Here is a 113788-nt window from a genome sequence, read left to right as displayed (position 1 = left end):
ATGAGATCCGTTATCCAGAATGCTTGGGACCTGGCGCTTTCCAGATAAGGGGTCTTTCCATTATCTAGATCACAAATAATAAAAAATGAAAACCAATTGCAAATTGTTTCTGTTGAACCCCTTTAAATCAAGGAGATCAAGGAAAGCTTTCAACTCAATACTTGGGACTGGTCCACAAAGTTTGCCCTTCAACACAGTTATAATCCTAGAACTCCTAGTGACGCATAGTCAGCACTGGTGCAGTTTAGCAGTTTATATATCAGCCCCAATATGTACCCTTCTAAAGGGAGGCTTCCTTATATGCATAAACTATGAATTAATTCAACGTTATATTACTCTGATAAGCCAAACTATATACAGTAACTCTCTCATTCAATTAATAAAATTACCACTGTTACAATAGAAGAAATATCTGTAAATGCACAAAGTACAAAAGACAAGTTTAAAAGATCTTGCACAGGTATACAAGTGTGTACTTTCCTGTTGCTCATTAAGGTACATTGATTAATGAGGTTATACAAGGCTACACACTACCCTGGATATGCTTTAGGCTAGGGCCAGACAATGGCGGATCTCTGCCTGTGTTTCTCTGCAGGCAGCAACTCTGTTGCACTCCCGGTCTGCCTGCACCCGGAAGCATTGTTTCTGCTCAGGTGCAGGCAGATTACATGACATTTTGCGTGGAAATCCACCTGCAGTTCAAAGGCTAGGGGCACAGCGGGGCAGCGGATACTCCTCCTGTGGAGAATCCACTTTTACAAGGATTGTCTGGCCCAGTGGCATAACTAGATATTACTGGCCCCACAGTACGTTATTTTTTCAGGACTCCAAAATGTATAGAGGTTGACCTGGTGTACCAATATTTATTGAAACTGTACATGATTTAGGGCCTAATTTGGCCCCTATACCATCCACAGGGTCTGCTTCCTCTGTAGTTACGCCCCTGGTCTGGCTCTAGCTGTAAGCTAAACTATCATCAAACACACTAAACAAAAGCAACAAGCAAAATTATAGACCCATTTTATCCCTAAATGGAGATTATACAAAAATATTTTCAACAAGGCTGAGCAGATTCTTCTCTTACTTGATTAGAGTTGCCACCTGGTTGCTATTTCAGATTTGTAATTCCTAATTTTTCTGTCTCTGGTCTGCCCACTGAAACTGGTTGGAATGCATAACAGTTCTGTAAATGTGTACTTTAAATAAATAATTCATTAATGAAAATTCAGAGCCCTGCCCGTCTTCCAAAAAAAAAAAACTGCGGAAAACCAAGGTTTTATTCAAATTTTGTAGATTTTTATTTGAGCTGTTTAATAGGTAAGCAAACATAAACTCACTAAAATTACCAAATTCAAACTAACAAATTGGCCTCCCATTGGATTACATGAGCAACAATAATTATCATAGTAGTAAGGTTAATAACCTTCCCTGAGTACCATTAATTAGCAGGTTGCTTATCAAACCAGTTCCCGTTGAGTTGTCCTGTCTCCGTCTATTGAGCAGGGTTGGTTTATTCTTCTCTCTGGCGTGGTTTAGGTGGTTTCAGATGGTCAAGTCTCTGTGGAGCTGGCAGATCACTTGGAAGGTGCAAGGATCATAGAAGCTTTTCTTGCTCTTGCAGGTTTCTGATGGTATGAGTGAAACACCTGGAGTGAGAATGGATGTCCCCAGCGGTACACAATATTAGTTCTTGTCAATTTCCCAGATGCCACTGGTCATGTGACTTGTGCCTGCACTTTAGGAGAGAAATGCTTTCTGGCCACCTGCTGTTTTTCCTTCTCAATGTAACTGAATGTGTCTCAGTGGGACATGGGTTTTTACTATTGAGTGTTGTTCTTAGATCTACCATGCAGCTGTTATCTTGTGTCATGGAGCTGTTATCTGGTTACCTTCCCTTTGTTCTTTTTTTTGGCTGCTGGGGGATTGTTTATCAGAGCACAAGTCACATGACTTGGTGCAGGTGGGAAATTGACAATATGTCTAGCCCCATGTCAGATTTCAAAATTGAATATAAAAAAATCTGTTTGCTCCTTTGAGAAATGGATTTCAGTGCAGAATTCTGCTGGAGCAACACTATTAACTGATTCATTTTGAAATATTTTTTTTCCCATGACAGTATCTCTTTAAATGAATTTGTGACGTCTTTTAGAACATTTAACAGTTCAGCACTGCCTAAAATATGCAATGTGGTTAAAAGCAATTTTGGCCTGCACAAGAATAGAGGCCATTTAGCTTAAAAATCATGTTTAACTAGAATCAAGCCACAATGCAAATATTTTACGTGATATCATTCTAAATGAGTGCATATAACTTTGATTTCTATTGCTTGGTAAGCTCAGTAAGGAAAGTAACTCCTCTGCTTCTTTAAAGAGGTGATACACCATAAAGTTAACTTTTAGTATGTTATGGAATGTCCATTTCTAAGCAACATTTGAATTGGTCTTCATTATTTATTTTTTTAAGTTTTCAAATTATTTAAAGTAAACTAGAACAAGATCTCTTTTTGCACACTCTGTAAATTACTTCACCATTTAATTTTAAAAATAATTAATTCATTGTTGGAGTAGACCAAGTTGAATTAGTTGAGGTTTATTAATTTTCACACCAAATTTTATCAAAAATATATACATAATTAATCAAAATTTCATAATCATCATTATTAATTTATCAAGTTCATTTATATACATGCATGTTAGTCAATTATAGCAGCTTTTTAACTATTTCATCAAAATTCATCTATTAAATTCATAATATTCAATTCATTTTAACATAGTCATTTATATACTTTCGACTTGATTGAATATAGCAGCATATGTTTGAATAAATATTTTTAAAATTCAAAGTCATCTGAGGCAGTTAGGAGATGTGCGCGCTCTTGTTTGTATTTAAGCATTGCTTATTAGAACAGCTGTTATATCCGTTTTCCGAATGTTCCTTATGGGAGACAAATGGTAACTGCTGCTCGATTGCACAATTGGAACAAATGATAGATGCCGAAGATCACTACTCTACTACTAATATTTCAGTCCCTTATTCAAATCAATGCATAGTTTCTAGGTTAATTTGGACCCTAGCAACCAGATTGCTGAAATTGCAAAATGGCGAGCTGCTGAACAAAAAGCTAAATAGCTCAAAAACCACATATAATAAAAAAATGAAAACCAATTGGAAACTGTCATCCTCTATACTAAACTAAAAGTTAACTCAAAGGTGAACTACCCCTTTTGTGTTGTCATGTAATCTAATGTGGATTTTATAGTTTTTGTACTGTTTATTGCAAACTTTCTCCAACTCTCCAGAAGCAGTGGCTGCAGCAAAAAAAATCCTCCAAATAGAATCCCAGTTTAACTGTTTAAATCTGGCTCTATGATTTTTGTCCCTGCAGCTGGAGTTGGAAACATTAAAGAGGATGTAAAGGCAAAAATAGAATAACATTTTTACTTTATTAACTGAAAAAGAAACCTATTCCCAACATACTTCAATTAAAAAACATGTACAGTTTTTAAAGAAACCTGACTGTATGCAGTGAAATTCCCCCTTCATTTACTTGCTCTGACTGCTGCAGAAAAATCTCTTCATGGTCGCCGGCTGTTCTACAGGGAAACAGACAAAGCTTCTTGAGTTCTGGGAAGTCCCTCCCCCCTGCTGTTTGAAAGTATGGTCCGGAACCGTCTGTAAATGAAGGGAGAATTTCACTGCATACAATCAGGTTTCTCGGGTAGACATTTTTTAATTAAGGTATATTGGAGATAGGTTTCTTTTTCATTAAAGGGCATGTAAAGGCAAAATTTTTTTACTTTCTTTAATGAAAAAGAAACCTATCTCCTATATATTTTAATTAAAAAATGTGTACCGTTTTTATAAGAAACCTGACTGTATGCAGTGAAATTCCCCCTTCATTTACTGCTGTGGATAGGAATTGTCAGATGGTCCCTAACTGCTGAGCAGGGAAACAATCATACTTATGAACAGCAGGGGGAGCCCCCACCTTACTTCCCAGCCATGCAGAACTCAAGCAGCTTTGTTTATGATGATCCCTTAGCAGCCCAGACCACACTGAGCATGTTCACAGTCTTAGTCTTGCAAAGATGTTTAACACAGTTACAAGATGGTGACCCCCTGTAGCCAACTTTTAAAGCATAAATTATTTGTTTGATTACTCTTGCGGTGCAGTAAGTTCATGTTTATATTTAGTATACAAAATACAGCATTTCTAGCATTATTCTATCTTAGACTTTACATGCCCTTTAAAGAAAGTAAAAATGGGATTTTATTTTTTTCCCTTTACATCCCCTTTAACAGCATTACACATTTAGGCAAGCATGTAGAATCCAAAGACGATTGTATGTAATGGCTTACTGTGGTTGATATCCAGAAAACTGAATGAGGTACTCACACACAAAAATTTTTTTTATTTGAAACATAACCTACCGTAACTGCCCAACATATTATTCAATGATCCGGCAAGCTTAGCTCTTCTGTTTCCTAATGATAACTCTTCTGCTTACAGTAAATATAGATACTGGTTCCCTCTGTATTATATATGCTAGTTCTTCATTTTTAAGTAAAGGATATTCATGCCACAAGACACTGGACACTTTCTTTGGCTACTGGAGCTTTGTATATGTACAGTATGGGCGTTGTGTAAACGTCATACACTCCTGATGGATTGTTTTCTGAAATTCAACGTATAAGGCACTATGAGAAATGAAAATAATTATAATTACATACCACCCAGAAAAAATGCTTTTACTTGTGACTCCAGGTTTTGTCTTGCTAGTGATTGGTGGTACCCCAGTTGACAGTAAGTGAATATTTAGGGGGTTATTTATCAAAGGTCAAATTTAAGAGCTTTGTGAGCTTTTTAAAACCCCAAATGAACTCACAACTGGTTTCTAATTTATGAAAAAACTTGAATGGAAAAACGTTGATTCAGCGAGTTCGGGGTTAACAAAAAAACCTTAAATTGCTCAGACTGATCGAGTTTTTAAGCGAAACTCACTGAAAAAACCTCAAACATCATGAAGGCTACAAACATCTTCAAAGGGTTCAAGGGACCTCTGCTGTTAACTTCTACATGACCTCAACAGATTTTAGATGGTGTATTTTCAGATTTGAGCTTCGAGTTTTTTTTAACCCGAAAAAAACTATTTTTGACCAAAAAAATAAACTCTAAAACTCAAATTTCGGTGGAAAATACAACTCAACCCTTAATAAATCTGCCCCTTAATGTGACTGCATATACAGATATCATAGATTTATCATGTCTATGATATAACACAGGGATCCCCAACCTTTTGAACCCATGAGCAACATTCAGAAGTAAAAGGAGTTGGGGAGCAACACTAGCATGAAAAATGTCCCTGGGGTGCCAAATAAGTGCTGTGATTGGTCATTTAGTAGCCCTATGTGGATTATCAACCTACATTGAGGCTATGTTTGGCATTGTACCTGGTTTTTATATGTCTCCAAGCCTAGAATTCAAAAATAAGCACCTCTTTTGAGGCCACTGGGAGCAACATCCAAGGAGTTGGAGAGCAACATGTTGCTCACGAGCTACTGGTTGGGGATCACTGATATAAGGCTAGGGCCACACGGCGCGATTTCGCCGTGATTCTGCGCTGGGCGAGTTGCGAGTTGCGAGTCGCTGCGGTTTTTAAGCCGAAATAGCTTTGTTAACTTTGGCGCTGGCGTCAATGCAAATCGTGGCGAAATCGCTGCGCTAATTCACACGCGGCGATTCTTTTTCTACTGTCGCCCGGAAACGCCCAGCGAGGCAACTTCGGGCGACAATAGAAAACGAATCGCCGCGTGTGAATTAGCGCAGCGATTTCGCCGCGATTTGCATTGACGCCAGCGCCAAAGTTAACAAAGCTATTTCGGCTTAAAAACCGCAGCGACTCGCAACTCGCAACTCGCCCAGCGCAGAATCGCGGCAAAATCGCGCCGTGTGGCCCTAGCCTAACACCTCATAAAATGCTTGTGTAGCCTCCCTGATGCTGGGGAGATTAAGAGTTAAGTCAGCCATAAATAGGTCATTAAAAACTGTGCTGCCTCTTACCCTCCAAACTATGTCAACATCTTAGCCCATTTTTAGGGGGCTCTTAGAAGGAATGAAAATCCTGTCTGTGAGGACTGCATCAGAGCCTTATTTATATGATCCAGTTGTTAGCCCATGCATTGATCTTATGGCACATGGCCAACTTTAGAATTTTCCATTATTGCTGTGCAGTGACCTGCAGGTTGACCACTGGTTCAGAGGTTTGGGTTGAAATTTGACCAACCACCGTGAGTTAGGGTTGGGTGCAGATCAAACAGAGGAAATACAGATTCCCTGTCTTGGAACCAGAGGCAAGCACAGAAGTAGCGTACAGAGTGGGAAGACACGGATATGGGTTGGGTGCTGGTCCTGGCTACAATGGCAACATTTTGCAGGTTGTTTTTTCTAACCTAGCAACTAGGGATTTGGCCGAACCCTGGCACATTTTGTGTGGAGTATAATTTGGTCAAAGCATAAATCTTCATCTGAATTGAATACCTGTGTGACCTTAAAGCTCTGGACAACTTAAGGCAGTGATCCCCTACCAGTGGCACACGAGCAACATGTTGCTCACCAAACCATTCGATGTTGCTCCCAGTGGCCTCAAAGCAGGTGCTTATTTTTGAATTCCTGGCTTGAAGGCAAGTTGCATAAAAACCAGGTGTACTGGCAAACAGAATCTCCTGTAGGCTGACAGTCCACATACAGGCTACCAAATAGCCAATCACAGCCCTTATTTGTCATCCCCAGCCCAGGAACTTTGTGCATGCTTATGTTGCCCTCCAACTTTTTTTAATGTGGCTCATGGGCAAAAAAGTTGGGGACCCCTGAAGGCAACAAATTTTTGTTCACAATTGACTCTCAAACCTCCAACTTTGAATATGCATCTTAGCAGGACTTCTACGTGGCCTGACTGGTTCTGAGGTCCCCACAGTCATTTTGCTGTGGTTGCAGGAGGTATAGGGTGGGACAGGTATTTGCAAAAAGGTGGGTGAATTCATGACTGAAGTGAGGGTGGTGGTCCCAAGACCCCTGCAGTCCTACACATAAAGAATTCTGATCAGGGCTGTCACCTTTGCCAGCGGCTAAAACCAAACAAAGTGGGCGGGGCAGATAGTGTTGGAGGTGGGGCAGTGATGTTGGAGTGTACATGATGACATCAGAGATGAAGACACAATGATGTCAGTGGAGTTATGATGCCGGGGCGGGTTTAGTGCATCACTTAGATGCAAATGGCTTGATTTATGTTCAGTTTTGTGAATGTTTGAAACTGGAAAGAAAGTTTTGAACAGAAAAAACTGAGACATCCAGTTCAAAACCATAGGGGTGGCAACACTATCTATATTCTGCCCAAACCTCTAATTCCAGGTATGGGATCTATTATACAGAAACTGGTTATCAAGAAAGCTCTGAAATACAGAAATCCTAATTTAGAAAAACAATTTCTTATTTTTGATTGATTGGACATTGGTCTTTTTTTCAACCCAACTTAACTATGTACAGTAACTATGATTTGCTTTTTTAATTTTGTTTCTGTAATAATAAGAAATTAACTGTAGTTGAAAATAACTAAGCCATGTTAAGGTGAGTATCTTATCATATAAATGTTTTTATTTATTGGCCAGATTATTGTTTGGGTTTCACAAGGCTGAAAACCGAACAGAAAGTTGAGACCCGAACACGCCTTAGAAAAACCAAACTGTTGGGTCATAACCGAACCGGTGGCAACCCTAATTCCGATTCAGCCCAGTGTTTGGCTAGATCTGGAACACAGAGAATTTGTATTTCATTAAATTAAAACAATCACGTATTTTGTGCATTTCCACTAACAGGCAGCTCTCGAGTACACATTGTTCCCTCTGAGGGCTCACACAGTGTCAGCTCTCCTACACAATACATGCACTGCAACAACCAGGAGACTCCCCTCGCCCCACAATAATCACTATGTCCAGGTGAGAAATAGCTGAGGGAAAAGGAAAACTCAATATTAAGGGGGGAGACGAGTCGCAAGCAGACAGTTGTACTGAGTACCACAGCGGACTACCCGATTCAGGGTTGCCAGGTCTAATTTTCAAAACTAACCAAAGTCAGCTACAAAACCAGCCCAAAACTAGCCGAGAGGCACTTCAAAAGTAGCCCAAAAATAGCACAATATGTGCCGTGAAAAAAAAGACTAAAAAATAAACGAATATATGTGAAAATACGCCTTTTTCCATTTTTTACGGTTTCACAAATTTTTCCCATGAAGCAAAATAGGACAGATTTTCCAGTCACCAAGGAAGTAACTACGGGGGGGGGGGGGGGCCAGGAGGTATAGGGGTCCCATGAAGCCCTAATACATATACAATTTTCAATAAATATTGGTAAAAAAAAAAGGTCGAACTCTAGACATTTTGGTGGGCAACAGATTTTTGCCCCAAAATTGTCTGAGATTGAGGAAAGTCACCAGAAAATGCGAAAGTGCTTAAAAGGAATGGGAGACTGGGGTACAGAGCCCAAAATGTAGTAACTCCCCACTTATACACAAGTCAGTCCCATTGCATGCTGGGTATTGTAGTCTTACATTAAACTTGGCAAATTGTTAAAGAACTACATTACCCAACATGGATAGGGATACTGCGGCTTGGCACATTTGGGCAAGAAAAAACTTTGGCTGGTTTCCAAAGTATAAACTAGCCAAAGGCCCATATAGTAGCCCAAATCCGTACCTTGGCTAGTTTGTACTTTCAAAAACCAGACTGGGCTTTAAGTTAGTAGCCCAATTGAAACGTTTTCCCCAGTCAGTGAGATTCCATTGGAAAGAGTTGGCAGCTGAGATTGGAGGCGTGAGAGGGAAGGGAACGAACACGACGCTGCATGGAGGGGCGGGGAAGAGGAGGAGAGAGGAGAATAGAGAGGAAAGGGAGGAGAGCCAAAGCAGGATTTACTGTTACGAGGGGGAAAATGTGTTTTATCCAGTGCGTTTCCAGGAGGAGACGGATAAAGCGACTTGTTTCTTCGCTGAAACGCAAATACCCGGAGCTGCCTTCTCTCATGGCTCTGCACTTATAAAGCTCAGCCTGCGCCTGTTCGCCCTGTGGGGAAAAACTTGTGGCCGAAGGAAGAAGGCGGAAGAGGCCAAGCAGCGACTCCTGTCGGGGAAACGGGGCGAAGGGTGGAGAGCTGGAGTCGTTTAGTCATCCTATATGTGCACCCCTCTCGGCTGCTCCTCTCATGGACTCTCCCTAGTAATTATAGCAACGCTATAGGCACGTTCAGTGACTGGGAATCCCGGAGACGCAACTTTCGGAGACGAGGACAACCTAAAAGTTGTGTAGCCGGTGGGGCCGGAGGAGCTTGTTGATACTGGAGCACCAATCGATCAACCCGTTTTCAGAGAGCAGGAGGGGGGCGCCTGCCGCGGGAACGACGAGGAACAGGATGATGAGTAGTGGAAGCGGAGGGGTGGGCGCGGGAGGCGGCGGCGCGGAAGTGGTCTGCTCTGGATGGCTCCGCAAATCCCCCCCGGAGAAAAAGTTGAAACGTTTCGTAAGTAAACTGCGCCTTCATTTCCTTGACAAGGGCCACGTGGTATTGTTTATATAATGGACAAGTGTGCGGTGCTACTAGCGGGTGATTACCCATTCTATCACTATTTCCCATTCTATCACTATTTCCCATTCTATCACTATTTCCCATTCTATCACTATTTCCCATTCTATCACTATTTCCCATTCTATCACTATTTCCCATTCTATCAACATTTGTTTCCCATTCTATCAGCATTTGTTTCCCATTCTATCAGCTTTAAGTTGTGAAATAACTCCAGTAGCAGGAACAATTTGCCATCCAGCTTACATCACAAATCCACATTCAAGGCTGGAAGGATCAACTATTTATAGCAGGGATGCACAACACCGAACATGTTGCTGAACTATAACTCTCAGCAGTTCTGATTGGCAGGGGGTGCTGCCAGTGTCGTGCAGCAGGTTGCCCATTGTTTCTCCATGGCTTTTATACAGCTCACAAGTCTGAAAATCAGTGACATAAGAAGTCACTTTAGGAAGCTGTGGCCTTGAGGAAAGGATGAGGCCACTACTCTCAAATCCCTGACTCCCTTTACTAATTAGTGTTGATTATTGTGTCAGTGACTGTGTATTCAACAAGGTAATGGAAATTCACAAGGAACTTCATGAAAATATAAGGCCCCAATAAAAGAGAATTGGTGCATTTATACAGCTGATGAAATTCCTGGTATCTTAGAATTTACTGTAGGTGCTTTTGTTAAAGACATGACCGTTTAAAACATGTTGGTTGTTTTCATGCTAGCCTTCTTCTGTCCATCTCACATTATCTTTATTCAATGCTTTGTAGCTAATTGGTCCTGTGGGGGGCATCTTATTTATGGAGAAATAAGGTTACAGATAAAGGATCTGTTATTCGGAGACCCGGGCCATTGTCTTGCTAAGTCACCTTCCCCATTGACAACACAGGCAGGACTGTGTAAGGGCAGGACTGTGTAATTCACACATTCTTAAGAGTCAAGTTTTAAAAGCTAGTATAAACTTCAGAGGAATTTACAGTTGTATTTTAATTGCATTACAAAAAGCACATGCTGGCTATTCAAGTGTTCTAAAGTATATAGCTGTGAGGTACAGATTTTATTTATGCAGTCAGTATGTTTAGTATACTGTATACTTATGTATTGTACAGAGCTGTGGACTGTATAAAAATTGGATTATAATAATGTGTTTGTAAGCTGCCCCCTTAAAATATGGAAGAGATTGATCTGTATGCTGCTAGTCTATGGCACAAGACAGGAACTGATCAGTGTTTGTTATTCTGGTTTGCCAACTTCTGTTTCCAAACAGTTTTTTTTTTTTTGCCAGTAGTAGTAAGTTGTGTGGGAATTGGTCTGTCGGGATTCCTGCACATAGGCTAAAGGCTGAAAGTTGAGTGCTGGCAACACATCACGTGCTGATATATTTAATACTGACTGTTCCCAATGCAAGGCAGATGGAACAGTTGTTACTCTGATTTGCCAGTCCTTTATCTTTTCTTGCTCAACTCCACCTATGTCAGATGAACATCCAGGATGTTTTTTTTGTTGTTGAAAACTTTTTAAAAAGGATACTTATGTGTTGTATTATGCAGCGCAAAAGTTTATCATATGTTTATCCACACTTTTCTAGTCGGTGAAACTTAATAATTAGTGTTGCATGTGTTACAATGTCCACACTCACAGGTCTTAAAAAGTTGTTTATTAAAGTAGAAGGAAAGTCTTCTTCCACTTGGGGGTGCCAAATGTTAGGCACCCCCAAGTGATTGTGTATACTTACCTGAACCCCATGGCCAGTGCTCCTATCAGCAGAAAACTGCACCTGCCCGGGTTATTCAAGCGAGCACCGCGGATCGATCCTCTTCCTGCTTCTTCTTTCTTCTCGTGACTGCACATGCGTAGTAGAGCAAAAAAGCAAACTTTAACTAAAAAGTCGGCTATTTCGTTCTACCGCGAATGCGTCTGTCCTGGGAAATTTGAAGAAAGAAGAAGCCGGAAGAAGATCTCTCCGTGGTGCTCGCTGGAAGCAGTTTTCTGCCGATAGGAGCACCGGCCCAGGGTTTCAGGTAAGTAAATACAATTACTTGGGGTGCCTAAGGGTAAGGGCACACTGGGCGATTCGTGGAGATTTAGTCGCCTGGCGACTAATCGCCTCGACTTTGCGGCGACCAATCTCCCCGAACGCCTTCCCTCACTCTGCGCTGGCTAAAATGAAAAATCACCGACACTAATCACACGCGGCGATTCATTTTCCGAAGTTGCCAGAAAACTGGTGAAACATCTTCAAGAAAAAAACACAGCAAGTCCAGTTGATTTGACTTATTTCAATAGATATTCCATGACCTGGATGAATGAGATCTTTTACAAACAAGAATGCAAATAATTTAAAATCTGTAAAAAAAAATGACAACCAGTTTAAATGTTGATTAGATTTAGCCATTCTATAACATACTAAAAGTTAATTTAAAGGTGAACCACCCCTTTAAATAATGATAAATGTATCAACTAATGTAGCCAATCATAATGGTTGCTTTTCTACTCCTGGATTACTGAACTGCTTGCCTGAAACACCAGAGAGCGGAACATAAAAGCTTTAGTTTTTGAAGAATAGAAAAAAATAGAAAACCTGAACTGAAAAAGTGTTTGGAACAACCCCTTTAAGGGCAGAGACACACTTCTATTTCGGGAGATTAGTCCCCCATCGACAAATCAATACTTCTTTGCGCGACTAATCTACCCAAACTGCCTTCCGAAGTCACCCGAAGTTTCCTCGTGGGGTGACTTTGGAAAACAAAGCTTTCTGAGTGCCATCCCGCCAGCGATTTACATTCTAGCCGGCGGGAAGGCAGTTTGGGGAGATTGGTCGCCTCAAGAAGAATGGGTTTGTCGCTGGGTGACTAATCTCCCGAAATAGCAGCGTGTGTATCTGCCCTAAGGAGCCTTTTTGATAGTGGCTTATCTGATCTCAAGTTGTCCCACTGCATACAGGCTCTGATTCTGATTGTATATCTAGAATTCCTGCCATAAAGCTTCTGTCTGCTAGAAAGAAAATAGAAATGATAACAGGAGTGTGTGAATATGATTCCCCCATGCAAATACAAAAGGTGACGATAATTTTTCCAGCAGTACACTTTTACCAAAAAGTATAAAACTATAGACAATGTTAAGCATTGTTTTCATGCAAACGTATGAAATTTGTATTGTGACAGCCGTATCCCTAGAAGTAGCAGAAGAGATCGATACCTCAGGTGTATAGCAACCAACCAGCATTTTTTACAGATGCTGATATGAACCCTTGACTGCCTTCTGTGGCACTAATGGGCTTGAATAAAAAACGTGTTTAGCCTGAAAATGCTGAACTGAAAAGTTTATAGTAGCCCATACTGTATAAATCTGATTTCTTATTTTCAAAATAGAGGTTTTCCTTTGTGGCCACACTAAAATACACATTAAAGGTGGAAGTGAGCCAGAGATCCTATGTTTCAGGTCAGTTTTTCTTCTCAAAATAACTGAAAATTAGTTGTGGTTTTAGAGTGTTTTGAAGATGTAGGTTCTGTCATGTGACACTTTCATGTTATTGTTGGGAACAAAAAAGATTGTACATCACTTTATGTATTGCAAGCAAATGTGAGGCTGATTTTAAGAACAGAAACACTAAATAACCAACCAACTGCCATTTTCCAATGCTCTAATACAAGCTGTGATTGATCTATACTCACGAATTAGACCATGTGCTTATTGATAATATTTGTTTGATACATTTACGATACAGTAGTTTAACTGGATAAAAACTGAAATGAAAAATGTAAAGTTTTTGTTCACTTTAGTAAATCTTTAATCCCCTAAAAAGCAAATTGTTAATTAATTTAAAAAGGTAACTTTAACATTTGTTGGGGGAAAAAAATCATCCTTTATTCAACTCCACAGAGTCCAGGCATAGGTTTAGTGTAATGAGCCTGTTCATAAATCCCTATTCTCATAAAAAACTAATGTTTATACTGAACAACTAATCAAAATATTGCAGATTACTGGCCTGCAAACCGTATTGTTAAATAGTAGTACATTATGTCTTCACATTATAGCTTTGCCAAGGCCATAAATATATCCAGAAACCATAGTGCTACAGAGTTAGATAATTAGGTAGAACAGCCAGGAAAATGAATTCACCACAATATAATTTATGCAGAATCCTAGCCAAAATATTTGGATGTAAGAACACATTTAGCACCTTTAAAATTCTGGCAAGTTGATTGCGTTTCTGCTCAAAATGTTTTTCACTTATAAACCCATGTTACTGTAATGACTAAACTTCAAAACTGTGTGACCGTATAAGATTTTTTGCAATGGGACAAAATGTGAACCCACCCCCTTTGTAATGTAAAATGGATGCAGCATGTAGCGTTCCCTTCTGACCGATGTATCGTATGGCCAAATTTCAGTGTAGTTCAGACTTGTAGGACACAATCTGTCCGCGCCATCCTACAAAATCCCCCTCGTAGTTAATATCTAAAAGGCAATGAATGACCTGTGAGGAGATTAGTTGCCTCAAGAGAAAAACTTTGGAAAAACTAAACAACTCCTATGTTTTACCACTGGTGATTCAATTTATTGCTGGTGGAAAAGCATTTGGAGGAGATTAGTTGCCCACATCAAATCTCTTCTTCTGCAGATGCCTTAATCTCCTCTTGTGTCTTTGCCGTAAAACGAATGTTGCATGTAACAGATTTTTTTCCACCAGAGAAACACCTGTGACTGCTTTGTGGGTTCCCACTGACTATAATGGGAAACACATCGAAGTGCAGATGTGAGTGTTTTGGGCAGAAAAGCACTTCGGTTATTTGAGCAGCATATTGAAACACTGGAGGGGAGTGAAATTAGATATTATTGGCTGTTTATAGTAGGGAATTTCTGTGGCTGCTACAGTCTGTCCTGTTCTTGTTACATTAACACAAAGTGGAATTAAAAGTTAATATCCTTAAATTTATATACACACAGTCTTAATCGGTGACTTAATAAATTAATTGGGAGACCCTTAAAATTCATATACACTTCTGACCATAATTCACTCACAATTCATATATTCATATTAGGCATCCAGATATTATGTTGTATTAAACTGTAGAGTAAGAGGTGTCTGTATCTCAAGTGCGTGTTATAGGAAGGGACTTTTCTACTTATGTGAGGGGTAATCAGCTTTTAATAGAAAACAACAGGGCGTCCCCTGGTCTCCCAATTTTTTTACCCCCACCACAGATGTTACCACTCGTTGTTTTCCACTCTTCGCACTCTTGTCACGCCCTCTGTTAATTCTGTCGGCAATGTGGCTCCAAGTGCACTTTTGTTTCACCTTCGCTATTTGCTGAAAAAATGGCGGTGCGTTCCATTTGGCTGCTCGTGCCTTCCACAGTGATTTTTCCGGACAAAATGCTGTGCGTTTCACTAAAAGCTTCCTCGGGCATTCCCTGTTCTTTTTACATCACTTATAAGAGCCTATAACTGATCATGCACTAACATTACCATGCTTTAACTTTAAAAGCCTTGCAGTATTAAAATAACAGTAACACCAAAAAACACACCCTTATACTGACTTGATGTGAAAAGTGCAACATTTGTAAGCACCCTCATCTATCCCCCTTTCCATGGGATCTGATTACCTGGTCTGCACTGTGAAGAATTATTAAGTGCTTATTTGACCATTATCAAATACTCAAAGACACCCCCTGTGATCTCACGGCCTGTGGTTTTTGATTGAAATCAGCCCATATGTCGCAAGATAATGGAGTCCTAAGGGGCTAATTTCATAACTGGATTGCTTGGCTCTACTAGCCCGTACTAGCAGTATCAGATGTTTGCTTTTAGTTAACCAGTAAGTGAATACAGTAGTCACATTTGGCTTCAAATCACTCTTTCCACTTCAATTGTTTTCTCATTATCCTTCTATTCACTGTTATTCCCACATGCATCATTGTATTTTTTGGGGGGCTAAAGCTGCCTCCCTTGAGGTATGTATGTGGTATCTCAAAGGGCTGTGGAAACAACAAAACAGCAAAACAAAAATTCCCAAATTTTTGAAAATGAAAAAGATGTGTACTGTCTACATCTATACAAGCATGGTATTCCATGGGGGTTATTTATCAAGGTCCGAATTTATCTCATAGCAAACAGATGCTACAAACTCTGATCTAAGCCGCTCGAGTTTACCACACTTATTTATTATTACATTTTCCTGAAAATTACCTTTGCTGGAAAAGCTCAGAATTTCACAGTTTTTTCAGAGAGCTCCGAAAACATTGTGAAATTGCCCAAAACCCCAGACACAACCAAAAATCGATGGGACTGTTCCCATTGACTTTTATGCAAACTCGATAAGGTTTGAGATGTTGTGTTTTTATATTCGGGCTTTTAAGCCCTCTGGGTTTAATAAATTCCGAAAAAAATTGTGATTTTTTTTTTTATTATAACACAAAAAATCACAAATTTTTCAGATTTCGGGCATTCAGTGCTTAGTAAATAACCCTCCATGTGTTGGTAGAGCAGATTACCTTTGTGAACCGAGCTGACTAGGTATGCATATAATCGACTGATTATCCAAAGTACACCTGTATATGGATCAGATTACATTGAAAAATGGTGCTATAAAAAGGAGCCTTTGGACTAGCCGTGGAAGGATAAAGATGCTTTGGATGGCTACATGTGAACTCTGCCTCCAGTTGGACAACCTTGTTTGGTTTGCTTGTCATTTGATGAGTAGTTAACTCATTGTGGCTCATGGCAAATCTGTTGGAGCATATTTAAGCTTTAAATAAAATTCTGTATGTTTTATATTTAATTTAACGCCTTTTTCTATGAAAGTTATGAATTGTTGGACTTTTAGATGGTAAGCTTTTTTGGGGTGGTAGGTCCTCTTTACCTCTTGTATTGGTTGCTTGTTTTTGTATGTTTAATGTATGCACTCATTTATTGTACATTGCTGCAAAATATGTTGACGTTTTATAAATCCGTGATATTAACGATATACAAATCAACGCAATAACCTGCACTTTAACAGGAAACTATTTTTGCTGTGAAATTGCTGTTTATGGTATTAAGCTGCATTTAGGTGTGTCTAAATCTCTCAGATTTTAACTTAATTAGGATAATTTTTTTTAATTTATAAGTCTCTATAACTTACAAGTAGGGATGCACCGAATCCAGGGTTCCTTCTACCCGGCCGAACCAAAACGCTGGACTTTTTGTCTCAAAACAAGGAAGTAAAAAATATTTTCTCCTTCCCACCCCTAATTTGCATAGGCAAATTAGGGGTGGGTTCGGTATTCGGCCGAATCTTTCTTGAAGGATTCGGGGTTTGGCCAAATACAAAAGAGTAGATTTGGTGCATCTCTACTTACAACAGTACTACTTCCATATAAGAAAGATCTTCTCTGTTGTTGTTTTTTTTTTTTTTTAACTGAGAAGGAAAGGTGTAATCACTGGGGGTTGCTAAAATGTTTAATATTAATTATAATCTCTTACCTTAGACCCCCTTTCTGGAGCTCCTGTGAGCTGAGAACTCCACTCCAGGGTACTGCTTTAGGCTAGTACCAGACTAAGCAGATCTCGACCTGTGGAGATACGGCTGCTGCTGTCCTGACCAATGTGCCTATATTTGTAAGCATTGCCTCTGCCCTGGTATAGGTAAATGTGACTGGTATCGTCTGTGAAATGTTGTTGCAGGTTTTTGCCGATATTCGCCAGGTCTGTCTGCACCCAGATAGATACAAAACAGCAGCATAGGAGTGGATTCTCGCAGGCCAAGATCCGCCTAGTTCTCTGCTGCTCTCAGCCTGTGTTTTTTTTTCAGCTTCCTGCAAAAGCAGGCATTTTTGGTCGACCTCCACTCCGTTAGCAGCTCAACAATACAGGATAAGGGAGCAGATCCTCTTCTCTCAGCCTGCAAAACAAATGTAGACTGAGAGCAGCAGAGCCAATGCTTCGTATGCCCTCAGCCTTTAAAGGGACTGGTCACCCAAAAAAATCCTATTTTATCACATTACTCAAGCAAAATAAACTTTAATTACACTTTACACATTATTTTGAATTGTTTACTTCAGTCTGGGAATTCATAATTACAGCAAGCAGGCAGGAGCCATTTTGTGGACACTGTTGTTAAGGCAAACCTTGCATCATCTCAGAATCTCGTTTGTGCACCAGAATGGGGGACCTGATGTCCATCCCCATGCACTAGCTACACAATTAAATGCTAAAGAGAGAGGGGGAATGTGAGGAGTGCAGTGACATCTATTAAGTCCAGCAGGCAATATTTGATTAACAGCTGAGAGTTTACAACAGCTATGAATGCTGTAATTTTAAAAAAAAAAAAAAAAAAAAAGAATTTGGATTTCATGTTTAATTTGAAAAAGATTTTGGGTGACGGGTCCGCTTTAAAACTGCCACGCTATCATCATTTTTTTTTTTAACCTTCTATATGTTCTGTACACATTCAGTATAGTAAAAACCCAAATTTATCCAAAATAACCAATCTTCACTGCTCTGAAATGAAATTATATATAAGGATGTTAGAAATGTATTAACATGGTAATGTCAAACATAGCTATTTTAGCAAATTGTTTAAACTTGCTACCTCTGTTGAAAATCACTTTACATATCATGCAAATGAAACGTGATTTACTAGTTTTGCAAGATTAATGGGGTGAATACATAGAGACTTTGGTCAGACTTAGCTCTGTCCCTTGAAATATCACCATGCAACTGAATGCAACTGCACCAGATTTTGTGGGATTCTGCACAGTTTGATTCTCAGTGCGGTAATCTTATCCGATAAAGTTGGATGGTTTCCGGTTTTCATTCTCTAAATGAGTATAACAAGATATAAAATTCTATTGGACTATTTTACTGGATGAAAATGCAGCATCCTCTTCTGACTGTTGTGTCACATTGGCTGCAAATCTTTATGTAGTTTACAGATCAGGTTCTATCATCTGTTGCAGTATATGTAGCTATATCCAACTAGTAGCATGCAAGCTGTATATATCGAGATAGATAGGTATACACAGTATAAAAAAAAATGTCCATGATTAATATTCCCAAACAATCTTCCTTTTTCATGTATTGGACTGATTATTAGATATGGCAGGTACATTTGGCCTCTGGTTCTCTACTTGGTCAGTAAGAATTAAATAATAATGCAAAAAGCAGAAGTTTTTGTGATATTTTCTTACAATATAGAGGTTTATCCACACCTGAAAAACAGGCTAAATCAATAAAGATAAGAGTAGCAGAAACATAATTTATTCTAAATTATTTGTATTTAGTAGATCTGTTGTAGATGTTCCTAAGGAGATTTTATAGCCAGATTGTATGTGGTTGGGAGAAAAGATACCTCCATGTCTTGTTCTCCCCAGTGAAATTTTTTTCTCGATGGGATAATTAAATAGTTTAATGGAGGGAAAAGGCGGGCTTAGCCTATCTTAGCCTCAACTGCTGTAAGAGAAACCTTTTAACAGGTACCTCATATAGGTTTACTAAATGATATTATTGAGCTGTTGGATATCGAGTTCTGTCTTTACGAGGAAAATGCAGTTTGCACTAGGTCAATGACTCTTTGTTCTCAAAATGCTCTTTTCCCAGCGGGACAGCCACTGCAATTGATATACACCTGAATAACTGAAGTGTGTTGGATGTTTGATTTCTGTGTAATTTCACAGAGAAAAAGAGGATAGGAACTCGACTTCTAGCTCTCCTAAAAAAGTAATACTGCTATTTAAGGATGCTGAAGTGGCAATAATTTGCCTTTTTCATTAAAAAAAAATGTCATCTGTACAAAACTAGTACAAAATATAACTATTGTCTGCATTAACTTGAAATATTCCAAGTGTTTTCAGCACTGGTGCAATGAATAGGGCTTGTGCTAAACCTATTTTTGCCTATGTGTGTGTTTTTTTTTTTTTTTTATTACAAAATATGTTTTTCTTTCCTTGAACAGGACAAAATTTGTAAATGAAGGTAAAATGTCATTCTTCTTTCTGTTTCCAAAAAGCAAAGTCAAACAGCAGTCCAGTGAGAAGCTTCTGTATAAATTAACCCCTCCCTTCCCCAGCTACAGCCTTTCTTTTTAGATGAAGGGCGGCTCATACAGAGGCTTCAGTGGGCTGCTTATTTGTTTGTCTTTGCTTTTTCAGATTGGGAAGGATAATGTGCCTTTAGTTTCATATTCAAATATTATCCTGTTTAGAGCAAGCCATAATAAAAACCATAGATATTTCCTTATTAAACAGGTAAAGAGTAAGTTCAGCACAAGCCCTATTTACTGAACCAATGTGAATAAAGCCGGTAAACTGTCCCTTTAAGCCTCTTACCATTAAATTGTTTTCGAGTTCCATAACTTTAAAACTAGGTTAAAAGTTGGTTATTGTTGGGTTTTTGATCCAGCACAGTCTGTGAATGCCACGTATGTGACCTTTGGAATGCTACTGTTAATGTTCTGGATATTCCCTCACCCAACAATTGTTTTTTGTGCGTTTCTTTTGCACTTCTGAACACAGAGCAAATGCATTCTATCAACAGCTGTCGTTTGCAGAATGGTAACAAGTTTGACCCACTTTTGGACTTGCAGTCATTTGTGCCAAAGTTGTGGGGTTCTTTTTTTTTATATATATTCTGGTGATGGTTTCTGCATATACAATTCTGTTTATTCATCAATCCGTGGACCAAATATGTTCTGAATAACATAATCGAAACCTTTCCACGCAAATTTAGTTTTCAGTATGAGTGAGTTTTATTCTGAGGAAAAAAAATTTGCAAGAAATAGTCCCCCACAATGAGATGGGGGGGCTGATGTTATGCGGACCGGAGGTGAAATGGCAAGGGTTTGACGAGTGGGAAGAGATGCAAACATGGAGCATATCTCTGCTCTCTCAGTTGGAACTAAGGGACACATTTACTTACCTTCAAAGTTGCGACAGCGTTGGCTTTGCCGCACTTTGCCAGGCGTAGATTCGCCAGGGCTGTGCAAACTCACGAAGATCCGAAGTTGCACACAAGTTACCGATCGTTTGCGAAGTTGCGCTAGTTATGTTACGATCTTCGGTTCGAAGTTACACTTGCGAAGGCAATTTGCATATGGCGTGCAGTTAAAGTACAATGGCCGTATATGCAGCAGCAACCACATTATACTACACAAGGCCAGGGAACCTTAATAAATGTATTCTAATGCCCTACACATGTGCCAACAGTATAGTTCAGGTGCCATATGTTATCAAATGTAGGGGGGAAGGAGGATACCCTAAAAAAATTTCGACTTTTTTCAGTCTATCACCCTATAAAAAGTAAAAGACGCCAGTGTTTTTTTGGGACTAAATTTAAACTTTTTTTGGACCATCTCCTATCTACTCTATTGCACTTCACCTGGTCTGAGGTGGCGAAGTAAAGAGGTAACGTTCACAAAAATCCGTAACTTGGTGAAATATCGTAGTTAAGTCCTTTCGATAGAACGCAACTTCGCTTGGCGTAAGGGTGCGAAGTAGTGCTTGAGTAGGTCCACGTCGCTAGTGAATTTTTGTCGAATTTTCGCTAGCGTTAGCCACTTCGCCCTTTACTTAGTACTCAATGGTACTGAGATCAGGGCTCCTATGACTTGCCTGACTGATATCTGGTAAAAAAATCATCCCGATATCTATTTGATTTGTTTGCCAAAAACGTTAGAACAGTACAAAATGTCAGGGTATTATTTATCTAGTAAAATAAAAGAACTAACCATTGATTAAACAGGCACTTGTCACAGTCTGTTTATAATCAAATTGTCAGTTATAGTCATGAGTAACTACTTCCTAGTAGGTTTTTTTTTACATTTATTTACCATGTCTAGTAAACCTGTGACTGGCAATGGCAGCACACTTTTTGGCTGGAAAATACTTTTTGGGTAGAAAAGCAACAATGTTTGCAAAGTCACGTCTTTTTATCAATGCTACATCAGCCAAACTATAATTGTATTGTCTTTGGAGCCTTGTGGGGTTATGTAATAAAATGCAAAAAGTTTGATACAAGGTTACTCACCTGTATAAACCAGTGGTAAGGTAGCATATACTACATGCTATGGGTTTATGCACCCGGACAAGCTTCAAACCTAGTTAGGTAAGGTTTTTATAGTAACAGGTTCCATGTATATTCAGAAGTTAAAGGTTAGCAGCATGTAAAAGCCACATTGAACAAAAAATGTATTTAATTAAAACCTGTGCTTTGCATAATGGAAAATTAAATTGCTTGTGCAGTTTACCTGCTCTAAGCCTCTGCACCTAGCCCATATGTGTGATGATGTTTTTAGTGACCGGTATTATGTTATCGGGATCATGATGCTTGAAAAAAAAAAAAAAAAAGTGCTCATTACAGCAGCAGTAAAAGCAATGTTGTCTATAGAAGCGATGCTGTCTGGTGAATAACTAGTAAGAAGGGGGATAATTCATGACTTTTAGGGTAGGACTACACAAACGATTTTGGCGCGATCCGATGTACTATGACAAAATAAGGTGAGAGAGGGAGAATTGTTGCATGGTATCACAGCGTTGATCCGATGCGACACGACTGACGGATCGCACCAAAATCGTTTGTGTAGTCCTACCCTTAAGCAGTTGGGGGGGAAATATAGTAGTTGGGAGAACTGCACTGTAACCATCAGCAGAGTACATATTTACTACCTTTGCGTCTTCTTTAAGAATGTTCTGTGGGTTAAAAGGTTTTATATTGAAAGCAGATTCAATAGTTTTAATTAGTCGGCATACACAGAAATATGCGTGCTGTTGCCAGTTTTTACTTGTAGCCACTCTCATAAAGACCTTATATGAAGGAAGGAGTGGGTTATAGAGAGAGATCTGTTAAAATTTCTTTCAGTATTTAGGGCTGCCATACATAAGAAACATAAGATATCAGTCCAGGGACAAAAGTATTTAGACGTTTAGTTGCCCTTTAATTCTTATATTACACCCTATTATAAAAAATTGCATATGAATAATATTTCACCCAACAAACAAACTATTCCTGTGCTTTTCTGTGATAAAAGACAAATGTTCAAATGGAGCTTAAACTAGTTCCTTTATTAATTTTGTTGGATATCCTCAAGGATTTCCCAGTTATATATTTGAAACATCGGCTCCTTAAGTTTGTTATTGTTATTCATTTTGCTTCTGTGGTAGAGTCCCCTTGCTTATGCTCTAAAAGTGCAGTCCTATTTTATGAAATTTGTTTTATAGAGTGTTTCATCACAGTGCGTATGGATCCTATCATTTACCCCAATGAAGGATTTAGTCATTCATTTACATTTGTTTGGTACAAAATTATTTAACCTTGGGTTTGAAAACCTCAACCTTGTATGAGGAGTGTATTGTCTGGTATTATTACTACCATTATCCAGAACCCGTTCTCCAGAAAGCTCAGAATTACAGAAAGGTCGTCTTCCATAGACTCCGTTATTTCCAAATGATTTCCATTTTCTCTGTAATAATAAACCAGTAGGTACCTCATACTTGATCCAAACTAAGATATAATTAATCCTTATTGGAAACAAAACCCAATTGGATTTATTTAATGTTTAACTGATTTTTTAATAGACTTAAGGGTCAAATTATAGAAAGATTCTTTATCCAGAAAACCCCAGGTTCAAAGCATTCTGGATATTAGGCCCCATACCTGTACTTGTAAGATTTATGTTTAGTTTCTAGTCTGTTGTATGTGTACACATGAAACCTAAACTAGCGTTTCCTCGAGGAAAGTGACTTTCAGGGCTCCCATGTGTCGACTTTTCACTTGGTACCAGGATAGAAAAGCATGGATAGACTCCAGCTAAGCTTGGGGGTCGTCGCAAATTATCAAGCAGAAAATGAGGTTTGTCTATAATATAAGCTGATGTTACAGGTCTGATTATTGAATTATGATACTAGTTGCACTGGTTTATGTGCTGCCATGTAGTAATTATCTGTATTAAATACTAATCAGCCTTATATAGTGACATTTCTATTCTATGTGTACTGTATATTGTGATTGTGTCTCTAAGCTCAGTAAGTGAAAGCAGCACAGAGCATGTGCAGTAAATCAGCAGAAAAGAAGATGGGGAGCTACTGGGGCATCTTCAGGAGCACAGATATTTACTGCTAAAAGTTTGTGGTTGATTTAGGCTGGTACAGAAACCTAAAACATAATGTACAACATTTTTAGCCTACGTCAGTTAAGCTTTAGTTCTCATTTAAAACAATCCTGACCGATTCCTCATCTGTGTTTCTACCAAATACGACTGGACCAGGACTGTTATGCCTGTACTACCCCTGACCTGAAGAATGTAAAACAGTGCTGTCCAGTTTATTAGATGTAGTTGGCCAACTAATTCTCATACAGCTGGATTAATTTAAAACTATGATGTCATACATTGAAGTCTATGGAGCCAATAATCAGTCTGGAAGCCATAAAAAAACATCTGGCCAACGGCCTCCAGTGGGAAAGTTCTGCTGGTCATAGATGCAAAAATCCAATCGTTCGAATCCTCGAACTATCGGACTTCCCCATCTCCCAACCTGCCACTAACCTTTCAGATCAAATAAAGTAGAAAAAAACAGATCAGCCGATGTTCTGCCCTGACAGCAATCGTACGAAAGTTACGTCCGACAAAAGTTAGTGACAGTCTCCCACTGAAAATCGTCAGATCAGCAATACAGAGATATTATCGGCAGCCGACAGAAATATTCTAACCTGTCTGATCGACTGAACGACCGATACGGCATGGTACGACAGATGTCAGGACACGCCACACACGATCCGAAAATCGTTCGAATCAAGGATTCATACGAGCGGATCTTTGCATCTATGGCCAGCTTAAAGGAAGTACAACCCTGAGCAAGGGCTGTTCCCCGGCAGTTGTTGCTTAGTTGTGGCCTCTCTAGCTTTGAGCTAGACAGGTTATTAATTTGTAGGGAAATGCAGTGTAAGGAAGGCAGTGTTCTCAGTACTACTCAGTGGTAAGTTTCTTATGCACATTAAGGTTTATGGCTGTTGCAACATTTACATCCATATGATTAATGGGAGCACCACAATAAAGTTCCTATCAGATCTCCTACTGACGCGCATCCCACTTGCAGAGATCTGTGCCTTGCTGCTAATAGGCCTATTATATATTTTCATAGTCCTTTTTTCATAGTTCTTATTCGAACATCTTTAGCTTCATCTTTGTTCCAGCTTTGATCTCTGTTGTGCCTTTTTTTTTTATTTTACTGTTTGAACTGTGATATTGTTGATTTAAAATGCATGCTTTTATCATTGGGCCTGATGAATCTTTCCACCGCCCATGCAATTTTAATGAGTCTGAAACCCCTCCAAGCATTCGAACTGCATTAGTGTGCAGGGAATCTTTGTTTAAGGCAGCTAAATAATCTGATATATCTGAGAGAAAGGGCAAACATCCTGCATACACATTTTCTTATTAAACGTCCAACCATCTTTGAAGATACAGTGGGGAAAAAAATCTCTATTATAATAAGTGTGGAAAGGGGATGTTGACCTCAAGCTTTGTGGATAAGCACTTATGTGTATTCTGGGCTTACCCCTACTGGGCTACAATATCATGGGGGTGCCAGATGTCTTTCAGCTAGTAGAATGAATGTTACTGTCCCATTAAATATGTTATCAGTGTATGTCCCCATACCAAACATTTTACTTATTGTCAAAAACACAGTGCCTAAACCCCGGGAAGCTATTTACATTTTACTCATGTTGTCAAAAACACACTGCCTTAACTTAGCAGTTTTTTATATACTGTATAACATTGCTCAGTAGCAGTCATAAATCTTCCAGTTTATTTTAGAGATTGAAAGCAATCAGCTCTCTTCTGAGCGATGCCTTACTTGTGTTCTTTGCACTACAGTAAATAGATTAGTCAATGGCGTGGGTACTTTAGGATGTCAAGGGATTAAAGTAATGGGCTGCCATCAAGGCAATGCTGTGTAACTGCTCAGTGGTTACCTCATCTCATTAGCTGATGAATCTGAGAGCAGGCAGCCTCGGAGCTATCCGCTGAGCTAATACAAATGTGAGTTTGAAAAATGCTTGCGAATATTTACATCACTTTCATAATAAAGGATTGGGTTTGTTCTTTTCCCAGCATTTCAAATGAAATGTCTTTTTAACAACTGGTTATCTGGATGACTGCAAGGGACTTTTTTTGTATTAAAGGAAGTAAGAGCTTGTGTATCACTTCTTTATACCCTAGGTTGCTACTACATCAGACAGAATTCAGTCTGACACCATAAATATCCACACTTATAATGAAAAAAACTATTTGTGGTAGAACTAAATTTAAAATCGGTGGGGGGGGGGGGGGTTAGACACCTACCTTTTGTACTATATACCAAATGAAGATGAGGTGAATAATCTAAAATTCAAGCTGTTGCATGTTATTATTGTTGTGTTATTTTACCTTCTCCTTAGGTCCTTATTTTTTTTCAATTTGTTTTTTTATTAGAAGTCCAGCACAAATACACAACTTGTTTCACTTTTGCAATGATTCATTCATGTTAAGGGTTGTATACATAAACATATTAAACAAAATATTGATTTATATAAAGATATTTAAGGTTAATTTTTCCCAGTATGTATTACATGAACAGTTGTAAAAGAAAGGATGAGGTCCTTATTTTAAAGGGACTTTATACACATTGGTCCAATGAACAGGGATTGTGCATAACATATTTGTTGCCTATGCTTTTAATCAGAAAATGGCTATGGTGTTTTTGTTGTTTCCTGCTCTAAACAGGGCAACATTTTAAACTAAAGCCACATTCCAATTTCTTGTCCCACAGAGCAGAAGCCTCTATATAAATAAACCCCTCACCTACACCCTTTTTTAAATAAAGAACATCTCGTTATATAGAGCAGTGCTGTCCAACCAGCAGGCTGCATCCAGACCATGACCCCCCCGTGTGGACCCCCAAATGACCTGCTGTTACAGTTTACCTTGTATCAGTACTGAGATTAACTGGCCCCTACATTGTTTACACCTCAAATTCAGACTGTAATACCCATTTGTAGCACCTCTTTTGTTCCCTATGCTCCCTGTGTGTGCGCCATTCTCTACGTGCCCTATGCTCCCTTTATGTGCCATACTCTGCCTGCCCTATGTTCCCTGTGTGTGCCATACTCTGCCTGCCCTAGGCTCCCTTTGTGTGCCTTTCTCTACCTGCCCTAGGCTCCCTTTATGTGCCATACTCTGCTGGCCCTATGCTCCTTGTGTGTGCCATACTCTGCCTGTGTGTGCCATACTCTACGTGCCCTATGCTCCTTGTGAGATTTGAGCTAGGTTTGTTCTGGGTTTTTTTTTTTTATATATTTGGAAATTATTAGGGGCCCCTAAGATATTTAATCATGTGTTGTGTTATCCACAAGGGAGAAGACATATGGATTTAAGGGTATGCTTTAAAACTACTAACATTTTTCACATCTGAGTGATAAGTGATATCCCTGCAGTGAGCACCAACCATTTGTTTTTTTTGTGTGCTACCACCATTAATGTCAACGTGGTCTTAAAAGTTATTGTGGCAACGTGGGATTGGTTTAAAGTGGGTGTGGTTTAAAGGGGAACTATAGCAAAAATTAAAGGATTTCTGGTGATTGTAATACATCTTCTAGGCAAAAGGTGGCCCCCTATAAGATATATTGGCTCTAAAGCATTCAAAGCTGTTGTAAACTCATTTTAAAATCTCAGCTGTCAAAAATTTCAGCAGTACATTGATTCCATACACAGAGACATATTGGGGTGCCTAAAAACAAATGTTGCACTGTTTGAGTCAAAGTGCACAAGTATCATTTGTTTAATCTCAACAACCTGGAGCAATTCTGGTCAGAAACTGGTTTAACACAAAAGAATAAATATTTATGTTTGTTTTTCTACCCTAAACAAGTTAATTTTTGAGTTTAGGTTTTTTAAGTGTAAGAAATATTGTTCAGTAAAATGAGAACTGATTGTAATACTTTTGCAAGGCATTGCGTGGCCCATATCAAATAAACCATGTTGGTGACAATAATTAGGAAGTAGAGCTGGGTGTGATTGGTCAGGTTTCACACAACAGACTGCTTTTGCATAGCTCCATCCTTGACAAAAGTGCAGTAAAAAGGCCATCATTTAAAGGAGAGACAAACGCTTAATAAAAAAAAACCCTGCTCCCCGGGCAAAAAGCCCCTAACTCTTTACTTACCCCTCTGTGCAGATTCTGTCCAGCGGCTTTCATGGGCGCCATCTTCAGCTGCTTCGGTAATCTTTGGAATTAGACCGGTGCTTCTGCAAATTTCCTGAGTTTCGGCATGTGAGCTTTGCTGGTCTCATTCCAAAGATTACCGAAGAGAAGAAGATGGCGTTCGTGAACTCTGCTGGACAGCATATGCACGGAGGGGTAAGTGAAGAGTTAAGGGCATTTGCCCGGGGGAGGCAGCTAGGCTGGGGGGAGGAGGGGGGGGTCTATGTAGGGTAGGGTTTTTTTTTATTAAGGGTTTGTTTCTCCTTTAAAGGTGTAAGAATAAAAACTGGGTAAATAGACTGCAAAATAAAAAATGTTTCTAATATAGTTAGACGAAAAAATGTAATGTATAAAGGCCGGAGTGACTGGATGTCTAACATAACAGAAGAGAACACAACTTCCTGCTTTTCAGCTCTCTAGCTCAACGACTTTTAAGGGACATAACTGTTCAGTGAGTTTGCAATTGATCCCTAGCATGCAGGTCAGATTCAAAAGCAAACCGTTATGACCCATGTGCCCCCACCCCCTCAAGACACGGATTGGTTACTGCCTGGTAACCATTCAGTGGAAACCAAGAGTGCTGCAAAGCAAGAAGTAGTGTTCTGGCTATTATGTTAGACATTCAGTCACTCCAGCCTTTATACATTACTTTTTTGGTTAAATAACTGTATTGAAAACATTTTTTATTTTGCACAGCCTATCTATTTATCCAGTTTTTATTTTTATACTGAACCCTTTTTGTACACAAAAAAATATTGTGTGCACATTTTTAAAAACTGTGTGCGCAGGTCCGAATAAATGCAAAACATTTTTGTGTTTTTACATAAAATTCTTTGCGCACCAACATTTGTTTGAGGGACCATTGACCCCGATCTTCTCCCTCTGATTTCTGTAGCAATTGCCTGCAGACACTTGCCAGACTTTCATCCACTTTAGCTACTCAAAAATTCAGTACTCAAAGTGCTCGATCTTTGCCTACCATTTCTCTAAGGGTGCATGTAAGAGGGATACTCTATTATAAACCCAACTGGCATTGATTAACTTCTCTGTAAAGTGTTCCAGAATACATCACTTGTTTAGAAGCAAAGGATAATAACCATCTGAAATGTTTTAGTATTCTGCTCCAAACTGGTGCTTCTAGCCAGTGGCTGTGGCTCTTTTGTTAAAATCAGCTGTGAAGAGGGATACGCTGCCCCCTCCCATGCATTAAATTGGGCTGTGTTATAGCAGCCGCTGTTATTTCCAGTGCCATTGTGTCTGCTTCCTGTTGGTCAAAGGTTACTAGGATGGGGTACTGCATAGAGATGGGACGGTAACGGGGCGAAGAGAAACCTTTCTTGCATTTTTTAAGCACTCTCTACTTTCAGACTGGGCAAGTCACCATTTTGTTTTGCAGGAAAAAAAACAAAGGTAAGTGCTTGTTTTCTCTTGCTGTGTGCCCTTTTTATTCCACACCCCTCAGATCCTGCAGCTCCTAATGACTGGCATGCTGCTTAGTGAATGAATTCTCCTCTTCTCAACCTGACTGTCACTATGTAACGATCCTTTCCAGGTGTTCCTGCTACAGCTTTGTTCAAATAGGAAATCACCTTATTTCCAAAGGATTTAGCCTATCAGTTTTAAATAATGAAACACACTGAAACCACACAAAATCTATGGGCAGAGAAAAAAAAATGTTTTGATATGATAAAGCGAAAAAAAATGTTGAATGAACCCCACCCATGTATGTATTCCTGTTTTCTGGTTTGCCTAATTCAATGTATGTTTTCATATTTGGGATACATTGTCTACTCCTCTTCAAGTGAATGGTCACTGACATTTTTTGTTCACACCATTCTTTTAAAAAGGTCAAAGGTAGGGATTTTAGATTTGCATTGCAAAAGTGTGCATGTTCATGGCTCATTGCTATGTGTATCCTAAGCATTAGAATCAGAATAAAAAAGGTTGTACTCTTGGTGACTATATAGCTATATTTTTTTGCGATAATCATACTGATTTCTCTAAATAAATGTGCATGTGCCCAGGTATGTAACTGCCTGTAAATTTTGTTCACGTTATTCAAGTTATTCAGTTGTCAGGTTGGTGCATGCTGCCATAGGAAACAATGAGCACATTCCAGCTTCAAGTTGCAGTTGGGTCTTTTTTTTTTTTTTTTTTTTTTTTTTTTTTTTTTTTAGCATTAGTCTCAACAGTATAATGCTTTGTTTGATCCCCAATATATTAGGTTTGGTGGATTGTACTACAGTATACTACAGTATCAGAAAAGCTTTTTATAAAACTTATTGTTATGAGTCCATGTTATAGTGCTGTCAAATAAGTGCAGGCAGCCCATTGATCATAAGAAAATGATTCCCTCTTTCTGGCACCTTAGGATTTTAAAACACATCAAAACACCAGAATGCTGCACTGTAAATCAGTGCTGGTACGTTATTCAAATAGCATGAAAATGCATGCTAATATATTTTTTATGCATTATTAAATAGGGAATTGCATATGGACAAAGGCAAGGCATTTTGGCCATTTTTGTTGTCTGCAGTTTAATAAAAAAAATCCCATGTGTCATTGCAGTTAGGGTAATATCACATGGAAACTTGCAGATTGCTCCCTATCCATTTATTGCGCTGATAGGTGGAGGACAGGTACCCCCCACCCCCGTTTAAAGAGAATGGTAAATGCCACAATTGTACCTTTGCCTGTCTAGTGACAGACATGTATCATTTGAATGATACTTGCCTGTCAATAGACTAGAAAAGGAATTGCTGTGTTTTTTGTTGACCATGAATAAGGGGGAGATTCATGTGTTTTGTTTTTGGGTTTTTTTTTCCATAGCCCACGATTGTGATATTTAGGTCAGGAAGGACCCACACCCAATTCATATCCGTGTCTTCTTGTTCTGTACACTCCTTATGTACGCTCCTCATGTTCGAAGGCTAGTGATCTTTGGGAGCAGTGGAGGAGTGTACTTCCCCAGTCTGATCTCCATTCAACCCTAGCCTGCCATGGTTGGCCATGTTGAAACCTGAACTCGCCCAACTGGTGGTCAACCCGCAGATCACCACGGGTTTTAGGTCAACCCCACAAAACATTATATGAAAAATAAGAGAAAAGTAGCCATTGAAGATCATTATAAACTGGTGAAATCACAAAAAAAAATTGAGTATGTAAAATTGAGGGTTCCATCTATTCCAGTAAATGTTTGTTTCTGTAGCAGCACATCATTTTCACTTGTGCCCTAGGTACCATAGCTCCTTCTCTTGACTCACACATTATCCACATCCACATTTGCCTTTATTGATCAAGTAACAGTTGTTCTTTATCTCTTTCTGTTGTGTCTTCAGTGATTCAGGGAATCTTAGTAGCATAATGATGGTTTGGGCTAAAGCTGGCCATAGACGCAAAGATTTGATTGTATGAATCTTCGATTCGTACAATTTTTGGGTCGTGTATGGAGTGTCCCGACATTTTCTGTGCCATGTCAATCGGTTGTTCAGGCGATCAGACAGGTTAGAAAATTTCTGTTGGCTACAGATAATATCTCTGAATGTATTGCTGATCTGACAATATCAGTGGGAGACGGTCACCAGTTTTGTCAGACCTATCTTTGGTACGATTGCTGTCAGGGTCAAAACATCGTCTGATCTGTTCTTTTACTACTTTATTTGATCTGAATGGTTAGTAGCAGTTCGAGATGGCACCGAACGATGGCCACCTTTATTCTTATATTTAAGGCATCAATGTTTTATTTCTGTGGCATAACCACTGCCGCAAAAAACATCTGCAGAGGGGGCCTGATGCACATCCTTGTCTACGACTGCCCCCCACTTGCTTTTTGCAAGGGCCGTGAATTTAAAGGCTCTTAAAGTTCTATGATTTCCTTAATAATCCACAGCAACATTTGTCAATGATTGATCAAGTAGCAATTTATCTCTGCTGATCCTCTGGCTCCTGTGCCTGCTTTGCCCTAGGTGCAGACACACACTGGATGCAGTGCCTCATGGTACAGGCACAGGACCCAGTGTAAAACAATATATTGGCCGATTCTCTTTTATACACAGGCCAAGAATCAGTCCTGTCTGGCAGTAGCTTGAGACCTCTCCCTCTTACATTGCTATCATTGCACACTTTGCAAATCAAATAATATGGTGTCCAGCCGTGAGAGCTAGTACATTGCAGCCATTTTGAACCTGTGTATCCTTGTCTCTAGCTGATTTGCAACTGAGGTGTCTCCTATATCTACCTCATTCACTAATCTGGGTGAAAACTGTAATTCAAAAACTGAGATTGAAGACGGGGCACAAGGCCTCGTGGCTCACAAGGAGATTAGTTGCCCTGGATATCTTACTCTACACTGGTGACAAAGCACTCTGATTCCTGCTGTAAAACTCGCAAAACTCATATGTATCTACACAAAAGTGTGATTTGTCATGGGGAAAATAGAACTGTAAGTTTCTTAAACAGGAACTTTGGGTGAAATATGTCATGCATATATTCCCATGAACTTTTTGTTTTATCATTCATGCAGAAGATAACTTAATTAGGTGTATGACACACACATTAAAATGATTTGGATCATATCTGATGTTAAAGCACCATAACATTCACATACTAATAATTCTCCCAAATACTGTAGTTATATATGTTACACAAAATGATACCTGGGCAAAGTATGGAGGATTAATGTGTACAATAACAGGCAATTTAGTGACTATTACTGCTGTGATTGGCTGTAGGCCAGCCTCATTTGATTTGTTTCTGCATTCCCATAGGATGTACTTCTGTCCATTTTAAGGGCAGATAAACCATTTGTTTAAAGTCTCGGAAAAAATGTACTGTTTGTTTTGTACCAATTATGTAGGTGATGCTGCTGATATCTCAGAACTCCTTGTGCTCCATGTTATTTGGCTTACCCCATTCAATTACACAGTTATGTCCCAGCATTTATGCAAGGGCTAGCCAATCCGTACACCTGGCACATCTGGAGCCCTGGTTGGTCAGTTTCGAAGCCTATTCCTTCTCATAAGGATGAGTACAAATATTTAAAAAGGCATTTTCACTGTAAACTGCAGCTATTAAAATATCCAGGTAACCTTTATTGGTTTTCTATATAAAACTGGAATTTTGGGATGAACTAAGTTATTCTTTAAAATTATTTGCAAGCAGACAGACGGTCTCTGTTATTTTACAGAATTGAGTTTATTCAGTAGTGTAAAAACAGAAGCGACTTTGCTATTTTCCCCATTTGGGTATAATGGTTAAAAAAACAGGAAATGTTAAATGTTATGTGCTGAACACATGATTCGGGATCGTTGTCACCCTAATGGAAACTTCCACGGAGTCTGTTTTTTCCTTATTTTGTTCAGTGAGATAGTATTCTACTTCCTGGAAAACCATTTCCTACATTTTAATTTTGTGCTTACTCACACCTCTTGTGGTTTTTTTTTTTATTAACAGCAATTAAAGCACATTTTTAACAGGGGCATTTCTCTTGCTAGATAGGATATAGTGGTTCATGTTGCACCTAGTTTGCCTAAATTGATGTTCTATACATAAGACTGTTTTTTGGTCTGTATTATGAACTACAACTCTTCAAATGTTCCTTCTGGGCTAGTCTGAACACATTTTACCCCTTGTGATCCCTAAGTTAAATCTTTTATCAAAGAAATTCTCTAAACAATCATGGATAAGGTCATTAAATTCAGCCATGCATTGCTTTTGCCTGTTGGGCCCCACATTTGCCATAAATTCCTACTGTTGTAATTAGTCACTAATGAGTGCCTATTACCTTTAAAATCCCATTCCAAAAAATCAGGATGGACCTAGCAGTGCTGGAGTACAGTATGACATTGTTGGTGCAGCTAGTTGAATAGGCAGTAAAAGGGCATTCTTCTAGCAGGGAGTACTCTAGATATTCTTATATTCTGTATTGATAGATAATATAAGTCTATAGTCTATGTCAGTGAATGTATTCTTCTATAGTATGCATAATCCTGCAGAAAGATTGCACTTATCCTTGTTTTTAGTTCCCTTTTAAATAAAAAAAATAAAGCATTCATTTATCCACATATGTTGAATGAAACTCTTGGCTTGACTGACTTTCACTCCAAATGCTAGTTCTTGCATTTTTGGCAGCCTGCTACTACAAGCAGGGGCGCTCCACCAATGAGGCGAGTTGAGACACTCGCCTCAGGCGGCAGCGCCCCCCTGGTTACCAGGGGCGGCAAAAATGCCGCTCCTGGTAACTAAGAGCCGAATTTCCGGTTTTCAACCCGGACATTCTGCTCTTCTAGTGCAGAGAGGTGAATAAATGAGAGCATTGGGTTATATATCTCTACAAAACCTGATTAATCTGTGATAGAAATGAATTCCCTCCACAGCACCTAGAATTCACGACTCCTATATATTTAAATGATCCCTTGAGCTAAAAACCTGACATTGGCAGTAAAAAACTGCTTTAAAATGTGAGACTGTCTGCTTGCCACTTATCCAGGCAACATAATACAGGTGGGGATAGAATCAGTGTAGATCAAAAACTACGAAAAACATTGCCAGAACTAGGGATAGTTAGCCAGGGCCAACCATTTAGCAAAAAGGGTGTGGCCAATTGCAGGAAATGTGTACTGGGACCATCTACTCTCCAATGTGTATAAGTTGGTGTGGGGCAAAGATTGCAATCCCTGCTTTTGGTGCAAATGCTTCTTGGCCTGGAAATGTCAGTAGATTCACATTAAGAGTTTGAATAAATCTAGGATTTTGTTTTCCGTAAAATATTGGAATTTTTACAGTGAAATTATACATTTTTCTGACACAACATATCTAGGCTTATGGCTAAAAAACGTTTCTGACTCTGCAGCCCTAAAGGTGGCAATACATTTTAAGATCCGTTTGTTTGTCGAGGGCGCAGAACAAGGGGATATGCCCACCAAAAGTTGGTTAATATCGGGCTAGTATTACTGTTCAGCCCTAAGGACAAACAATAGGATTACAATGTTGGGCATACTAGCCGAAGGGACTATCATGATCGGTCGGGAAAATGAAACCTGTCCCATCTGCTTTGTTCCCTCTATTTATAGACATGTGTGAGTCCCACTCCATGGGTTTCGAGGCTGTTCAACACATCACTGCCCCATAATACACTTGCAGATAAGCTGCCAAATTGGTCTAAAGGACCAAATAGGCAGTTTAAATCTGCCCGTGTATGGCCATCTTTAGTGTCTGATATGTATAACTGATTTTGTATTATATTGTTGTAGTGTCATAATTCTCAGATGGCTCAAGAAGTTGCCTCAAATACGGTAGACATAACCTGGTTGTTTAGAAGTTGAGAAAGTGAGGAAGTACAACATTTCAAGGCGAGAACTCAATGTGCATCAGCCTTTTTGGGGATTTGCAATATACAAGAAATATCTAAATTTGGAAACAACTTTCTGCAGGTTTTTAAAGATCTTTATTGGGGGTGGAGCATTTCCTGCGACAGGAAATACATTTGTACTGAAAAAAAGGAATGTGAAACTGGATGATTTTACTTCCTCGTTTTTCCTTTAGCTCCTATGTCAAACGAAAATGGAAAAATTGATATTCAGAAATCAGTTGTTCTCTGCTTGTATACTTTTGAAATTACAGCATATAGGGTGGGATATTGCAGCTGATCTGGAGAATTCTGCATCTGAGCAGTGACCCATAGCAACAAATCAGTCCGCATTTGACTGTCCGCCAGCTGTAGGAGGAATAGGGAGAGTAAAAACAGGATTGGTTTAAATGGGTTTCTGCAATAGGGCAAATTATGAGCCTGGCATTGGCAGCAATAGGGAAATATAATTGTAGCAAAATGCATATACCTCCCAACTGTCCAGTTTTTCGCAGAACCATCCGACAACTCAGCTCGCAGTCCTAGATTGTTACTAAAATGTCCCGACTTTCTCTTTGATCTCCTGTTCTCAACAGCCAGAAAAAAAATTACAAAGTTTCTAACTTAATTGCCTTTTGTCAGAGCCCAGAATACTTGTCAGGTGCACTTGGATACTTTTGTAACAATTTAAGATAAACAAAGCAATAACTGACTATTTAAAATAAGCAGGTTTCTTGGGAAAACTGTGACTTGTAGCTTAAAGGACAATTCATCTTCATTAGCAAAACTGAAATAACATAAAAATCACAGAAATGTGTTAAATTTCATAACCGGGCAGATTTTGTAAAATGAACATGGTAATTGGGGAGTGTGGCCACAAATTCTCAATAATCTGATTGCTCCTTCTCCGCATGCATGGATGAGCACTGGATTCTATATAGCTCCAGGAGCAGACGCTGTCATCGTAAAGGGACATCACAAGCAAGAGTAACACACCAAGGATATGCAGATTGTTCCCAGGGGGCACCCTGACATGAGATGGTGCTGAACTTCAAAAAAAAAAAACAGACAAGACAAAAGTGCCCAGCAGTAACAGGGTTATGGAATAACATAATAAATAAAATTAATTAATTGAACAGAGCTTGTGCTGAAAATAAATTTTGCTTTTCATTTAATTAGAAAATGGCGTGGGAGATATCTTGTTTTGCTTTATACAGGCAAATTCTAAAAATGAAAGGCACACTTTTACTTCCTGGTTCGTACAAGCACAATCAAAACAAATCAGCAGTCCTCTATAAAAGCAAGCTCCAACCTTTTGTAGCCTGTTAGACTGTAAGATAAGTAGCATTGCATTATGACAATGGTTTCTCAGTGGACTTTCAAGAACTAAAAGCCAAATGTGCCATTCGTTTCAGAATTTGCCCAGTTTAGTGCAAGAAATAAATGCCATAGATATTTCCTGTTTGGGAAAAATAAGCAGAAAGTGTGTTCAGCACAAGCACTGTTTATTGAAATGCTGATATCTGTGCTTAATACGCCTAAAAATAGTTCTAAACAGCCCCGGCAAATGATTTTTATAGGTGTTTAGTTAAGATTACTCAGTAAGCCCAAAAACACATAATTTATTGCATAGAATCCATACTATTATAGTCTGCAGAATATATCAGAGACTTTGAAGCAACATGCCGTCTAGATGAGTCAAAGAAAGCACATTTAGCCTCTGGCTATGTTCTTGCTCAGCTAGTTAAAGATAAATTTACAATTTACATGTAATCTTTTTACTTTGCAGGTGTTTAAATGTTGAGTGTATGTTGGTTTTCATTCCTAATTATTTGTGGGTTTTGAGTTATTTAGCTTCTTATTCAATGGTTCTCCAGTTTGCTGTTTCAGCAATTAAGTTGCTAAGGTCCAGATTACCCTAGCAACCGTGCATTGATTTGTATAAGAGCCTGGAATATGAATAGACGAGGGCCTGAATAGAAAGAAGAGTAATCAAAAGTAGCAATAGCCATAAATGTGTAGCCTTACAGATAAATTGTTTTAGAGAGAGAGAGAGACTCTGATTTGTCAACATTTCAGTTTTATTTATAGTGATATAAAATTGTGTACTGAATTATTCAGGTTGATTATTTCACATTAAAGGGTAATTATTGCAATCTCATGTCTTTCCTAAATAAGGAATTTCAGAACAGTCCTCAACTGGATTGCAATCGGAAACTAAGTGGTGCTGCTGCTGTAACAAAATTCAAAGTAACTGTACATATTTTCCTTAATACTTTATAATCTTCAAAAAAAAATTAATCTAAATGACAACTTAGAATATAATGCTTGTTCTTTACATTAGGAATGTACCAAATCCAGGATTCTGTTCAGGATTCGGTTTTTTTTTTAGCAGGATTCCCTACTTTAAGGTGGCCATACACGGGCCGATAAAAGCTGCCGACAGACCAAGTCGGCAGCTTATTGGCCCGTGTATGGGGGCCCCCGACGGGCTTCCCCGATCGAGATCTGGCCGAAAGTCGGCCAGATCTCGATCGGATGGGGTTAAAAATCCCGTCGGATCGCGGCCGCATCTGTTCGTTGATGCGGTCCCGCGATCCGACCGCCCGTTTGGCGAACGCTAGGATCCGATCGTTGGGCCCTAGGGCCCACGATCGGATCAGCCCGATATTGCCCACCTCAAGGTGGGCATATCGGAGGGAGATCCGCTCGTTTGGCGACATCGCCAAACGAGCGGATCTATCCGTGTATGGCCACCTTTACTTAGGCGAAGGCACAGAGATCTAATACGCTGTCAAAATGATAAATTACACTTCTTACTTAATTGTTTGTAGTGTAAAAGACATGTCATGTTTATAAATCCCAAATTTTTACTCTTTAACAGGCAGACGTCTTAAGTCTGTGCAGTGGGTCATTGGTAAGGCAGATAAAGAAAGAAGCTCTATGATAGAATACTCCCTGGCCTGGGGAAAAAATTGGAAGCAAAACCGTGGTGTCTGGAAAAAAATTTCTCTAACCCAACCTGCTAGAGTGAGATTTTGGGAGAACACATTCTGTTCTAAACTCATCTGCAAAGACTGTGTCAGATAGTTTTAATGTGGTTTATGTTTTAATACTGCTGTGTATGTATGTTACTTTGCAGTCAAAGTATCAATAAATTGAGCTGAAAATGAGCCACAACTAAAGGGAATGTGCATTTTTCTTTTAAGTTTAAAAAAGTTCAACAAGAACATTTTCTGAGCAACTTTTCAGTTAGTCTTCATTATTTATTTTGTATGGTTTTTAAATTATCAGCAGGACTATTTCCAGGCAGCAAGGAAAACTGTTAGTAGGGGTAATATGAGGTGCAATCTACACATTTGGAAGAGAGAAACATTTTCTAAAGAATATATAGTTGCCTTCCTGTTTTTTAGCAGCATAGTCAGGTCTAGACATTACAATACTTAGAAATAAAATCTACAGCCCCACTGCTGTGGTGCTATTCCTAAAGGGTTAACTTCCTATATAGAAGCAGCTGTAAGAATCTGAGATATTCTCGGCTAACAAAGTGTTTTCTGTGTAGCCTTTTTTGTAATGCGACAAAACAGAGACACTTTTGTGCTATGATTAGCATGGCTGCTGATGTCAGTTTTCTTGTGTAGCATTAAGCTTTATTCAACCACTAAACTCCCCTTTGTACTCATAGCCTAAGGACATTTTGTATATGCCTTATTAAAATGAACATTTCACGTTTTTTTCCTTCAATCTCTAGTTTAATCTATCACTATTGTAATGACTAGCTCGTTATTCAAAGAAAAGTGTCTAGCAAATGCTCACAGAACCAGGCATCATATCATCCTATTCGTGATTATTTCTGGTATTGATTTGATATTTGATTATCTGTTACGGACGGTGGCAAATGGGGTGATTTTCTCCCTCCATTTTTGGGAGATAAAAACTGAATATTGCCCCCCCCCCCCAAACATTCACTTTTATGGCAGTCACTAGCAAGTACAGGTGTTGTATGTTGCTTGTCACATGATGGCCGCTTGTAACTGCTAACTGCAGTAATAGAGGGTACAATTATGAGCGTTTATTTCCCTTCCCACATAGCTACGAAGAAGAGGCGATTAGTCGCCAGGCGACTAAATCTGCCGTGTGCTAAAGCCCTAAAGGTTCTACTGCAACTTCAGTGTCCCCAAGAAAATATAACATTTTCAGTTGCATTTGGGAAAAATGGCAGAATGGGAAGGCTAAGAAATCCAAAACCATAAAAAATAGACAATGAAAATGCGTTTATTAATATTAAAAATATTAAAATGTATTTTATATATATATATATATATATATATATATATATATATATATATATATATTTATTTATATTTATATTTATATTTATATATATATATATTTATATTTATATTTATATTTATATTTATATTTATATATATTTATATATATATTATATTTATATATATATATATATATATATATATATATATATATATATATATATATATATATATATATATATATATATATATATATATATATATATATATATATATATAAAACCAACAAAAAAGTCAAGACAACTTTGTGCAAATAAAAAGTTCTTTACCAACAGGTAACAGCAAACATGCGACGTTTCGAAGCTCCCGCTTCTTTCTCAAGCATTAATGATTGCTATGACATCACAACCTATTTTAAAGCATAGGTAGTACACACCCCTCTCATCATTATGCAAATCAGTTCCCTTGTGTTACAGACCAATTCACTTTAGTATGTTAAACAGTATTTCGTATATATCTAAGCATGCATCGCCTCATAAAGATTAGTTACAGGTTAAAAGACCTAACCAAATACAATTGACATGTGAAATCCCAAACAATCTGCAAGAAATGCAAGGTTGTGTGTCCATATAACTGTGTCCCAATCCCTTATCTCTCTAAATTCCACCATAACTGACCATATAGTTCATATTAAGTGAAAGCATACAGGTTGTACTCTTTATTGAGTCCTCTCGGGTGCATAGTCTGTAATGTATGTATCCAAAATTTTTCTCTTTTCTGGAGTTGTAAGAGTCTGTTGCCCCCCCCCCCCCCGACGTAGGGGGCAACAGACTCTATGACAAGAAACCTGAGGGATGCAGCCGAATGCCGGGCCATCTTAAAGTGTGCAGGTACCTATGCTTTAAAATAGGTTGTGATGTCATAGCAATCATTAATGCTTGAGAAAGAAGCGGGAGCTTCGAAACGTCGCATGTTTGCTGTTACCTGTTGGTAAAGAACTTCTTTATTTGCACAAAGTTGTCTTGACTTTTTTGTTGGTTATATAATTTGTCCAACGTGGACTAAGTCATGGACTAAGGGTGAGCTCCACTCCATTTATATATATATATATATATATATATATATATATATATATATATATATATATATATATATATATATATATATATATATATATATATACAAACCGTGTATAATGACTGATTCTTTTATTACCTGGCAAAGAGAGGATGTTTAAAAGCATTTATCTGTTCTACCTGTTAAACGTCTCCCTTTATTACTGCTTGTGCCTGTATTTTAACTGTGATTTTAAACTGGCTACTACTTTACCCAATACCAATTTTTATCGTTATCTCATTTACTGTTGACTCATAAGCAATTGATATGGACAGATGCTGGGTGGCTGTGCTAGTTAGATAAAGCAATGTGCAGCTTGCATCTTATCTAACTGCTAAAAAGCTATATAGCGTAATTGTATATGTTTTTACAAATAGTTTTATAGATGTGCATAAATCTGTGCACAAAAAGCTCTGTTGTCATAGTTTGCTTCTAGAAGGGAAATGAATGCACAATAATATCTTTCCAATCACTAACTACATGAGTTCCAAACAACTACTTTCGGAAAACCAATTTTTCACATCTAGGAGTGAACAAGTCTGAGCATGGCTATAATGTAATGTTTCGCACATATATAAATAATTGGCAGTGTTCCATTTTATCTTTTGCTGTCAGGATCCCTAGTGCCATTTGCTGGTTATAAAATAAGTAGAAAGGTCTTTCAAATGAAAAAAAAAATGTTGGACTGCTTCTGTGGAAAGAGGCTTATGACTGTCAGAAATCTCTTGTCCTTTGTATGTACCTCTGAGTAAAGATCAAAAGCAAGAGCCTAGTGGCTGACTGCTTTGAGTTCTTTGAAAATTAAATGTCCCTCATAGGGATGCTCCTCAAATGCAAGCCCAACAACCTGATTGTATGCATTATTGTCCACTTACTCAAGGAGGCCCAAAATGCCAGTAGACAGAATACCACCATCCAATTCATTGATGTTTACTGACTGGAACATTGCATTGCATAAGATTTGATCACTGAAAAATATAGCCTTGTTTTCCCTCCAATGTTGCCTTTTAGTAGTTTGCTCATTATAAATAATGACCGTGTCTTACAACAGATTTTGGAGTGCACAAAATCTTATGAATCTATACAATTCAGTACTTGCTTGGACCCATCCGCCATTCAGAAGAAATCATTTCTTAAAAAGTGCATGCAAAGAAAATATTTGTACAATACAGCCTACAAAAATATTACCGGGGATATTTTTCCACTACAGGGAAAACCTTGCCACAAAATAACAGGAATTGTCCCTTGTTGCTTCTTATTACAGTTGGCAAAGAACTATCTTTTATGTCTGTCTTGATTTCTAGGTTATAGAAATGTACTTGTACAATACTATGGTGTATTACATGTGAAAAAATGTTTTTTTTTATAAAAATTTTAATTATGACATAAAGACAGTTGCTAAAAACAATGATTTCTTTAGGCTCAGGGTGAATGCTTTATTAAATAATAGATAAGGAATTGAAAACTGACAGTAATGTTTTTTTTCCCCCTGTTTGCAGGCATGGAAGAGGAGATGGTTTATCCTTCGCAGTGGACGTCTAACAGGAGACCCAGATGTGCTGGAGTACTACAAAAATGATCACGCAAAGAAGCCGATCCGCATTATTGACTTAAATTTGTGTGAACAAGTTGATGCTGGGTTGGTGTTCAACAAAAAGGAATTTGAAAATAGTTATATTTTTGACATCAAGACCATTGACCGAGTATTTTATTTAGTGGCAGAAAGTGAAGAAGAAATGAATAAGTGGGTTCGAAATATCTGTGATATCTGTGGATTTAATCCCACTGATGAAGGTAAGAGTTTTAAGGATTTTTCACTTTTGTGACTGAAATTGACTTTGCAGAAAAGTCTAAAATGACATCCTCAATTGAACACTGTTTGTTCCAAACTGTCTTTGGAAGCAATGTCCTAATTAGTGTGGGTGATCACAAGCAAGGAAACCTAACATGACCACCTGGAATGTCAGGTGTTGGCTTGAGTGGTGTAAAGGTCACCATCGTTGACCTCTAGTGGAGTAGTGGAAGCATGTCATCTGGATTCATGAATTGAGTTTCACGGTCTGGTAGTCTGAAGGAAGAGTCTGAGTATGCCATGAGAATATTACCTGTCTGAATGTGTAATTATCATCATCATTTATTTATATAGCGTTGAAAAGATACGCAGTGCTTTACCTTCGTTACAACAACATGGAATACATGGTGGATAACAAACAAGGGTTACAGAGTACAATAGGATTAGAGGGCCCTACAAATTAGAGTTTACAAAGTAAAGGTGAGGGTACAATTGAGTACAGCAAAGGAATTCCAACAGCACACAGGACTGTAAGAAATCTTCAAATTTATTTCAAAGCGTAGTGCGATGCAACGTTTCGGGGAGTAAAACCCCTTTGTCAAGCATGATTTTACAAAGGGGTTTTACTCCCCGAAACGTTGCATCACACTCTGCTTTGAAATAAATTTTGAAGATTTTTTACAGTCTGTGTGCCGTTGGAATTCCTTTGCTGTACTCTGCTGTGGGGCTTGCCGAACCTCTACCATTGTGCACCAGGCATATTGTTGTTATCTATTGGGTGTGCGAGATCCTGCCTTGTTCCTAGCTTTGAGGGTACAATTGAGACATTAGGATTTTAGAAACAATATGTGATTTTTGATACAGCAATGATTTATTAATTAAGGTACATTGAATAAGCTTCTTTAAACAGGTGGGTCTTTAAGGAGAACTTGAAAGTTTGGAAAGAAGGAGAAAGTCTGACAGCTCAAGGCAGAGAGTTCCAGAGAAAAACAGAAGCCCGAGAGAAGTCTTGTAGATGAGAATAGGCAGAAGTGATGAGAGGAAAAGTGAGGCGAAGATCAGAAGCAGAGCGAAGGTTGTGTGAAGGAGTGGATTTGGAGATCAGAGATGAAATATAGGGAGAGACTTCATTATTAAGGGCTTTGAAAGTGAGTGTTAGTAATTTGAATTTGATTCTAGAGGAAATTAGAGGTACATGCATATGGGAACAGATGATGTTGAGCGGTGAGATAGATGAATGAGTCTAGCAGCTGTCTAGCATTTAGAACAGATTGGAGTTGTGAAAGGTGATTAGTTGGAATACCTCCGAAGAGTAGGTTGCAGTAATCGGCGGGAGATGATGAGAGACTGAATCTGAGACTGAATCAATGTTTTAGTTGATTCTGAACGGAGATATGGTCGTATTCGGGCAATGTTGCACAGAATGTGGTTTTGCAAGTGTTTGAATGTGAGGTGAAAAAGACAGATGCGAGTCTAGCATAACTCCTAGACAGCGTGCTTGTGTGGTGGAATGAAAGGTGGTGTTGTTTACTGTGAGTGATTTCTGAGGGACAGGGGAAGATCTGTAATGCAGACTGTTAAGTTTGGTGTAGATGGAATAATGGTTTGGGACTCTGACCGTAAACCATACCTCCCAACTGTACCATTTTTTTCAGCGGAACAGTCCTGATTTTGACAGCTCATCCTGCTGTCCCAAGTTTGTTAATGAAATGTCCAGACCCCAAAAAAATACAATGTTTCTAACTTGTTTTTTTGCAGAGAGACCAGAACAGCCATTAGGTGGACTTTGATACTTTTGTAACAATTTAAGATAAGCAAAGAAGCAATTGCAACAATTTAAGATAATCAAGTCTCTTGGGGAAACTGATTTGCAGCTTAAAGGGCACCTGTTGGGTAAAAATGTTATCCCCAACTAAAGGTGCGGGCTAATAGAGCCCGCATTCCGGTTGGGGATAAGTCGTTTTTTTTTTTTTCCAAATGCCGGAAGGGAGCGTCACCCGCATGCGCATAATGCACATGTGACATCACGTGTATGCGCATGATGAGCGATTCTGGGCAGCTTATAATTATGCGCATGCGAGTGACCGGGCATGGCTGCTCGCACCCAGAGCTCCCTCCTGGTGCGGGTAGTGCTGGCGGGGGGCATTTTAAAAAAAAAAAAACTACGGTTATCCCCAACCAGAGTGCGGGCTCTATTAGCCTGCACCTTTGGTTGGGGATAACATTTTTACCCAACAGGTTCTCTTTAAAGGGCCATTCACATTCATTAGCAAAACTGTAATAACACACAAAAACCACAGAAATGTGTTCAAACTTTCATAAATGTCACCACACTCCGCACAACAAATCCTTTTGTCCCTCTTCCTATTTCCAAAATGTTGGGAGGTATGCGTAAACTCCCAGGTCTGGACTGAGAATTAAAATAGGCCCTGGCATTTCAGGTACACAGAGGCCCAAACAGCTCTCCCACAGCCCACTAAATACTGACTTTCTATGGCACCTTATAGCAGCCCCTCTGGCATTTGCCAGAACCCACAGGTTACCAGTCCAGACCTGTTTTATGGCTACAGCATACAATACCATTTTATTTCATGCTTCCTGCTGTGGCAGCAGCTTGGAAAATGCTCTTTCCTGGATCAGTACAATCATGACCCATGCATTAAGGTCCATACAGAATGGGTTTGCTAAAATAGGACATCAAAAACCTTACAGGTTTGCACAGAGCCCTGACTTCAACACAAATGACCATCAGTTTGATGAAGTGGAGTGCCATTTTAGAGCCAGGCCTGATCTCCACTATCCGTGCCCAAAACGAATGCTTTTGTGACTAAATTAAAGTAAATTCCACCAAAATGCCACTAAATCTCGCGGAAAGCCTTCCAAGAAACTTAGAGGCTGTTATAGAAGGAAAGGGAGGGCCAACTTTAATAAGAATGAGATATTGGACAGGCAGATGTCCAGATTTTTTTTATCTGCTTTTTGAATAAACTAAGATCTGGATTATACTAGTAATAGTCAAAAAAAACATCAGATGGCTTCTAGTAATACACAGTAGCTGCTGATGTACCTATTTAATATCCATTATGCTTAACTTACATTTAATTCCAGGGGTCTTTCCATAATTTGGATCACCATACCTTAAGTCTGCCAAAAATCATCAAAACAATAAACCCAATGATACTGTTTTGCTACTGTTTTTCAGAATTACACAGAAAATGGAAATAGTTTTTAAATAATGGAATTATTTCAAATTCAAATAGAATTTGGACTATTCCCTAGTTGAGGTGCACAAAAATAGCTCACAATTACAATTTTTTTAATTCGAAAATTCACCTTGACCTTTGATAAATCTGCCCCTAAATGCAACAAGACAGATGTCTATCTTAACATAGTATTTATTTTTACCTTTCTGTGCATTGCAGTAGCCGAAACACGCCAGAGGGGATTGGGGCAGGTGGTTTATTAAAGCTAAATACTAATAAAGGCCAAGCAAACCACAGTACATTACTGTAATAGCCTCTGTTTGTAAGTATGAGATGTGTGTAAGTCTGGTGTATGTAACTCGAGGACTTCCTGTATATATTAATATATCTATACTATTTTTATATTAAGGATTATTAGAATTACAATCCTGTTTTCAAAAAAGTTCAGACACTGTAAAATGCAAATAAAAAGAGAATGAGATGATTTGCAAATCTTTTAAACCCTATATTTAATTGTAAACAGTGTAAAGACACCATATCAAATGTTGAGAAATTGGTTTCTGAAAAATATGTGCTCATTTGAAGCTGATGCCAGCAACATGTTTCAGATAGACTGGGGCAAACACTGTAAAAGTAAAAGGAGGTGTACACCACACTGTGAAACATTTCATGGGCAAATACCGTATATTGCAGCAATGTAAGAAGATATTATTTAGCATAAACTTGCATTTAAAAGATACAGTTAATCCAGTAAAATCACTGTACAAGGGGGACAAGGCCCAAAGCCAATATCTGTTTACCTTTATCATGTTTCTCTAGTGGAAATCACTGCATAGGGTCTGTGAACACAGTTTGTCATTGCACCCGCAAATGCAAGTTAAAACTTTACCATGCAAAGGAAAAAAACATCCACAAACCTGATCCAGAAACACTAGCACTTTATCTGGGCCCAAACTCCGTTAAGACGAAGTGGAAAATGTCCACTTGTAATCTGACAAATCAAAATGTGAAATTCTTTTTTGAAATCATGGAGATCTTCAGGTTAAGAAGAGAATGACCATCCAGTTTGTTATCAATGCTAAGGCCAGCATCCATGAAAGCATGGGGGTGCATTAGTGCACATGCCATGGGTAGCTTGCACACCTGGAAAGGCACATTTAATGCTTGAACGATATATACAGGTTTTGGAGAAATGTATAGTACCATCCAGACGTATTTTCAGTAAAGGCCTTGCCAATCAGCTGGACAATTAAACCCTTTTCACACCCATTGTTTATTTTTGAATAAACATGTAAACATTAAATAAACCCAATAAAATGGTTTTGCTTCCAATAAATTTGGATTATTTTATTATAATGGAGGCTATGGGAGACAGCCTTTCTGATTTCTGGATAATGGGTTTCCAGATAACTGATCCTATACCTGTATTTGCATTTAAATATAGTTTTGCAAATCATCCCTTTCTCTTTTTTTTTTTGCTCAAAGAAGATTTTATTGAAACAAATACTTCACAACAATGTTAAAAGGGTACATCAATAAAATTCAGTGTACATGAATTGTGACAAATTGTACAATTGCAAATAATGACAGTTGTAACAGGGGTACCATACATGCAAGGCCTATACAATCCCATCTCCCAGCCCAGAACCTTATTCCGGAACAACGCCCTAAATAGAGCCATTTTCAAGCGCTTCAACATGGCTAGACCAATGTCTCCAAATTTGGATGTATTTAAGCATCTGCCCCCTTTTACCCAACACCACCCGTTCCAGCGCAGCTAAATCAACCATTGCTTGATACCATTCACGAAATACAGGTGGGGTTAGGTCTTTCCAGTGCAGGGTCAGTAACCTTCTCGCCTGAAATAGTGCTTTGGTGATAAAAAGCCTGGTATGTGAGTCTAGCGCATCACTGAGATCAATAGTTAACAAGCAAGACCTAGCATCTCCCTTACCCCAATCAGGAACCATCGAGGACAGACAAAGAGTAATTTCTTCCCAATATAACCTGACCCTGCAACAATCCCATAGTGTGTGCAGTAGAGTAGCAGGTTCCAACTCACATCTGGGGCACGTGGGAGAAGGCAACAGCTTCATGGTAAACAATCTGTGTACTGTATAATACGCCCTATGAATCAAGTACAGCTGGAGTAGGCTGTGCCTGTAGGAATGTGCTACTATCCTAGGAGTGCTCAACACCCATTCCCACTGATCATCAGTTATCATGCCAACATCAGCCTCCCATGCCACTCTGGCCTTGATTTCAGTGTCCACATATTGTGGTTTACAAAGCAACGTATATAAGGTGGATATTCTTTTCTTGGGGGTATTGGCGGTTAGAGCATCAATGATGGGAGAGTCCTCAACCTCTATATTAGAACGCCGCCTAAATGCCTGTAGGCCAGAAATAATTCTGCGATACATTAACCATTGAGCTTGGGGAAGGTTCCTAGTTTGTTGCAGGCGGAGTAAAGAGATTGCCTGAGCGCCCTCCCACACGTCCGCCACTGAAACCAAGCCAAGATCGCACCATATCTGAGAGGGGGAAAGCCCTGCCAGCCCCGAGAACTCCGGGTTACCCCACAAAGGGGTCTGGGGAGCTAGTTTATTATAACCTACCTTCCCATGGGCAATTCGTAGAATGGTGCCCTGCAGCCACACCAGTGGCATTTGGGATTTCTTGGGCTGTTTCACCAGCAGCGCCGCCCATGGGGTGGTAGGATGGTTCGCCGCAAGTGACCAAAGCTGTGACAGCGGGGGGGACAGTGCTTCCTGCACCCAGGGTATGCAATGAGTAAGCTGGGCAGCAATGTAGTACAAGTAGAGATCTGGCAGTGCCAAACCGCCCTCATCCCTTGGTCTCATTAGTGTAGTAAGGCGCAGGCGAGACCTAGAGGACCCCCATATAAATTTGCTGATAAGGCTGTGCACTCCTGTAAAGAACTTCTTAGGTATAAGAATAGGCGAATGCCAAAGGGTGTACAGCCACTTAGGGAGAATAAACATTTTAACTAACTGCACCCTACCTGCCGGCCCCACTGGCAATGATTCCCAGGTCTTGAATTTGTGCTGAGACCAAAGAATTAACTGGTCCAGATTTAGTTCCTGAAACTTGTCAATAGGGAGTGCTATTTGCAAACCCAGGTACGTAAAGGATTCTACTACTTGTAAGGGGCAGGCAGTCAATGACTCGCCGGGCTGCAACGGATCGACCAAAAACAATACAGATTTGTGCGTGTTCGTCTGTAAACCGGAGACTCTGCCAAATACTTGTGTGAGCTCAACCAGGGCTTGCAAAGATTGACCCCTATCACCAAGATATACTAATGTGTCGTCTGCATATAATTGGATCTTTTCTGCTTGGCCCTCTCTTGCAAACCCTCTGATTTGGGGATGTAACCTTACCGCCTGGGCGAAGGGTTCAATGGCCAACGCAAAGAGCAAAGGGGAGAGAGGGCACCCCTGCCTCGTTCCCCTGGTAAGTGAAAAGCTCGGAGTGTGGAGAGAGTTAAGCCTTAGGGAAGCTGTGGGGAGCTTATACAACAACTGAACCATAGTGATAAATTTTGGGCCAAATCCCATGAAATCCATAACCTGCCAGAGGTAGGGCCACTCCACCGTATCAAAAGCTTTGGCAATGTCAAGCGCTGCAATGGCCCTACCCCCCTTGACCCCGCAATCCAACATCATATTAAGATAGAGTCTCCTGGTGTTTAGACTGGTGGTTTTCTGAGGAATAAACCCCACTTGGTCAGGGTTAACTATCTGGGTAATTACCCTACTTAGTCTCCTAGCAAGGACTTTTGCATAGATTTTCACATCAGCCGTGAGAAGTGAAATGGGGCGAAAGGATTCACACAGCTGGGGATCCTTCCCCGGCTTGGGAAGTAACACTATTGCAGCTTCATATAGGGATTGTGGTAACTGCCCCAGCTGTATGGCTCCATTGTACATGTTCAGGAGCTGCGGCGTCAAGGTTTTAGAGTGCCGCTTGTAAATCTCAATAGGGAGGCCATCAGACCCAGCTGCTTTACCCACTGGAAAGGAGTCCACCGCTTCCTGTATTTCTAAGAGAGTTAAATCTGCTTCTAAAGTCTCCCTATATTCAGGAGTGAGAGCAGGGAGACAACCCCTCTGCAAGAAAGCTGCAATTTCCTCACTAGAGACATTCAATTTGCTGGAGTATAAATCAGTGTAAAAATCAGTAAGCATACTCTTAACCTCAGTAGGATTAGTATGGAGGATTCCGTGTTTGTCCTTCAAGACAGGTATCGGTGGGGGTGAGTGCTGAGATTTGGCTAAGTGTGCAAGCATCCGCCCTGCTTTTTCTCCCTGCTCATAAACTCCAACTTTAGAAAAATAGAGATAATTTTGCGCTTTGGTTTTAAGACTTAGGGAATAGTCATCTTGCGCAACTTGGAGCAGTTTAAAATTCTCCGGAGTAGGAGCTAAAGCTACTCGAGCGTCACACTCAGCAACTTTTTCTTCCAAAACCTGAGTCGCTAGCCTAGACTGTTTCTTATAAGCAGTGATATCCGCAGCTATAGAATTTCGTACATAGATCTTAAGGGAGTCCCAAATCGGTAGAACGCAGGGGATTCCCGAATTTAGTTCGAGGAATTCCTTTATCACCTCTTCCACATCCTCCTGGTTGTCCAGGATGTTCAACCACACAGGGTGTATAGCGAGGCGAGGCCTATCCGGCTTATGCAATGCAGTGAGTTTAAGTTGGAGAGGAGCATGGTCGGAAATACCTCTGGGGAGGTAACAGGCATATGTGACGTGAGGAACCGCAGCAGCATTGACAAAGGCCAGGTCTATTCTAGAAAGCGCCTGTTGGGCAACCGTATAGCATGAGTATAGCTTTTTGGCTGGGTTCGTGACTCGCCAGATATCTAGCAACTCCAGTGCCTGACACATTCTGCTAAGCTTGGTGTGTTGAGGGGGCGGCCTGCCAGGACGCTTGAGCAGTCTATCTATTTCTGGGCACATGACTTCATTAAAATCCCCAGCTGCTATAACCAAGGCATGAGGGTATTGAATTAGCTGGTCAGCTAGGCATTGGATAACCCGAGTATCAAACGGAGGGGGGATATAGATATTTGCCAGCAGGACTTCCCGGGAATGAATAGAACCATGCAAGAAAATATATCTGCCTTTAGGATCAGATTTAATGCTATCAAAAACAAAGGGAACAGATTTACTAATGAGAATGGACACTCCTGAGGAATGGGTCGAGTATTCGGCATGGTAAGCCCAACCCACCCAGGGCCTCCGCAGAGCCAGTACCTTAGATCCTGTCAGGTGGGTTTCCTGCAGGAATGCAATGGAGGTGGCATGACGCTTCAGGAAATCCATGACCAGCCTACGTTTTATTGGGCAGTTCAGACCCCTTACATTCCAACTAGTGAGGTTAATCGCCATTTTCCTGTCTTCCCAGATGTAACAGCATATATACCTTAAACATTGCAGTACAAGTTAAAGCATTTCTTTGAGCAGAGAGCAAAAAAATTGCATAAAAAAGTTTAACAAATGGCTTAGGGATGCATAACATAAAAACATCACTAAGCCGCCCAAAAGATAAACCCCCCTCCCCTTCTACCTCATAACTGACAAAAGGCAGAACTTGAACCCCAAAGTTAACCCGTTGGAACATTCCTGTTGGGGGCGTGCCGTGCCACTCCGTTGGCGCCCCTAAAGGTAAATAAAAAAAATGGCTGCAACAAGCAAAATAAAAGTCAAAAATAAGTCAAAAAAGAAAAAACAAAGGGAAAAAAGACGCAACTTGGTACAAAGAAAAAGAGCTGTTGAACCCGCAGCTTCAGACATGCAGATAAACAGTAACCCACTCCGGGACATCCCAAGAAAAATGCTGCAGGGTACTGATAGCGGTCCTTCATAAAACCCAAAGGGATCCATTATAACTGACATAGGTCATCAATGCCCGGGCATAGGTGGAATAAAAGTGCCCCAATGGGCGGAGGTAGTAACCAAAAACTTCCCACAAGGCCCAAGAGAAGGCAGTTAAGCACAGTACTCACATACAGATTGCAGCATATCCGTTGAAAGATTAATTTACTCCTCGTGCATCCAACCACTGGTTAAGATCTCGTGGTGCAGTAAAAAATAAGGTACGATCATCCGCTTGTATCCGGAGCCTGGCAGGATAGAGCATGGCGTAGGTGAGCCCAGCGTTGCGCGAACGGATCTTGCAGCTCTGGAATCCCGCTCGTTGCCTCTGGACCTCCATGGAGTAATCAGCGTAAATGGAAACCGTGGCGTCCTGATACTGCAGCCGACCCCGAACTCTAGCCAGTGCAAGCACCTTGTCGCGGTCCCTTGCGTTGAGGAGCTTGGCGATCATCGGCCTAGGCGGGGCTCCCGGTGGGGATTGCCTGGTAGGTACCCGGTGCGCCCGCTCAACTGTAAACGTCGCGGAGAGTTGGTCCGCCCCAAAGGTTGTTTTGAGCCAGGTTTCAATAAAATTTTCGGGAGCAGCCCCCTCGGCCCTCTCAGGGAAGCCCACGAAACGTAGGTTACTCCTACGCAGACGATTCTCCAGATCGTCCGACTTGCGCTGGCATTCCACCACCATTTTCTGCATTTCACGATATTGTGCAGGCAATTCACCGCATGCGTCTTCAAGAGTGCTTACCCGCGACTCCACTGCAGTAGTTCTCTCCCGCAGCTTTTGGAGGTCGTGCTTAATAATGGACAAATCAATTTTGATTTCGTCCGTCTTGGACTCTATGAGCGTAGTACAGGAATCATTGGCAGCCCGGATTTCTTTCAGAACATCGCGCAGTGTTGGCTCACCCAGCGGTTCATCTGCAGGATGTGGGTCCCCGACCTCATCATTATTGTTAGGGTCGGCCGCCGCAGACTCCCTCTCAGGGGTTGAGCGTTGCGATGTTGGGCCTTTACCGCCGCCATTTTGAGACGAGTTTCTGGCATACTTGTCTAGCCGGGCTGCAGCCTCCGATGCCCTTTTCTGCGCTTTATTCTGCCCCATGAGCTCTCGTTGGGGTAAAGGATGCTCGTCGGAATGCTCCAGCTCCAAAAGTAGAAGTAATAGAGCAGGTTAATCAGGATAAAAGCCGGGTGTGCTGCGGAGCTCTACCAAGCGCGTGCTATCCCATCAGCAGTCAGGCCACGCCCCATCCCTTTCTCTTTTTATTTATATTTTACAAAGTGTCCCAACTTTTCTGAAAACAGGTTGTACATGGTCTTCCCTCTTACCCACTGGTACCACTTCAGGAAACACATAAGATCAAAAAGAGAAGTACCTAAGAGAGTGTGCTGTGTGGTCCAGGAGTTATTTTTTCCCTTCATTGTATCTGCATAATATGACAATTTTTTTCTGCTTGCTGTTGTGTGATAATTTTAAGTAAAAAAAAAATAAAAAAGTTGCCTTTTTTTTCCTTTTACAATTGCAGATGTAAAACCTGTTGTGAACTCCGAAACTTCTAACCAAGCAGCATTGGTCCAAGGCCCTCTACCTCCCCCTTACCAGCTCATAAATATGCCACTTGTAGAGTCCTCAAATAGCCAAGATCCCCAGGACTATCTTTTACTAATAAACTGCCAGAGCAAAAAACCTGAACCGTTGAGGTAAGCATTCCTTTGTAACTCAAGTTGTAAAAAAAACTAATTCTGTTTATTCCAGTGCTAAAGTTTTTTTTTTCTTACTTTATTAATTTAGTGTAATTTTAATTTGTCGCCTTGTCAGTTCACATTTTGAGGGATCGAGTTGTTCTGGACAGTTGTTGATTCTTTATTCCTCACAGAATGTGTTCTTATATGATGATCTGTTTTATACACGTAAATTTAATTTTTTATTCTTGGGTGTTTGTATTGGTAGTTGAAGCTTCCAGATATTGTTTAAATGTAGGAATTAGGTGTATCACATTTTCTTTAAAATAAGTGTAATAAAGAGGATATACCCTGCGGTAATTTATAAGGCTATTAGGTCAACCTATTTCTTGACCATATAAAATGTCTTGTGTTTTTATGAAAGTGGCAGAACTCAGAAGTGACTTTTAGGGGGTTATTTATCAAAGGTCGAGTTTGGGAGGTTTTTTTTTTTGTAATAAACTTGATTGAATGCAATCAGGGGAAAAACACAAATTGACCTTGTTCTCAACTAAAAATCTTTGACTTGAACTGATCGAGTTTTCAGGGAAAATCGCACTAAATAAAACCCAAAAATCATGAAGGCCAAAAACATTCTGAAATGGTTCAAGGAACCTCTGCCATTGACTTGGAGTGTTTTCAAATAAATCTCGAATAATTTTTTTTTGATCCCGAATTTTTTTTGAGTAAAACACAACTCAGCCTTTAATAAATAACCCCCCTCCTTAATAGGAGTTTTTATTTATTATCTTTAAATGTTACATTTATATAAATGTTTAATAAAAAAAATCACAAAATGTAGTTAAATGGTTTTACTCCTGCACGGTACAGAAACTCTTTCACCACAAATTCCATTACTCGCTCTGCCATCTCCTCAGACATGTGATTGGCTCCATCACTGTCACAGACTGTCAGCACCAACAATTCTGCATTAATATCCAACAGCCTTCCCTGCCAATTTCTACATTTGTATGGAAAACCAGGACCCTGGCCATAGCAGTTGTGGTAGCCCTTGCTATGACCACACTTCAACAGAAGCACATAGTAGAAATGAGGAAAACACTACCTTCTGTTGTAGCACACACCCATAGCAGTGCCTGTAAGTCATACTGTGGCATGACCTCAAGAATTTTGGAAGATGTGCATTAAAAGTAATACTGACACATTGGTAGACTCCCTACTATAAAGCACAAAATTATTGCTGCTGTTTGCCAGAAAAAATTTCAAATAGTCAGTACTGATCTGTCACGTTGGGAATTTCATATTGACATTCTTTGTTACTATGTAATTTATATTTGCAAATCAGGCAAGGTGCACCATCTTTAATATCAGAAGATGACTATCTACTGCTTGAAGACTTTGAAAGCAAAAAGATCTCTTGGCCGTGAGTGTATAGTGTCTGTCAGACAAGATAGAACTGGGCTCTGCATGGCCATTGTGTGTGTTTTTGTGCATTGTTTTAAACTTACATCTGAATGCCTCTCTTTTCCTGACTGATTTAACCAATGCACATCAAAAATGCTACTTTATTCTGGTTTTTATTTACCATGGTGTATTATTTGTTTATCTACCAAGTTTTCATATTAGCAACATACATCAACATTCCAATAATTATAGATCATCATTTAATCCTGTTTGGCTTGGTTATCTGGGGTTTGCCTTCTTCCCAATGTATACCCCAGTTTTTTTATCCTTACTGCCCCCCTCCTCCTCCTTATCTATCAAGTTCTGTCTATTTCAAGTGAGATTTATAGTATTTTGTTCTTACCTCCTGAAAGCTTTGTGAGAAGAGTATACCTCCCAAATGTTGATCTGTTGGTCACAAATGGTTTGACTTATAATTAAATTACCTTTAACTCTATGGGTTAAGGGCACACGGGGAGATTTATTTGCCCGGCGACTAATCGCCTCTTCTTCTGGGCGACAATCTCCCCGAACTGCTTTCCCGCTGACTATAATGAGAAATCGCCAGCGGGATGGCACTCGCGGCACTTTGTTCTCCGAAGTTGCCTAACGAGGAAACTTCTGGCGACTTCGGAAAACGAATCGCATTGAGTGCCGTCCTACTGGCGATTTTTCATTATAGCTCAGAAGAAGAGGTAATTAGTCGCTGGATGACTAAATCTCCCCATGTGCCCTTACCCTGAGTGTTTTTTCCATTATTTTGCACAGGGGTACCCAACCTGTTTTACCCGTGAGCCACATTCAGAATCAAGTGTTGTGATTGGCTATTTTGTAGCCTACAAGAGGCTCTAATTGGCAGTATTCAATATGTGTTATAGGGGGCATCCTTTTTGAGCAGATGCATTAGAGCTCACTCAAATAATTGATTCCAGTACAAACAAAATCTAACAAATTCTGCATGTAGAGAGACAGGTTTTCTGGTGATTTTAATAGTGAGCTCTAATACATCTTCTAGGCAAAAGGAGCCACCCTATAAGATATATTGGATCTTTCAACTGACACCCAACTCCTGAATGAAGACAGAATGAGGAGAAATAGATGCTGAGAGAGGAATAGTGAAGATTAGCTTGATTATTTCAGAAACTGTACGGAATTTTTAATTGATAGTATTTAGAAAGTGTCTTATTTCAGTATGCTGAAGCTTATATTAGATTTTTATTTTCGCTATAATTTCCCTTTAAGCAATTAGTGACGCACATGTGGAATGTCATTCTAACAAAGCAACGCATTCTCCATTTCACCCCAAAACATTATTACTTTTTTTTTTTTTTTTTTTTTAAACATAGTTATTTTTATAGCCATGGGTTCAACTGTAAGTTGAACACTGACAAGGGACTTCTCTGTTGGTATTTACAGGGAACTGGTAGGGACTCGGCTTAGGGTAGCTGAGCCAATACTATACACCCAAATACATCCTTAGATATGGCCATTCAGTCACAATCACACTTTTAACTTAACACATTTGCTCAATATGAGCATAATAAATAGAACTTGTGTTGAAAATTGTATTATGCCTATTTATTTATTTATTTATTTTATTTTTTGTTTGGAAAACATTAATTAAAATATACCATAGTTTAAAACCACAGGACAAGACTAGTGACCAAACTGAAAACATGCATGCTTCAAAAATGTTAAATATTCACTTATGACTGATTTAGTTTTAATTAGCTCTTTGCCTTTCACTTTTATATCCCTGCCTTCTGCATGGATTGAATTTTACATGCTTGTGTTTTGTTTCCCTGTTCTCTTTGATTATAACCTGACTGACAAAAAAAAAAAAACCCTTTTGTTGAAAGGTCACTGATTTAAAGGTAATTTTTTATGTTTCTTACCTGCAGCACAAATGGAAAAAGTGAAATTGGAACTACAATATAGTCTTTCTAATCAGCTTTTTGGGTTTTATCTGTAGTGACCTTTAATTGAATAATCTTACAATAAACTGTGACTTTAAACCAACAGAGTGACAGTAATTAAGGAAATTTGCTTGACCGTTGCTGGTACCACAATTTACCTTTTTTTGAATATGACCAGCATTCCCTACAAAGTGTCTTGAAATTTACCACATATTGGAATGTAGAAAACTGCATCTAAAAAGCTCATATGTGATTCTTGCAGCAAGTGTAATTCACTCTGTATAAATAGTAAGTGAAAGCAAATTTCTTTAAACTGTTCACTGCCCAGATGTGTATAGAGAAACCTACTGTTCCTATAAAACGTTGTGTAAATCATAACAGATTCTCTAGTTCTGTTTTTTTTTTGTTTTTGAATGCTCCTGCTTCTTATTTTCTCAACAGGAATGTCATGCATATGGGCAGAGACCATTTGAGTTGTTTACTATAAAACAGAGCACAAGTATGGGACCTGTTATCCAGAATGCAGAATTTACATTTTTGGAAAAACAGTAAAAAAAATGGAATACAATTGAAAAAACTATTTCAGGAGAACAATCTGAAAACAAAGGATTAATTACATTTTATGGGATTAAGTAGAAGGTACTGATTAGGGATGCACCGAATCCAGGATTCGGTTCGGGATTCAGGGTTTTTCAGCAGGATTCGGCCGAATCCTTGTGCCTGGCGGAACCGAATCAGAATCCTAATTTGCATATGTAAATTAGGGGCGGGTAGGGAAATCACGTGACTTCATCATAAAACAAGGATTTGGTTTGGTATTTGGCCAAATCTTTCACTAAGGATTCAGGGATTCTGCCAAATCCCAAATAGTGGATTTCGGTGCATCCCTTGTACTGATTACCACAAAAGAGAAAATTTTGGATTGTTTGGAGATGGCCTTGCCGTAATTCGTCGCTTTCTGTATAATGGGTTTCTGGATAACTGATCCCATACCTGTATTATGATGATTACATTTGGTTCATGACTACTTAGTTGTATCATAAACCTACATATTATTCATTTCTTTTTTTTTGTAATTAAATATGGCTGATTTAAAGAGTTGTACAACTCACAAATGATGGATCTGGTGCTTGTTTAGGTCACTATAGCTAGAGCTCTTTTAAAATGGTTCAATTCATAGGGGTTGCTGTACAGCTTCCTATCAGCCTTAAAGTAGTCTTATATAGGTATGAGGTCTGTTATCTGGAATTCTTGGCACTTGGGGTACACCTAAGGCAGGGGTAGGCAACCCGCGGCTCCGGAGCCTCATGTGGCTCTTCATCCTGCTTGCTGCGGCTCAGGGTAGGACTCCACAAGTGTTTTCGGCGCAATCCAACACTGCTCAAAAACGCAGGCGTCAAGTCGGATGCGACAGAAATAAGGTAAGTAATCGCATTGTTGGATGGTGTCCCAGCCTTGACACGACTGCACAGCACGTAGCGTCTGCATCCGACAGTCGTGTCGCGTCGGATCAACGCTGCGACACCATCCGATAATGCTATTACTTACCTTATTTCCGTTTTCCGCAGCACGTCGGACCTTGCTGAAAACGCTCGTGGAGACCTACCCTCGTCTATGCAGCCCTCACACCTGCTGGTGGCTTCTTGAGTGTGCGACCGCGGTAAGCTAATGGTTAGCTTACCGCGGTCACACAGTCTGGAAGCCGCCGGCAGGTGTGAGGGCTGTACAGACGTCCCAGGAGTGACAGGCAAGACCGAGCCGCAACAAGATGATTCATTAGGGTCCTTACTGCGGTCACACACTCCAGACAAGAGAGGGAAGATCAGCATGGAGCTTCAGAAACAGAAGCCACATTAAACAGATGAGAACACCAGCATTTAATAGGGCTATTCAGTGTTTAATTTATTTCAAAGTAGGTCTACACATACACACTTCTGTTTGTTGTATTCTGTTGTTGTAACTGTTACAATTAAAAAAAAAGTTAAAACTTGTTAAAGATTATAAGCTGTGTTGTGTGGCTCCAGACTATTTTTCTTTAGTGGAATAGGGGGCAAAATGGCTCTTTTGATAGTAAAGGTTGCTGTTCCCTGACCTAAGGTATGGTAAAGTGGTAGTCTACTAAAAAATTAAAACATTAAATAAACCCAGTAGAAATGTTTGTGCCGCTAATATTAAAATATGCCGCATAGGTACGATGAAGTACAAGGGGATCATAAAAATAGAAATATGTGCTTAAAATGGACTTTATGGAAGATGAACTTTTTTGATGTCTAGCTATTCACATAAGAGATCCCATACCAGTACTTTGAATGTGAGAGCTATGTTGGTAAAGTTTTCAAAAAGTAATGTGTGGTGCACATTTGTACCAAACATCAGATTGTAAACTGTATCAAATGACACAATTATTTTATACTTGAATTTTGCTGTAGATCTCAAGGAGATTCCACCAGGACAGCCACAGCCGAAACAGACTGCAATGACAATGTTGCTACTCACAAAGGTTCCTCGGCCCAAAAACCTGCAGTGAATGGACACATTCAGCAGTCTAGCAATTATGACTCTCCATCCCGTGGTGGATCATTCTCTACAGAATCTAGTTTCTACAGTCTTCCTAGAAGCTACTCACAAGATGTTTTACCAAAAGCTACTTCTCCTTCAGTCACTGATATGGATGGAGATTCAAATGTTTTTAACATGTCTGGAGCCTCTTCTCTAGAAACACAGCTGAGGCATTTTTCATTAAGCTATGACATTCCTCCATCATCTGGAAGCACTTATCAAATTCCCAGAACTGTTCATGAGGGTGCTTCTGGTCAGTCTACAGCTGCAGATGTTCCTCCTCCTAGACCGCCAAAGCCTCATCAGTCTTCAGAACGTTCTCCAATTGAATCTGGTCTTACGCGGACTGTTTCAGAGACTGATAGCAACTACTGTGTCCCAACATCTGGAATGTCTGTATCCCGTAGTAATACCATTTCAACACAAGAGTTAAGTAAATATAAGAAAGGTAAGAGGTTTTTTTTATCTCATTCCTTACCCAGCTGCTCCCTTTCAAGTTGAATTAATCCTTAAAAAAGAATACAACAATGAAGAATTTTCACATTTGAACACTGTGTATCTGTTATGAAACAGTATATTTTATATGATAACAGTGGTTATAGTGGACTTTTTGAGGGCTTGACCATCAAAGTTTTAGATGGTTCCTCAAGATATATACCACTATCAGACTACAATTTGTAGTAGGTGTCTTGCTAGTATCTATCCGTTACCACTACCACTATTTGTTTTTATGTTTGGATTAAACCTACCACTTATGTTTTTTTATGTATGGTGTAATAATTTTAATTGAAGTGGAGGGACATTGTTTGTAACTATGCACCAGGAATGGGCCAATGATTAATTGAATTTGTTGGTCTTTTCTCTAATTGATTAAATACATCAATGCTGAAATTTATAACTGAAATTAGTTGCTAAAAATAAAAGTGGACCAATTGTGAGACATGTATCCTTTATTTGTTCCATTTTCTGGACACATATAAATCAGCCCATGGGTAATTTTTTTTCTATCATTTTAGATATGAGTTCTCAAGATTTCTATGACATTCCACGTCCATTTACAAGTGACAGATCTAGCTCACTTGAGGGTTTTCATGGCCATTTTGTAAGTAATATATGTTTCATTTTAATAGTATTATAAAGTTTTATTTCTATCATTGAATTAAATTTTGCCAACAAAAAAAATATTCTTATTCTCCCAAAATAGTTTACTTCCCCAGAGGCACTAAGGGGGAAATTAATTAAGATTCAGATATTTTTTTTCCACAAAAATTCAAATGTCCTAGTTGTATTTTTGGGTCAAAACTCACACTTTTGCGTTAAAAAAAAAACTTGATCACATTTAAAAAAAAAACATCACATTCGTGATTTATTATACCTCGAAGTCAATGAGGTCCCTTGACCAAAAACTCAAATCGATTATATTGATTTGAGTTTGGATCAATTGGAGTTTTTCGGTTGCGGGACTCGAACTCGCAGAATCTGGTTTTTGCCATTCGAGTTTTTTCTTTAAGTAAGATATCATTCAAGTTTCGAGGTCATTCGAGTTAATTTGAGGTAAAAAAAAAACTATCATTTGACCATTGTTAAATCAGCCCTTTATCATTTATGCTTTGTTAAACATTGCAGTTACTTTTGGATTTATTGTCCAAATCTTTTCTCCTCACATGTGATTAGGGTTACCACCTGGCTGGAATTTTACAGGCCTGTCCGGTAAAAACGATGGTTGATCCCAATGTTATTTATAGGGAAAAAAGATATAAATAGAGGAAGGCCGGTATTTTTTCCAGTAAAGGTGGCAACCCTACATGTGAAAAGCTTTGGAGTAAGGGTTTGGATGGGTGATTGTGCATCTGCACTATAGTCCACTGTGCACGCTGAACATGTTGCATAGATTTCAGTGCAGATCTGCATTGTAATGTATTCCTATTTAAGCAATAATATTTAATAAACACTAGTTTGGTTGGTAAAAACTCATCCCCTTTAATAACAGCCACACATCAGTATATATAACATGCAATTGGGGAAAAAAATTAATTTTGTCAGTAATTTTGGAAACATAATTGTAATGTATCCATATCCCTGATACATGTAGCTCCTGTGTGACTGACATTAGCAGGGATACCAGCCCCTACTTTTTTCTATCTGATACAATCCAACAAACAAGATGGTATGATTTGCCTTCCTAAAGCTTTTGATTTGTGTGTTCTTTTTAAGTGTGTATGCGCACTCCTTGGTGCTTTTTTTTTTTTTTTACTAAAACATTTGTACACTGCATTGCTATAGGACTAAGTGGTGCATTTTGCTCTGTCAGGCATGTGTAAGGCCTGATTATTGCACCACTAAAGATTTTGCTGGGTTTGGGGAGGAACACTGGAGGCTATGTTTTGGGTGTCATAGAATTCTTTTTTTTTTTTTGCTGGCTGGAAGTCACATGTGTCATATTTGCTGTTTTGTGGCAAGATTCACAGTACTGCTCTGTGGCTGGTGTTGTTGGGGATCATAGTGTCATTTTATGCTGGAGATATGTCTGAAGTGTCAGTACTGAAGTTTATTGTCAGTCGGAAACCATATGCATTGTGCAGTATGAGGCAACTTAGGCCACTACGAGAAACCTGTTTTCCCTCCAGCAATTTGCACTAATGCCAATGGAAAAGTAATGTCAGACTATTCTCGCCTGCACTAGGGAGAATAAAGAATGGGGCAACAAAACATCCTGTTTGCTGCAGCCCTTATGCTGGGAGTGACCGTGTTCTGGGATTCAAGTTTATCAACTCTGATCAATGGGTTGCCTTACATATTAGTTGTTGGCCTTTTCCTTTACTTAGCAACCCGACATTATGATGGGAGTCTGCTTTTTATTAAAGAAATAAACCATTTCAGACTATTTTATAACATAATATTCCAAATAACGTAAAGCATGCTCTTTGTATTACAGAAAAATAAAAACTTGTTGGCAGTGGGAAGTTTTTCTAATGAAGAGTTAGATGAAAACTATGTTCCAATGAACCCAAACTCTCCTCCACGACAGCATTCCAACAGCTGTACTGAACCAATTCAAGAAACCAACTACGTTCCTATGACTCCTGGCATGTTTGACTTCTCATCATTTGGAATGCAAGTCCCACCTCCAGCCCACATGGGCTTCAGGTCCAGTCCAAAGACCCCTCCCAGGAGGTCTGTTCCATCTGCTGACTGTGAACCCCCACCAGTTGATCGTAATCTCAAACCAGATAGGAAAGGTAAGTTGGTTCTTTAAAGAGGCTTGCTTCTTTCATTGCCTTCACCACTAACCTCTGCTAAGCCTTTAACATCCTTTCTTTAAAGCAACTAAACATGCTGCAAAAAAGTGGTGTTGGTGGTGCTTCAAGAATTAAACGGCAAAAATCGAAATGTTCTTTTAATATTTTGCTCCTGTAGTTTAAATTCTATATATTGGTTTCTTTTGACAGAAATAAGTTAGTATTAACTGCAGTCTGACAAGTAGCTATATCTATGAACTGGCAAAAAAGAACGCTTAGAATAGCTACACCAATACGAAATTGCTTCTGAAATTACAGGTATAGGATACAGAATGTTAGGGATACAGGGTTTTCGGGATAAGTGAGCTTTACGAAATTTAGATAGTTATACCTTAAGTGCACTAAAAAATCAGAAGTAATGACACCTGTGCCCAAGACCTGGAGCCTGTGCCCTCTCTAAAAACTATGCTACAATTAATACACTGTGTTCGGTTCTCTGATCCCGAGCAATAAAGGCTAAGACTAAAACAACCTAAAAGTACAGGTATGGGATCTATTATCCAGATTACTTGGAACCTGTTTTTTATTTTTTTTTTGCGGATAATAAGTCTTTCTATAGGTTAGAACATCATACCTTTAAAGGGATTCTGTCATGGGAAAACATGCTTTTTGCAAAATGCATCAGTTAATATCGCTCCTCCAGCAGAATCCTGCATTGAAATCCATTTTTCAAAGGAGCAAACTTTATTTTTTAATATTTAATATGGAAATCTGACATTGAGCCATACATGTGGTCAGTTTCCCAGCTGCGCTCAGCCATGTGACTTGTGCTTTGATAAAGGTCAGTCACTACTGCTGCACTGCAAGCATATCACCTCCTCCCTTTCCTCTCCAGCAGCCCTTCAGCAGAAAATAGGAAGATAAGGTAACAGCAACCGGACACCTGCATTGCTATAAATTATTAAGATACACCTATGACTAAGCGCCGGAAGGTGCGAAACGCGTAAGGTGGGCCTGGTGGGGTGAGTTTGTATCCGAATTTTTAATGCTAATTTAAATAAAGAAAAATTTTTTTACTGAGAAAAGCCTTGGGACAATTATCTTTGGATAAAGGAATTTTTGATTGCTATAAATTCTCCCATGCCCTAGTGGTAGATATGATTCCAGCACTCAATAGTAAAAAGCCAAGCCTGGCTAACCCAAGTAGCAATTCCTTCATTTACAGTGAGTAGGAGAAACAATAGGTAAAATGGCCTGAGATGGCTGCATTTCATCTAAAAATACAATTACATTTATTGGTTCAAGAATGACATTTTGAATGGCAGAATAAATTACTTGCAATGTACACAGTGTAATTTAGTAACAAAAAATATGCCATAAAAATCATTTAAACATCAAATAAACCCAATAGGATTGTTTTGCCACCAGTATGGGTTCATGCAGCTTAGTGACCATCAAGTACAAGGCACTGTTTTATCATTACAGGGAAAAAGGAAATCATTTTTAAAAAATGTGAATGTTCTCATAATCCAGAGCTTTGTAGATAAGGGATCCCATACCTGTTCCGTAATATAGTGTTTGTAGAATACACGGGGGCTTCTGTGTGAAGGTACACAAGCTTTTGGAATCTGCCTCTGGGTTGTACATCATTGCAATTTGTCACTTTAGTTTTCCTCAAGGTAAGTGGCAGCAACAAAATGTTCAGCATGTGAAATGGCCTTCTAGCCTTTACAAATCATAAGGCTATTGTTTGGAGAGCATCACCCCCAGGTGGCAACTGTTGGATACGTGGTATCCATAAAAATCTGCAGGTGTATTGTAAGAGTGTTTGTTCTTTTTCTCTAATACATTACATAAATAGTTAAGGTTTTTTAAAAAAACAAAAAAAAAACCTATACCGGTATTGGACCCATTATCCAGAATGCTCTCGGGGCCTGTTGTTTTCTGGATAAGAGATGTTTCTGTAATTTGTATCTTCATACCTTAAGGGTAAGGTCACACGGGGAGATTAGGGCAGATTTAGTCGCCTGGCGACTAATCGCCTCTTCTTCTGTGCGACAATCTCCCCGAATTGCTTTCCCCTGCCTTCCCGCCGGCTATAATGAAAAATCGCCAGTGAGATGGCACTCGCGCCGCTTCGTTTTCCGAAGTCGCCCGAAGTTTCTTCATGAGGCAGCTTCGGGCAACTTCGGAAAACGAAACGCCACGAGTGCCATCCCGCTGGCAATTTTTCATTATAGCCTGCGGGAAGGCAGGGGAAAGCAATTCAGGGAGATTGTCGACTAGAAGAAGAGGCGATTAGTGGCCAGGCGACTAAATCTCCCCGTGTAACCTTACCATAAGTCTACTCGAAAATCATGTAAATAAACAGGCTGGTATTGCTTCCAATAAGGATTAATTATATCTTGGTTGGGGTCAAGTATAAGCTACTGTTTTATTATTACAGTGAAAAAGAAAATACTTTTTAAAAATTGATTATTTGGATAAAATGAAGTCTATGGGAGGCAGCCTTTCTGTAATTCGGAGCCTTCTGGATAGCGGGTTTCTAGAATAACGGATGCCATACCTGTATATTTTATTCCCATTTAAGGAAATGACATTTACCACCAGTTTATAACATTGTGCTGTACAGCGCTGCAGAGGCAGAATATGTTAGTGCTTTATAAATATTTGTTCCAATACAAATTCCAGCAGCACTCCGGTAAAGTGAAAGAAATTTATTTGTGCAAATGAAGCAACGTTTCGGGCATAACCAGCCCTTTATCAAGTTATGCCCGAAACGTTGCTTCATTTGCACAAATAAATTTCTTTCACTTTACCGGAGTGCTGCTGGAATTTGTATTGGAATTTGTACTGGACCTGGGCAGACAGAGTCGCAGCTGGCACCCGACGCTACAAAAAGCGGTGAGATTGATTGTGTAGCACTACACTCTATGCTTTTGTTATAAATATTTGTTATTACTTCTAAAAGTTATGTTGTTTAACACCAGCCTTTGGAATATAACATGATCCGCCTTGATGCAGCAGTGTAAATTGTGCAGGATACTTTGCCTCCCATCTGCACAGAACTTATGCATTTGCCCTAAAGTTCCTGCCATTGTTTCTCTAGATCAGTGAATATCTGCTCAGAAGAAAGGGAAATCTGCATGTAACCAAGAATTTGGAATTTTCTCTATCACAATAAGAGACTTAAAAACATACAATATGAAGTATTGCTGTCCTATAAATAGTATTAGACATTTCTTAAATAATGTTGTTGGGAATGATGACTGCTCTTAATAGGCACAGTTTTGTTTTTTTGCAGCATTGACTTGACGTTAAACATGATAAACTACCTACCTGTTTTTTGTTGGAGTCCACTGGTGATTTTCTTAAATGGAAATGCTCCCATTTATCTTTTTTTTATTCATTTTTTTTTAAATCCACATTTGAATGCATACCCATACTCATTTGTAATTCTGTAATTAAAAATGGTGACCCAAAAGATTGGCAAGTCTGATCTCACTGTTTGAGTATATGTCGATAGTGAGGTAACTGTTATTTCGGGGATGTTCTTGCTGTCACTTTTCTTTTGGGTTTCAGTATTGTTGTTCACTTTTTTTTTTTGTCATATATGAATGAATGATAATAAATACTTTTAAAATGTTTGTCCAGTTATTAAGGCTTCACTGTGGCCCAGTTCAAAAAGCACAAATTCCAGTAAATGGCAAAACAGATGCAAAATTGATGTACCTGTACTTAATTATTTTAAAAAAATCTCAAATTCACACCGTGAACTCATTCTACTATTTATTTTCAATGAGATAATAATTCTGAATAAATCTCAAACCTGAATTGAAAACTACAGCACCCATTGATATGAACTCACCAGCTTTTAGATGCTGATTCTTTTGGAATTTTTATTATTTTTATGATTTTTGCTGCAAATAACTCAAATCACAGCAAAAACCCAAATGTTGATAAATCTGCCCTTAATGTTTCTATGTTATACCAAAAATGTTAGAAAACTATTTCCTACTATTGGCATCATTCTTAATTTTGGGGGAGTTGTGCATATCAAATAGACCTATAGTTTATCAGAATGGACCAAGTTTAGTATAGCAGCCTGGATTATTGATTGGGAACAGATCTTACTCCACTATATTAGTGATGCTAGTGGCAAAGACATTTCCCAGAAATGATTTCCAAATAAATGATCAGTCCAGCAAAGAGTATAAGTGGGAGCACTTACCGGACAGAATTCGGCTCCAATGTGTTGCACATACACTGTGATCCCACACAGTCAGGTTCAGTACAAAGTTCAGAGAAAGCGGAGCACCAAAGAAGCAGATGTTCGTTCATTTAAAGGTAAAAATATTTATTTAAAAATGACAACCGCATACCTAGGACACCGCAGGCTGCCTGCTTAACGCTTTTTGTGGCTACCAGACACTTCCTCAAAAGCTTCTGAGTAGCCACGAGACACGTTAAGCAGGCAGCCTACAATGTGTCTTAGGCATGCGGTTTGAGGAAGTGGCTGGTGTCCACGAATGCGTTAAGCGGGCGTTTTTTTTTTTTTTTTTGAGAGATCATAAAATTATATTATTTCATACTGTATACACATAAAACAATTTTCACAAAAAGGGCATTGAAGTAAAAGAGACAAAGAGAGAAGTTGATCTACAGACAAGGCGGCAGAGAAAAAGAGGCCTCTGTAGAAAAAATATAAAAGTGAAATACATATTTATCCAGTCAATAGGAAACAATGATTCACAGTTGTGAAAGTCCAAATCGATGCTCAGTGTCCTGTAACATCTTCTTTCTTCACCCTGTGACTCTCTAGCACCTTTTTAACAATGATTCCCAGCATCCTTAGCCAGAAGACTGGAAAGTGAAAAAAAAAAGATGGACGGCCGCAGGGTTGTGAACTTTCTGTCCTGAGATGGTTGGTGGCAGATTCCATTATACTTTGTGGTTGTCCTTTTTAATGATTTTTCAATAAATTTTACCTTTTAATGGACGAGCATCGGCTTCTTTTGTGCTCCATTTTCTCTGAACTTCAAAGAAATGATCAGACGTATCACCCCTAAACTGAATAACTGATATGTGTTTATTGAATCAGATATTGCTTGTGGCAGACTGCATTGTGCTCTCCACAGACTGCTGCTTCTAGGTGAAGGCTTCTAGGTGAAGGCTTTTGCTTGGATATGTACTTTCATGGTTAAGTATTTTTGCTCTATAAGCTTTTGTGTTGGCTATTTGCCTGCTCCTGGTGAACCTCCTCAAATCATTACACATTAGGCAAATTTTTATTTTGAGGTTGACTTGCCTTTTAAGATTCATTTCCAAATGTTCAAACAATGATACAGAGGATCCACACAAAGAATTCTGAAAAGGCCCTATCAACACTGAAGAAATGATCTTCTTGTGGGATCCTGAATCATTTTCAATGGCTCTTGCTGCCTGCATTACTGTTCCATAGTTTATTTTGCCTCTCTAATGCTTTGATTTTATTTATATTTACCTTCCCTGGATCATTGTAATCACAAATCAATAGAAAATGACATGAATTTCTAGGATTTTATTGCTCTGTATTCTTTAGGGGCGGTTGAATCTTTCAAAAAATGTGCTTAATTTATTTTTGCTGAGCAATTTTATTTTGAGTTTTTTAATGTATTGTAGATTATGGGAGTTATGTAATAAAAGGCACGGAGTTTGCACAAGAGCAGTCACGCATAGCAACCAATCAGAAGGTAGACTTTACTGGTCATCTGTTTAAAAGCAAAGATCCTATTGGTTGCTATGGGTTACTGCTCCTGGGCAAACTTTGTGCCTTTTATTGCATATGGGGGGAATGTGTTTAAAAATGTGAAAAAAAAATTAATGGTAGTATTTCTAGTACAAGTATGAGACCTGTTATCCAGAATTCTGGATCTTTCTGTAATTCGGATCTTCATACCTTAAGCCTACTCACAAATCATTAAACATTAAAAAACCCAATAAGCTGGTTTTGCTTCCAATAAAGTATTGTTTTATTATTACAGAGAAAAGGGAAATTATTTTTAAAAATGTTAATTATTTGGATAAAATAGCATCTATGGGAGACGGACTTTCCATAATTCTGAGCTTTCTGGATAACTGATTTCCGGATAACTGATCCCATGCCTGTACTCTAGCATGAAGGTTTTTGTTTTCCAGTGGTTGTTTGTGTTTAACCATAGAGGTAACGGTAATAAAAGTTACAATTTCAGCGACACGTGAACACAACAGAACAACAAAGTTTCTTTTATCAGTGGAGCAAAGACATCTGCCAGTTTCTGGTAGAGTCCTGCGCGGGTCCATTTTTTGGGACCCGTAATAGATCTGCAACCCGGACCCGCAACCCTCATTCTTACCCACTTGGACCCGCTTCCGACCCACAAGTACCTTATCCGGACCCGCGACCCGCTGACCATCAAGAATTAGGAAGTGCTGCCATTGTAAACCGGAAGTGACATCGTCGGAAATAGCCGTGATCAGAAAAAAGTAAATATCGCTATTGAGAAAACTCGTGGCCCGACCCGCAGAATTGTGTCGATACCCGTATCCAGAACTTCTATCCGCAACCCGCAGGGTACCGCAGGTTTTTGCAGGTAACCCGCGAGTACCCGACCCGCTGCAGGACTCTAGTTTCTGGAACAAAACATGTCATTCTTTAAGAGATATTTCTTGTATAAGTGTTAAGTATGGAGCTTAAAAAGGGCCCCTATACAATGTGGCCAGGTCATCCATTTCACTTAGCGAAAAAGTGGCTGGCGATTGGTTCATGTGTGTGACCTATCAGAGTAGAATTTGACCTGTGACCCTCCCTCTCAGTGGTTGTGACCATAATATGTTTAAATTCTATAAGTGATCTCTATCTAAGGATAACGTTAAAAGCAATCAATGTAATTATGATAATTTTTTTATTTGCTTTGTGCGCATATTCACGGGGAAGGTGAGTGGAGAATAAAGGCTGCTACTCTTTGCTTGCTTCAGACATGCTTTCGGTATGCAGCAAATGTCATTTCAATATGGTGGTGCTTCCTCCTTAGCATGAGTCCGGCTCAGTAAGGCTGCTTTTGCGCACAGAATTAACCATGCTGCATTGCCTGGATTTCCCTGCTTCCAGTGGAGCGTTTTTCCCCCTTGCCTTGCTATTCCAAAAAAAAAATATATATATATATATATATATATATATATATATATATATATATATATTTTATATATATATATATATATATATATATATATATATATATATATATATATATATATATTTATTTTATTAAGAGAGTCTTCTTTTTACCAATTAGGTCAGAGCCCTAAAATTTTAAGACCTAAACCTCATGGTTTAGAGCGAACTGATTCCCAAACCATAGGTGAATTTTCCACAAGAAGAAAGGGTATGTACTTTAGATCTCCACACTCTCCTATTATGTGCATTGGTGTGTAGGAATGCTTATTTTGCTGTAAATATTATGGAGGATGGCAAAATAAGCCTTTGTCATTTAAGGTGCTATGTGAATAACACCAAGATTTTTTTGTTTTTCTTGTTTTTTCTTATATTTTTAAATTTATAGAGTACTCTATGTTTTTTGTTTATTATTACTGTTATGTTTTCATATACATAATGGAAGCAGAAATAAAATTTATTTGGTAAAGGGGTGTTGGCTTTCTATAAGAACAGAATACAGTGATCTCTATATAAATAGTCAATCTTTTCTGTCATATTTTATGCAATATTGCTGTATTAGTTTTGAGTGCATGTCTTTTTATCAGATAATCTTAAAATAAATGATTTATGAGTTGAGAGAAGGTTATTTTTTTTTTTTTTGTGTATTCTCTCTACCTCAGTAAGGTTAGCACCATTGAAAATACCGTCTATGTCTGAGTGGGAGGAATCCATGCAGACGCCAGTACGATCTCCTGTTACAAGAAGCTTTACACGAGAGTGAGTATTTTTATTAATTGGTTTGACCGTCATTTATTGACATAGGCCCCGCACATTATGCAGACCATAAGTTATTTTAACTTTACCTCTGTTTGTTATAAATTAATGTATACAGCTTACAAAATAAAAATTGGTTTAGAAGGGGCCTTCAATGTTTGCATGCAAGTTATCATTGAGGAGATTTCCTCATTTCCTAATTAAATACAATAACTGCCTTCCCCTGCCCGTGAGGCAACTTTGAAAAATGAAGCGCCGCATGTACATTGCTGCAAGCGATTTTCATTTTAGCCAGCGGAGGGCAGGGGAAAGGCAGTTCGGGGAGATTGTCGCCCCGAAGAAGAGGCAATTTGTTGCTGGGGTGACTAATCTCCCCGTATCTGCTTGTGTGGACTGACCCTAAGGGTCCTCTTTAGCTCTAGTTTTTATTTGCAATTAAAACTCTATGTAATAAAGCTTCTTGGGTAGCAAACATAATGATAGTCTATTCAAAATACAGAATCTCCGGTTATTTTCCTAGTTTAGTGTTTACATGTCCTTCTGATTGTATTATTGTTTTATTAATTACAGAAAAAAAGTAATTAGAATTATTTTCTTAAAATGGACACTCTAGGAGATAGCCTGCCTATAATTTAGAGCCAGCTAGTTTTCGAATTAGAGATCCCATACTTTGTAAATGTAACCCTATCAGCTGCATTATATTTGAAATTTTGTGCTGCTTTTTTTGGTCAAAATGATTTCTTGTAATTAGTTCCTCTAGGTTCCCTATGCCTCCCAGGCCGGATTCAGTACATAGCACTGCTTCCAGCAGTGATTCGCAGGATAGTGAAGAAAACTATGTACCCATGAACCCAAGTCTCTCAACTGAAGATCCAGTACGTATTAATTACATCTGTTTTTAATCTACAGTGATTTATTCTTGGGTCTAAACGTAACTCTACATACAGCTTGCTTGTTGGTTAATATCTATTTAAAGGAGAACTAAACCCTAAAAATGAATATGGCTAAAAATTTCATCTTTTATAAACTGAACTTATTGCACAAGCCTAAAGTTTCAGCTCAATAGCAGCAATGATCCAGGACTTCAAACTTGTCACAGGGGGCCACCATCTTGGAAAGTGTCTGTGACACTCACATGCTTAGTGGGCTCTGAGCAGCTGTTGAGAAGCTAAGCTTAGGGGTCGTCACAAATTATCAAACAGAAAATGAGGTTGGCCTGTAATATAAGCTGATGCTACAAGGCTGATAAATTCTGGTGCTAGTTGCCCTGGTATCTGTGCTGCCATGAAGTAATAATCTATATTAATTACTAATCAGCCTTATATTGTGACATTTAGATTCTATGTGTACTGTATATTGTGAGTGAGACTCTACGCTCAGTAAGTGTAAGCAGAGAGCATGTGCACTGAATCAGCAGAAAAGAAGATGGGGAGCTACTGGAGCAAATTTAGAGACACAGATCTTTGCTATTAAATGGCTGTGGGTGCCTTGGGCTGGTACAGAAGCCAAAAACATAATGTACAACATTCCTAGCTACTTCTTTAGTTTAGCTTTAGTTCTCCATTAAATAGAGTTTGCTCTTGGAGGTTCGTGTTTTTCGAGATTCATTAAACTTTTTGCTTCAACAATTCGACGCTGTTCTAGGATCTGATTTCACAAAACTCCTTTGTTTCTCTACCTTCGGAGCACCTTTTGGATAATGTCAGTTGCAGTGTCCATGCAATTTACTTAAAGCTTTCTATTTTGCCATCACAAATGCAAATGGCAACAGTGGGAGCAAACACAGTAGCCTAACGGACACAAAATTTGGGGGGGGGGGTTGTTTACTTCACATTAGTAAAGTATGGGCACTCCTGTTTTAGTGAGATCTATTAAAGATGGTTATTTCCATGGTAGTTCCCCTTTAGCATTAATAAAATGTACATTCCTGCATGCTATACTAGTTGTTTTGTTTCATTGTCCTTTGAACAGAAATGTAGCTAGATATCCTTACATAGGTTCTTTTATTACTTCCAGAGTTTGTTTGGGAGCAGCAGCATCGATGAAGGGCACAGTCCTATGATAAAGCCTAAGGGAGACAAGCAAGTGGAATATTTAGACTTGGATTTAGACTCTGGAAAATCAACACCACCAAGAAAGGCATGTGATGTACAAATTACTTAATATGCTTGTTTTACCTTGAATTACACATGGGTCTAATTACAAGACTGCTTCTGTTTAATAATATGTGTGACAAATAGGCAGAAATTACTAACAGGCAGCCCAAACAAATTAAGGACTCTGAACTTCTCCTGTTAAGACTAGGACTGCAAGGGACCAGCTTTCGGAGGGCATTAAATCATTCAAGGCAATTACTTAAAATATATTCATCTGCACTCTCTAAAGTTGGGATCCAAAGTCACTGTTTGATGCTGTCACTTTAAACTTTCCGAACATCTTATTTTAGTTTAACATGGCCCTAGGGTTGCCACCTGGCCGGTAAAAATGATGGCTGATCCCAATGTTATTAATAGGGAAAAAAGATAAATATATAGGAAGTCCGGTATTTTTTTCCAGAAAAGGTGCAACCCTACATGGCCCTCTAACACATTGTATGAGAATTAATTGGCCCACTACATGTAGTACAGCACTGTTCTAGGTGATACCCATATCTTGCTTCTAAAATTCAGGCTTACATGCAGTGGGCCGTCAAGTCACATTGCCAAGCAAATCGATTAAACGGAAAGTTCACTGTTTAAATAAAAAAATTTGTTTGTTATAAAGATTATCCTGAGTACTTTGTAGGTATAGCCTTAATTATTTTCTACAGTTTCTTTTCTGTCTGATCCACCTTGTAAATAAAAATGTTCTGTTTGGCTGACTGGTTTGCTGACCCTGCCAACTAAAAAACACATTGACTGACTGCGGGGTTTCAGTTCTATTGTTCTTTTTCAACCATTCAACCCAAAATATAAAATGTCACCTCCAAATCTCAGTCTAATTTACTTTCAAGGCATGCTTCCACGAGTATCTATGAAGTGCAGAATGGGCCCTCTTAATGAGCAACAGCTTCAAAGTTTGTGAACCATGGTTTTAGGTATATTAACCCCTAAAAATTTATGTGGCTGGTAATGCCATATTTTATATTCTGAACATGTTGCACCAGCCTAAAGTGTCAGCTTCTCAATAGCAGCAATGATCCAGGACTTCAAACTTGTCACGGGGTCACCATCTTGGAAAGTGTCTGCGACACTCACATGCTCAGTGGGCTCTGAGCAGCTGTTGAGAAGCTAAGCTTAGGGGTCGTCACAAATTATCAAGCAGAAAATGAGTTTTGTCTTTCATATAAGCTGATGCTACAGGGCTGATTATTAAATTTTGATGCTAATTGCACTGGTTTCTGTGCTGCCATGTAGTAATTATCTGTATTAATTACTAATCAGCCTTATATTGTGACATTTATATTCTATGTGTACTGTATATTGTGAGTCGGTCCCTAAGCTCAGTAAGTGACTACAGCACAGAGCATGTGCAGTGAATCGGCAGAAAAGATGAAGAGCTACTGGGGCATCTTTGGAGACACATCTTTACTGCTAAAGGGCTGTGCTTGACTTGGGCTGGTACAGAGGAGCCAATTCTTTAGTTAATGTTTAGTTCTCCTTTTAAAGTGATACGAACACATTCCTATAAAAATAGCAACATGTCGGTATCGGTAAATAGAAGCTGCACGTAAAATATAATCAGCTAAAAGCTCCCCAAAGCCACCCCCCAACCCAGTGAACCTTAGTAAAAGCGACCCTCCGACACCATTAAATCATATTGCTGAGTTGTTTCAGTCACGCTGGGCTGGGGGTGGCACAATCCCTGGATAGACTAATTACAAATGAAAACAGGACTCCAGTCTGTGGAGGGATCGCGCTGCCCCCAGCCCAGCGTGACTGAAACAACTCAGCAAGATGATGTAATGGTGTCAGAGGGTCGCCGTTACTAAGGTTCTCCGGGTTGGGGGCGGCTTTGGGGAGCTTTTAACTGATTATAGTTTGTGTGCAGCTTCTTTTCACTGATACTGATACGTTCCTATTTTATAGGAACGCGTCAGTATCACTTTAAGGTAAAACCACTTATTGTTCTACTGCATGTTCTTTAGTGATGTGTTGGTGGGGCTCAAATAGAGGAGTTGTATGGTTTTGGTGACCTCCCCAGTGGCAGGTTACAGGCAAGGGGCAGCCATAATTGATACCAGACCGTCCCCTGATCACTGCATGCTGTCTTAGATCCACTAGGGCTTACTTTTTCATAGTAACTTAGTAGGTTAGGTAGAAAAAAAAAAGACACATGTCCATCAAATTCAACCTTATAAGTCAATATATAACCTGCCTAACTGCTAGTTGATCCAGAGGAAAGCGAAAAATCTATTTGAAGCCTCTCCAATTTGCCTCAGAGGAGAAAAAAAATTCCTTCCTGATTCCAAAATGGCAATCAGACTAGTCCCTGGATCAACTTGTACTATGAGCTATCTTCCATAACCCTGTATTCCCTCACTTGCTAAAAAGCTATCCAACCCCTTCTTAAAGCTATCTAATGTATCAGCCTGTACAACTGATTCAGGGAGAGAATTCCACATCTTCACAGCTCTCACTGTAAAAAAGAATCCCTTACGGGATATTTAGACGATACCTCCTTTCTTCTTGTTGATGTAGTTACAACAAACTGTACATTTTGTGCATTGCAAATAATTGTATCATTTAGCATTTTCTAACTAATTAATGGTTTGGGGTTTTTAGTTTTAATAACGCCATCATTTTGCATTATGCATGATCAGTGACAGCCAGCACAGCACATTGCAGGTTTTTTCAGGAAGTTACTGTCATAGTGATGAGCAAAAATTTTCCTTATCTCCCTTTTTATATGGCAGACCTTTTCTCCAATTGCTCCTATCTGTAGCATGTTGAAACTTACTCCAGCCCTCAGGTGACCTTTTTGGAAGGGTAAGGTGGCATTTCACGGCCCCATTACGGCTCACTGTATAAAATGTGGGCTAAAGTTTTCACTTCCTCTTGCTATATTTAAAGCACTTGTAAAGTCATTACTCTCTGACTCAATATACATAATGTAGAGTCCTGCAGCGGGTCGGGTACCTGCGGGTTACCCGCAAAAACCTGCAGTACCCTGCGTTGCGGGTAGACGTTCCGGGTATAAACGCAGTTCTGCGGGTTTGTGGGCCGCGGGTCTTCTCAATAGTGATTTTTACTCCTTTTTCTGATCACGCCTACTTCCGATGATGTCACGGTCGGGTAGTGGGTCCAAGCGGGTCGCAGATTGCAGGTTGTGGGTCAGGGAAGGGTTCCTAAAAATGGACCTGCGCAGGACTCTAACATAATGTATTAAGGATATGCCTAAAAATAGCCCTGTTACCACTCATGCTAATATTAGGGTGGCCTCTTCAGCAAAGGACACACACAAGTGTTTTGCCATTGCGGCACTTTGCATTAGCAGTAAGTAAAGACTTCAGATTATCAAAGACCATGTCAGGTAGATGAAGGAATCATTGGAGCTCCGAGGAATGTCTTGATTTTTAAGTTATATTTTTAATGAATTTCTGTATAGGATTATGTGTTAGGTGCAATATTAAGTAATGTGGTTTGAAAACAGATTGTTTCCCCATGACAGTATCCCTTTAAAGGGATCCAGTCATCGGAAAACATGTTTTTTTCAAAACGCATCAGTTAATAGTGCTACTTCAGCAGAATTCTGCACTGAAATCCATTTCCAATAGGGAAGCAACAACCCTGTTTTACTTCAAATCTGATGAAGTCGCTTGCTCTGCAAATGTAATCAGGTAATGGATGTTCTGGCGCACAAAATGCAAACCTTTTTATTTATGCATTGATATCCTTTCAGTGTAGCTGCACACAGGCCAAAGCAGATGACCGCAGATCAGCTTTTCCCGGCTTGCGTACGAAACACAGGCGAATGAAAGTGGATGATCTGCTGCATGTGCCCCTGCCCTATTAATAAGAACAGTATTAATCTTCTACATGGAAAACCCAATTGTCTATCTCCCTACAACCTTTGGGCTGTGGCAAAAAGGACTAGTGTATGCAGTATATAGAGTGAGATTGCACAAATTACACTCAAAGAGCAAAATAATTGTGTTATTATTGGTAACTTGATTTAATAATCTTAAAGGAGTGGTTCACCTTTGTTAATTTTTACGATGTTATATAATGGCTTATTCTAAGATACTTTTCAACTGGCCTTCATTATTTCTTTTTAATAGTTTTGGAATTATTTGCCTTCTTCTGACTCTTTCCAGCTTTCAAATGGGGGTCACTGACCCCATCTATCTAAAAACACATGCTCTGTAAGGCTACAAATATTGTTATTGACACTTTTTTATTACAATTTTTTCTATTCAGGCCCTCTTCTATTCATGTTCCAATCTCTTGTTCAAACCAATGTATGCTTGCTGGGGTAATTTGGACCCTTGCAGACAGATTGGTGAAATTGCAAACTAGAGAGCTGCTGAATAAAAAGCTAAAAAACTCAAAACCCATAAATAATAAAAAATTACCAACCAATTGCAAATTTTCTCAGAATATCGCTCTCTACATCATACTAAAATTATTTTAAAGTGAACAACCCCTTTAAATTCTCTATGGGTATCTTTTTGCCTCCTCTTGTAAATTGCCACTTAAGGCAAGGCCTCCTTCCCTCATGGCAGATGCGCTCATTGAAACAAAATGTGTTTGTTAGGTCTAACCAAAGCAACCAGAGAACAGCTTTAAAGAAGAAGGAAAGCTACTGAGGCAGTTTATTGCCTATAGATTAGCCACAATGGTGCAAGCAAGAACACTATATTTATTCTGTAGAATACTATACCATATAAGTGTAAACTGCTGTAGAAGCTCTCTGTTTGTTTAGGATAGCAGCTGCCATATTAGCTTGGTGTGACATCACTTCCTGTCTGAGTCGCTCCCTGCTCACTCATAGCTCTGGGCTCAGATTACATCAGGGAGCAAACTGAGCAGGCTCAAGAACTAGCCTTGGAGGTTTAATCTGAAAACAGAAAGTCTGATACAGAAGCCCATGTGTACACAATAGAAGGAAAGAAATGTGGTGTTTCTTTTGACAGAGGACTCAGAGCAGCATTACTTTGAGGGTTTACTGGTGTATTTATATAGATCTTTTTGATAAAGCTTACTTAATGTTAGCCTTTCCTTTTCCATTAAATTCATAATTGAAGAGAAATAAGAGGAAAAATACTATACAGTTATGAGATCCGGGAACCCATTATCCAGAAAGATCCGAATTACAGAAAGGCTGCCTCCAGTAGACTCCATTTTATCTAAATAATCCAGATTTTTAAAAATGATTTCCTTTGTCACTGTAATAATAAAACAGTACCTTGTACTTAATCCAAACTAATAATAATTAATCCTTATTGGAAGCAGAACTAGCCTACTTGGTTTATTTAATGTTTACATGATTTTCTAGTAGACGTAGGGTATGAAGATCCAAATAGAAAGATCCATTTTCCAGAAAGCCCCAGGCCTTGAACATTCTGGATAATAGGTCCCATACCTGTACTATAACTAGAAAATGTAAGCCTCCCAACACGACAGCATTTTCAGCTGCATGACAGAAACAGCCACAATAGGAAGGTTCATAATTCAAAAACAATACAATATATAAGTATTAGAAGACCAAAGTAAAAGTTCCTTAGACCAGGTCCAGGTTTGAAATAACATTTAGTAAATCCAAGTTCAACTATCTCTTTAATGGAGGGGCTGGAGTTGGGTGAAAATGAGTGAGGCTGCACAGCTATGTGCTTGGCATTGAGGAGACAGCACTTAAAACTTTATAGGAAACACTGTGGACATTAAGTAAAGATTTCTTATTTCTGTTTCTTTTCTTGTACAGAAGAAGAGTGTTGGTTCTGGAAGCAGCGCTGCTGATGAAAAGGTTGATTACGTTGTCGTAGACAAGCAGAAAACACTAGCACTGAAAAGTACCAGAGAAGCATGGACTGATGGGAGACAGTCAACCGAAACCGAAACGCCAACCAAGAATGTCAAATAAACGCCCGTAGTATTTGAACACTTGTTTTATGATCACATGGGTGCCATTTGGAGCGACGCATTCTGATGCCTTCTCTGGTGGATTCTGCTGAGATGGAACCTACATTTTAATCTTGCTGAATATTTCCCATGGATCAGCGAGGCAGAGACTGAATTGTGCACTGTGCAATCTGTAGATTTAAGCCCCTGTAAATAATTTTTTATGTAAAAAGATTACCATCTAACAAGATCCATTTGTTTAACGCATCTAGCCATGTTTTGTAGTATTATTATTATGATGTTTATGCACTTTCTGTGGTTCAGACAACGGTTCTGCCATGTAATACCTTAAGCCTTTTTTGTTATTAACATAGATTATTTTTAGTGGGATATTATCATCTGCATTTTGGAATACACTAAGATTTGGATTATCCCTGTAAGGAATAGAGTCTGCAAGTGTATTATAATGTACAAGTGCTCAAGGCTTTCTATCACTTGCGCCAATCAAACAGCTTCTTATAATTCACCATAGCAGTTCCTGTACCGATTTAAGATTTGTTATGCTTAACTTACATTTATATACTGCGGTGAGAAATGCATTCATCTCCTGGAACTTCAGGAATGGCCAGCCCATGCTTTAGAAAAAAAAAATACTATGGCCCAGAACTTTGAACCTAAAGGGAAAAAATACCCCTACTCTTTCAAAAATGATGCATAAACACTAAACTTCCAAAACAAGCGTATGTGTATTTATTTATATATACACACGCATGTGCAAATGCATGTATGGGAAACCTGTTATCCAAAAAGTGCATTATAAGAAAATAATTTAAATAGTTTTTTTTTTTCAAAGGTTTCCTTTTTTTCCTGCAACTATGAAAAAGTACATTGTACACAATGGTACCTAAGCTGCATGAATCCGTTTTGGTGGCAAAGCAGTCCTTTTGCAAACATTCTGCATAATAAATCCTATACCGTATAATAATCTATACACATATTATCCAACTAAATGAGCTTATGTCAAGTGGGGGGGTCCCTTTAATAAGGGATGCACGATTGGCCGAATCCTTCTGCCTGGCTGAACCGAATTCAAATTTGCATATGCAAATTAGGGACAGGGAGGGAAATCGTGTGACTTTTTGTCACAAAACAAGGAAGTAAAAAATGTTTTCCACTTCCCACCCCTAATTTGCATATTCAAATTATGTTCGGTATTCAGCCCATCTTTTGCAAAGGATTCGGGGGTTCGGCCAAATCCAAAAAAGTGGTTTTGGTGCTTTTAAAGGTCTTTTACAGCCTGTTCACTTCAGTCTTTTACTCTTGTAAAAATATGAATATGAATTTTAAGTTTGTGTTTATTTCTCCACTACCCCAAAAATGATTAATATAGTGTGCTGTGGCTGCTGCTCCTTAGACTGGAGTTCATTAAAATATGGGGTTTATTAAAATATCTGATCCTTCGTCAACTTCAAAAATCACTCAACGGAAATGCATATTTATCATTTTATGTCTGAAACTTCCAATAAAGCTGAAAGCTGTGATATGGAAATGAAATGCAATGACACAGATGTTGCCTTGAGCAAGGTTAGTCCTTTCTGCAATAAGTGCATTTACATTGCTGATGATGTATTCGTTGAATCGGTGGGGATTCTGCAGGATAGAATCTTCTGCTGACTGAATGGGTTTAATGGAACTTACCCGAGTGCTGGGCCCTTTTGGTAATCATGTTCCCAGAATCGGTCTTTTCACATGACTTACTACAGAGGGTACATGAATAATAATCAGGTACGTACAAAGCACTACTGTGCTAATACACTGATCAGGTTTTTTTTTGCAGTGAAAATATATAAGCATGTTAATGTGGATGATCTAATACTGTAATGGTTCATTAAGACAGCTGCCATTAACGTTTATAGTACTAGGAAATACTGTGATTTCATTGTTTTATTTTTAAGTGGCCAAGTAAAGACTGTTTGACACCACTGTGCCCTTTTATATTGATCTGTTTTACTTTTAACACCTGCTTCGCCTTATACTTAACTTTCCTATGCAAATTTACATTAACTGTTCCTTGATGTAGTGTAAATGGCAATGTTGGAACCAAGATTTCACATCCCCCCCATAGAGCTTTCTATTAGTGATGTGTGGGCCGGCCCGGGACCCGTGGGTCGTGCGGGTTCAGGCCGACCTCGCACCCCCATTTGCGGACGGCGCATTCCTGCTTCCTTTTTTATAGATGTTAGCCCTGCCCGTTTTGTGACGTTCTTGGTTGGTCGGCGCAGGTCTATGAATGGAAGTCGGGCTCGGGCGGGTGGAAGAAGGAGGGGTGCGCATCACTACTTTCTATATTTTACTATGCTCACTGCCCCCCACCAAAAATCCATTTTACAGTGGAGCATTCTTACAAAGCTTTGCATACAGTTTCTTGATGTAGGTAACCGCAAATATTCAAGGGGAACTGTTGCAAAAATTAAAATGTAATATAAGCTTCAGCATACTGAAATAATACGTTTTCTAAATACAGTCAATTAAGTATTCTGCATTGTTTCTGAAATAATCAAGTTTATCTTCACTATTCCTCTCTCTGCATCTGTTTCTCTTCATTCTCTCTTATTCGTGCAGCAGTTGGGTGTCTTATAGGGGGGCTCTATTTGCCTAGAAGATGTATTAGCGCTCACTCTATTAAAATCACCAGAAATCCTGTCTCTCTACATGCAGAATTTGTGCAAAAGGCAGTTATTTTGTTAGATTTTGTTTGTACTGGAATCCGTTATTTGAGTGAGCTCTAATGTATCTGCTAGGAAAGGAAGCCCCCATATTAGATATATTGGATCTAACTGCCAAATATCTGACACCTAACTGCTACATGAAGAGAGAATGAAGAGAAACAGATGCTGAGAGGGAGATAGTGAAGATAAACTTGATTATTTCAGAAACGATGCAGAATATTTAATTGATTGTATTTGGAAAGTTTCTTATTTCAATATGATGAAGCTTATATTAAATTTTTATTTTCAAGATAGTTCCACTTTCAGAACTTTTATGGCTCTTTAACTGTAAAGCATTAATTTCTGCCTTTGGCGATACATTGTACTGCAAGAGCTGAAGGTTGGGCAACACTTCTATAAAGGGTCAGATTTATCAATGTGTGAAATTGCATTTTTATTTGTTTCTACAGCTTTACTTACACTGTCCTTCTCCACCTTCTTGTCCGAGGCTTTTGTGCACATATACCTTGTGTCCAGCCTTCAGCCCTGTGGCTGCCAAAATGTCTTCTGATAATGCTGGCTGTTTGTTGGTATATCGCTTTTTCCCACTCTATCATAAAACTGGGCAAAATGGTGCATCTGTATGCAAAATAATGTCTTGGTACTTGAATCTTCATGGCAAAGTGAGTGTATTAACCTCTTCTTCCCCATGTAATGCAAAATATTAATATTACTCTGTGTCAATGTGTTCACTCGGATTATTGTTTGCTGTTGGTATATTAAGTTGGGTACTTAATGTTGGCACTGGAGTCAGAGTGCAGGAGGTCCTGTATGTCTTTTCTGACTAATTTACACAGATTTATTTGCCCCTCATTTCCCTAATAAATGTTGTTTAATTTTAAATTGACTGGTCTTTTCAGCTTTGTTATAGTTACCTACGATTACAATATAGCTCCATGAAGACATGGAGTAGACGGCAAGTCCCATTCAGCTCTTTGGTGAAATCAGTGGGGCTCATTTATCAACATTGGGCAAATTTGCCCATGGGCAGTTACCTATAGCAACCAATCAGTGATTAGCTTTCTTAAGCCAGGTGCAAGTAGAACAATAAATGCAGCAATCTGGTTGCCATGGGTTACTGCCCATGGGCAAATTTGCCCAGTGTTGATAAATGACCCCCAGTGTGCCTTGCTGTCTGCCAACAATTATCAGTTTATAGCATTTCACACTAAATTGTATGTATAGGTATATACTTTGTTTAGACCACAGTAGGCAGTGCAACATTATTATTATACCTGGTTAGGGGGAGCATTAAAGGACCAGTAACATCAAAAAAATTTGTTGGTATACTACCATATACTACCATATACTACGTCGTATAAATAAGGAAGACAGGTAGGAGAAATCGAGTGCCACACGATGGATCGCTGGATAGCCTTTTCTGAAGTAAGTTATTCCTTAATAAAGGCTGTGCGATTTTTAAAGTTGAATTAGTCTTGGTGGGTTATTTTCGTGGTTTACTAACGAATTTTTTAAAAAAATGTTTTGATGTTACTGGTCCTTGAGCTTTCAAGTCTATCCTCCAGTCAGCTTGCACCTTGTGTACCTTTTAACATGTGAAATCATAGGAACATTGGAGAGAAGTGCTGCCATACTACCAAGTTAGCAGGACCCCAATTATTAGCCCACAAGTCATTTAGAACACCGTGAGGTTGGTCCTACCAACATGTTGAATGGGGCTCCAATGAATAAAAATGCCTTAGGCACATATAGCTACACCACTTATCCACCACAGCCATGCCACACTGAGTAAAAACCCATCAGCAATTAGATTTAAACAATCACATACAAGTTAGAAAACAAAAGCAAAGATCTGATTGGGAGCTATGGGCAACATCTCCAGAGTTATTTATCGCTAATGGACACAATGAAGTACTTCCTGTTCCCCCTTCAGTGGTTTGAGAGCATTATTTCCTATGTAAGCAGCATGCACTATACAGCCACATTACCAGGTACATGTGTTGAACATTGTGCCTGTGTGAACTTGGCTTTATGTTAATCTAAAATTGCACACAGAGATTGTTCATAATAACAAGAAGTAAAGTTAAACAGAACTGTAGTCTTACAAAACTAAAGGGCTTCATATATATTTACATTTAATATACCCTGTAAATTATATCCTTATAAATGGTGCTTAGTGATCTACTTTGTCACATGACCCATTTAAACGTATATTATAACAAAATATTATACTCAATGTTGTAAAATATGAGGATATTAGAATTTATCTAGGAGTTTCCTGACCTGTATAAAAGCAATCTGCCTTTGTCTTTGTGTGTTGTCATGGACAAGTCTTGGTGACTTATAGGGGCAGATTTATCAAGGGTCGAAGTGAATTCGAAGTAATTATTTGGATACTTTGACCATCGAATAGGATACTTCGAATTCGATTCGAAGTAAAATACTTAGAATAGCCAACCTTTCAATAATCAAAGTACTGTCTCTTTAAAAAAAAAAAACTTAGACTTCAATACTTCGCCAAATTAAACCTGCCGAAGTTCTATATTAGCCTATGGGGACCTTCTACAGCATTTTTCTAAGTTTTTTGAAGTCAAAGTAAAATCTTCGATCGTACGTTAAAATCGTTCAATTCGAAGTATTTAATGATTTTTCTTTGACCGCAGAATACACAAATTTGATGAAAAAAGTTTCGAATTCGATATTCAAAGTAATTTAATTTGATGGTCGAATTTTGAAGTATTTTTTACTTCGAAATTCGACCCTTGATAAATCTGCCCCTTAATATCCTTATATTTTCCAGTAGGGGATACATTATTCACTATAGCATATACTGTCAGACTGCACTGATAATGAGTCTGCACTTGTTTTACAAGATGTCATTTGCAGATGCTGGGATATTCATAATCTATAATTCGGCATATGACATAATGGAATTAATGGTCCTTTATTAATGTAACCCTATTTGTGCTTAAATTAATAATTAAAAATTAATTAATTAAACGTTTGTTCAGGTCTAGTAACCCAAAGCAATCAATCAGCTGTTTGTTTCCAGGGTAAACTGTGCCCTGTTGATTGGCTGCTAAGAGTAACTAAACAAGTAACCATTTGCAAAATGCAGATACTTGCCATAAAAGAAAAATGCGGTAATAAAAGACAGAGCTCTGCCCACGTATTGGCTGTTGTAACCTAGCATGTGTGTGTGTGTGCCCTTGGTTTGTGAGTGTGAGCACAGTGGCTTGTCTGAGCTAGAACAGTAGACTTTAGTACTTGTATCAAACAGTATTTCTATATGGGATTATCCAGTACTATCGTAATATTTGAAATTGTTTTTAGGTTTCATTTTTATGAAACAGTTGTATGTGATATAGGGACCTGTAATGCTTAGGAGTATAGTTTCCCTTTAATTCATGGTTAGACCAAACCTTTTCCCCATATAGGGGATGCCCTACTAAAAATAATGAAATTCAGTATAGTAAATCAATTTACCCATTTGTCCAGAAAAGCCATGTCCAAGTAGAAGGACTAGCCATGCCTTTTTTTCATAGGAAGAGACCACAGCACCAAGTGTAACATCAAGCAGGTCTATCCTGTGTTTTATTCATAGAAGAGTTTCATTCGTATACAAGACAGGGCAGGTTCAGAGAACATAACATGCAAACAAACAAACAAATTAAAGCGTATTTTTCTGAAACCAGACTGGTCAATTTCCCAGCTGCCCCAAGTCATGTGACTTGTGCTCTGATAAACTTCAATCACTCTTTACTGCTGTACTGCAAGTTGGAGTGATATCACCCCCCTCCCTTTTCCCCCCCAGCAGCCAAACAAAAGAACAATGGGAAGGTAACCAGATAGTAGCTCCCTAACACAAGATAACAGCTGCCTGGTAGATCTAAGAACAGCACTCAATAGTAAAAACCCATGTCCCACTGAGACACATTCAGTTACATTGAGAAGGAAAAACAGCAGCCTGCCAGAAAGCATTTCTCTCCTAAAGTGCAGGCACAAGTCACATGACCAGGGGCAGCTGGGAAATTGACAAAATGTCTAGCCCCATGTCAGATTTCAAAATTGAATATAAAAAAATCTGTTTGCTCTTTTGAGAAATGGATTTCAGTGCAGAATTCTGCTGGAGCAGCCCTATTAACTGATGCGTTTTGAAAAAACATGTTTTCCAATGACAGGATCCCTTTAAAAAGTGGTCTTCACCAGGGATAAACTGAAAAAATGGCAGAATGTATTTTTGAGTTGTTTTGCCCTACCCAAAGACCCTTTATTAAAGGCTGAATTGTGTTTGGCTGTGTACAATATTAAATCAGCCCAGGTAGATTAGCAGTTCACATCTGTCCTGTGGTCAGAATATTGAAGACATCAATGGCTTTGTTAACAGAATGCTAGGTTCCAAGACTTCCCTATACAGCTCGAAATTCAGAATACAAGTGTTTAACATAGGAAATAATATACCCCCTACTGCAAAATACAAGATATAGACACAATGTATATTGTTCTAAAATCTATAAAGATCATGAGCTCAGTAGGCAAACACAATTTTTATTCTATATGCTAATATAGTAGAAACCACTAGCCATAAATGCTTATATACTTAAAAAAGGAACCCAATCTTACACAGTTATGGGATCCGTTATCCAGAATATTGGGAAGGCCATCTCCTATAGACTTCATTTAAAGGGGTGGTTCACCTTTTAGTTACATTTAGTGTGTTATAGAATGGCCAATTCTAAGCAACCTTTCAATTGGTTTTCATTAATTTTAGTTTTATGGTTATTTGCCTTTTTCTTCTGACTCTTTGCAGTTTTCAAATAGGCGTCGCTGACCCCTTCTAAAAAACGAATGCTCTGTAAGGCTACAAATGTATTGTTATTGCTAATTTTTATCACTCCTATTTCTATTCAGACCCACTCCTATTCATTTTCCAGTCTCTTATTCAAATCAATGCATGGTTACTAGGGTAATTTGGAAAAAAAAGATTTTACTCTATATTCATACTGATAAAAATAGTAATTTATTATATTATATTAAAATACATAGCATTTCCCCTCATGGAGCCTAATGCGTTTCATGCTTACCCAGCACTTAGTCATAGGCAATCTTAAAGAACAAAACACATCTCTCTCCTCAGAAGGTGAACAACCCCTTTAAATCAAATCAATTTAAAAAGTGATTTCCTTTTTCTCTGTAATAACAAAACAGTACCTTGAACTTGATCCCAAATGAGATCTAATTAATCCTTATTGGAGGCAAGCAATCATACTGGGTTACATTAATGTTTAAAGGATGTTTAAGTAGACGTATGGTATAGAAACAAGACCCCTTGTTCGGATAACCGGTCCCATAGATGTATAAAGCAGTGCTAATGTCCTTACTTTATAGATCTTGCCCAACGTTTCAGCTTTTGTTTCACTTTTATATGATCCCAATCTTGTTAGGAAACAGTAATTGAATGCTGCCTGTTGGATTTTTTACATGGGTTGCATGACACACACGTAAACATATTTCTGAAGCTTTGATAGCCAAATCCCAAAATATAGGGGGAAGCAACAGGATAGAAATCACCAAACAATCTTTGACAAAAGAAACTGGCAGAAGTGATAATGTTCCGGAGCACTGTATTTATGATAAAACAAATCCCGAAACAAACAAGCAGGGCAGTGATTCCTTTGATAGCGTTAAGTTCCCGCTGATTGCTCCTGTATCTGGATAGAGCTCCATCTGCAGACACAGTGCGTTGGTGTTGTCTAAGAATCAACACAATCCTAATGCTCACATAAAACATGAGAGTGACAACCAATGCTTGAATTAAAGTCCCGTTGAGCATATTGAACAGTTTTATGACGTAATCATTCTCGTCGGTGAAGGAAATTAGAATTGAACAGGTACACGTTTCAGTCGAATTCGGATGGCTGGTTCTGTGTGCGGGAATCAACAAAATATACGGTAACCACAGACAGACAACCGCAATCCACAGCAGAAGCAACAAAACATGTGTGCATTTGTTCCTTGGCGTAATGTTGATTATTTTCCGGGTTCTGTTTATTAACCTCATTAGACGGAACACACCGAGGAGTAAAGTTAACAGCATACTTACTCTTCGACCACAGAAGAGAGTAAAGAGGGCCACCTTGCATGGTCCAGTTACTGGATAACATATACCCCCTTGCTTGGGAATAACAAGAGTTAAGATGCGTGCAACAAGATGCATCATGTTAGCAAAGGAGAAGTGCATAATTAAGAGCCCTGCCGTTGTTATCTTCTCAATATCTTTTGCTGTAATATAGATCATGATTAAGTTTCCCGGGAGTCCAACAGCAGCCAAAAAGACATACATTTCAAGTATTTCCATGATGAGCTGAGATCTTCAGAATGAACCGATGTGCATATAAAGTCACTTTAGCTCAAGCAATGAGCAGTAGCACCTTTTAGTACAACACCCCCAGCTTATTACTGTGTTGTAACCAACAGGTGAGAAGACACAGAGCAGTCCTAATAATGGACAGATGCCTGATACTCTCCAAGGGCCTCTTTAGCGCCTTCTCATCTTAGAGTTGCATTTGCACGAATCCTCCTGGACGCCCTTTACCTGAGCATAATTGACAATGCACTCTTAATGTGCAACTGGAGCAACTTAAGTCCAGGGTTGCCTGCTTTCTTATACAAACTTAGATCAATGCACATTCCTGGTCCCCTGTTTCACTAGTTATTTAGTGTCTATGCAAGTACACAGGGGCGCTCCACCAATGAGGCGGGTTGAGACACTCGCCTCAGGCGGCAGCGCCCCCCTGGTTACCAGGGGCGGCAAAAATGCCGCTCCTGGTAACTAAGAGCCGAATTTCCGGTTTTCAACCCGGAAATTCGGCTCTTCTAGTGCAGAGAGCGCAATTGCGCTCTCTACACTAGCGTCGTGCAGCGTGAGGAGGGGTCGGGGCGGCAACGGAAGGCCGCCTCAGGCGGCATAAAGGCGCGGATCGGCGCTGCAAGTACATGTATTTATAAAAACATGGGTTTTTAGATACCACCATACCACGTCAAGGTAAACTCCATATGGTGGCCCCTAGCTATTTACCTCTGGTTATTTTTCAAAGCCTTTCTTCTCCCTGCATAGTATTTCTTGGCATAGGTATCTACTGACCAAGGAACTGGTCTCAAAGGGTGTAATCTTCCCCTGCCATTAGTTTTTAAAGGAGAGAGACTGCCAAGACGAAAACACTGGTTCCATAGGCTTAGTCCTCCCCCGCTTGTGACTTTTAAAAGAGAGAGATTACTCAGACCTCCGCCCATTTTTAAAGGCATAAAGGTGGTCATACAGGTGGTCCTTTAGGTCCTGCCAGTGTATGGAGGCTTCCGACAGGTCTTCCCAATCAATATCAGGCCAAAGATATCTATTGGGGAGGTTTGATTTTTATCGGTCCTGCCGGTGTATGGAGGGTTCAGACGGGTCTCTCCAATCAATATCAGGCCAAAAATATCGATTGGAGTGGTTTGATTTTTCTTGCAATTGAGGACCGCATCAGCTAGTTCATGTGGTCCTATGACCCACCAGCACCCACTACATGAATATGTAAATAACAAGGGAACCTTTTTGTTTGAAAAGGCTAGCAATATAAGACTTCACGCTTAGCCTCCTTAAATGTTCATTATTTTTGCCTGTGGTCATTACAAACTAGTGAAAAGACTTGACTTTCCTTTAATGCAGTACTAGTTGTATTGGAGGTTTTAGAATCTACTATTTGGTGCAATATTGCTTCATTTATTCACACCTGCACACTGTCTGATTATAGGCAGAAATACCTACATTTGCCAATTATGTGTCCATGAAGCATAGAAATTTGGTAACTGCATCAGGCAGAGTAGAAATAGAGGTTACAGCTGTCGTATGTATGTTAAGCTAAAGCTTTGTGATTATTTCAGGAGAAATGGTAGCTTAAAGGAAAACTATACCCCCAAAATGAATACTTAAGTAACAGATAGTTTATATCAAATTGAATGACATATTAAAGAATCTTACCAAACTGGAATATATATTTACATAAATATTGCCCTTTTACATCTCTTGCCTTGAACCACCATTTTGTGACTCTATCTGTGCTGCCTCAGAGATCACCTGACCAGAAATACTACAACACTAACTGTAACAGGAAGAAGTGAGGAAGCAAAAGACATAACTCTGTCTGTTAATTGGCTCATGTGACCTTACATGTGGTTTTTATGTGAGTACAGTGAATCGTAGGATCCCAGGGGGCGGCCCTTATTTTTTAAAATGGCAATTTTCTATTTATGATTACCCAATGGCACATACTACTAAAAAAGTATATTATTATGATAATGGTTCATTTACATGAAGCAGGGTTTTACACATGAGCTGTTTTAGTATCTTTTAGTAGAGACCTACATTGTTTGGGGGGTATAGTTTTCCTTTAAGACACAAAATGGCTGTGTCCTTAGTAAAGGTATGGGAGACATTATCTGGAAATCAGGAAGTTCAAAATTACAGAAAGGCCGTCTCCCATAGACAACATTTTATCCAAACAATCCAAATTTTTAAAAATGATTTCCTTTTTCTCTGTAATAATAAAACAGTACCTTGTACTTGATCCCAACTAAGATATAATTAATCCTTATTGGCAGCAAAACCAGCCTATTGGGTTTATTTAATGTTTACATGATTTTCTAGTAGACTTAAGGTATGAAGGTGCAAATTAAAGAAAGATCCATTATCTGGAAAACACAAGGGCCCAAACTTTTTGGATGACAGGTCCCGTACCTGTATATTGATAATGGGTTGAGTGCAGAGGACCTATTATATTTGTCTTTTACTGTATTGTGCTTAATCTTCATATACAAGGGTATTATTTTTAATTATTATGCATGTCCTACTGTCTGTACTTCTCTACATTTAAAAAAGTCTACTGCACTGTGTATTGTAATATAAATAAAGCTATACATACATAAATACATGTTCCTATGTACAGATACCCGGTCATATATGTGTTTAAAACCCTTAGAATAATGTTTTATAAATCTTATAGTATAAAAGACATATATTTAACTAAAGTAACAACATACACTATATGGGGAAAGATATCAAAAAACCTGTCTCGAAAAACATCTCATTCACAAACCAACGATACTTGTCTTCACTTTGCTGCTATAACAGCCCTTGTTCTTTCTAGAAGGCTTTGCTTTCCAGTAGATGTTAGAAAATAGTTGGTGGAATTTGCTTTCATTCTCTGATTTTGGAAACAGGCTCGTTTCAGCAAACCCATTCAGTACTGACCTTGTTTTTAAATGGGGGCATTATTGTGAAGAACTGAGAGTTTACTATGAACCATTTCCAGCCTGACTGCTATCTGATTGGAGCTCAACTAGAAAACCTGTAGTGGATGTGGTTCTCAGCTGAAGTTTGCCCAGGACTATTGTGATCCAATCAAAGCCCTGGTGGTTGCCAAATCATGCAGGATCCACTTGCTTAGTGACCTCATCACATTTTTTTTATTAAAAATCCTGTACAGCCACCATAGAGCACTCAAGGGAAACTTGCTAGGCACTCTTTGAATTAATATAAACCTGTGTATAGTTAATTAGTTCATGATGAACTGAGATCATTAACCTAATTGGGTTAATGTTGATGTATTTTAGCTCTAATTCATATTTGCTAACCAGGTAGAATTAATTAAATGCAATGTACACTAAGCAGTAGCTAGCATACAAGTCATGACAAGTCCCACTCTACATGAATATCACCTGTCTCATTTATTAGAAAGCTAATTTATTATACTGCTCCTGGAATATTCTTCTGAGAATACAGTGGTCACCCTCAGATCAGTTCCTAATTACAGTGCTGTTTGTGATCTGGACACCTTTATGTAATACGTAATTCCCAGTGTTCTTTACAGTATAACGACTGTGGCATATGGATTATGGATAGTTCTGATAAGATAACTTTGATGTTAGGTTTTCCTTATGCTGAACAGTTGCCAGGCATGTAACAATCTCAGCTTTTACAGCAGAAACTCATTTCAACCCCATATTTGTATGGGAATAAAAGAAACCAATAATATTCTCAGGGAAAAGGAAAATGCAGTTTGTATGTGTGGGAATAAACGGTGTAAAATCGTAAAAAAAAAAAAAAAAATTGGTGTGTAGTGGCAGCCATCTCAGTGCATTGTGCCTGATTCTGAGCTTTGAGAAGGAGCTAGCACTTCAGGATGGAAATGCTTTGAGACAGCTATTGTTTATCCCCTTCCCATTGTATTATACCACAACATGGGTCGTGTTTGCAGTGCTAAAAATGTTCCCTAGTGGTAGACATGAGAATAGCACCCAAGCTGGAAAAAAACAGGGGTTTTCCTGCTTTGGTGCTATTCTCATGTCTACCACTAGGTGGGACAAGGGAGCAATTTTAGCAATGAAAACAAATCCTTTAGCAGAGGTATCAGGTAGCTGCTATCTGGTTAGCTGACCATTGTTTTGTTGATAGGCTGGTGGGCTTCTGGGGAGGGAAGGGAGGGGGTTGATATCACTCAAATTTGCAGTACAGCAGTAAAGAGTGACTGAAGTTTATCAGAGACTTGAGGGCTCCTGGGAAATTGACAATATGTCTAGCCCCATGCCAAACTTCAAAATTAAATATAAAAAACTGTTTGCTCTTTTAAAAAATGGATGTCCGTGCAGAATTCTGCTGGAGCAGCGCTATTAACTGGTGTGTTTTGAAAAAAACCTGACTTCCCACGACAGTATCCCTTTAAAGGCCTATCTGTCCATATATGACAGTCTGCCGATATCCGCCTGAAGATCCACTGCTGCAGCGAGAATTCCCAACATTGTGATCTGATCTTTTGGCTCAAGAAGTCCTTATGTGATTCTTTTTATACGTGTGAGCTGCCATGCAGCGTGGGTTGTTACCTGGCAGATATTTTACAGGCCTGAACGGTAAATATTACATTTTGGTGCCAATAGGGAAGAGAGATAAAAGTATATGAAAAGGTGGCAGCCCCAAATGCAGCAGCTGCAGCATTCTCCATAGAGTGAAAAAAACCATGTTAAAGCAATTAACAATTCCTAAAATGTGGCATCTAATGTGTCCTTTTTCAGTTATGCCATAGCAGAAGGGCATCAAATGCATATGTTGGAGGGCACCTAAAAGGATTAGAACAACCCAGCTGCCCATGGGACTCACCGGTTTATGCAATGATAATCTTTGTACTTTGGCATTTGTATATTCTGATTTAGGTACAAGTTTATGTTCATCCAAACAGCACCCTGGTTTTTGAAATATAAATATATGCAATTTTCTGCTAAGAAAGCTTTTTAGAAACATTTCATTGGATGTAGTGCCACCTTCTGATGAAAACTGTAAACTGCACCTCTGAGCCACCAAAGCAAGTTCTCATCTTTTCTGTCTTCCGCGTCTTGAGTATTTATATGCTCGTATTGTGATGATCCAGCCATCGGAAAAAAGGTTGAAACCTCCCACATAATTTAGTAAATCTAGGAAGCAATTGAGTTATATCTCATTAGCAGCAGCAGAAATTTAGAAAGTGAATGGATCTTTATAAACAGTGTCGGACTGGGCCACCGGGATACCAGAAAAACTCCAGGTGGGCCCAGGTGTCAGTGGGCCCTCTAACCATTTAGACTATTTCATCATCATTCCCTCTTTCTTTATGGGGAAACAATGCCTAATAATGGAAGAATATAGTAAGTAAATATAAAAGACTAGGAGAATAAAGAGGTTGTTTGAGGAGAGGATGAATAATAGTTTGGAAAGTGGAGCCATGGTCTAACATTTCAGATGGGCCCATGGTCTAAGGTTTTCTGGTGGGCCCCTGGCATCCCAGTCCACTACTGTTTATAAATGTTTACTTCGGAAACTTTTGGGGTTAAATGTGGATTTATAATTTTTTATTGTTCAAAAAGATGTACAGCAGTTTGACATAAAGTCAATAGTAAAATAGTCACAAAGGATTTTCCTGCATTTTCCACTCCATGTTTTGTTCCTTTAATTCTATGGTAACAATTACAGGTAAAATTACTTCCTGTGATCTTCTGACAATAACATGGCAAAGTAATTTTGCATGAAACACAGCTTTTCTAAAACCCATAATAAATGGACATACCACAGCATTATTAGTGCCATAGTATACATGAAGACTGTGTTATTTTAAATCACCGACAGCAGGAGACAGACCTGTCACTGGGAGAGACCATGGGAGAGGGTCTTAAATTAGGGAGATGCCTGACAAATACGGGGGGGAGTATACTAAAGGTTTTTATGTAAAACTCATTTTAAAAACCTTGATTCAAGATGGTTTTTGCATTATTAATCCTGCATCTCCATGGACCATTAGTTAGATGTTTGGCTTTTAGTGGCAGACAGGTGATAACTTGCAGTGTATGAATTTCATGCATTAACTGTGATATTCTGTAACATACAAATAGGCCCCGCTTCCGGTACTAAAGAAAGCAGAAATGGAATTTTTAAATTTGTTTTATCAATGTATACTCCAAAATAATAGACTAGATATAACCTCATGAGAAAACCCTGCTTCATGTAAATAAACCATTTTCATAACAAGATACTTTTTAGTAGTATGTGCCATTGGGTAATCATAAATAGAAAACTGCCATTTTAAAAACAAATGGCCTCCCCTTGGGATCCTAGAATTCACGGTGCACATAAACAAGCCAAATATGTTAGGTCACATGAGCCAATTAAATGACAGAGTTCTGTCTTTTGCTCCTACACTTCTTCCTGTTACAGTTAGAGCTGCAGTATTTCTGGTCAGGTGATCTCTTAGGCAGCACACAGACCATCACAAAATGGTGGCTCAAGAAAAGATATATAATAGGGCGATATTTACTTAAATGTATATTCCAGTTTGGTAAGATTCTTTAATATGCCACTTATTTTGATATTTGATATAAACTATCTTCTGTTGCTTAAGTATTCATTTTGGGTATAGTTTTCATCATTACATTGCTAAGGAGAGGAATTGGCACAGAATATGTTCCAAAAGAAATCCCATAATCCAACTACCTCAGCATCATGTTGGAGACACTGTGGTGTAGAAGACACATTGTACCACATATTCTGGACTTGCCCTATCTTGGTGGATTATTGGAAGGGAGTTTTAGCATTACTAGAGCCTCTACTGGGATGATCCTTGCATTTAGACCCGCAAACATTCCTTTTAGGGAAACCATTTCCCAGATTAAAGAAACATGTACAGAAACTGGCCAACCATATATTAACCGCAGCCAAACGTCTCTTAGCTCGAAACTGGAAGTCTCCGAGAGCTCCATCGGACAACGAACTCAAAACAGCCATCCAGGATGTGAGACGGATGGAGTATTTGGCAGCTCTACATCGATCCCAGTTAATGCTCTTTGATAAAGTATGGTCACAATGGGACTTGATACACACTATCTCTACCTGACTTCCATCCCACCTGCAGATGTCCACTCCTTCAGGGACACTATCACTCTTGAGAATATTCACCCCCTCTTCCTTTTATGTATGCATATGGTCCTCTCTTCTGACTCCCCCGGGCTCAAATGGTTTATGGTTTAATTATTTTTTATTTTTCTTGTTTTCTATTATTTTTGAATACTGCTCTAGTCTACGGTACTCGACTCATATCCGTCCCTAATGCCTATGTTTACATGCTGCAGGGTATGCACCCACGGGCGTTGCTCCTTTGAATTTTCTTGCACGACTGTGTATGCCTTGTTGTTAGGTCACTTACTCTGATGTGAAAAGATGAGTCTGCAATGTGATAATATGCAATGCTTTGTTAAAACTTCAAATAAATAAAGAGTTATAAAAAAAAAAAGAAATCCCATAAATACAGCACAGCTGCATTGTGATGTACAGAAAATGCACCTTGTAGTTACTACAGCTATGAGTGTTATTAACAACACATGTTCTATTGACAAGTCAGGTTAAAGGAGATATAATATTGTAGGCAATAATGAAAAATATATGGGGCTGGTTTTACTTTGGGCTAAAAATTAATATTATCTTTAAAAATAGCCCTTTATTGGCGCTCCCTATAGATTGGCTACTATCCCTGTCCATTTTTCAAATGAGTGGTGGGTTTGTTCCAATGGCCCCTGCCAGAAGCACAGTAGGAGGGGGAAAGACAATTATATAGTCCTGCAGTTACACAAGCAAAGACATGCTTTAGTTCCCTATCAGCAGTGTGCTGAGTGTCGCGTTTGGTGCGTGCCTAAATCAAAGTTATGTTATATTATTTAGCCTGAAGTAAGATTGAAGAGGTGTGGTTTCTTAAATGGTAATGAAACTTTTTCACAAATTATCTTGACACCCTATATATTGGCCTATGTCAGAATCCTCAGAATACTGCGCATGCAATTTAGTAGGCTCAAAGTAAAGCATAAATGTGGACAATTTAACATACTCTACAAAAATGTCACATGTATGCCACATTTTCAGGCGATTAGGGGCAGCTATTTTTGGATACTTTACCTACCGCGGGAGAGTAGAGTTTTGACACTTAGGACTGAACTCCACGGTGTGGCTTGTTCCGATCCGACGAGATGTGAGGAAGCGGATGCAACTAGACGGGCGCTCCGAATAAGTAATAGTAATAGTAAGTAATAGGAATGTCGGACCTACAAGCTGCGTGCATGCGACACGTCTGTCGGATGAAGACGCAACATACGGTGTTCGCATCCGACAGTCGTATCGTATGCACGCAGCTTGTAGGTCCGATATTCCTATTACTTACATTATATTCGGCCCATCTGTCTCTTCGCATCCACTTCCTCTCAAAAAAAATTGGCACAAGGGCCCCCCATAAAAGTTTTTTAAAAACATGCCAGGGCCCCCCCTTACAAATTAAAAAGAAACATTCGGGCCCCAGAGAATATTTTTTAAAAAAACATTGGTGGCAGGGGCCTATAGAGTTTTAAAATAATACATTGGTGGCCAATGGTCTAATAAAATAAAAAAGTCACAATGGTGAACTCGTGGCTTCAGGACTTCAACTTCGGCTACTTTCATGACTTTGGGTCTTTTCGTGGCTTCGGGACTTCAAGTTCGTCTCCTTTTGTGACTTTGGGTCTTTTTGCGGCTTCGAGACTTCAAGGGGTTGTTCACCTTTAAGTATGATGTAGAGAATGATATTGTGAGACAATTTGCAATTGGTTTTAATTTTTTATTAATTGTGGTTTTTGAGTTATTTAGCCTTTTATTCAGCAGCTCTCCAGTCTGCAAATTCTGCAATCTGGTTGCTAGGGTCCCAATACCCTGGCAACCATGCATTGATTTGATTAAGAGACTGGAATATGAATGCGAGAGGCCTGAATAGAAAAATGAGTATTTAAAAGTAGCAATAACAATATATTTGTAGCCTTTCAGAGCATTTGTTTTATATGGGGTTAGTGACTACCCATTTCAAATCTGGAAAAAGTCAGAAGAATAAGGCAAATTATTCAAAAACTATATAAAAAAAATAAATAATGAAGACAAATGTAAAAGTCGCTTAGAAGTTGCCATTTTATGACATACTAAAAGTCAACTTTAAGGTGAACCACCCTTTCAAGTTCAGCTCCTTCCGTGACTTCGGGTCTTTTCGCTGTTTCGGGTCTTCAAGGTTGGCTCCTTTCGAAACTTCGGGTCTTTTTGCAGCTTCAGGACTTCAACTTTGGCTCCTTTCATGGCTTTGGGTTTTTACGTGGGTTCGGGACTTCAACTTCGTCTGTTCAGGACTACAGCAAGACTGATTAATAATCAGAATATGAAGACTGCACTGGGTCTACAGATACAAATCTCTACACAGTCGCCAGCTGCTCTACAGGGAAACAAACAAAGCTGCTTGAGTTCTGGGAAGTAAGGTGGGGGGCTCCCCTCTGCCGTTTGAAAGTATGATCCTTTCCTTGCAGAACAGTTTGGGACCATCTGTTTCCTATCCGCAGCAGGCAGAGCAAGTAAAACAAAGGGAGAATTTCACTGCATACAATCAGGTTTCTTATAAAAACGGTACACATTTTTTAATTGAAGTATATTGAAAATAGATTTCTTTTTCATTAAAGAAAGTAAAAATTTGATTTTTATTTTGTTGCCTTTACATCCCCTTTAACCTTATTTAAGCTCTGTGTACATCTATTGTATTCATGTGACTTTTCCTCCGTGTGCACTTTTATATATTGTACGGCACTGAACTGCAGTCCTTAAGAGCGCTTTACGAATAAAGTTATAAATACATACACAAATATGTAGGCAGATTTAGAAAGCAATTTTTTTTTTAATATATTCTCTTGAATATTGATCCATGTACAGCAAGAGGTCTGATAACAGGAGAAAGTACAGGGAATTTTGTATGTAAATAGGGAGTGATCAATTGCACCAGGTCTATTAGAACCCAGCAACCAGATTAGATATCTGAACAACTAGTTATCACCGGCTGACTGGGTACTAGACCTATGCAAGCTTTAAAACATTTATTAAATGACCACCTTTGCCAATTATTACAAGTAACTCTCAAATCACAGATATATGTTCAAGTAAGCAAGTGCTCATGTAAGTGCTTATTATTTTTTCTATTATTTCAGCAGCTACCTGGTACCTAGGGGCCAATCTACCCTAGCAACCTGGCAGTGGTTTAAGACTGGACAACTGCCTGGACAGATGTAATAAAATATAAAAGATATGTAAAAAAAAACTAATATTGTAACCTCACAGCATAAGATTGTTGGCTGCCAGTGTCAATTAATCTGGCATTTTCTTTTATATCTGTCTAAAGAAATACCAGCTGGAAACACTCGTCGTTCTCAAGCAAGGCGATCATAAATTTTGCAGGAGTGCCGAGCTTAAAGGGGTTGTTTCACCTTCAAACAACTAGTTGGTTTCAGATAGATCACCAGAAATAACGACTTTTTCCAATGACTTTCTATTTTCTATGTGTCACTGTTTTTCTAACATTGAAGTGTAAGGTGTAATTTTTCACCTTCTAAAGCAGCTCTTGAAGGGGGGTCGCCGACCCGGTAAACTGCTCTAAACGGATACATTTAGTTGATACATTTCTTATCTTTGTCCCTGCAAAGCAGAATCTCTAGGTTTCATTACAGGCAGCTGTTAGACTTGATACAATAGTTGCTAATACTCCAGAGATGCTGCTGAGGAATGTATTAAGTAAATGTTGCAAAATTGTAACAGAGTCTGCACCTGAATTACTGAGCTGCCAGACTCAAACACCAGTGACACGAACATTCAACTTTGAACTTAGGTTTTGGGAAAACAGTAAAATAGAAACAATGGAAAGTCATTGAAAAAAAAGTCTTTATTTCTGGGAAACAATCTGAAAACAACTGAACTGAAAAAAAAAATGTTTGGAAGGTGAACAACCATTGATGCCTACACTATTCTCGCGAGATTTGAAGAAAAAGAAAAAAAAAAGCTTTCCAAGCCGAGCAATTCAGAGTACCCGCCCCTTTTTTCCCGCCTCCCATTCAATCTCCAGACACGCCTATTTTTCTTTACTAGCACTCTTGCGCTTTAGAGGCGCGGGTAGTATATTTTTTTTTGTGCGCGTTGCCGCCCTATCTACTACGAGAGCCGCAAGCATCGTCTTAATCTAAGATTGCCGACAGACAATATCGCGAGAACTCACTTGAACGCTTTGGAAAACCCTCGATCTCGCGAGAACTCCGGGCGGATTGGGTAACTTTTTTTTTTTCCCTTGTGACGCGCGCGCTGTCGATCAAAGGGGAAAAAAGCCGGCACATTGCAAGTGCGTTCTCCCACGCGCCCCCTACGCTCGCTTCCTAGTGGCTCCCGCCAGCAGCGTGTGGGATTACACACGCATCCATTCAAGGGTCGCGCTTTATTTCGGGGTTTTGGTTTTTATTAAACCCCCTGCCTCATTGTGAGAGCCGCGCGTTAGTGGGACGCTGTGAGTAGATCCGAATCATGTCGGCGGAAATTACCGAACAGCAGCCGGCTCCGGACACCGTAGTGAAAGAGGAGAAAGAGGAAGAAGGAAAGGATGCTATGGAAGTGGAGAGCAGAGACGAGGCGAAACAAGAGCCGGACGGAGACGCTGTTAAAGAGGAAACGATGGAGGTAAGATGAGCCGGCCCAGGCAGCAGGCGCTTTATTTCTGCCTCATGCCAAGGAACTTATTCTTTATCTGAAGCGTCATTTCCAAACATCCCCTGACCGCCGAGGCCGCTGGGAGTTGTAGTTGTTCAGCAGTTGGAGATAACATTGACCTTATCTGCTGTTCGAGTTGAAGGGGTTCCCTTCTGTCCCATTGAAACGTCCAGCTGGGAGAGTTCGCATGCGCAGTGCAGCTCAGCGGCCGGCCCGCGTTACCTCTCATTTCTCATCTATTTATTCTATTATTAAGCTTTGTCTTCTCTCACTCAGTACCTTCTCATTGTTCCAAAAGTAATTGTGAAGCTCCATGTGCTCCTCCCAGTGCGGGCGGGGCTACTAGTAATGCTGCTCCCTCTCCAGGCCTCCAGCTCTTTGTTAGCTGACATGTTGTGTTACATTTGCAGCATCTCGTGCCTGCGCTTGCTACCAGCTCATACACTATAGGGCACATATCTCTCGCCTGTTACAGCTTATCCAACCTTAGTATTTCCCCATTTCACTTACTCTTGCCCATTTAGCAGCACTGGACAATTTGTATCTGGGCAATAAACCCATAGCAACCAATCAGTGATGACCTTTCGTCAGCCCACTGCAGCCAGAACATCAATAAGAGCAAACATCTGATTGCCATTGGTTAATTCTCATGTGCAAATTTTACAGTGTTGCTAAATATGCCTCACTCACTGAGTTGTCTTTGTCTATTCTGAGGCTATTTTTGGGCTTTGTTTCTATAGTGATGCGATTTGGTATAGTTCCAGTACGGATGCTTCCTACAGACTCTTCAGCAATGTAGTCATACTGACACATGTACCTAGATTAGGGCTCCCCAACCTTTGTTACCCGTGAGCCACATTCAAAAATCAAGAGTTGGGGTGCAACAAACCTCCTGGCAAGCCAAAATAAGAGCTGTGATTGGCTATTTGGTAGCCCGTATGAGGACTGGAAGGCTACAGGAGACTGGCAGTACACCTGGTTTTTATGAAACCAAAACTTGCCTTCAAGGCTGGAATTCAAAAATAAGCTCCTGCTTTGAGGCCGCTGAGAGCAACATCCAAGGGGTTGGTGAGCAACATGTTACTCATGAGCTACTGGTTGGGGATCACAGACCTAGATGATACAGTGTAAAGATGGCCATACACGGAGAGATCCGCTCGTTTGGCAATGTCGCCAAACGAGTGTATCTCTCTCCGATTTGCCCACCTTGAGGTGGGCAATATCGGGCTGGTCCGATCGTGGGCCCTAGGGCTCAACAATCGGATCCTAACGAACGGGACCGCATGAACGAACAGATGTGGCCACGATCCGACTGGGTTTTTAGTCCCATCCGATCGAGATCTGGCCGACTTTCGGCCAGATCTCGATCGGGGAAGCCCGTCGGGGGGGGGGGGGCATACACGTGTATCGCCACCATAATGCAAGCAGGGCAGCGGATTAATTACAATTTATACCAGCCTAGTCGGTAAAAGTGAGTCTTGCTGGCATCATTCTTTAAGGAGCAGTTCAATGAATTGCATTGGCAGACAATAAAAAAAAAAAATGGTGTGGGAAAATAAATATATGGCTTTCCCACTTTGTATTTTCTAACATAAACGAATAATTGTTTTTTCTTAAAGGGGTTGCTCATCATTGGGAACTTTTAGTATGATATAGAGTGATATTCTAAGACAATTTGCAATTGGTTTTCATTTTTTATTATTTGTTTTTTTTAGTTAATTGCCTTTTTATTCAGCAGCTCTCCTGTTTCAACAATCTGGTTGCTAGGTCTTAATTACCCAAGCAACCATGCATTGATTTGTATAACAGTCTGGAATATGAATAGGAGAGGCCCTGAATAGAAATACGAGTAATAAAAAGTAGCAATAACGATAAATTTGCTGCATTTGTTTTTAGACCAAGTCAATGACCCCCACTAGGAGTCAGAAGAAAAAGGCAAATAATTGAAAAAACAAACAAATGAAGACCAATTGAAAAGTTGCTTAGAATTAGCCATTCTATTACATACTAAAAGTTGATGTGAGCATGAGCCATGTTTATTATTCAATTGTATTTGTAAATGTAACTGGTGTTGAAGTTGCAGCTGCTATTGTATTGTCTGTCCATTGCTTTGGTCTGCCATAAGTCACTTTAGTGGCAATATAAACTTTAAAAGCTGAATATTCGCCTTTGCCCATTGCAGTTAGACTTGGAAGGCCGTAAACTATTTAGAAAATGTACTAAGGCTTTGTGTGTGTCTCTGCATACAATTGTGTAGTTCCACAAGTAGCGTTTGCATGATATAACCAGAAGGATAGTCTTCAAATATCTTGCAGAAGGTATAGTGAGCTGATGATTTACAATATACAAACAATTCTAACTGTTTTAAAAATCGGATTTCTTGAACTTTCACATAGTGTTTTTACTTAGTAAATGATTTTAGTTATGATTGGTGCCCTTTAATGCTGTTCGCAGACAAGACAGGTGCGGTGGGCAACTCTACAGGGCCAAGGACCCACTTGTCTATTAACAGTGTAAAGTTAGTAAACAGTATAAAAGGTTTATTAGCCTTGTTAGAAGACATTTAGACATTGCATTATTAAGCCACTGATACATTGTAATCGTTTGGTTTTATTTAGGATGGTGAGCCTGATGACGATGATTCTCTTAATACATCGAAAGAAGGCAATGAGATGGATCCAGCTTATGAAGAAAAGAGGGTACATTTCATCTATTTAAATATTGTTTGTATAGAAGACTTCTCAAGGGACATTTTCAGGAACTCTACTTTTATATTGGGTGTCACTACAGTACTCTTTAAATACCTGCCAGTTTCCATAAATGGGAGCAAGGCACAAACTACCGTAACACTTTATAACTAACCTCCTTGCTTTTAGTTCAGGTGCTTCTACACCACAGGTCCAAATTCACCTTGTTTCTACTTCCATATCAAAAATATTCAGAAGTTTTCCATGCCAGTCATCACTATGGGACACCCAACAGTTTGGGAACAAAATGACTTATCCTAATGACTATTCTGTTATGACTAGTTAGGTCAGTTATCTTAAACTAAAGATTTGTGAAATACTGTAAAGGGCAGTAAACAAAGCTTGTGCATTTAACCATTTGTTCCCAAATCTGAGTGGTCCTAATACAGTCAAAATTAATGACCAATCAGAAAGGTTCAGCAATGAATGCTTGCTAACAGCTTTGCATAGCTCTGCTACTATGCTAATGTGCCCATTATTTTTGTTTTCATATATTAACATATTAAGAGCTAAGTTGACTGACTAAACCTTTAAAAAAAAAAAGTGCATAAACTTAAACTATATAAATAACTCTTAGGGGCCGATTCATGAAGCTCGAGTGAAGGATTCGAATTGAAAAAATTTCGAAGTGTTTTTTGGGCTACTTCGACCATCGAATTGGCTACTTCGACTTCGACTGCGAATCGAACGATTCGAACTAAAAATCGTTCGACTATTCGACCATTCGATAATCGAAGTACTGTCTCTTTAAAAAAAAACTTCGACCCCCTACTTCGGCAGCTAAAAGCTACCGAAGTCAATGTTAGCCTATGGGGAAGGTCCCCATATGCTTGCCTATGTTTTTTTGATCAAAGGATATTCCTTCGATCGTTGGATTAAAATCCTTCGAATCGTTCGATTCGAAGGATTTAATCGTTCGATCGAAGGAATAATCCTTCGATCGTTCGATCGTGGATTTGCGCTAAATCCTTCGACTTCGATATTCGAAGTCGAAGGATTTAAGTTCCTAGTCGAATATCGAGGGTTAATTAACCCTCGATATTCGACCCTTCATACATCTGCCCCTTAGTTCAGGTAATATTATGTTTTTTGGAAAGTTTAAGCGGCACATAACTCCTGTGAAAATTGCTTGTGTCAGTGATTTCATGCAACTCTCCTACATAGTAGTTAGAGGCAATTTGGGGCTTCCAAAGTCGGTGGACAAAATGTGCCTAAATCCCCTAGGGATAGAGAGATCTAGGGGGACAGAAATACTGGTAGAGAAATCTGGGGGGTGGGAGAGATCTAGGGGGAGAGGGAGAGAATTCTGGGGGGGGGGGAGAGAAATCTAGGGGTAGAGAGAGCAATCTAGGGGGAGAGAGACATCTAAGGGGAGGGAAAGAGGTTGATCTAGGTGGGAAAGATTACTATTAAAGTGCAATAAATATTTTCAATAGTTACATTGTTTTCCACATATCACATATTTTTTTATTAGAATGTTACAGATTAGTCAATGGATTTTTTTGCTATGTTTAAATTGGTTGCATACATATTATATATATTTTGTTTTTCCTCAGAAAACTGACCGCTCAAACAGATTTGACTACCTTTTGCAACAGACAGAATTGTTTGCACATTTCATTCAACCAGCTGCACAGAAGACCCCAACCTCACCATTAAAAATGAAACCCGGCCGTCCTCGTCTAAAGAAAGATGAGAAACAAGATTTGCTGTCTGTGGGAGAGTAAGTGATGAAAGCTGTCACATTTTGTTAGCGATTTCAGCAAAAGGAACTACAGTATATACTAGCAGTAAACAACAATGGGTTTTGTATGTTGATTTCCTTTCTCCTTGTAAATCATCTCTTTAATGACGAACAAGCAATCTTCCATGCTTTAGATGTTGCCGAACTACAACTGCAAGGGTTATACCAGTGCCAGTTAGAATTCTAGTCTTGCAGATGTTGCCATCCCGATAGGTGCCCACTATGTTCTCTAGTATAAAGTCTTTTTATATCCTTTCATTAATATAACAATTTAATGCAAAGTAGCTAAGGTTTTTAAAATAGCTGTTTGATTGATTTGGTTATTTAAAAATAAATCCCAGCCTAATTGTGGCAGCATGCAGATTCGTGCTCAGCATAATTGCATCCAGTTCATTAAGATGATTTTTTTTTTTTTTTTACGATTGAGATACTATTGCACTCAAAATTGTCAGTGAGGATCGGGTCCTTTCCTCCCCTTTGTGTTAAAATGACTCCTGCTGCTCATAATGATGCACCCTGGGAACATTGGAATCACTGCCACCTTTGGAGCCGCAGTAGCCACAGGCTTCCAATGCATCAATAGGAAAGGTTACACGCAATTCATTAGAACAGACTGGGCAGGCACATTGGCACTTTGTGCAAATAAATGCACGTTTGAGGTGCCTGAATAGGTTCAACTACCTTATATGAATGGCTGTGTTTTGTAAAAAAAAGAGTCCTTTACTGTTCTTGTGCTGTTTCTTAACCCTAACATACACCTGCCAAATCAGCCTCATTTTTGGTTAAAACATATTTATTTATTTTTCTTTACAGTAATCGCCATCGTCGGACAGAACAAGAAGAGGATGAGGAGCTTTTAACTGAAAACGCCAAAACCACAAATGTTTGCACAAGATTTGAAGATTCACCAGCATGTAAGTATGTTATGGCTGAATGCAATTTATTTTTGGACAAAATGCAGATTTTAGTAGGCCCTGAAATTTTAGCTGCAAATTTTGAATATACCATAAGGACAGTTACAGACGGTGCTGTTTGGTGCCTACAAAACGCCAGTAAATACACTTCCATAGAGCATACAGAGAATTGCCTTTGTGTGCATTTTGAGCAATAACACAATTAAGAGTTGTTTTTAATTTTTATAACGAATTTCGAGTTTATGGGAGCTAAAAAAAAAAAAAAAAACTCACAAGAATTCAAAATCTGACCCTTGATAAATGTGCCTCTTAATGTTCATAGTTAAAATATATGTTAAATCACTTTCATTGTTATTAGCCTTGTGTATTGCATGAAACTTAGTGCAGCACACCTATTTCTATAAAAATGCACATCATTTTGTTGAATATATTGACATAAAGTATTACTATTTGTGAATATGGTAAGGTAACCACAACTGCTATACTTTTCCCGTTATTTGCTAAACTTTCAGTAAAAAATTGAAATTAAAAAAGTAAGAAAATCCAGAGTGTGTGATTTCAAGCACCATGATTGTCAAGAACATTCTACTAACAATCTTTCAAAGAGGAACAGCTGCTGAACAAGCTTGCTGACGGGGATAGATAGACAACAGCGTCATTGCTATAGGCCACAGTTTGAAAGTTTGTACTGCAAAGAGAGTAGACCTTCACATCTTTCTATTGAAGCAATAAAGAAGAAATACCTAGTGTTCTTTGATAGCGCAATGCAGGATTAGAGATCAACAGAAGGCAAAGTCTCTCTTTTATCCTTACTGGTGGCTTGATTTTTCTATACTGTTAGTGGTTTGTGTATATTAGGATACTTCTTTAAAGGGGTTGTTGACCTTCAAACAACTAGTTTTCAGATAGATCACCAGGAATAACAACTTTTCCCAATTACTTTTTATTTTCTATGTGTCACTGTTTTTCTAATATTGAAGTGTAAAGGGTCATTTTTCACCTTCTAAAGCAGCTCTGGGAGGGGTGGGGGTCGCTGACCCTGTAAACTTTTCTAACCTGATACATTTTATTGATACATTTGTTATTTGTCCCTGCTAAACAGAATCTCTGGGTTTCATTTGAGGCAGCTGTTTGATTACAATATTGATACAATAGTTGCTAATAGTCAAGAGATACTGCTGAGAAATGTATCAACTGAATGTTGCAAAATTGTAACAGTTTAGAGTCTGTGCCTGAATTTCTGAGCTGCCAGACTCAAACACCAGAGACACGAACATTCAACTTTAAACTTAGATTTTGGAAAAACAGTAAAAAATTAATAATGGAAAGAAATTGAAAAGTCTTTATTTCTGGGGAACCATCTGAAAAAAGTGTTTGGAAAATGAACAACCCTTTTAATACTGGGTTCAGGAATTTGATGCTGGTTCTTTTTATGGAAAGTTATATAGTTAAACAAAATACATGTGCCTGAAAAATACTTTTATTTTATAGATGTAAAAAATGGTAAACTAAGAGATTACCAAGTCAGAGGATTAAATTGGTTGATATCACTGTATGAAAATGGCATCAATGGGATCTTGGCTGATGAAATGGTATGTAATATGGAATACATATTTTCTACTTTCATAATTCATTTCAGATATTTTAGACTGAAATTGTTGTAATATTTGCTTTAAGGTTAAGAGGCGACAGGCAGCCATTCAAGATGGAGAAAGGGCACAGGATAACATAGCAGATAACAGATAAAACACCATTGTATTGGATAGGGGTTATGTGTTATGTAACCTGTGCCTTTTTCCAACTTGAATGGCTGCCCCCATGGCTACACAGCAGCTTGATTAAATAAAGTATATTATTCTTTCTGAAACCAACACACAGCATTTAACAGTGCATGCTAACCATATATTATATGTTAATTACTTTAAATCATTACATTTTTTTTTGGTGATCCTGATCCTTTAAACTGTATGGGAGGCAACTATTTCAGGCACTGTGGCGCACAGACACACACATTTCTAGTTGTGTTGAATTTTTAAAGATTTGATATAGATTTCTTCTTATTAACTTTTTTTTTTTTTAGTATTTTTGCAAACCAGTGAAAAACTGTTTTCATTCTGTTACAGGGTCTAGGGAAGACTTTGCAGACCATAAGTCTTTTGGGTTATATGAAGCACTACAGAAGTATCCCTGGGCCACACATGGTCTTGGTTCCAAAGTCAACCCTGCACAACTGGATGGCAGAATTCAAAAGATGGGTTCCTTCACTTCGTGCTGTTTGCCTTATTGGTGACAAAGATCATAGAGTAAGTAGCTTTAACTTGCACTTTGTATTTGACTTTATTAGTATGTTTTTGTTTTAAAGGGTTCACTTTAACACAGTGATAGCTATTGCCCATGAATTTAGTGCAGCAGTGCTTATTGTTAAGAGTTCTTAGTCATTTAGAGGGCATAGATAACTGCCCTTCAGATAAGTTACCTGAGGGTCTATTCCAAGTGTTTGTTTTAATCTAATGAGCCGCATTAATAACAAATTTCAAATGGTCCCTTTCAGATTGTTCTGTGGATGTATGCCTTATATGATGTGGTGTTAATTGTGCAATTTTTAAAATGTAGGGTTCTTTTGTTCAATTTCATGTTTTCTTAGGCTGCATTTGTCCGTGATGTACTTCTGCCTGGAGAGTGGGATGTGTGTGTAACCTCTTATGAAATGTTAATCAAGGAAAAGTCAGTTTTCAAAAAGTTTAATTGGCGGTACCTAGTTATTGATGAAGCTCACAGGATCAAAAATGAGAAATCTAAGGTAGGTGTGTTGTAGAAAACCTTTACTGTTTTTTTATTTTTTAGAAAACTTAGTACCAAAGGCAGCTGCTGCTTAATTCAGACAGCAAAAAAGTAGTCTTGCACTTCCTTTCTCATCATCATCAAAGATGGAAATTGTATGCCACAATATACATGCGCACAAAAAATTCTGATGCCCTCAGATTAATAATTTAGCTGGTCAGCCATGGGACAATTATTGCACACACTGATAATTTCTGACATAATTTACTTTCAATTTTCACACCAGCAAGTTATGACTGACCTGCAGTCTCATAAGCTATTTGCTTGGCCTTGGCAGCATATTCTACAGTATCTACTGCCCATTGGGCTTATTAGTAGGGAAACACAAATTTATCTTTTTATCTATTGTATTAGTATATGAACTAGTACAAACATTTCATTGATTTCATGGTTGCAGTTCATTGATGCATAGGCACACACTAAACACATTTACAAATGGTTTTTTTTTTTTTTTTTGGTTTTTTTTGTATTATTACTTACCAGTACCTGAATACAATATTTATTTGTTTTTCCTAACAGCTGTCTGAAATTGTGAGAGAGTTTAAGACTACAAATCGTCTTTTACTCACAGGGACACCACTTCAAAATAATCTGCATGAGCTGTGGGCATTACTGAACTTTCTCTTACCAGATGTCTTTAATTCTTCTGAGGTAACTTGGCATGGAGCTATAAGCTGAAACAATTTGGTCTTTTACCTTTACGTTTCCATAGCAGCTTTAAACCATGTCCTAGGAGTCTTACATTTTAGTAGGGATTCTTACATTTTTGTTAACTATTTGCTGACAGGTGGACAGAAGTGGTAAATAATAATGTCCCAAGCAGCACTCTGATAGGTGAAATAAACTTTATTCGTGCAACCAGCACGTGGTAGAAGTGGTAATTTACCTTTTGTCTTGTGCTTTTTCCTTCCTTTAAGGAAACTGTATCTGTCTGACTCCTCATATTATGTAGCAGATGTCAGCTAATTAACAGTCCTTTAGGCAAGATCCAGCTGTAATTTTTAGGTGTTAATACCAATCTGAGTTTGCTGGAATAATTTCTTCTGCAGAAAAATATTGATCTGTCATGAGGGCTGTATTTATATAAAGGCATCCAAGAGCCTGTGCTTAGGTCTGAAGCTTTAGGAGGGAGACCCTTTGGTGCCTATATAGAAAGAAAAGATGCCTGATAAATTCCTCCCACTGCTGCCAGACAATGCTAAATTCAGCAGCAGGTAGGGGACTACCCCTCACTTCTGCAATTGCCACAGACTGATCTGTATATGTTCTGATTTGAAACAGTAGGTGATGGGTGGATACATACAGCTTTGGATGTCGTTCATGTTTATTTTATTTACCAGGTTTAATTGTGCTCTGTTCAATTTTCCCAATTAATGTCCAAAACTCCTCCTGCCACATCCACTTTACAGCAGATTCCACAGCCATATCCCTTGGGGCCTTTGAACCTTTGAATATTTACCTGTAGAAAGGCATATGTCTATGTACACTTTTTTTTTTTTTTTTTTTTTGCACTTTTTTTCTGAACATAGATATGGTATAATGTATGTATGCAACTATTGTTGCAGTTGTGCTGAGCGCAGAGCATACACATACAATAATTTTCATAATGGGTCTATGTCCCCATAAGGTTTTTTTGTTTTTTTTTAACACACGCGCACACACATTTGTATATAACATTGTTTAACTGTCTGTTTCTCTGTCTTAAGGACTTTGACTCTTGGTTTGATACCAACAACTGTTTAGGAGATCAGAAATTAGTTGAACGTCTTCATATGGTAAAACTACAAATTTATCTTTGCTGTGATATTTTCCATATCTGTTTCTTGTATGGAGAATAATCCTATTTTCGTTTTGCAGGTTTTAAAGCCTTTCCTCCTCCGCCGTATAAAAGCCGATGTGGAAAAAAGTTTACCCCCCAAGAAGGAAATTAAAATATATGTGGGTCTCAGCAAAATGCAACGTGAATGGTATAATTTTGCTATTTTTGCAGCTAATAGAAGTCTGTCCTATCTGCAGTGTGCATATCTCATCTACATTTCTTACTTTCTCAGGTATACAAAGATTTTAATGAAAGATATAGATATTCTGAATTCTTCAGGAAAGACGGACAAAATGAGACTACTGAATATCCTGATGCAACTCAGGAAATGTTGTAATCATCCTTACCTTTTTGATGGTGCCGAGCCTGGCCCACCATACACGACAGATCTGCACTTGGCGACAAATAGTGGCAAAATGATGGTCCTAGACAAACTGCTGCCTAAACTTAAAGAACAAGGTAACCTTATTCTTAGCCAGATCTTATTGTCAGTTTTCATGTTCAGCTTATTACCAAATGCTGAAAGGCACTTATTTCTAACATAAAGCACTCTTGTAGTCTGAAGCTGCAGTCCCTGTCCTCCCGAGATCTGAATTGCTAAAGTTGCTCGCAGTGCTAATGTGCATGTTTTACCACCAGTGTTAACATTTAATCCCAATAGAAATGTCTTTCTCATCCGGGCTGGCAGAGATTAGGTAACTGCCGACAGGCTGTTTTTGTCCGCGCTAAAGCCAAGAGGTGATCGATGCAAGGGATACTGCAAGACTTCATAACACAGTAGTAGTAAAAGTAAAAAAATACTTTTGTATCATGCACTAATAGAAAGATTGCATCAGTCCTTTAGACCCTGAACAGTTTGCATAAATCAGTACACACACTAATGTTAATCTTAAAGTGTTATATTACATGTGTTTTAGAGAAATTAAAATTCTGAATTTATATTAGGTTCACGTGTACTAATATTCAGCCAGATGACAAGAGTTTTAGACATCCTAGAAGATTACTGCATGTGGAGGAATTATGAATACTGTCGACTAGATGGGCAAACACCACATGAAGAAAGACAGGTTAGTAACCTTTTGCACTTTTACTTTTTAGTATACCTCCAAAACTTGTAATAACGTTTTTCTTTTAACAGGAATCCATCATTGGCTTTAATGCACCTGGCAGCACAAAATTCCTCTTTATGTTGAGCACACGTGCAGGAGGCCTTGGAATAAATCTTGCTACAGCTGATGTGGTTATTATATATGATTCAGACTGGAATCCACAAGTTGACCTTCAGGCTATGGTATGATGTTTTCCCAGCCTTTTGAGAGAAATAGGAGGCACTGTCACTAATGCATTATCTTCTGTGCTACAGTGCTTTTTTTCTGATGTACACTTTACTTGGTATCTTTAGGATAGAGCACACAGAATTGGGCAAACGAAAACGGTGCGTGTGTTCAGATTTATAACGGATAATACAGTTGAAGAGCGTATTGTGGAACGTGCTGAAATGAAATTGCGTCTAGATTCAATAGTTATTCAGCAAGGTATGTTAAAAGAAGCTACTCATTTCAGTTCTTCTAAATTTTTTTCTCATTTTTTAAATACCGGTAATACACGCAAGTCTGACTTATCGCTAATAAAATCCTTTAAAACACTTAATGGGGTGGTTCACATTTAAGTTAACTTTTATGTATGTTATTAAATGGCCAATTCTAACCAACTTTTCAATTGGTCTTCATCATTTATTTCTGACCACGGCTAACCATTTGCTAAGAGTAGAGGAGAATTGCATAGTGAAGTGAACAATTCCTGACATATATAGTATTAATGTGGGAAACAGCCCATAGAAGCTTGGGACCAAGTCATCTATAACACCCAGTAAGGAGTTTTTTGGAAAGCATGTTGGTTAGAAGCACTTAAATGTTGTTTCTTAACCCAGCTACCATTTTCTTGCTATATTTCACAACTTATATAAGCTTTTTCTAATCATGGTTTGTGTTCTAATTTTGTCTAAATAGAACATTTGATGACATCTGTTTTGTATGGCAGTACTACCTACACATTGATTTGAAGCACTGGGGCTTATTTACTAACATTGCAGAGATTTGCACCTGTGCAGTAACACATAGCAACCAATCATTTTTTTGTTATATTTTTAGTGTTATTAAATGAGCTCCAATGTCTCATCTGCTTTCATTTTTAATTTTCCAAAATAGCAATGTAAACTTCACACAATAACTTTTCTTGCTGATCTAGATAGCATTAAGGCTTATAGGCTTTCTTTATGAGTGCCACAAAAAACTGTATTAATAGCTTTTTCTTCAATGCTGTATGTGTTACTAACATATCATTGACTTTTTTTTCTTTTTCTTTTTTTTACTTTTTATTATAGGTAGATTAGTGGACCAAAATTTAAATAAATTAGGAAAGGATGAAATGCTTCAAATGATCCGACATGGTGCTACTCATGTATTTGCTTCAAAAGATAGTGAAATCACAGATGAAGACATTAATGCAATCTTAGAAAGAGGGGAAAAGAAGGTACCTTTTGATTGACCTACCAAAGATTATATACTTTTTAGAGCATATTTGTTTGTCTCTTCCGAAACCTAAACTGCTGCCCAGGATACCGATGCCATAATAGATGACAGGAACAGCAAATCTTTTGCACTTCCTGTCCCTGATAAACAATATTGGGCAAATCTTTTTTTTTTTTCAGAACTCTAAACCCTTTTTTCTGTTTTAAGACTGCAGAAATGAAAGAAAAATTGTCAAACATGGGTGAAAGTTCACTTAGAAACTTCACCATGGATACAGAATCCAGTGTTTATAACTTTGAAGGTGAAGATTACAGAGAAAAGCAAAAGGTAGGACATGTTTTCTTTGTGTAAATTTAGCCTTCTAGACTTCATGTAATTTGATTCTTAACTTTGTTAATCTCCATAATAGGAATTTTAAACAAGTTAGAAATTTTATCTAGATGCTAAGATTGTCTTAAGTATGGTGACAATTTATCTGAAATTAAAGTTGCTCCTTGAATACCATGAACATGTTTGAAAGGTTTTCCAAGTATTTTTAATACTGCAAAGTTAAGCATTAAGGGGATCCTAACATTTTATGTTAACTTTTAGATGGCATTTACACAGTGGATTGAACCACCCAAAAGAGAGCGAAAAGCTAATTACGCTGTGGATGCGTATTTCCGGGAAGCACTCCGTGTTAGTGAGCCAAAAGTACCAAAGGTGAGTGGCTGATGGGTACTATAGCAGTGAGGGTTCTCTGGTTGCTTTATATGCAAAAATGGTATTTTGGGAGAGGTTACAAAAGTCATGATCTATTTGCTGGGTAATTGGCTGATATGATATTATTTTAAGTATATAAATTGTTCATAATAAACTGGTGAGGTCTTGAGATGGAGGGGAAGTTGAAAATAACTAGCTTAGAGTAATCCAGAAATAAATATTTGGCCAATTGTCACTTATGGGAAATGATTGTGTTCAGATTCTTCATACATAAGTAATTGGATTCCATAATAACAACAGAAGCGTGTTCTAGTTTCCATCTATACATGTAGTTATCTGTATAATGGAGTTGGGAAGAAAGACCTTATTGTTCACTCCATGTGCAGCTTATGTCATGTAAACAACGGTTACATATTTTTATGTCTTCTAGGCTCCCAGACCCCCAAAACAGCCAAATGTTCAGGATTTCCAGTTTTTTCCTCCACGTCTGTTTGAGTTATTGGAAAAAGAAATTCTCTATTACAGAAAAACAATTGGCTACAAGGTAGGTTCTTATTTCTAAACCAATGCCAATGAAATAAAGTCTTAGCTTTTAAAGTAGTGTGTTAATATGCAAGTTCTGCTGTACACACATTACGCATTCATGTTCAGGGGCCATTGTTTAATTGGAAGCTACAGATAAATGGATATTTGGAACAGCATGGTTTTTTTTCCGTCTGTCCATGCAGAGCTTATTCAAATGATTTTTCTTAGAACCTAACCTTCTCTTCTACTTTTTTGGGTTAAACAAAACCTCCTGTGGAATGTAGGACTACAAAGCAACATACTTTCCATGCACTTTAATGTTATTTCTGATTCCAAAAAAGTTTCTACCATCTGTTCAAACATTTACTTTGTGTTTATTGGTTATGAAAGATACTCTTCATTTTCCTTTCTTATTTTAGGTACCACGCAATCCTGATCTGCCAAATTCAGCGCAAGCACAAAAGGAGGAACAGTTAAAAATTGATGAGGCTGAGCCCCTCAATGATGAAGAGTTAGAGGAGAAAGAGAAACTGTTAACTCAGGTAGGTAGAAACAATTCATTTATTTAACGAGAAACTGTATATTTCTAAAAAGGCAGAGTTTTGATTAGCTTTGATAAAGCAGTTCAGTTTTCTGCCTCAGAAGTTCATGTGTTCTTTTTTCCATGCCTTTTAGGGTTTCACTAACTGGAATAAAAGAGATTTTAACCAGTTTATCAAGGCTAATGAGAAATGGGGTCGTGATGATATTGAAAATATTGCTCGTGAAGTGGAAGGCAAGACACCAGAGGAAGTAATTG

The 113788-nt window shown here is 38.8% G+C and overlaps 3 protein-coding genes across 8 annotated transcripts in view; 2 read left to right on the top strand and 1 right to left on the bottom strand.

Annotated features, from left to right (window-relative positions):
• The first annotated feature begins 8857 nt into the window (after nucleotides 1–8857).
• On the top strand, nucleotides 8858–80289 carry gab1.L (GRB2 associated binding protein 1 L homeolog). 6 transcript variants are annotated; one of them, XM_041582650.1, is made up of 12 exons: nucleotides 8858–9568; nucleotides 42076–42370; nucleotides 53007–53181; nucleotides 54509–54586; nucleotides 58952–59529; nucleotides 60098–60183; nucleotides 62017–62320; nucleotides 69634–69723; nucleotides 70175–70271; nucleotides 71020–71143; nucleotides 72285–72407; nucleotides 78171–80289. In XM_041582650.1, exons 1-12 carry the CDS (start codon nucleotides 9461–9463, stop codon nucleotides 78327–78329), a joined length of 2217 nt encoding a protein of 738 aa, XP_041438584.1. In that variant the 5' UTR covers nucleotides 8858–9460; the 3' UTR covers nucleotides 78330–80289. The 6 variants fall into 6 exon arrangements, with proteins under 6 accessions (XP_041438584.1, XP_018097815.1, XP_041438589.1 ...); XM_041582663.1 differs by lacking the exon at nucleotides 8858–9568 and adding an exon at nucleotides 29050–29251; XM_018242326.2 differs by lacking the exon at nucleotides 69634–69723 and having other exon boundaries at nucleotides 8862–9568.
• Nucleotides 80290–86072: 5783 nt separating this feature from the next.
• On the bottom strand, nucleotides 86073–87469 carry LOC108705452. The gene has a single exon (XM_018242333.2). The coding sequence runs from the start codon at nucleotides 87392–87394 to the stop codon at nucleotides 86477–86479; it is 918 nt and encodes a 305-aa protein (XP_018097822.1). The 5' UTR covers nucleotides 87395–87469; the 3' UTR covers nucleotides 86073–86476.
• Nucleotides 87470–98578: 11109 nt separating this feature from the next.
• The window catches only part of smarca5.L (SWI/SNF related, matrix associated, actin dependent regulator of chromatin, subfamily a, member 5 L homeolog), an 18006-nt gene continuing 2796 nt past the window's right edge, over nucleotides 98579–113788 (top strand). The window contains exons 1-20 of the mRNA XM_018242331.2: nucleotides 98579–99136; nucleotides 101785–101865; nucleotides 103470–103636; nucleotides 104471–104571; nucleotides 106063–106163; nucleotides 106695–106874; nucleotides 107216–107371; nucleotides 107932–108063; nucleotides 109119–109187; nucleotides 109270–109379; nucleotides 109464–109690; nucleotides 110177–110298; nucleotides 110370–110522; nucleotides 110634–110766; nucleotides 111615–111763; nucleotides 111970–112089; nucleotides 112354–112464; nucleotides 112895–113008; nucleotides 113409–113531; nucleotides 113665–113788. The exon at nucleotides 113665–113788 is cut by the window's right edge and continues 9 nt beyond it. Of these exons, the coding sequence (XP_018097820.1) occupies nucleotides 98984–99136; nucleotides 101785–101865; nucleotides 103470–103636; nucleotides 104471–104571; nucleotides 106063–106163; nucleotides 106695–106874; nucleotides 107216–107371; nucleotides 107932–108063; nucleotides 109119–109187; nucleotides 109270–109379; nucleotides 109464–109690; nucleotides 110177–110298; nucleotides 110370–110522; nucleotides 110634–110766; nucleotides 111615–111763; nucleotides 111970–112089; nucleotides 112354–112464; nucleotides 112895–113008; nucleotides 113409–113531; nucleotides 113665–113788 (2626 nt within the window). The 5' untranslated portion in view covers nucleotides 98579–98983. The remainder of the gene's footprint in view (nucleotides 99137–101784; nucleotides 101866–103469; nucleotides 103637–104470; nucleotides 104572–106062; nucleotides 106164–106694; nucleotides 106875–107215; nucleotides 107372–107931; nucleotides 108064–109118; nucleotides 109188–109269; nucleotides 109380–109463; nucleotides 109691–110176; nucleotides 110299–110369; nucleotides 110523–110633; nucleotides 110767–111614; nucleotides 111764–111969; nucleotides 112090–112353; nucleotides 112465–112894; nucleotides 113009–113408; nucleotides 113532–113664) is intronic.

This window comes from Xenopus laevis, chromosome 1L, assembly GCF_017654675.1.
Source record: "Xenopus laevis strain J_2021 chromosome 1L, Xenopus_laevis_v10.1, whole genome shotgun sequence".
NCBI lineage: Eukaryota > Metazoa > Chordata > Amphibia > Anura > Pipidae > Xenopus > Xenopus laevis.
This window is presented reverse-complemented; position numbering and strand designations above follow the sequence as displayed.

Excerpts from the sequence above, each read along its gene's own strand:
- LOC108705452 (XM_018242333.2), bottom strand. The coding sequence starts at position 87,394 with ATGGAAATACTTGAAATGTATGTCTTTTTGGCTGCTGTTGGACTCCCG.
- gab1.L (XM_041582650.1), top strand. The coding sequence starts at position 9,461 with ATGATGAGTAGTGGAAGCGGAGGGGTGGGCGCGGGAGGCGGCGGCGCG. Across the intron at positions 53,182-54,508 it reads AAAAAACCTGAACCGTTGAG|GCAAGGTGCACCATCTTTAA; the intron begins GTAAGCATTCCT and ends TTTGCAAATCAG. Across the intron at positions 71,144-72,284 it reads GTCTCTCAACTGAAGATCCA|AGTTTGTTTGGGAGCAGCAG; the intron begins GTACGTATTAAT and ends TATTACTTCCAG.